Here is a 131757-nt window from a genome sequence, read left to right as displayed (position 1 = left end):
GCAACAAAGGAAAGTGGGACATTTTGTCCTGAAGGAAGGGTCTTCCAAGATGGTGCTTGCTGAGAGGAGGTTCACAAAGAGCCTTCTGGATTGGCAACACGTCCTCTGGAGGTGGGAGGTGAGTTGACTTTGCTCATTTGCAGCTGGGGTTTACTTTCTGCGATTGTGTCACTCTTGGACGTGTCCTTGCAGTTGTGGTTGCTGTGATGGCCAACGGCTAAAGTGACAAAAAGCTGAGCCTCTCAACAGACAAAAGATGGAAGATGCAGCTCCGTCCCAGAACACCTGCTTCATGTGCAGAAGGTCCAGTCCCCCTCCATCTCCAGGTGAGGCTGGAAGGACTCCTGGAGAGTGCTGCCAGCCAGTGCAGGCATACTGAACTGGGTATAGTCTTTGTATAGTGTGAGGCAGCCTCCTGTCAGTCTTTGTTCCTCTGCAAGGGACACCAGACCCTGGGGAGGTGCTGGGGGCCATATTAGTCTATTGTAGCAACAGGGATCGCTGTGGCCCTTGAAAGCAGGGCTGGGGAATCTTCCTTCAGGCTGAGGGCCGTATTCCCTTCCGGACAGCCATTCGGGGGCCACATGTCACTGGTGGGCAGAGCAGCAAGTGTGAATTTAAGGTTTGCCTCCTAGCAAAAGCTCTCAAGGAGGGGGCAAGTAATGGGAAGAGAGTTCCAAGGGCCAGATAGAAAGGTCTGGAGGGCCACATTTGACCCCCCCCAGGGCCAGATGTTCCCCATCCCTGAGTTGAAGGCTGACATCCAGTCCTTACAGCATGACTACATTCTCTGTTGTTTCAAGAGGCAGCTCAGGCCTCGCCCGGGGGATTCAGAGCGCACAATTTCTAGAAGAGACATACAAATAAGGATAAAGCAGACCGATGTAACTATCGATCAACCAAAAAAGGGGGGTGAAAACCCAAAGGGATACCCCCTCATTTCCCTCCCCCCCCAAAAAAAAGGTAATGAAAGGCAAGTAAGAGGAGGTGCTTGGGGGGACAGTTTAGTAGGATATTGTCCTTCCGCCCTCCTGGAAAGTCTGCATCCTCTGAGCATGGAAAGATGGTCCCTCGCAGGGAGAAAGATGGGATGGCAACAGAGCAGCCAAGTCTAACTGATGATGGCTGCAGGCAGAGGAGAGAGAGAAACCGATCACTATGGGGAGGGGGAAATAATCCCAGCCAGGCTTTGGGGCTATCCCCTTGGATATGGGGCCAACACAAACTACCAAGGCAGTGGGGGGCACTGCACAGTCCCTGCCATGATTAACTGTCCCCCACCCACCCCTCAGGGGTAATCCCACCCACGCAGCACAGAGCATGAAGCAAGGACCTCTTTCACTCTTTAATAAAGTTACTTTTATTTCCCAGTGTGTGTTCATTTCAGGAGGAGGTGAGTCCTAAGTCGGTACTTGGCCACTGACCACAACTACTGTGTCAATTGGGGATTTTTCCTAAAGGCTCCAGGGCAAGGAGTGTCTGTTGGACTCTAGCTATTTGGGAATCCTTGGCAGTTTTCTGGGCTCTGAGCTTCCCCTTGACTCAGGGTGGTTAACCAGTTTAAGGGGTGGTGGCAGTCTACCTTATACTGCCATTCTTGCAAAAGGGGAGTCTCTTCCCAGGGCTCTGTAGTGTCAAGGTTGCCAGGGATTTCATCGCATCTTCTGCACATGATGGATCAGCATGTCATGGAACATGTTGTAACATCTCTAATAAATATTATATTTTGATGGGATTGATTTTCTTTTTATGGCCACAACTCCTTGAACCTGAAGCGCATATCGCCCAGGATTCAAATCTTTCTCACAGTTGGAAAGACTAACCTGATGTTTCACAGCTTTCCTAGAGGTCATGAGCCAAATGGTTTTTGCAGAGCACCCTTTTATCTGCCAGAAGTGGAATCATTTGCCAAAAGTCTAGGATGACTTTGGAAAGGAGAGTTAGAACTGGGAATGCAAAAAGGAAATCAGCCGGGAAACCTGATGTCTTGCAAAGATGATGTCTTTTTTAAAAATAGACCGAAATAAGTATTTATGCCAGTTATTAAACTGGAAACAAACAAGTCAATAAAATAAATAGGAAATCAAACTCTCCATGGGTAAAATCTAAATGGAAGTTAAGTTATTAAACCAGGAATATGCATTTAAATACAAAAATACAGAAATTGCTCTCAAAACCTAAATGGGATGTGTGTTATTGATAATAAAGTATGCAAGCACCGTGGCCGAGGAGTGCCACAACCCCCGCAGTCAGGTTTGTAGGGCCACCCAGAGGGTTTATGGGGCCCAGAGCACGCATGATGTTGAGGACTCTGCTGCTGTCCCTCCAAGGACTTATGCACATGTGAGAATTCTCACCTGCAGCTCCTCCTAGCCCTTGGATCAGGCAGAATGAGAGCTTCTTCCCGCTTCCTGGCTGCTGCTGGCCTCGTCCCTCAAAGCCTGGCCTCACACCACTCCTTCGCCTTTCTCTGGGGCAACGGGGGGGGCAAACTGCCAAGAGGATTTTCTGGGCCCAGACCACTGGATGTCGATCACCCCCTCTGTCATAGTCAGCACAAAAAGTCCCTGCACAGAGAAATCTAACAGGTAAAGGAAACAGGGTTTAGCTTACCTAAGCTGTTCCCTGAAAGCCCTTTTTTAAAAAAAATGCATGACATTTTTATTTTTAATATGGAGAAGGGTCACCAGCCAGAAAGGGGCTTCCTGCCTCCCCTTGCTCGCCGTGGAGCAGCCAAGGAGCTCTTTAAGGGTTAAGAAAGGGCAACGGAGCGGAAGGGAAGAGCGCAAAGGAGGGACGTCCCTTTCCTTCTGCCTCTCGGCAAGAAATACAGGCTGGAAGCAACGGAGGAGCCCCTCTTTGTGCGCAGCATGTTGGCGAGCTGGATTACGGGGGGGAGCCTCGAAAGAAAGGTGTACAGTTGGGGTGGAGGGGAGGGTAAGAGGGGTGAGGACCCCCCTTAAGCACTCCCTCCCAGCAGACCCTGCAGATCGGAGGATGCAGCTCTGCTCCGTCTAGGGTTGCCAGGTCCAATGCCTGAGACTAATCCTGTATCTTTAGGAGAAGAGAAAGTCAGCCAAGTGCAGGTGTTCTTGCAACTCTGTAATGGGAAAAAACCACAAGGTGAAATTCTCCCTTCCCCCTGTCCAACTTTTAAAGATACAGAAGACCTCCTGGTTGCCAGGCCCGGCCTCCAAGAGGTCTTCTGTGCCTTTAAAAGTTTTGGAGGGAGGAGGGAGAATTCCACCTTGTGGTTTTTCCCATTACAGAGTTGCAAGAACACCTGCACTTGGCTGACTTTCTCTTCTCCTAAAGATACAGGATCAGTCTCAGGCCATGGACCTGGCAACCCTAGCTCCATCCCGTCTAAGGTTGCCAGGTCGGAACCTTCCAAAAACCTGAGAAAATGGGGTAGGCCCTAGTGACGTCACGGGGCGGGCCCTAGTGATGTCATTAAGCATGATACATTAAGTATCAACCACAGTTGCTTGAAGCATACCATTCAAAAAAAATTCTCTGATTGGAGATTAAAATAGAAATCTTATCCAAAATAGGGTGTTCCTAGGTCCATCTGAAGTGACAAGGTCATTCTTTCTTACAAGTTTAGGGTGATGCAAAACGGAAATGGACTGCCTTTAAGTTGATCCCAGATAGGGTCTTCATGGTAAGCGGTATTCAGACAGAGGTGGTTTACTATTGCCTTCCTCTGAGTCTGAGAGGCAGTGAGTGTCCCAAGGTCACCCAGGGAGCTTCATGGCTGCGTGGGGATTTGAACCCTGGTCTCCCAGGTTGTAGTCTAACCACACTCTAACCACTAGGGATCTCCTAATAAATCTCAGCACCCGTAACATTAAGGATTATCAATACTTTGGCACAGTGATTCACCAAAAGGGAGACAATAGTCAAATCAGAAGAAGGGTAGGACTGGGGAGGGTGGCTGTGAGAGAACTGGAAAAGATCCTGAAATGCAAAGATGTATCACTGAACACCAAAGTCAGGATCATTCAGACCATGGTATTCCAGATCTCTGTATGGATGTGAAAGTTGGACAGTGAAATAAGCGGATAAGAGAAAAATCAACTCATTTGAAATGTGGTGGTGGATGAGAGCTTTGCGCATACCATGGACTGTGAAAAAGACAAATAATTGGGTGTTAGAACAAATTAAACCAGAACTCTCACTAGAAGCTAAAATGATGAAGCTGAGGTTATCCTACTTTGGACACATCATGAGAAGACAAGATTCACCAGAAAAGACAATAATGGTGGGAAAAACAGAAGGGAGTAGCAAAAGAGGAAGACCAATCAAGAGATGGATTGATTCCATAAAGGAAGCCATATGATTCCATAAAGGCATGCCTACCAAGGTCCTGCTGTGTGTGCTTCTTGGATGTTGTGGATAAAGGTGGGTGGGCAGGGACATCAGCTCTGAGAATTAGTCAGCCCACAGCTCCGCCCTCTCTCTGAGGTTATTCAGCCCACAGGCCCCACCCATATATATATATTCATTTATTCATTCATTCACTCACTGACTCGTTCATTCACTCACACACTCACTCACACACACACTGTCTCTCTCTCCCCCCCCTGACATCCACAGTGTGCTTCAGATGGAGGTTTAACACCTGACTTCTCAGTTCTGCAGTAGGGAAGGGGAAGAAATTTTATTTTAATGGCATTTTAATGAGAAGCATTTCTTGAAGAACCGATACAGGAGGTGCAACACTGCTTATCCTTCGAAAGCTGCACTTCTCCAACCAACCAGTGTGTACAAAAACCATATATTAGGGGGAAGTGGCAAAAGTTAAAGTGATGACAAACCTTGAGGAAACTGATCATACACCAAGACTGGTTTTGAAAAGACTAATAAACAATGTTTAATTACACCAAAAAAAGTAGCTTCACTACAAAAAAACTTGAGAAGCAGGAAATGCTTTACGCTACCCATTAGATTATTTTCATCTTTGAGAGAGACATATTTAATATTGTTAAGCAATACCCTTTTCCCAGCTATTGCCATATCAGGCATATACATTTATCACATCATCACACAGCAATGACCTAAAAATGGTTTTCATGTTTTTCAGTGTGTATTTTTGTTTGCATGTCATACAAACCCACACAACACAGCAGATGACATGCTAAGAATAACACAACATTGACAGCTTATTAAAACACAAAATGTTTGTCACCATCCCTTGCTGGGTCATGAAGTTTGATACTTCTGATCATGCAGTGCAAATGGTTCAGTAGTCCAAAGCAGTCCTTTAAATAAGCAGTAGATTTAAGTATTATCCATATTTTATCTGGCCATTTGTTTTTCCTAGTCCTAAAAACTCTATCCTAGTACCCATTAAAAATACTCCCTGTTCTTTTCTAATACCCATCAAATCAATCTTAAGCAAATGTAAACTAAAGTACTATACACTGCATACATCAATCCTCTGAAGAAAGCTGTGTCCTACCCAAAACACACATTGGGGGGCAAAGTTAATTCACAATTATGTTGTTCAGTAAAGCATGCTATGAGACTCACAGACAGGGATTTTTAGGGAGAGAAGGAAACCTGCAATAAACGGGTTAAGCAGAGCAGAACAGAGCGCCAGGTTTGCCAAGGTCAGCAGCTGGCTGGCAAGTAGATAAGGAGGCACTTGCAGAAGCTCTGTGTGGGGGAAGAAAGTAGTTTGTAGTGAGAGAACTGTGTTTAGGATTTTGTCAGTAAAGACTCTTACAAGAAACTTGCCTGGCCTGGCTCATTTACTGTTCTATGCGTCTCAAGAATTTCCTACTTGTATGATCTCTATACGCACACACCGACAGGGGTTATGGGCCCAGCTTATCATACAAAGTAAGGGGTTCGAGTGACGTTGCTGCAGAGAAAAGAAAGTGCAAGAAAGAGGCAAGTAAGAGTGGACAACATGGCTGTAAACCTGTCATCCGGGATGCCGATGGAGAGACTGAATGCTGTAAACTACTCCAGCTGGAAATGGAGAATGACAGCAGTTCTGATTAAAGAAGATTTGAATGATGTCGTAGAAAACCCCCCTCCGGCAGCTCCTTCAGCAGCGTGGACGAAGAAAGATGAGAAAGCGAAGGCTTTTATTACTCTGGGGCTGTCTGATTCTCAACTGTTGCTGGTGAGTAATGAGCCGACAGCTAATCAAATGTGGGAGAAGCTAAGGGCCGCTCATGTGCAGCAAACCGCAGGGAGCCGGCTGTGTTTAGCATGGAAACTTTATCAGATGCGTTTTACAGATGAAGTGACTATGACAGAGCATCTGGCTGAATTTCGTAGATTATTTGCTGAACTTCAAGAAAGAGGAGTGCATCATAGTGACATTCAGATGGTCTATATACTGTTATCTTCATTTGATCGAAAATGGGATGTAATGGTCTCGAGCTTAGAAACTTTACCAGACGGAAATTTAAATTTGGACTTTGTAGAACAAAAACTCCAACAAGAATGGAATAGGAGACAAGAGAGTAAGGAGACTGAATTAAAAGAGACTGAGGCTGTACAACAACATCAATATCAAAGAAACAGGCAAAAGAATAAAATATGTTATTTTTGTGGGTCCCGAGGACATATACAGAGACATTGTTTGAGTAACAAGAGAAATAACAGGGACTTTGGACGTCAGAGAACAAGCGTGAACTTTATTACTAAGGAGGACAATAAACTAATTAACTCTAAATGGCTGTTAGACAGCGGAGCGTCTAATTGCCTGATCACAGACTCTAGTTTATTTTACACATCAAAGCCAGTGCAGGAGAAGATTTATCTGGCTGACGGATCGACTCAGGACGCAATTGCAAGAGGCACGCTCAAGTTAAGTAATTTGGGAACTATATTGACAGATGTGTTATTAGTTTCTGGTTTAAAAATAACATTCTATCAGTACGAAAACTAGCTCAAATAGGTTGTAAAATTACATTTGAAGGGAATAGATGTTTTGTGAGAAAAGATGGTGAAATCTGTATGCAAGGGAAATTACAGAACCAAATGTTTATGGTAGAGAGCAAGCTTGATAAACTCACGTGTGCCTGGATAGGAGTAAATAAAAACAAACACGAAAACTGCATACATGAATGGCACAGAAAATTAGGGCACGCACATTTTGAGAAAGTGAAAAATACCCCAAAGCATAGTCAAGATTTGGAACTAACGCATTGTGAGCATGTGGATGAATGTGAGGTATGCTATAAAACAAAAATGACTGTGACTCCTGTAAATAAGAGCTGTGAAAGTACTACCACTAAACCCTATCAGCTCATATATGTGGATTTGGCTGGACCTTTCCAGTGTTCAAAAGGTGGGGCAAGATTCTATTTAGTGATTGTAGATGATTTTTCCAGATTTACACATGTATTCTTATTGAAAAAGAAAAGTGAAGCAGAAGATAAATTAAAGGCATTTATACAGAGGACAGAGACACAATATGGGGTTGTTATCAAAAATATCAAATCAGATCAAGGTGGGGAATTTACCAGTAATTCATTTATAGCATATTTGAAAAAGAAGGGAATAATACAAAGTCTCACTGCTCCCTTCAGCCCATCCTCCAACGAAACTGCAGAGAGGAAGAACCGGTCACTGCAGGATTCAATGAGAGCCATGCTGGCTGATGCAGATATGAATAACACCTATTGGGGTGAATGTATTCTGTACACTGCTTACATTCAGAACCGCCTTGTGCACAGAGTAATAGGCATGTCTCCATATGAGAAATTGACTGGAAGAAAACCCAGGGTAAAACACATAAAGTGTTTTGGAGCAAAATGCTGGGTGCATGTGTCAAAGCAGAAAAGACATGGTAAATTAGCTTCAAGAGCTCAGGCAGGTCGTATTTTGGGATTTCAGAATTCATATTATAGAATTTGGTTGCCTGAGAAACAACAAGTAGTGTTAAGTAGAAGCATAAAGGTAATAGATAAACCTTGGAGAGACAGTCAAACAGTAATACTTGATAGTGCAAGCAAGCAGGAAGCAGCAGATGTTCCTTTTGGGCATCAAATACCATTAAGAACCGCATTGACTGACTTAATTCAAAGTGGCAAACGTACTGTGAAAAGACTGAGGAGTGAAGACATGGCAATGCAAGATAAAGAGGTGCCAGGTACTAGTGCAGGAACAAGTGCAGACACAGGTGCAGGACCAAGTAAAATTGAAAGTGAGGAAGAAATGGAAATAGATACTGTTAGACGGTCAGAAAGAAAAACGAAAGGAAAACCACCTCATAGATTCACATTTAACGTTACACAAAAGAATGATGAGACAGATGAATATCCTGTAGAATGGGAAAAAGAAGGGCCGATAGACAAAGAAACAATGGATCTCATGTGGAAATATTGTATTGAAGAATGAATTATAAATGAGTGTTATCAAATAAAAGTGAACAAAACTCTGTAAAACTTGTATGAATAAAGAAACAAAACCTGAAATGTAAATGTAAATAAATACTGTACGGAAACATGTACTGATGTGGATTGAAATGAAGTAAGATTGTATATTGTATAAATGAACATGTAGTTTTGTAATCTGTGAGTCTCAGGTGGGGGCTGTTGTTCAGTAAAGCATGCTATGAGACTCACAGACAGGGATTTTTAGGGAGAGAAGGAAACCTGCAATAAACGGGTTAAGCAGAGCAGAACAGAGCGCCAGGTTTGCCAAGGTCAGCAGCTGGCTGGCAAGTAGATAAGGAGGCACTTGCAGAAGCTCTGTGTGGGGGAAGAAAGTAGTTTGTAGTGAGAGAACTGTGTTTAGGATTTTGTCAGTAAAGACTCTTACAAGAAACTTGCCTGGCCTGGCTCATTTACTGATCTATGCGTCTCAAGAATTTCCAACTTGTATGATCTCTATACGCACACACCGACAAATTACACCACCAGTACTTTTCACTACCCACCCTCCCCTTCACTGCTATCATCCCAATGTCTCATTTTTATAACCTATAGCAACCAAATACACTTTGTTGCATTCCAGACATGCTTTAAAAACTTGCTCAGCTCTTGTGCACATGAACAGTGCTTTGGATTACATCACAAAATTATCATAACCATCCTTATGCCCCTGGGATTAGATGTGAAGATTCTCAGGGAGAGAGAAAAAATATGACTGGGAAATCCCAATCAGTAGCACTTCTCATTTTGGAAATTATACTTATATTCCATTATATTGTTTGAAAGTGTGCACTGACATGTGAAAGGGCTCCTATTCCTTTCAAGCTGGCCAATCCATCCCCTTTCACTAATATATGATGCTCTAAAACAGGGTTGGGGCACGTTATTCAGCCTGAGGACCAGATCCTTATCTATCCAACCCTCTGTGGGCCAAGTGAGTGGGCCCAAAACCTAAGGGGATAGGACCAAAATAAAGTTGAATTAAAAACAGATAAATATTTAAACCTACAGCTTCAAACATAAATACAAATAAACAAAATGCACATAGAGCATTTTTAAACCAGTAGCTACAAATTTAAATAGAATACCCCCCAACACCCTGCAGACAACATTTTAAACCTGCACCTCCAAACGTAAATGCAAGGAAAACACACACAGATACACAGAACATTTTAAAACCAGCAGTTCCAAACTTACATAATTAAAGAGAGAGAGAGCATTTTAAACCAGCTCCAAACTTACATTTAAAACACACACATACAGCAATTTTAAACCTGCATCTCCAGACTTAAAAACAAGACATCACACACTAGGAAGACAACGATGAAGTAAGCAACCCTCCAATAAAATATTTTATCAGTAACCGAGTAATTCAAAGCAAACAACCTTTTTTACCGGCTTGGAGGAGAGAAAAAACACATAGAGAGAATAAACAGCCTTTTTTACCGGTTGGAAAAGGAAAAACACACAGAGAGAAATAAACAGCTTCCTTTTCTTAAGCAAAAATGTGTGACAAGGACGCAGAGAAAATAATTCTTACCAAAGCGATTCAAAAGGAGTGCCTTCCCCAGCAGTGCTGAATGCAGGAAGGAGGAAGCAGCGACGTCTTTCTGAGAGCCCAGAGTGTCCTTAGCAAATAAATTAGCAACGGATGCTCTGGCGCCTAATTCAAAAGTGCTTCTCAAGGAAAGCCTCGCTTGGAGCTGCGATTGAACAGGAGGGGAGGCAGCGGGAGATCCAGCTCGGCGCTCTTCCCTGCTCTTCCCCCACGCTTTGCATGTGTTAGGCACCTGCCTCCACTCCAACACCCTCACCTGCGCTTGTGTGGGTGGCAGGAGCTGGCAGGGGCTCCTGTTGGGTCTGGGAGGGGCCCTGCAGGGGCGGCAGCTAGACGACTACAGCGGCGCCTCAAGTCCTCCTGTCTCTCCAGTCCCTGTCTCACTGAGAAAGGGCAGGAAGGCGGCCAGCCACAGCCTTCACGTATGCGTGTGTGAATCACGCATGCGTGGCTGAGGGGGCCGCTGAAAAGCCGGAGATCAACGTCTTTAACGAAACTATGGCCGGAGACTGCCCCCTTTTGCTGGAGACTCCGGCAGAAAACCGGAGACCTGGCAAACCTAGTCCCGTCTGCCTCTCCCCTGAGCAGGGCTGGCTGTGTTCAGGCCAGAACGGGCCCTTCATAAAAGAAATTGATGCCAAAATCACTGGGATGTGTTAGAGACACTTGAGAACAACATTTAGGAACAAAAACCATTCCGATAGGATTTAATTAACCCTTTAACAACCAAAATGCCCTCTGGAACGGAATGAAACAGCCAGGAACAGCAACTTCCCAGCGAGCCAGACCTCCCAAATTCACCAGTCCCACATGACTCCATGGGATGCATGCAATAAGACACAAAACTTCCACAAAAACCACATTCCGATACCCGTTCCAGGCTATAATATGCTTTTACGTAAAACAGCCTGGAATGGTGACTTCCCAGCGAGCCAGACCTCTGAAATTCACCAGTCCCACATGACTACATGGGATGCATGCAATAAGACACAAAACTTCCACAAAAACCACGTTCTGATACCCATTCCAGGCTATAATGCACTTTTACGTAAAACAGCCCTGAACGGCAACTTCCCAATGAGCCAGACCTACCAAATTCACCAACCACACATTTTGCTGCCTCTCCTTGTGTTGGGAAATGGAAGATAACACAGGATGACCCAGGAACCTCTGGGGTGATCAGCAATACCCTTTCTTGCTGTTTTTATGTCCACTAAGCAACACTATTGGTGCTGCTGCCAGTTTGTGAATGGCTGGTGAATCGGGGAGGGAGAGAGAGAGAAAGAGAGATTGGAGGGGCAAGTCGGCTGGCAGAAGCGGGAGAGAAATAGAGTTTGCCTTCTGTGAAATAGATCTGCTATCACAAGAAAACTGGGTTCAAAGAAGTGCTCTTGTGTGCTTGGGCTCAGACTCCACCTCTGCCTTGTATTCAAGTTCTGGGCCAAACCTCAGCAGTTTGCTGGGTGGTTAACCAGTCTAAGGGTTGATGGCAGTCTACTACCCTGCAGGGCTGTTGTGAGTGGGCACAGGTTTGGAAGAGAAGGATATTTTGCCAGTATCAATTGCCCTAGTTGGGGAATTGGCTTCTGGGATGGTGGAGGTTGTCCTGGGATCCCCCTCCCTACATTACACCCTCCTTTTGCATAATATAATGATTGAAATCAAACCAGAGCTTCTTGCAAAAGGGGAGTCCCTTCTCGGGACTGTGTAGTGCCAAGGTTGCCAGGGATTTCATCTCATCTCCTGCACACAATAGATCAGCATGTCATGGAATACATTGGAATGTCACTAATAAATATTATATTTTGATGGAATTGATTTTCTTTTTATGTCTGCAGTTCTTTGATCCTGAAGCATGTATCGCCCAGGATTCAAATCTTTCTCACAATTGGAAAAACTAACCTAATGTTTCACAGGTATGTTTTCCTAGAGGTCACGTGACAATCACTTATGAGTCAAATGGTTTTCTCAGAGCACCCTTTTATCTGTCAGAAGTGGAGTCACTTGCCAAAAGTCTAGGATGACTTTAGAAAGAAGAGATAGAACTGGGAATGCAGAAAGGAAATCAGCCGGGAAACCTGATGTCTTGCAAATATTATGTCTTTTCTTAAATAGACTGAAATAAGTATTAATGCCAGTTATTGAACTGGAAACAAACATGTCAGTAAAATAAACAGGAAATCAAACTGTCGTTCTGTAAAATCTAAACGGACGTTACGTTATTAAACCAGAAATATGCATTTCAATAAAAACAGAAACTCTTCCAAAAACTTAACTGGGATATGTGTTATTGATAAAAAAAGGATGCAAGGCCAGCCCTAGAAAAAAATTTTTTGCTGCCCTGGGCTCTCTTTGGGAAGAAGGGTGAGATATAGATTTAACAAATACTAATTAAATAAAGAGAATGAGACAAAATTCATGGAGAATAAGGCTATCAGTGGCTACTAGCCATAATGGCTCTGCTCTGCCTCTATAGGCAAGGTGGTATGCTTCCCAATACCAGTTGTTGGAAACTGCAGAAGGGGAGAGTGGTCTAGCCTTCCGCAGTGGCGTCACTAGGGTTGGCGTCACCCAGTGCGGTAACTCATGGTGTCACCCCGATGGACCTCCTCCCATACCAGACCATACAGAATCCTTAGTAATGTTTTTTGTACTAATGTTACTTGTAAATCGTAATTCCCGTATATCACTGAATGTAATGGCAATAGTAGTGACATAAACTAGCAAAATTAAAATTACACCTTTAAATTACAATATTATATGCACAGCTCAAATTCTTCCTCTTATTACTAATGGGAGTTAATTATCTTGCATATGCCCATAGTAAATTTTCAGATACTTTCAGACCCTCAGCAATCTTCAAGTGGTCTATGTAGAAGAAAAGTTTGGGAACCCCTGGAATAAGACAGCTGCTTATGTTCCTATGCTGCTCTCTCCCCTCATTTAGGTGCCTGGGATGCATGCGTGTGGACACACCTCCTTACAATTATGGAAAGTGATTCTTAATAATAAGTCTCCAGACACAAAGTTACATAGCTATTTATCAGTTGTTTAGTAGAAAATCCAGAGCTGCAGGGTCCCTTCATGATAGTTACAGCCATGTACACCCTTTTTTGCTCCTGGATTAAGAATGAGATCTTTGTTAATGCATTCTCTCACAACAACAAACATCTCTAGGAGCCAATCAGCATGAAAGTGGAGAGCGTTAGCAACTGAGAAGAGTCTTCTCAGTGGCTGACTCACCTCCTTTCACTCTGATTGGCTCCAATCTGCAGAAAAGGCAAGGAAGCCTATTAGAAGACTCTTCTCAGTGACTAACACACTCCCTTTTCATGCTGACTGTAGGATGATTGGAGACATAGGGACCCTGCTCCCAAAAAAGCAGAGGGACTAAGATCCCCTGGGCGACTACCCTCCTGGTGCTTATGGACATGACCGTAATATATTTTGTGACGTGCAAGTTCGATATTATTTATTAAGTGTGTTTAGGATTACACTGATGGCATTCCCAAATATGTACTTTCACACAGACTTTGGTTTTCCATAACACAATGTTTGTCCAAGCCTCCACACTTGGGGGGGCACTACTTGCACACCCCTTCCATAAGCACATCAAAGTTGGATACACACCTGAACCAAGACCCAGACAAAAGGGCACTCAAAACAAAAAGGTAATTACAGTGGCTGAGTAGATCTTGTACACTGGTTATACTGACTGGGCAGCCACTGTCCTTCACATTTTACAAAATACTTTTTCCTATACAAAGATTAAATTTGTGTGTATGAAAAAGTAATATATGAAGTGGTCTCAATAGTGAGAAAAGTAAACAAGTGAATGGTGATCCAAATGTTTTTCATTCTCACGTTATGAAGCTAGCTGCCAGATGATGCATCACCTTCCCTACGCATGCAACATAGATTGAAAAAACAGCACCCAAGCCACCATTCAATACGTGCACCTGTTCTTTCCAACATGAATCTACAGGTCTCAAAAAGTAATGTGTGACAAAGTCCTCAAACACCTTATAACATGCCTCAAACATGGTCTCTTCTTCTACCAGCATGCCTTCACACCATCACTTTGCCAAAACCTAAGGATAGGTGAATTGCTTTTAGGGAGGTTCACAATTATGATTTCCTATTGATTTAATCTAAAAATATTTAAAATACATAAAAACAGCAGGGGAAGATATTGGAGAAATATAAAATAAATACAAATAAAAAGGGGGGAAGGTGAAGAGACCTTAAATGTGCTACTCACCATCTCTCAGCCTATCCTCCCCTCAGGATGAAAACAATGGAGAATCACGACCACCCCTAGGAAGAAGGGCACACTTAAAATGTAGAGGGGAAAAATTCTACAACCATAGTGTGAAATCAAATACTTATTGGGACACAGTATGAAGAAATATTTATATAAACATGACTCTCAAATATGTTTATGAATTACACAATCTGTAAATATATTTATAGTGCAATCCGATGTTTGGTGACTAAGAAGCAAATCCCAATGTATTCAATGGGGCTTACTCAAACTCGGAAGTGTGCAGAGAACTACAGCCTCAAGTGATAAGGAACTTGTTCTTTCAACTTGTTCTTTTAAGTTGAGACCTTATCCAAGTCTGAGTCTGTGCTGGAATTGCTTTTTAATATGTTTTTAAGCCTTTTCTTTTTAAAAAAGCTTTAAAAAAATATTTTCAAAGATGTATTAGTATATTTTAAAATTTGTTTTTATGATGTTTTAAAGTGCTTTTAGTGCTTTTGTTTGCCACCCTGGGCTCCTACTGGGAGGAAGGGCGGGATATAAATCAAATAATAAATAAATAAACTTCATTCACCCAACCCAAAATTCAGAATCATGCCTCTTTAGGCTGTTTTCCAACTATTTATTCTTGCTTTATGGTTATTGGATTTTAAATGGCTTTATTTCTTGTTGTGAGCTGCCTTGGTTTCCAACCCTACCTCACAGGGTTGTTGGAAAGACTACACACACACTGCAGATGTATAAACACATACAGCCCATATAATAGTTTATTGTCAAACCAGTTGGTCATTGCAGAAAAATCAGTATTAGTTTTTTAAAAAATCAGTATTCCTTTCCTACAGAATAAAAACTGTAATACCTAAGTAAGCCCTGCCTACTTGCTTTAGGACTGGGGGGGGGGGGGGGCGGGGACAGAAAGACAACACAAACACAATTCTTTTTTACATTCACTCCAAAGTCCCATTGATTTTCAGCACAGTCATAACCTTGTCTACTCAAAAGTAAATCCTATTGAATTCAATGGGATTTACTCTGGACATATGGGATTAGCAATGCTTTTACCCCCACAAAAGCAAGTATTGGGAAGGTTTTGAAAACACTGCCCAGGATCTGACTCCTACACACAAGAGGGGAAAAAACTGAAATGTATATACTTACCCAATTTATGAGATTTTCAGATAAATGGGGGGGAGGGGAACCACCATTTTCTGGCCTTGCAATGAGGTTTACTAGACACTGCCACAGGTCAAACAAACACTTCACTGATTGGCTGCAATCCTGAATGGGCGGGGTTAAAGCAACGAAGTGCTATACAGTAGTTTGAAAAAGATTTAATGGGTGTGCTGACGATTTTATGTATATCTCGAGAACCGGACCACCTAGAAACTTATTTTTTGTTTAAAATTAAAGCTGAGAATCATCCCTCTCTGATGGTGTCACCTGGTCCGCACCCCCCACACCCCCCTAGTGACGCCACTGGCCTTCCGGTCCTGCTTGTGGGCTTCCCATTGAGGCCTCTGGTAGCCTCTGTGAGAACAGGATGCTGCACTAGAAGGGCCACTGGCCTGTTCTAGCAGGGCTCTCATGTACTTACATTCTGATATTTGTTTAACCTGAGTATATACATTTACTTAAATCACCCAATTTGAACGAGTAATAATGGACAGTGGTCTTAGTGGGAAGAGGATAGCTGCACAAAACTATAAAATAATGCTAGAAGCCCAAATGGGGTCCCCGTGTGTGACTAAAAGACTTTGGGGGGATGATCTACAGATACAAATAGAGGATTAGCAATGGGGTGCCCTTTGGTCTGCTAAACCTCTTAAGTCAGTATCAGTGGCTTTACAGGAGACTTCCCCCCTCCCGCCTAAATTTGTTATAGGTGGTATTGTATTCCAGTACAGCTCTGTTGAACGGTAGCAACATTTAGCTCACACTGTCAGAGGGGATGCTGACTTAAGGGTGCCTCTTTCCACCTTTGGAGGACGTGACCGCGCATTGAGTCTTTCAGGATGATGGTCCACAAGGAATTGGCTGGGGTAACAGGAGAAAGTGTTGCATTTTCAGGAGAATTGTTTTGGTTATCGTTATACGAGGGGCAAAATCAGACTGTTACGTTTAAGGACTTAGTATCTTTATTACTGAGAGCTGCGAGGGAAACAGTTGTTCAAAGATGGAGAGACCTGGAAGGGTTGGACTTTGCAAGCTGGTGAAGGAATATCCACACTGTTGCTCTGATGAAGAAGAATACCCACAACCTGCATTTTCTACAAGGAGGAGAGCAGTCAGAGACATCCAGTGCCATTTGGTGCAAATGTATAGAATCATAGAATAGTAGAGTTGGAAGGGGCCTCTAAGGCCATCAAGTCCAACCCCCTGCTCAATGCAGGAATCCAAATCAAAGCATTCCTGACAGATGGCTGTCCAACTGCCTCTTGAAGGCCTGCAGGGTAGGAGAGCCCACTACCTCCCTAGGTCATTGGTTCCATTGTCATATGGCTCTAACAGTTAGGATGTTTTTCCTGATGTCCAGTCGAAATCTGGCTTCCTGCAACTTGAGCCCATTATTCCGTGGCCTCTGGGATGATCGAGAAGAGATCCCGGCCCTCCTCTGTGTGACAACCTTTCATGTACTTAAAGGGTGCTATCATATCTCCTCTCAGTCTTCTCTTCTCCAGGCTAAACATGCCCAGTTCTTTCAGTCTCTCGTCATAGGGCTTGGTTTCCAGTCCCCTGATGATTTTTGTTGCAATCCTCTGAACGTATTCCAGTTTGTCTGCTTCCTTCTTGAAGTGTGGAGACCAGAACTGGACACAGTACCCAAGATGACACCTAACCAGTGCTGAATAGAGGGGAACTAATACATCACATGGTTTGGAAACTATACTTCTGTTAATGCAGCCTAAAATACATTTGCCTTTTTTGCAGCGACATTGCACTGTTGGCTCATATTCAGCTTGTGATCAATGACAGTTCCAAGATCCTTCTCACAAGTATTGCGTATGCTTCAGAAGATGATTTACACTGTTAATTGTCAGCAGCAGCTCAACAGATAATGGTTTCCTTGAAATTGTTTGATTTCTCTTGAATATATTTGATGGTTGAAATTCTAGTATAATGCAGAGGGAGGGGGTTGGGACAACGGTTGTCTGGGGTATTTCTGTATTTCTTCTCTCTTCCGTTCTTTTTTGTTTTCTTTTGTTTTCTGTACTGCTTTGTTTATTGATTCATAATAAAAACCAAGAAAAATAAATATAATTTGACTTAAATGACTTACAGCGTTCACTTCACTGTATATTATTACAAGATGTTCATTTAACCTCTGCAGGTACTTTAAAAGTTGGAGGGCACCTTTTGTGTGTGTGTGTGTGTGTGTGTGTGTGTGTTTTGCAGATATAAGTAATCCTGTTCCAAGTGTGGAAAGAGCGTCAGTCGCCTCTCCCTGCTCCGGTCACATCAAAGGATGCATGCAGGGGAGAAACCATGGAAACGCTGTTTGCAAAAAGCGCTTTGGCGACAGCGCGCAGTAGGAGCCTCCGCGCCTGCGCCCTGGATTTGCACAAGGGGCAGAGCCTGCGAGACGTTTGCCCAGAGCGCAGCTGGGATTCAGTCCTCCAGCGGTGGAAGGAACTGAGCTCTGTTTCCTCGAGAGGCAGGATGTTGTCATGACAATGGGAGGGACAGAGGGAGAGAGACAAGGGTGAAGTAAGGAAGCAAAGAGGCTTGATTGATTTCCGAGAAGGAGGAGGAGGAGGAGGAAGGAGGCTGGATCGTGGCGAGGACGCAAGACAAAGAGAGAGGTGCAGCAGTGGGGCTGAGAAAGGGTCAGGAGTTTGTATTTGGGGGGTGAAAAGAGTGGGAGATCCTCCCCCTACATCTCCCCCGGGGATTCATGGGGGGTGAGTCGCATGCATGCAACCTAGGGGCAACATTGGGGGCCGAACAGCTTCAGCGCTTCCATTGCACGATCCTGGTTGAAGCGCCCTCTCCCCCAGGAGTGGGTGTGGGAAGAGACGCCCTGGTGCAGAGGAGACTAAGAAGACAGTGTCGGGGCTAAGAAAGCCGGCCTACCTCACTGGGCTGCTGTGTGAGGACAAAAGGGGAGCAAGGGCACGTGTCCCCCTCCCCAAACGCCTTGGACAAGAAAGCAGATCCCTCAAAAGAGAGTAAGCAAGCGAATAAGTGAGCAATATTTTCCCCACGTACAAGTAGGGCCTGTTTTATTGTCCATTCTGTCCACAGTGTGTTCCTGTGAGCCCATTTTTGCACTGCGGTAGTTCCTGGGAGGAAACACGCTTTTTGTAGAATCATAGAGTTGGAAGGGGCCTGTGAGACCATCCAATCGAACCCCCAGCTCAGTGCTTACTTACCCTCTCCCCCAAATGCACTTTGCCTCTTATTGGGATCTCCTTAAACCTTACACCCCCCCACTGTAGACTCTCTCTCTCTCTCTCTCTCTCTCTCTCTCTCTCTCTCACACACACACACACACACACACACACACACGTTAGGACAATCATCTCTTTGCCTTCCTGACCGTACAACCTCGTTGCTGCTGCTGAAGGTTGGGGAGGGGGAAATCAACCTACATCAACCCACTCTGGGGCCCTTGGAGGAAGGTCTGAATAAACATGTGTGGCCAGCAAGTAAGCTCATCTCAGTCATCCAAACTGCAGCCCTGCAAGGTAGACAAGAGTGGTGTCAGCCTCCCGCTTTGCACCCCAGCTGCTCACTTTAGAGAAGAGGCCAGTTTTATTTCATTATAAAGTAATCATCAGAAAGTCATTTGCTTCAGGAACTGGGAAGAGTGGTCAGGGATGATATTATTGAAAATTGGTTGTGTTTTTGTGAGCTTCGTGGAAACAGAGGAAGGTGCTCTTTGAATGCTGTGAATGATTCAAGCACACCCTGTTCCCCTTCCCCTTTCAAGATGGACGCAATGGTCTGTGTGGAAGAGGCCGTCTCTTGAGCAGAGGGCATTTTCTTCTTCCAGGGTCCGGTGACCTTTGAGGAGGAGGAGGAGGAGGAGGCAGCAGCTGTGCATTTCACGGAGGAGGAGTGGATCTCCTGGATCCGGGCCAAATCGCTCCGCACAGGGAAGCGATGGAGGAGAATTATGAGATTGGAGCCTCTTTCAGTAAGGAGACACCTTTTCTTAACTGATAGATGTTGAAGGGCATTTGCTCCAATGATGCGTGGAGTGGAAAGTCAGTTCCCTATCAGAGATTCTGGGAGCTGTAGTCCAAACTCCACAGTGGGAATTGCTGCTCCCTCGGCGCTTGGGAGAGTCCTCTCTCCCTCTCCCTCCCTCCCTCCCTCTGCCCAGTTTATGCCTTTGGGGCCTAGGAAGAGGCGGAGGTGGCAGCTTGCAGAATCAAGTCTGTGAGCAGGACTGGTGCCCGCCTGGATCCTGCCCTCATGCGTTGGAGTTGAAGTCCTTGCCAGTTCTCAAGACAGCCCTAGTGCAGTTCCTTCAAGAATGTTGCTGCATTCTGCATATTGTTGTGCCTTTTGGTTGAGGAAGATTCTCTGGAGAAGCTCTCCGAATAGATGCCACTGAAGAAGACTTGCTTCAAGTCGAAACGCGTTTGGCAAATTATTTGAGATGTGTTGTGCATTTTATCCTTGCATTTTATATTTCTGTATTAGCACACCTCTGCCTTTTATTGCTGTGTTGTCATTGGGAGTGTATGTACATCATGTCTACAGAGCTAGTAGTTCACATCACACTGTGTGGAAAATTGCATGTGGATTGGAAATTGGACATTATTCCGTACTCAGCCATAGACTATATTTTCCATCATTCCTTTCTACATATATTTTTCAGAATCATACTATGACTTAGACCAGTGGTTCCCAACCTTTATGAGCATGGGACCCCCTTTATGAGCTGAAAAAAAATTGTGACCCCCTCCCCCCACGGAGGCAGGCTGGCTGCCAGGAAGGAAGGGGGAAAGCAGCCTTTCTTTGCAGGCTTGCTTCTTTTTGCTTCACAAGAAGCCCTTTCCTCTCATTCTAAGTAAGGGCGTTGCCAGTAGCAGCAGTGCAAGGAGACAGGAATCAGTGATAGTAATCCCCTCTTCTTCCTGGTAGCTCCACCCTCAGCGTCCTTTGGCATCTGCCATGTATTTTATAGGCAGATGCCTGTCCTTAGTGCGCCTGAAAGATGGTCTGGAGCTTCAGAAAAGGCCTCCCCTCTCATTTGGAGCAAGGGGGAGGTGTCGTCTGCAGCGGCAGCAGAAAGCAGACAGTGTAGAGGGAGTGAAGACTTTTTTTAAAAAAATAAATAATTCATTTCTTTACTGTTCACGGCCCCTTGGTTGGGAACCACTGACTTAGACCTTCACTTTAGGTGCTTTTGCATATAGTGTCTAATTCAGCATCTGCGTGGTTGGTACCACAGATGGATTATGGGGACTAGGGGGTGGGGGGAGAAACGCTCTCTCTGACAGATTTCTCACTCCCCCACCCACCACCCCGATTGCTGGAGCCCTTTCGCTATGCAAATTATACCTGAATCATAAATTGGAAGTTAAAATTAAGCTGCCATCCCAAACATGCTTGCGTCAAAGTTGACTCCATCAAAATCAATAGGACGTTTTTCAGAGAAAATGCATTTAGGAAGGGAGCATTTATTTATATGCAACACACCATCATTTCCCTTTCAGAGATCCAAACCATATACTCTGGCCCTTTTCTGTCTCTTCCCGACGCCAGCATTGATATTTGCATGTACATTCTCAAGCTACGACATTGAAAAGCTTATGGGAGCATTTCTGGCGACACGAATATTTTGTGGTGGCTTCACTCTTAATCTCCATGGAGAAAGGTTTCCTCCAGAAGTGTAAATGTGAAGTGCAGCCCTGCTCCCTTTTGGGAGGAGGAGGAGGAGGAGGGCGAAGCTGTCAGGGCTGGTTTTCACTCTCTTTGTGATGAGATGATGTTGTCCAAATGAAAACAGCTGGGTTGGCTGAGTTCCACCGTGCCCTCCCCAACAGGCAGTTCAGGTTGGGTGTCATATCCAGTGAGCGCATGTTCCCAAGTGCCAGGCTGACCCTGCTGGGACCACACGGCAAAGGGAAGAGAACTCCAAAGAACTGGCTCCACAGCGCTCAAAGCACGTGGCCCGAGTCGCGTGCTGTTGGCAAGGCTTCACCCCTTTGCTCTCGTTCAAAATGTTTTCAGCGTTCAGATTTGATTTGGAACGCCCAAATACTTTGTGGTCAAAAGTAACTAATCTTGCCTGATTTCCTTTTTTTTAAAGAACCAGACCTCATTTCCTGTTGGGAAGAAGGAGAAGATCCGGTGATGCAGGAACCCAAAGAAGAGGACGAGACCTCAACAGGTAGATTTACTTATTTATTATTTAATTTATATCCCGCCCTTCCTCCCAGCAGGAGCCCACATGCTTAGCTGTGTCGTGGGGCCCTTTGAGGAGCTGAAGCTTCGCTCCCCTCACCCACCCCGTTCCTGTGTAATATCATCCGGAACAGACGGACCCATCAGGGCACAATTTCCTTCCCTTCATCCAACATCTCACACTATTCCCTCCTCGGAAAATAGCTCAGGTTTTCACAGGTTTTTATATGAACCCTTTTTTAACCCAAGACTCATTCGACAGCATATTTACTGGTTTATTAAAAAAATTATAGCTCACTTTTCGAGAGCTTTCTCCTCAGAACAACTTACCATTTCCAATAAAAGCCAAACTTCACTGGAAAAATAATATATATATATATAAAAATATAACTGAATTATAAACCAGCAGTTATATGTATAAAAAAACAGAATATAAGACCTAATAAGGATCATAAAAACAGTAATTAAGAATTCTTTGTTGAGGGGGGACAAAAACCTTTCAACAAACTTGGAAAGCGTAATAATGTCTGGGCTTGTTTCACTTCAAAGGGAAGAGAACTCCACAGAACTGGCTCCACAGAGCTCAAAGCACGTGGCCCGAGTTGCGTGCTGTTGGCAAGGCTTCACCCCTTTGCTCTCGTTCAAAATGTTCGCCATAAGTCGTAGTCGACTTGGAGGCACATAACAACAACAACATGCATTTATGATAACCAACTTCAGCATTGTGGGAAAATCTGTGTTTTTTATGATGATGATAGTTGAATAGTGAGGTTATTCTTTCAATACCTTTATTCTGCCAGCCCTCCCAGTTTCCTTTTCTGTTAGAATTAAGGTCACCATTTAATTTAGGAAAGCAGAAACGTGGCCCTGCCCTCCTTGTTTTAGGGTAGCCTGGCAGACAAACTATTTAGCGAGTGATGTTTATCCTGAAAAGGATGCAGAGTGGTGGGAGCTACTTCCCTCCCTCTTCCTACACGCCAGGTGTAAGTTTCCTACTAAATCAGAGGGCATTACCCAGTTTCTCCACACTGCACACCTTTATGGCACATCCACTTACGCACTCTGAGGGTAAAGTTGCTCTCCACCATAGCAGTCTTGATGCCCCATCCACATCTACTGTAGTCCCCAATGAGGTGTCCACTGCAACGTCTGCTGCAACTTCTTCGGAACGGTTTCGGTTGATGCGGCCTGAGGACACAGACAAGGTGCTTGCGATGATGTGGTCAGCAACGTGTCTTCTTGACCCTTGCCCTTCTTGGCTTATTAAAGCTTGCCAAACGGGTGTGACCAAGTGGATCCAGGGTGTGGTCAACGCCTCATTGCAGGAGGGAGTCATTCCAGCCCACCTGAAAGAGGCGGTGATCTAACTGCTCCTGAAAAAGCCCACCCTGGACCCATTGGTTTATGACAACTACTGGCCAGTGCAAATACCCCCTTTTTAGGGACGGTGATTGAGAGGGTTGTGGCGCAGCAACTGCAAGTACTCTTGGATGAAACAGATTCTCTTGTCCCATCCCAGTCTGGGTTCAGGCCTGGTTATGGGACTGAATCGGCCTTGGTCACCCTGATGGATGACGTTTATCGGGAGAAGGACAGGGGGAGTGCGACCCTGTCATTCTTACTTGATCTCTCAGCAGCTTTTCATACCATTCACCATGGTATCCTTTTGGGCCGACTTGGTGAGACGGGTATTGGAGGCACTGTTTTATAGTGGTTTCAGTCCTATCTCCAGGGTCGTTCTCAGAGAATAGCATTGGGTGACTGTCTTTTGGCCCCCTGGCAGCTGTGCTGTGGGGTGCCGCAGGGAACCGTCTTGTCCCCCATGCTGTTTAACATCTATATGAAGCCCTTGGGAGCAGTCATCAGGAGATTTGCGGTGAGGTGTCAGCAGTATGCTGACGATACCCAGCTCTATTTCTCTGTAACATTTGAACTGGGAGAGGCCATGCAAGCCCTGGACCGCTGCCTGGACTCGGTGGTGGGCTGGATGAGGGCCAATAAACTGAGTCTAAATCCTAGGAAGGCGGAGGCACTGTGGGTTGCTGGTTCCTGAGTTTGAATAATTGGTCAGTTGCCTGCTTTGGATGGGGTTGTACTCCTTCTGAAAGAGTGGGTCCGTAGTCTGGGGGTGCTCCTGGATCCATCTTTGTCGCTAGAGGCCCAGGTGACTTCCATGCGTAGGAGTGCCTTTTACCACCTTTGGTTGGTGAGACAGCTGTGGCCGTTTCTGGACTGGGATAGCCTGACCACTGTTGTCCTAGAACGGGTAACTTCCAGGCTGGATTACTGTAATGCACTCTATGTGGGGCTGCCCTTGAGATTGGCACGGAAGCTGCAGCTGGTGCAAAATGCAGCGGTGAGACAGCTCACTGGGGCAGGGTATCTCCAACATGTCATCCCGCTGCTGAAAGAATTGCACTGGCTGCCCATTTGCTACCGGGCCAAGTTCAAGGTTCTAGTTTTGGTGTACATATACAGCTGGGGACCAGGATACTTGAGAGACCGCCTTATCCCTTATATAGCCAGTCGATCGCTGCGATCTGCAGGAGAGGGCCTCCTGCAGATACCGTCTTGTCAGGAGGTTCATTCTGCACAATATAGGAAATGGACCTTTAGTGTGGCGGCACCTACCCTGTGGAATTCCCTCCCCTTAGATATTAGGCAGGCCCCATCTCTGCTATCTTTCCATAAGAACATAAGAAGAGCCTGCTGGATCAGGCCAGTGGCCTATCTAGTCCAGCATCCTGTTCTCACAGTGGCCAACCAGGTGCCTGGGGGAAGCCTGCAAGCAGGACCCGAGTGCAAGAACACTCTCCCCTCCTGAGGCTTCCGGCAACTGGGTTTCAGAAGCATGCTGCCTCTGACTAGGGTGGCAGAGCACAGCCATCATGGCCAGTAGCCATTGACAGCCCTGTCCTCCATGACTTTGTCTAATCTTTTAAAGCCATCCAAGCTGGTGGCCATTACTGCGTCTTGTGGTAGCAAATTCCATAGTTTAACTATTTGCTGTGTAAAGAGGTACTTATTTTTGTTTGTCCTGAATCTACCAATATTCAGCTTCTTTAAATGTCCACGAGTTCTAGTATTATGAGAGAGGGAGCAGAAATTTTCTATATTCACTTTCTGAATGCCATGCATAATTTTATACACTTCTATCATATCTGCTCTGACCCGCCTTTTCTCTAAACTAAAAGGCCCCAAATGCTGCAACCTTTCCTCATAAGGGAGTCGCTCCATCCCCTTGATCATTCTGGTTGCCCTCTTCTGAACCTTTTCCAACTCTATAATATCCTTTTTGAGATGAGGCGACCAGAACTGTGCACAGTATTCCAAATGCGGCTGCACCATAAATTTATACAATGGCATTATGATGTCAGCTGTTTTATTTTCAATCCCATTCCTAATTATCGCTAGCATGGAATTTGCCTTTTTCACAGCTGCCGCACACTGGGTCGACATTTTCATCGTGCTGTCCACTACAACCCCGAGGTCTCTCTCCTGGTCGGTCACCACAAGTTCAGACCCCATGAGCGTATATGTGAAATTCAGATTTTTTGCTCCAATATGCATAATTTTACACTTGTTTATATTGAATTGCATTTGCCATTTTTCCGCCCATTCACTCAGTTTGGAGAGGTCTTTTTGGAGCTCTTCGCAATCCCTTTTTGTTTTAACAACCCTGAACAATTTAGTGTCGTCAGCAAACTTGGCCACTTCACTGCTCACTCCTAATTCTAGGTCATTAATGAACAAGTTGAAAAGTACAGGTCCCAATACCGATCCTTGAGGGACTCCACTTTCTACAGCCCTCCATTGGGAGAACTGTCCGTTTATTCCTACTCTCTGCTTTCTGCTTCTTAACCAATTCCTTATCCACAAGAAGACCTCTCCTCTTATTCAGATATATCAGTCAGATTTTTTTTTTTTTTTTGACTGATTAAACTTCTCCCGGGTAGGGAGAAACGAAGAGATTAACCTCAAAGCCTATTTTTGTTGGGACGACCAGATCTCATTAATTTATGGGACGAGGTCCAGCCGACGAAGGTGGGACGGATTTTCAACAACAAGCTCTATCTGATAAAGCGAACGTTCATCTTATCTTCTAAGAGAGAACGCACTAACAGGCAAGCACCCTTCTTTCTATATTTTTCTTTTACTTGACTTAAATTGTTGCTGTTTAAAAGAGATTTGCCAGATTGATCGGTTTTTGACATCTCACTGGGGAGCCATAACTTCTCTCTGCTACTCACTAATTAATAGCTTATCTCTGTTTTTGTTGCAAAAAGCTGTCCTGGATTTGCATTCTAAAGATATACACAGAAGAGGGATTTCTATTCCAGATTTTTATTTTGAAGAATATTATATTGTCTGAGACTACTCTCTTTTTGGTCTATTTTTATTTTGACGAATCTGTTTCCTGACGACCGCCATTAATTGTTTCGATCCTGGGAACTGCATTTTGTTTACTTAAGCATGGAGAGATAAGGCTGTCTGCTCTGTTTATACTGTGATGTCACCAAGTTTGGAGTATTAACCCAATTGTTGCTGAAATAAGAAGTGGTTTTCCTATATTTTTCTTTTAAAATGGCAATTAAGAAAGTGGCTGAGAATCTGGAAATAACTATGTTTCAGAAAATAATGGATGAGATTGAGATAACGAAACAAAACCTGCGACAGGGTTGTAAGGAGCTGAAAATTGAATTGAGTAAAATGAAGCAGGAGATTAAAGATATTGGGGTCCCTGTGAGAGAGGTGACCCTGGAAGGGGTCCCTGTGAGAGAGGAGACCCCGGAGATTGGAACAAACGTGGAACAGGAAAAAGATTTGGAGTCTATGGACTTTAGAAACAAAATCTATTGTTTGGAGACACAGGAGATTAAAGACATAGGGGTCCTTGTGAGAGAGGAGACCCTGGAGACTGGAACAGGGGTCCCTGTGAGAGAGGAGACCCTGGAGACTGGAACAGGGGTCCCTGTGAGAGAGGAGATCCCGGAGATTGGAACAAACGTGGAACAGGAACAAGATTTGGAGTCTATGGACTTTAGAAATAAAATCTATTGTTTGGAACTCAATGTTATCTCTGAAGAAATTAATGAAGATTCTAGAGATAAAGTCATCAATGGCATGGATAATCTTCTGGACTGGAATGATGTGATGGAGCCCAATATAGAGAAAATCTATGGAATTAACTGCAGCCATGTGACAATGGAAAAACTTTCAAGAGATGACCCAGTGTATTTTGAAAAAAAGAACAGAGATATGATTTTACAGCAGTATTTCAGCAACCTATTCAGAATGGATGGCAAGAAAATATTTGGGATAGAGGTAATTCCCATCAGACTCTTACTATATGACTATGGCTTTGACAGCAAGATTATTATGGAATACTGATAATGGAAGATTGGATACTGAAATTACTGGACTTAACAAGACTACTGAAGATGGAAGATGGAAAATGGAACTAATAGGGATAATAGAACAATGGCTACTGGAATTACTGAACCTAACAGATTCTGATGTGATGGATTAATTGAAATGTTTATTTTGACTATGGTTATGACAATAAGATTATCATAATTAGTAATGAGATGGATTAATCGATATGCTTATCTGGAAAAAAAAAATTGATAGATATATTTCTTAAAGAATTGAAACCTCTCTTTGACTTTTTGTGGAAAGAATAAAGTAATGTTTATGAGATTTGATGATTAAGTAAGATAACTACTGGAGGAAAGTGATTTTATAATATGACTTAAGAGACAGGATTGTTATATATTATAGACTTATAACTGATTTGATCTTTGACAAATGGGAAGTCAATATTTTATTCTTTATTTTTTTTTTCTTTTTTTTTTTTTTTTTTTGTTTAGCTACTTTTGATTTTGTTTTTTGTCTTTGAATGTTTTATGATTTTGTCTTGTATGTTTTATGAAAATCTGAATAAAAATTATTGAAAAAAAAAAAAAAGAAGACCTCTCCTCTTATTCCATGACTGCTAAGCTTCCTCAGAAGCCTTTGGTGAGGTACCTTGTCAAACGCTTTTTGAAAGTCTAAGTACACTATGTCCACTGGATCACCTCTATCTATATGCTTGTTGACACTCTCAAAGAATTCTAATAGGTTACTGAGACAGGACTTTCCCTTGCAGAAGCCATGCTGGCTCTGCTTCAGCAAGGCTTGTTCTTCTATGTGCTTAGTTAATCTAGCTTTAATAATACTTTCTACCAGTTTTCCAGGGACAGAAGTTAAGCTAACTGGCCTGTAATTTCCGGGATCCCCTCTGGATCCCTTTTTGAAGATTGGCGTTACATTGGCCACTTTCCAGTCCTCAGGCACGGAGGAGGACCCAAGGGACAAGTTACATATTTTAGTTAGCAGATCAGCAATTTCACCTTTGAGTTCTTTGAGAACTCTCGGGTGGATGCCATCCGGGCCCGGTGATTTGTCAGTTTTTATATTGTCCATTAAGCTTAGAACTTCCTCTCTCGTTACCACTATTTGTCTCAGTTCCTCAGAATCCCTTCCTGCAAATGTTAGTTCAGGTTCAGGGATCTGCCCTATATCTTCCACTGTGAAGACAGATGCAAAGAATTCATTTAGCTTCTCTGCAATCTCCTTATCGTTCTTTAGTACACCTTTGACTCCCTTATCATCCAAGGGTCCAATCGCCTCCCTAGATGGTCTCCTGCTTTGAATGTATTTATAGAATTTTTTGTTGTTGGTTTTTATGTTCTTAGCAATGTGCTCCTCAAATTCTTTTTTAGCATCCCTTATTGTCTTCTTGCATTTCTTTTGCCAGAGTTTATGTTTTTTTTATTTTCTTCATTCGGACAAGACTTCCATTTTCTGAAGGAAGACTTCTTGCCTCTAAGAGCTTCCTTGACTTTGCTCGTTAACCATGCTGGCATCTTCTTGGCCCTGGCGGTACCTTTTCTGATCTGCGGTATGCACTCCAGTTGAGCTTCTAATACAGTGTTTTTAAACAACTTCCAAGCATTTTCGAGTGATGTGACCCTCTGGACTTTGTTTTTCAGCTTTCTTTTTACCAATCCCCTCATTTTTGTGAAGTTTCCTCTTTTGAAGTCAAATGTGACCGTGTTGGATTTTCTTGGCAATTGGCCAGTTACATGTATGTTTAATTTAATAGCACTGTGGTCACTGCTCCCAATCGGTTCAACAACACTTACATCTTGCACCAGGTCCCGGTCCCCACTGAGGATTAAGTCCAGGGTTGCCGTCCCTCTGGTCGGTTCCATGACCAACTGGTCTAGGGAATAGTCATTTAGAATATCTAGAAACTTTGCTTCTTTGTCATGACTGGAACACATATGCGGCCAGTCTATGTCCGGGTAGTTGAAGTCACCCATTACTACCACATTTCCTAGTTTGGATGCTTCCTCAATTTCATATCTCATCTCAAGGTCTCCCTGAGCATTTTGATCACGGGGAGGATAGATCGTTCCCAGTATTAAGTCCCTCCTGGGGCACGGTATCACCACCCACAACGATTCTGTGGAGGAGTCTGCCTCTTTTGGGGTTTCGAGCTTGCTGGATTCAATGCCTTCTTTCACGTATAGAGCGACTCCGCCACCAATACGTCCTTCCCTGTCCTTCCGATATAGTTTATATCCAGGGATAACCGTATCCCACTGGTTTTCTCCATTCCACCAGGTCTCCGTTATGCTCACTATATCAATGCTCTCCTCTAAGACCAAGCACTCCAGTTCTCCCATCTTGGTTCGCAGGCTCCTAGCATTAGCGTACAGGCACTTGTAAGCAGTGTCTCTCTTCAAGTGTCTTTGGCACTTGTGGTTTGGCCTGTGGTAATTTTGCTCTTCTGAATTGATATCCTGTGCCCCTGCTCTCACAATGCCTACTTCTAGGCCTACCCCTTTTAAAATTTCATCATTTCTTTGGTTTTTATCCCAGGGGTGAGGTTTATTCCGAACCGGACCTTTCTCAGCTCCTGTCGGGTTTCCCCCCTCAGTCAGTTTAAAAGCTGCTTTGCTACCTTTTTAATTTTAAGTGCCAGCAGTCTGGTTCCATTCTGGTTCAAGTGGAGCCCGTCCCTTTTGTACAGGCCCGGCTTGTCCCAAAATGTTCCCCGGTACCTAACAAATCCAAACCCTTCCACCCAACACCATCGTCTCATCCACGCATTGAGACTGCAAAGCTGTGCCTGTCTGGCTGGTCCTGTGCGTGGAACCGGTAGCATTTCCGAGAAAGCCACCTTGGAGGTCCTGGCTTTCAGCATCCTACCTAGCAACCTAAATTTTGCTTCCAGGACCTCACGGCTGCATTTCCCCATGTCGTTGGTGCCAACGTGCACCACGACCACTGACTCCTTCCCAGCACTGTCTACCAAACTATCTAAACGACGGGCGATATCCGCAACCTTCGCACCAGGCAGGCAAAACACCTTGCGGTCTACACGCCCATCACACACCCCACTGTCTATGTTCCTAATGATCGAATCACCCACTACAAGGATCCCTCCACCCCCCGGAGATATATCCTTGGCACGAGAGGATAGCTGCTCATCCCCCAAGGAATGGGTACCTTCTAAGGGATCGTTTCCCTCTTCCTCAGCTGGATGCTCTCCTTCCCCGAGACCATCGTTGTCCATGATAGCAGGAGAGCTATCATCGTTGGAGTGGGACACAGCTATAACGTCCCTGAAGGTCTCCTCCACACACCTCTTGCCTCTCTCAGCTTTTCCAGGTCCGCCACCTTGGCCTCAAGGAAATGAAGTCGTTCCCGGAGAGCCAGGAGCTCATTGCACCGAGAGCACACCCACGACTTCTGTCCAACAGGCAGATAGTCGTATATGCTGCAGGCGGTGCAAAACACTGGAAAGCCCCCACACCCCTGCTGGCTTCTTACCTGCATAGTTTTGTTTAAGGTTTAATACGTCAATGCGTTGGAGACTGCGGTTTAGTTGAGGTCAGGGAACAGACGGGCAGAGTGGGGGGCCCTGGCCTCCTCGCCCTGCTGCTGAACTCGCTCTGCTGCTTAACTTGCCTTGACGCCTTGTCAGCTGGGGCTCCCTCTAGCTCGTGGAGCCTTTTGAGGAGGACTGTTTTGAGGACAGTAGAAGAAGAAGGGGTGGTGTTGCCCCCACTTCAGCGAGGGTGGTCGGGGAAAACCTCTGTTGGTTTGGGTTGCTTTGGGGCTTTGGGGGATGCTCACAGTCCCCTGTGAGTTCCGATAAGGGTTGGGTCCCTGTGGAGGTTCAGTTGCGTCCAAAGGTCCCCCTCCCCACTCACACATGCACTCTCTGAAGGCTACCTGGGTCCCTGAGAAAATTTCCTCGCAGTCCCTTTGCCAGAAGAGGCACAGGGTGTGCAGGAGGAGGGTTGTCTGAAGTGGCAGTTTTTTGTTGCCAAAGGTGGTGGGGTGCCTAAAAAGGTTGCACCCGCTGGAAGAGGATGGGTATTTGGCATGTGTGGTTTTCCTCCATGTGGCCGGTGTTGCTTTAAAGGGGTGGCTCTGGGATAGGCATGGTGTCTGAAAACCTGCCAGGGTCATCTTAGTGTGCATTTGAACAGTCTGGAGGACTGTGGCGCTTCCACGCCTCCTTCAGTGGGAGGAGCTGACCGGACAGATTAGTGACATCAGTGTCCAAAATCTCCAACGTAAAAAAAAAAAGTTTATGTATTGACCCCCTCCTCTGTCTCCAAGTTCGTGTGTGTGTGTGTGTGCGAGCACACATCTGTACCCGAGCAGTGCATTCACCTCCGGGTTTGGCTTCCAGATAGATTCGGTTTGGGGACTTTAAACTCCTGTTCTTCACGCCCCCCCATCTTAATTCCCTCTGTGCATTAGAGCACTCTTTCCTTTTCACTTGCTACTTTGATCTGCTGTGCTTGGGGGGTAAAGGGGGGAGGATGTGGCATTTTCTGTGTGTAGACTTAAGGATAAAATAGCTACCCCTGGAGCATAAAGAGGAATTTGGGGGCAGAGGGTACATGAGTGGTTAGGGGATTTGTGGAAACCAAAGATGTAATTTTAGATGACTTGATTTTTTTTAAAAAAATAGCATTCTGTGTTTGTATATTTTTTGCTTGGGAGTCTTACAACGACTTGTGTATGGAAGGAGAAGGGAGAATATTATGAATGCTAGTTTGGGTCTTCAACTTGAGAAAAAGCACCTTAAAGCAGTAGGTGAAATTCTACCAAAAGGATGTACTGTGAAGATAGACCATGGTTCACTGATGAACCACTGGCCAATTTATGGTGGCTGACCTAATGCCTGCTTGGATTCTTGCAAAGCATGCTGGGCTTGATGGGCCTTGGTCTGAGCAAGCAATGCACTTCTTTAGCAGGACTGCACACTCAGGAGCACCTTACACTGCTTAGGTATGCCTTAATCTCCCTATACTCCACAGTTACTAAGTTTAAGGCTGCAATCCAATACACACTTACTGGGAGTTAGTCCCGTTGAACCGAGTGGCGCTTACTTCTGAGTAGACATGTATTTGATTGCTCCTAAGTGTATGTAACCAAAATATATGTATAATGCTACTGCTGCCTTCATCTCTTTTCTCCCTCCACCGCTTGTTCTGTGGTTTGCTCTGTGTCAGATTTTAGATGACAATCTCCTTGGGGCAGTGACCATTGCAAGATGCCAGGCACATGCTGTGTATAGATAATAATAGATCCTGAATGTGCACTCCTACTTTGTACATTTATCGTATTGATAGACCATGATATTCTTGCACAAATAAACTGTGCAAGTCTGAAGTTTAGACTACTCCTGATGCATGAATTTCATAAGGCTGGCTACTATGATTTTGTAGATCTTCTTCATAGGGACTCTTGTCTCCTCTTTCTCCTCCTCCCCCTTCTAAATCCTATCACAAATATCCATACTTTCAGGGGAATAAGTAAATAAATGTGCCAGGCTGGTAATTTAGGACAGAGTTAGCAAGGGTAAGAGACATTTCCTGAGAAGTTATAACAGGCTGCTTCCTATAGTCAGTTCTTGCTTGCTCCTCCACATCATGTGGCTGAAGAAATAATTGCACATATTTCTCACAGGACAAGTAGAAAAGTCCATTAGCAGTGTAGTTACTAACAGAAGGCTTACTGTAGCACTGAGACCAGGGCTGGGCAATCCCTCCCCCATTGGGGCCTATTTCTTTGGGGGTAATTTCTTCCTATTGGGGCTTATTTCTTTAGAATTAGGTGTCAAGGTACCTCTTATGTACACTTACCTGTTGTTGTTGTTGTTATGTGCCTTCAAGTCGATTATGACTTAGGGTGACCTTATGAATCAGCGGCCTTCAAGAGCATCTGTCATGAACCACCCTGTTCAGATCTTGTCAGTTCAGGTCTGTGGCTTCCTTCATGGAATCAATCCATGTCTTGTTTGGCCTTCCTCTTTTTCTACTCCCTTCTGTTTTCCCAGCATTATTGTCTTTTCTAGTGAAGCAGGTCTTCTCATTATGTGTCCAAAGAATGACAACCTCAGTTTCATCATTTTAGCTTCTAGTGACAGTTCTGGTTTAATTTGTTCTAACACCCAATTATTTGTCTTTTTCGCAGTCCATGGTATGTGCAAAGCTCTCCTCCAACACCACATTTCAAATGAGTTGATGTTTCTCTTATCCGCTTTTTTCACTGTCCAACTTTCACATCCATACACAGAGATTAGAAATACCATGGTCTGAATGATCCTGACTTTAGTGTTCAGTGATGCATCTTTGCACTTGAGGACCTTTTCTAATTCTCTCACAGCTGCCCTCCCCAGTCCTAGCCTTCTTCTGATTTCTTGACTATTGTCTCCATTTTGGTTAATGACTGTGCCAAGGTATTGATAATTCTTGACAAGTTCAATGTCCTCATTGACAACTTTAAAGTTACATAAATCTTCGTTGTCATCATTTTAGTCTTCCTCACGTTCAGCTGTAGTCCTGCTTTTGTGCTTTCCTCTTTAACTTTCATTACCATCATGGTTTGTGGGTGGGTAGGAGGTGACAAGGGAGGAGGTGGTGACAGGGAGGAGTGGAGAAAACAATTATTTTAAAAAATGGAGTGGAGGGAAAAAGGAGCCGGAGGGCAAGAACATGGATAAAGGAGAAGGAGGCAGCAGCAGAATGGAGATAAACAATTGTGGAGGTGAAAGATGACAACGTGTGTGTGTGTGTTTGCACTTGGCACACAAAGTGGCCTCCCCCACCCTCTCTGGCTACTGTGCTGCATTTACAGTATTTTAACTGTTTTGCATCTCAGGGGAAAATGTTTGCTTGGGTGAGTGTCCCTTAGCTGGTGGCAGGGCAGGGTCTGGGAGGTAGTTAAGTGAGAGAGATTATGCTTGTTGCCTGAGTGGGGGGTGGTACTTGGTTTGAAGTGCAAAGATCTGAGTAGTGGCCTCTGCCTCCCTCCCCACCTCCCTTACCAGTGGAGAGACCACCATTGCTATCATGGATAAAAAGAATGATTCTACTACCTCTGTATGTGTGTGTTTATTCTTAATGTTGTTTCAGGATACTTAAATGTGCAGCAGCCAAGTCCAGCACCTTGTAGGCATTTTTTTAAAAAAGTAACTGTAGCGATTACTTTCGAGAACAAGTAAAGTAATCAGTTACTTTCAGAGCAATTGTAATTGTAACAGTAATTACTACTTTTTTGGGCCATGTAACTGTAATTTATTACTTTTTAAAAGTAATCTTCCAAGCTCTGGTCACAGCGCTAATCGTACTTGTCCACTATTCTTCCGCAGAAGCTTGCAGAGTGTCATCTTCCAGCATTGTCTTGTGTTGCAGGTAACGGGGCTAACGTTTTGGGAGGGAGGGGATGCAAGCTGCCCTCTGGGCAGTGGAAAGCACCATGTTCCTCTCAGATAGGATCCATCCTAGGTTTGGACATTCTAGCTGTGCATACGTACTGGGCTGTCCACCTTAAATGGAGGAACAAGAGCACAGATTTTTGTTAAAATTATCTCTCTCTACATCTTTTCTCACAACCTGTTACCAAGCACTGCTAAAATAACTCCATACAAGGCCTTGACCTTTGACAGTCAAATATGATATCAACAGAGCTCCAAGAGATATGTTTTCATAGGACAAATCATGATATATTCACAGGATTTCTCCACAGCATTTTATCTCCTTTTCTTTTCATTCCCTCAGGATACATCTGGGGTGTCAAGGCTGAGGGAGAAACATCTGACGTATCACTAGAAAAAGATGAGGAGCAGGACCAGAAACTGAGGAGTCAAGATGGAGCAAAGAGACAAGAGGAGAGACAGACTCACACAGGGGACAAACCTTATAAATGCTTGGAGTGTGGAAAGAGCTTCCAGTGGAGAAACGCCCTTACAGTGCATCAAAGAACTCACACAGGGCAGAAACCCTATAAATGCTTGGAGTGTGGAAAAAGCTTCGGTGACAGTAGCAACCTTACCTCGCATCAAAGAACTCACACAGGAGACAAACCTTATAAATGCTTGCAGTGTGGAAAGACCTTCAGGTGGAGTAGTCACCTTACTTCACATCAAAGAATTCACACAGGAGACAAACCTTATGAATGCTTCGAGTGTGGAAAGAGCTTCAGTCAGAATAGCACCCTTACTTCACATCAAAGAATTCACACAGGAGACAAACCTTATGAATGCGTCGAGTGTGGAAAGAGCTTCAGTCAGAATAGCACCCTTACTTTGCATCAAAGAACTCACTCAGGAGACAAACCTTATAAATGCATCGAGTGTGGAAAGAGCTTCAGTCACAGTAGCAGCCTAACTTTGCATCAAAGAATTCACACAGGGGGCAAAGCTTATAAATGCTTGGAGTGTGGAAAGAGCTTCCAGTGGAGAAACGCCCTTACAGTGCATCAAAGAACTCACACAGGGCAGAAACCCTATAAATGCTTGGAATGTGGAAAGAGCTTCAGTCGGAATGACTACCTTACTTTGCATCAAAGAACTCACACAGGAGACAAACCTTATAAATGCATCGAGTGTGGAAAGAGCTTCAGTCAGAGTGGCCACCTTACCTTGCATAACAGAACTCATACAGGGGACAAACCTTTTACATGCTTAGAATGTGGAAAGAGCTTCAGTCAGAATAGCACCCTTACTTTGCATCAAAGAACTCACTCAGGAGACAAACCTTATAAATGCATCGAGTGTGGAAAGAGCTTCAGTTACAGTAGCAGCCTTACTTCGCATCAAAGAATTCACACAGGGGGCAAACCTTATAAATGCTTGGAGTGTGGAAAGAGCTTCAGTCAGAATAGCACACTTACTTTGCATCAAAGAACTCACTCAGGAGACAAACCTTATAAATGCATCGAGTGTGGAAAGAGCTTCAGTCAGTGTAGCAACCTTACCTCGCATCAAAGAACTCACACAGGAGACAAACCTTATAAATGCTTGCAGTGTGGAAAGACCTTCAGGTGGAGTAGCCACCTTACTTCACATCAAAGAATTCACACAGGAGACAAACCTTATGAATGCTTCGAGTGTGGAAAGAGCTTCAGTCAGAATAGCACCCTTACTTTGCATCACAGAACTCACTCAGGAGACAAACCTTATAAATGCATCGAGTGTGGAAAGAGCTTCAGTCACAGTAGCAGCCTTACTTCGCATCAAAGAATTCACACAGGGGGCAAAGCTTATAAATGCCTGGAGTGTGGAAAGAGCTTCCACTGGAGAAACGCCCTTACAGTGCATCAAAGAACTCACACAGGGCAGAAACCCTATAAATGCTTGGAATGTGGAAAGAGCTTCAGTCGGAGTACCACCCTTACTTTACATCAGAGAACTCACACAGGAGACAAACCTTATAAATGTTTGGAGTGTGGAAAGAGCTTCAGTCAGAGTGGCCACCTTACCTTGCATCACAGAACTCATACAGGGGACAAGCCTTTTACATGCTTAGAGTGTGGAAAGAGCTTCAGTCAGAGTTGCAAACTTACTTTGCACCACGGAACTCATACAGGGGACAAACCTTTTACATGCTTTGAGTGTGGAAAGAGCTTCAGTCGGAGTTGCAGTCTTTCTTCGCATCACAGAACTCATACAGGGGACAAACCTTATAAATGCTTGGAGTGTGGAAAGAGCTTCAGGTGGAGTAGTGCCCTTACGCTGCATCAAAGAACTCACAGAGGGGACAAACCTTATGAATGCTTTGAGTGTGGAAAGAGCTTCGGGAGTAGTAGCAAACTTACTTTGCATCACAGAACTCATACAGGGGACAAACCGTATAAATGCTTGGAGTGTGGAAAGAGCTTCACTCAGAGTAGCTACCTTACTTTGCATCACAGGACTCATATAGGGGACAAACCTGATAAATACTTGGAGTGTTGAAATACCTTTCGTCAGAATGGCTACCTTAAGGCACATCAAAGAATCCGTTCAAGGGAAGAGATGTATAAATGCTTTGAATGTTGAAAAAGCCAGAAATGTTGTTGAAAGGGGTGTGATCCTGGTTGAAATGTGTAGCATGGGCTGCTTCAGAAGGTGGCTATCTCCCCTTCCTGTAAAGAGTTTTAAGCAGAGGCTGGATGCTCCCCCCACCTGTCCCCAGGGACGGATTCACCACCCCAACTCAGGGATAGGCTAGATGACCTTTGATGTCCCTTCCAGGACTAAAAGAGGAATAAAAGGGACCCTCCTCCTGTGTCATTCAGAGCAGTCTAGGACTGAAGGATGCACATCCAGCATCTACACCAATGGAAGTAGGATACTTGAAACCAGACCAGAACAATCAACCCTGGGAAGACAACGAAAGGTACAGACAAGCTATAGGAAAACTCTTATACATCAGCACAGTAACCAGACCAGGAGAGAGACCTCGGGGTTGTAGTGGACAGCACGATGAAAATGTCGACCCAGTGTGCTAGCGATAATTAGGAAAGGTATTGAAAATAAAACAGCTGATATCATCATGCCGTTGTATAAATCTATGGTGCGGCTGCATTTGGAATACTGTGTACAGTTCTGGTCACCTCATCTCAAAAAGGATATTATAGAGTTGGAAAAGGTTCAGAAGAGGGCAACCAGAATGATCAAGGGGATGGAGCGACTCCCTTACGAGGAAAGGTTGCAGCATTTGGGGCTTTTTAGTTTAGAGAAAAGGCGGGTCAGAGGAGACATGATAGAAGTGTATAAAATTATGCATGGCATTGAGAAAGTGGATAGAGAAAAGTTCTTCTCCCTCTCTCATAATACTAGAACTCGTGGGCATTCAAAGAAGCTGAATGTTGGAAGATTCAGGACAGACAAAAGGAAGTACTTCTTTACTCAGTGCGTAGTTAAACTATGGAATTTGCTCCCACAAGATGCAGTAATGGCCACCAGCTTGGATGGCTTTAAAAGAAGATTAGACAAATTCATGGAGGACAGGGCTATCAATGGCTACTAGCCATGATGGCTGTGCTCTGCCACCCTAGTCAGAGGCAGCATGCTTCTGAAAACCAGTTGCCGGAAGCCTGAGGAGGGGAGAGTGTTCTTGCACTCAGGTCCTGCTTGCGGGCTTCCCCCAGGCACCTGGTTGGCCACTGTGAGAACAGGATGCTGGACTAGATGGGCCACTGGCCTGATCCAGCAGGCTCTTCTTATGTTCTTATTCAAAACACACAAAGCTTACTCAGATGCTATATTTCGCTAATTTGGCTACTCTGCAACAGCTACAACTCAGAAGAAGCCACGGCAAGGCTGTGAATCTGCAGCTAGACTGAAGTGGGTCGGGGCAGACTGTGATGTTCCTGCTTATATTGTAAATATGGTAAGTGCTGGTTATATAGAAGACATATGGTAAGTGGAGTGAAAGAGGAGGGGGAGTACATGAGCAGTAGAATGCTGGATGATTGGCTGAGCATTTGAATGGCTGGGAGTATAAATGGAAGAATGACAGTTGAATCGGGGTGGTGAATTGAGGCGGTGAATTGGGAGGTGGTGAATTGGGTGGTAAATTGAGGAGGTGGATAGTGTTTGGTGTTGTTGAGAGTGAGTCGGAGTTCTGAGGCAATTAGTAAGAAGTCAAGTACATAACAGAATATAGATGAAACCATACGCTTGTGAAACATTCCTTCAGTAATCTTGCTATTTCTAATACTGAATAAATCTTGTTTAAACAAAAGCCTGATTCCTTCTGCTGGGAAACACATACCAGGGGGAATAGCAAAGTAACCAAGGCTGAACAGTTTGTATGGAATGGTGGCAGCGGTGGATCGGAGGAAAGTCTATCCAGTCCCACAGAGAAACCCAGGGCTGTAAGCTTCAGTGCAAGAGGCTGCAGGGGGGGTTGGGAATTACCTATACCCATAGACGCAAGGTATCGAGATAGCCTGGCAGGGACTAAGACACAGTCTAAAGGTTATAAGAGATACAGAGTGTGGGGTAGTAAGGCCTAGCAGGGGGATTTGTTGAAATCTGTGCAGGAGCTGGAAAGGGTAAGAAGAAAACCTGATGTTCCTGTCTGCTGGTAGCCACAAGTGAGAGCTTCACAGGTGGTGGACTTCCCTTGGATGAAACTTTTTCAGTAATAAATCCAGTCAGAAAGTTTTTTTTTTGACTGGGGATAATTTCTTCCGGATAAGGAAGAAACGTGAGATTTCCCACACAGCTTTGTTGTGATTGTTGGAGACTGGAATTCGTCACAATTGTCTGTGAAAGAAGGTCTTCCAGCTGCTCGGACAGAGCGAGGATTTATAGCCAGCTCAGCTGAACAAGTGACCCGTTTTTTTTCTTTAAAAAACAACGGATTAACAGGCAAGAATTCTCCTGTCTATGCTTATTTCTTTCTTATCTATATAGCTAAAGAGATTTGTCAAAGACTCAGCAATTAAGATAACCTGGGTGAGCCAAAACTTCCCTTCTTTTTTACTCACGGAATTAAGGGGGAAGAAAATAAAAATAGCCTATCTTTTTGTTATTGCAAAAAGCTGACATGGAAAAAAGCTTTATAAAGATTTCAACGGATGAGGGGTTTCTGATTGGAAGAGATTTTTGATTTATAAGACTTTTGTGTGATATATGTCTGGGACTACTTTTTGATCTACTTGGTTTTTTTTTTTTTTGACGAATCTGCTCATTCTTTCTGCTACTAGTTATTTGTACGCTGTGAACTAAAGCTGTTTTTGCACTTCTGGGCATATATGAGATAAGAGCTGTCTAGAGTGTGATGTAAGTTGGTTTGAAAGATTAACTCCTTTGTAACTGGGTAAAGAAATAAACTGCTTTTTGCTTGGGACATTGAAAATTGAAGGAGTTTTGTTCCTTTGGCTTTAAGAATGACAATTAAGAAGATTATGGATGTACAAGAAGGAACTTTATCTTTAGACATGTTTCAGAAAATAATGAATGGGATTAAGTCAATAAAACAAGAACTGAGAAATAATAGACAAGCGTTGAGAATTGAATTTGAAGAAATGAGACAGGAGCTGAAAGATATTCAGGATTCTATGAGAAAGGAGAATAAAGATAGATCTGGAAAATCAAAAAAGGATGAAAGAGAAATTAAAGGCAAGGTTCAAACTATGGAGATTGGATTAAATATGGACATGGAAAAAGATTTGGATTTCCTGGCTGTGATGGATCCTGGAGACAAATATTATGGTTTGGAACTCAGCGCTGTCCCTGAAGGAATTGAAGAGATTGGAGATAAAGATATTATCGGTTCAACAAAATTCCTGGACTGGAAGGATTTGATGGAATTTGAAATGGAGAAAGTTAACAGAATTAATCCCTGTTTTGTGTCAATGGAAAAATCTTCAAGAGATGTGCTAATGTATCATGTAAAAAAGAGGAACAGAGATGTGGCTTTGCAACAATACTTCAGTGATACGTTCGGAATTGATGGCAAGAAAATATCTGTGATAAAGGAAATTCCTATCAGACTCTTATTATATGACTATGACAGCAAGATTATTGGGTGCGTAAAGTTGGAAGATGGAAGATGGAACTAATACGGATAATGGAAGAAGAGCGATTTGAAATTACTGGACTTAGTAGACTTGATGAGTTGGATTAATTGACATGTTTATCTAGAAAAAAAATTGATGGACATATATCTCAAGGATTGGAAACTTCTCTTTGACTTTTTGTGGAAGAATAAAATGATATGATGTTAATGAGATTTGAAACCAATTAAGATAACCGCTGGAGGAAGGTGATTTTATAATCTATTTAGAGTCAGGCTTGTTATATATTATAGATTTATAGCTGAACTACGACAAATCAGAAGTCAATATTTTTATATATTTTTTCTTTTTTTATTGTATTAGTTGTTGATTTGTGTTTTTCCTTTTTGTATTTTGGTTTTGGAAATTTAATAAAAATTAATTGAAAGAAAAAAAGAGAGCTTCACAGGTGGTGCCAGGGGAAGGACGTCACACAGACCACAGTCAGAGGGCTGTTAGTTGTGATCAAAAAGTAGCTGGATATTTAAAGAGCAATTAACAAATTACCCGCCGTGAGCAGATAGAGTCAGCAGAGAAGGGGGGAGGTCTGTCCCTGGAAACTGGGCTCACCCTCAGTGTCTGGGGAGATGTCTGTAGACTCCTGCCCCCCACCCCACAATAATCCAGAAAGTGGGAGCTGCAGACTTGCAGCATTTGGCCAGGAGTAGGTGGCCACATAAAAAGGGAGAGGGAGGTGGTAAGGCCCACCCCTTCCAAGCCCCCACTCCCACCCCCAGCAGCCAACCTAGGACTGAAACGGATTCGGAGGGAGTGTGTCTAAAGGAGATTTATCATGAAGGAAAAGTGCCTTCAGTATATGTGGCTAATTGCCATTTGGATGAGGAGGAAGAGCCTGGATTGGGTCTCAATTGCAACAAAGGAAAGTGGGACGTTTTGTCCCGAAGGAAGGGTCTTCCAAGATGGTGCTTGCTGAGAGGAGGTTCACAAAGAGCCTTCTGGATTGGCAACGCGTCCTCTAGAGGTGGGAGGTGAGTTGACTTTGCTCATTTGCAGCTGGGGTTTACTTTCTGCGATTGTGTCACTCTTGGACATGTCCTTGCAGTTGTGGTTGCTGTGATGGCCAACGGCTAAAGTGACAAAAAGCTGAGCCTCTCAACAGACAAAAGATGGAAGATGCAGCTCCGTCCCAGAACACCTGCTTCATGTGCAGAAGGTCCAGTCCCCCTCCATCTCCAGGTGAGGCTGGAAGGACTCCTGGAGAGTGCTGCCAGCCAGTGCAGGCATACTGAACTGGGTATAGTCTTTGTATAGTGTGAGGCAGCCTCCTGTCAGTCTTTGTTCCTCTGCAAGGGACACCAGACCCTGGGGAGGTGCTGGGGGCCATATTAGTCTATTGTAGCAACAGGGATCGCTGTGGCCCTTGAAAGCAGGGCTGGGGAATCTTCCTTCAGGCTGAGGGCCGTATTCCCTTCCGGGCAGCCATTCGGGGGCCACATGTCACTGGTGGGCAGAGCAGCAAGTGTGAATTTAAGGTTTGCCTCCTAGCAAAAGCTCTCAAGGAGGGGGCAAGTAATGGGAAGAGAGTTCCAAGGGCCAGATAGAAAGGTCTGGAGGGCCACATTTGACCCCCCCCAGGGCCAGATGTTCCCCATCCCTGAGTTGAAGGCTGACATCCAGTCCTTACAGCATGACTACATTCTCTGTTGTTTCAAGAGGCAGCTCAGGCCTCGCCCGGGGGATTCAGAGCGCACAATTTCTAGAAGAGACGTACAAATAAGGATAAAGCAGACCGATGTAACTATGGATCAACCAAAAAAGGGGGGTGAAAACCCAAAGGGATACCCCCTCATTTCCCTCCCCCCCCCAAAAAAGGTAATGAAAGGCAAGTAAGAGGAGGTGCTTGGGGGGACAGTTTAGTAGGATATTGTCCTTCCGCCCTCCTGGAAAGTCTGCATCCTCTGAGCATGGAAAGATGGTCCCTCGCAGGGAGAACGATGGGATGGCAACAGAGCAGCCAAGTCTAACTGATGATGGCTGCAGGCAGAGGAGAGAGAGAAACCGATCACTATGGGGAGGGGGAAATAATCCCAGCCAGGCTTTGGGGCTATCCCCTTGGATATGGGGCCAACACAAACTACCAAGGCAGTGGGGGGCACTGCACAGTCCCTGCCATGATTAACTGTCCCCCACCCACCCCTCAGGGGTAATCCCACCCACGCAGCACAGAGCATGAAGCAAGGACCTCTTTCACTCTTTAATAAAGTTACTTTTATTTCCCAGTGTGTGTTCATTTCAGGAGGAGGTGAGTCCTAAGTCGGTACTTGGCCACTGACCACAACTACTGTGTCAATTGGGGATTTTTCCTAAAGGCTCCAGGGCAAGGAGTGTCTGTTGGACTCTAGCTATTTGGGAATCCTTGGCAGTTTTCTGGGCTCTGAGCTTCCCCTTGACTCAGGGTGGTTAACCAGTTTAAGGGGTGGTGGCAGTCTACCTTATACTGCCATTCTTGCAAAAGGGGAGTCTCTTCCCAGGGCTGTGTAGTGTCAAGGTTGCCAGGGATTTCATCGCATCTTCTGCACATGATGGATCAGCATGTCATGGAACATGTTGTAACATCTCTAATAAATATTATATTTTGATGGGATTGATTTTCTTTTTATGGCCACAGCTCCTTGAACCTGAAGCGCACATCGCCCAGGATTCAAATCTTTCTCACAGTTGGAAAGACTAACCTGATGTTTCACAGCTTTCCTAGAGGTCATGAGCCAAATGGTTTTTGCAGAGCACCCTTTTATCTGCCAGAAGTGGAATCATTTGCCAAAAGTCTAGGATGACTTTGGAAAGGAGAGTTAGAACTGGGAATGCAAAAAGGAAATCAGCCGGGAAACCTGATGTCTTGCAAAGATGATGTCTTTTTTAAAAATAGACCGAAATAAGTATTTATGCCAGTTATTAAACTGGAAACAAACAAGTCAATAAAATAAATAGGAAATCAAACTCTCCATGGGTAAAATCTAAATGGAAGTTAAGTTATTAAACCAGGAATATGCGTTTAAATACAAAAATACAGAAATTGCTCTCAAAACCTAAATGGGATGTGTGTTATTGATAATAAAGTATGCAAGCACCGTGGCCGAGTGCCACAACCCCCGCAGTCAGGTTTGTAGGGCCACCCAGAGGGTTTATGGGGCCCAGAGCACGCATGATGTTGAGGACTCTGCTGCTGTCCCTCCAAGGACTTATGCACATGTCAGAATTCTCACCTGCAGCTCCTCCTAGCCCTTGGATCAGGCAGAATGAGAGCTTCTTCCCGCTTTCTGGCTGCTGCTGGCCTCCTCCCTCAAAGCCTGGCCTCACACCACTCCTTCGCCTTTCTCTGGGGCAACGGGGGGGGGGCAAACTGCCAAGAGGATTTTCTGGGCCCAGACCACTGGATGTCGATCACCCCCTCTGTCATAGTCAGCACAAAAAGTCCCTGCACAGAGAAATCTAACAGGTAAAGGAAACAGGGTTTAGCTTACCTAAGCTGTTCCCTGAAAGCCCTTTTTTTAAAAAAAATGCATGACATTTTTATTTTTAATATGGAGAAGGGTCACCAGCCAGAAAGGGGCTTCCTGCTTTCCCTTGCTCGCCGTGGAGCAGCCAAGGAGCTCTTTAAGGGTTAAGAAAGGGCAACGTAGCGGAAGGGAAGAGTGCAAAGGAGGGAGGTCCCTTTCCTTCTGCCTCTCGGCAAGAAATACAGGCTGGAAGCAACGGAGGAGCCCCTCTTTGTGCGCAGCATGTTGGCGAGCTGGATTATGGGGGGGAGCCTCGAAAGAAAGGTGTACAGTTGGGGTGGAGCGGAGGGTAAGAGGGGTGAGGACCCCCCTTAAGCACTCCCTCCCAGCAGACCCTGCAGATCGGAGGATGCAGCTCTGCTCCGTCTAGGGTCGCCAGGTCCAATGCCTGAGACTAATCCTGTATCTTTAGGAGAAGAGAAAGTCAGCCAAGTGCAGGTGTTCTTGCAACTCTGTAATGGGAAAAAACCACAAGGTGAAATTCTCCCTTCCCCCTGTCCAACTTTTAAAGATACAGAAGACCTCCTGGTTGCCAGGCCCGGCCTCCAAGAGGTCTTCTGTGCCTTTAAAAGTTTTGGAGGGAGGAGGGAGAATTCTACCTTGTGGTTTTTCCCATTACAGAGTTGCAAGAACACCTGCACTTGGCTGACTTTCTCTTCTCCTAAAGATACAGGATCAGTCTCAGGCCATGGACCTGGCAACCCTAGCTCCATCCCGTCTAAGGTTGCCAGGTCGGAACCATCCAAAAACCTGAGAAAATGGGGTAGGCCCTAGTGACGTCACGGGGCGGGCCCTAGTGATGTCATTAAGCATGATACATTAAGTATCAACCACAGTTGCTTGAAGCATACCATTCAAAAAAAATTCTCTGATTGGAGATTAAAATAGAAATCTTATCTAAAATAGGGTGTTCCTAGGTCCATCTGAAGTGACAAGGTCATTCTTTCTTACAAGTTTAGGGTGATGCAAAACGGAAATGGACTGCCTTTAAGTTGATCCCAGATAGGGTCTTCATGGTAAGCGGTATTCAGACAGAGGTGGTTTACTATTGCCTTCCTCTGAGTCTGAGAGGCAGTGAGTGTCCCAAGGTCACCCAGGGAGCTTCATGGCTGCGTGGGGATTTGAACCCTGGTCTCCCAGGTTGTAGTCTAACCACACTCTAACCACTAGGGATCTCCTAATAAATCTCAGCACCCGTAACATTAAGGATTATCAATACTTTGGCACAGTGATTCACCAAAAGGGAGACAATAGTCAAATCAGAAGAAGGGTAGGACTGGGGAGGGTGGCTGTGAGAGAACTGGAAAAGATCCTGAAATGCAAAGATGTATCACTGAACACCAAAGTCAGGATCATTCAGACCATGGTATTCCAGATCTCTGTGTATGGATGTGAAAGTTGGACAGTGAAATAAGCGGATAAGAGAAAAATCAACTCATTTGAAATGTGGTGGTGGATGAGAGCTTTGCGCATACCATGGACTGTGAAAAAGACAAATAATTGGGTGTAAGAACAAATTAAACCAGAGCTATCACTAGAAGCTAAAATGATGAAGCTGAGGTTATCCTACTTTGGACACATCATGAGAAGACAAGATTCACCAGAAAAGACAATAATGGTGGGGAAAACAGAAGGGAGTAGCAAAAGAGGAAGACCAATCAAGAGATGGATTGATTCCATCAAGGAAGCCATATGATTCCATAAAGGCATGCCTACCAAGGTCCTGCTGTGTGTGCTTCTTGGATGTTGTGGATAAAGGTGGGTGGGCAGGGACATCAGCTCTGAGAATTAGTCAGCCCACAGCTCCCCCCTCTCTCTGAGGTTATTCAGCCCACAGGCCCCACCCATATATATATATTCATTTATTCATTCATTCACTCACTGACTCGTTCATTCACTCACACACTCACTCACACACACACTGTCTCTCTCTCCCCCCCCCGACATCCACAGTGTGCTTCAGATGGAGGTTTAACACCTGACTTCTCAGTTCTGCAGTAGGGAAGGGGAAGAAATTTTATTTTAATGGCATTTTAATGAGAAGCATTTCTTGAAGAACCGATACAGGAGGTGCAACACTGCTTATCCTTCGAAAGCTGCACTTCTCCAACCAACCAGTGTGTACAAAAACCATATATTAGGGGGAAGCGGCAAAAGTTAAAGTGATGACAAACCTTGAGGAAACTGATCATACACCAAGACTGGTTTTGAAAAGACTAATAAACAATGTTTAATTACACCAAAAAAAGTAGCTTCACTACAAAAAAACTTGAGAAGCAGGAAATGCTTTACGCTACCCATTAGATTATTTTCATCTTTGAGAGAGACATATTTAATATTGTTAAGCAATACCCTTTTCCCAGCTATTGCCATATCAGGCATATACATTTATCACATCATCACACAGCAATGACCTAAAAATGGTTTTCATGTTTTTCAGTGTGTATTTTTGTTTGCATGTCATACAAACCCACACAACACAGCAGATGACATGCTAAGAATAACACAACATTGACAGCTTATTAAAACACAAAATGTTTGTCACCATCCCTTGCTGGGTCATGAAGTTTGATACTTCTGATCATGCAGTGCAAATGGTTCAGTAGTCCAAAGCAGTCCTTTAAATAAGCAGTAGATTTAAGTATTATCCATATTTTATCTGGCCATTTGTTTTTCCTAGTCCTAAAAACTCTATCCTAGTACCCATTAAAAATACTCCCTGTTCTTTTCTAATACCCATCAAATCAATCTTAAGCAAATGTAAACTAAAGTACTATACACTGCATACATCAATCCTCTGAAGAAAGCTGTGTCCTACCCAAAACACACATTGGGGGGCAAAGTTAATTCACAATTACACCACCAGTACTTTTCACTACCCACCCTCCCCTTCACTGCTATCATCCCAATGTCTCATTTTTATAACCTATAGCAACCAAATACACTTTGTTGCATTCCAGACATGCTTTAAAAACTTGCTCAGCTCTTGTGCACATGAACAGTGCTTTGGATTACATCACTAAATTATCATAACCATCCTTATGCCCCTGGGATTAGATGTGAAGATTCTCAGGGAGAGAGAAAAAATATGACTGGGAAATCCCAATCAGTAGCACTTCTCATTTTGGAAATTATACTTATTTATTTTATTTTATTTTATTTATTTGTTAAACTTTTATACCGCCCGACTAGCAATAGCTCTCTGGGCGGTGAACATGAAAAATACAAATAAAAACACACGATACAGCAAAAACATATGAAAATAAAAACAGTCTAAAATTAGTTACAACAAATTTAAAATTAAGTTAACTCAGATTAAAATGCCTTGGAAAAAAGGAAGGTTTTAACTTGGCGCCGGAAGGATAACAATGTCGGCGCCAAGCGCACCTCCTCGGGGAGACTGTTCCACAGTTCAGGGGCCACCACTGAGAAGGCCCTAGATCTTGTCACTACCTTCCGGGCCTCTCTATGAGTCGGGACCCAGAGGAGGGACTTCGTAGTAGAACGTAGTGTACGGGCTGGTTCGTATCAGGAGAGGCATTCCAGCAGGTATCGTGGTCCCGCGCCGTATAAGGCTTTATAGGTTAATACCAGCACTTTGAATCTGGCCCAGAAGCATATTGGTAGCCAGTGCAAGCGGGCCAGAACAGGTGTTATGTGCTCGGACCGCTTGGTCCTTGTTAACAATCTGGCCACCGCATTTTGCACTAGCTGTAGCTTCCGAACCATCTTCAGAGGCAGCCGTACATAGAGCACACTGCAGTAATCCAAACGCAAGGTTACCAGAGCATGTACAACTGATGTAAGGTCCTCCTTACTCAAATAGGGACGTATATTCCAAGACTTACATTATATTGTTTGAAAGTGTGCACTGACATGTGAAAGGGCTCCTATTCCTTTCAAGCTGGCCAATCCATCCCCTTTCACTAATATATGATGCTCTAAAACAGGGTTGGGGCACGTTATTCAGCCTGAGGGCCAGATTCTTATCTATCCAACCCTCTGTGGGCCAAGTGAGTGGGCCCAAAACCTAAGGGGATAGGACCAAAATAAAGTTGAATTAAAAACAGATAAATATTTAAACCTACAGCTTCAAACATAAATACAAATAAACAAAATGCACATAGAGCATTTTTAAACCAGTAGCTACAAATTTAAATAGAATACCCCCCAACACCCTGCAGACAACATTTTAAACCTGCACCTCCAAACGTAAATGCAAGGAAAACACACACAGATACACAGAACATTTTAAAACCAGCAGTTCCAAACTTACATAATTAAAGAGAGAGAGAGCATTTTAAACCAGCTCCAAACTTACATTTAAAACACACACATACAGCAATTTTAAACCTGCATCTCCAGACTTAAAAACAAGACATCACACACTAGGAAGACAACGATGAAGTAAGCAACCCTCCAATAAAATATTTTATCAGTAACCGAGTAATTCAAAGCAAACAACCTTTTTTACCGGCTTGGAGGAGAGAAAAAACACATAGAGAGAATAAACATCCTTTTTTACAGGTTGGAAAAGGAAAAACACACAGAGAGAAATAAACAGCTTCCTTTTCTTAAGCAAAAATGTGTGACAAGGACGCAGAGAAAATAATTCTTACCAAAGTGATTCAAAAGGAGTGCCTTCCCCAGCAGTGCTGAATGCAGGAAGGAGGAAGCAGCGACGTCTTTCTGAGAGCCCAGAGTGTCCTTAGCAAATAAATTAGCAACGGATGCTCTGGTGCCTAATTCAAAAGTGCTTCTCAAGGAAAGCCTCGCTTGGAGCTGCGATTGAACAGGAGGGGAGGCAGCGGGAGATCCAGCTCGGCGCTCTTCCCTGCTCTTCCCCCACGCTTTGCATGTGTTAGGCACCTGCCTCCACTCCAACACCCTCACCTGCGCTTGTGTGGGTGGCAGGAGCTGGCAGGGGCTCCTGTTGGGTCTGGGAGGGGCCCTGCAGGGGCGGCAGCTAGACGACTACAGCGGCGCCTCAAGTCCTCCTGTCTCTCCAGTCCCTGTCTCACTGAGAAAGGGCAGGAAGGCGGCCAGCCACAGCCTTCACGTATGCGTGTGTGAATCACGCATGCGTGGCTGAGGGGGCCGCTGAAAAGCCGGAGATCAACGTCTTTAACGAAACTATGGCCGGAGACTGCCCCCTTTTGCTGGAGACTCCGGCAGAAAACCGGAGACCTGGCAACCCTAGTCCCGTCTGCCTCTCCCCTGAGCAGGGCTGGCTGTGTTCAGGCCAGAACGGGCCCTTCATAAAAGAAATTGATGCCAAAATCACTGGGATGTGTTAGAGACACTTGAGAACAACATTTAGGAACAAAAACCATTCCGATAGGATTTAATTAACCCTTTAACAACCAAAATGCCCTCTGGAACGGAATGAAACAGCCAGGAACAGCAACTTCCCAGCAAGCCAGACCTCCCAAATTCACCAGTCCCACATGACTCCATGGGATGCATGCAATAAGACACAAAACTTCCACAAAAACCACATTCCGATACCCGTTCCAGGCTATAATACGCTTTTACGTAAAACAGCCTGGAATGGTGACTTCCCAGCGAGCCAGACCTCCGAAATTCACCAGTCCCACATGACTACATGGGATGCATGCAATAAGACACAAAACTTCCACAAAAACCACGTTCTGATACCCGTTCCAGGCTATAATGCACTTTTACGTAAAACAGCCCTGAACGGCAACTTCCCAATGAGCCAGACCTACCAAATTCACCAACCACACATTTTGCTGCCTCTCCTTGTGTTGGGAAATGGGAGATAACACAGGATGACCCAGGAACCTCTGGGGTGATCAGCAATACCCTTTCTTGCTGTTTTTATGTCCACTAAGCAACACTATTGGTGCTGCTGCCAGGTTGTGAATGGCTGGTGAATTGGGGAGGGAGAGAGAGAGAAAGAGAGATTGGAGGGGCAAGTCGGCTGGCAGAAGCGGGAGAGAAATAGAGTTTGCCTTCTGTGAAATAGATCTGCTATCACAAGAAAACTGGGTTCAAAGAAGTGCTCTTGTGTGCTTGGGCTCAGACTCCACCTCTGCCTTGTATTCAAGTTCTGGGCCAAACCTCAGCAGTTTCCTGGGTGGTTAACCAGTCTAAGGGTTGATGGCAGTCTACTACCCTGCAGGGCTGTTGTGAGTGGGCACAGGTTTGGAAGAGAAGGATATTTTGCCAGTATCAATTGCCCTAGTTGGGGAATTGGCTTCTGGGATGGTGGAGGTTGTCCTGGGATCCCCCTCCCTACATTACACCCTCCTTTTGCATAATATAATGATTGAAATCAAACCAGAGCTTCTTGCAAAAGGGGAGTCCCTTCTCGGGACTGTGTAGTGCCAAGGTTGCCAGGGATTTCATCTCATCTCCTGCACACAATAGATCAGCATGTCATGGAATACATTGGAATGTCACTAATAAATATTATATTTTGATGGAATTGATTTTCTTTTTATGTCTGCAGTTCTTTGATCCTGAAGCATGTATCGCCCAGGATTCAAATCTTTCTCACAATTGGAAAAACTAACCTAATGTTTCACAGGTATGTTTTCCTAGAGGTCACGTGACAATCACTTATGAGCCAAATGGTTTTCTCAGAGCACCCTTTTATCTGTCAGAAGTGGAGTCACTTGCCAAAAGTCTAGGATGACTTTAGAAAGAAGAGATAGAACTGGGAATGCAGAAAGGAAATCAGCCGGGAAACCTGATGTCTTGCAAATATTATGTCTTTTCTTAAATAGACTGAAATAAGTATTAATGCCAGTTATTGAACTGGAAACAAACATGTCAGTAAAATAAACAGGAAATCAAACTGTCGTTCTGTAAAATCTAAACGGACGTTACGTTATTAAACCAGAAATATGAATTTCAATAAAAACAGAAACTCTTCCAAAAACTTAACTGGGATATGTGTTATTGATAAAAAAAGGATGCAAGGCCAGCCCTAGAAAAAAAATTTTTGCTGCCCTGGGCTCTCTTTGGGAAGAAGGGTGAGATATAGATTTAACAAATACTAATTAAATAAAGAGAATGAGACAAAATTCATGGAGAATAAGGCTATCAGTGGCTACTAGCCATAATGGCTCTGCTCTGCCTCTATAGGCAAGGTGGTATGCTTCCCAATACCAGTTGTTGGAAACTGCAGAAGGGGAGAGTGGTCTAGCCTTCCGCAGTGGCGTCACTAGGGTTGGTGTCACCCGGTGCGGTAACTCATGGTGTCACCCCGATGGACCGCCTCCCATACCAGACCATACAGAATCCTTAGTAATGTTTTTTGTACTAATGTTACTTGTAAATCGTAATTCCCGTATATCACTGAATGTAATGGCAATAGTAGTGACATAAACTAGCAAAATTAAAATTACACCTTTAAATTACAATATTATATGCACAGCTCAAATTCTTCCTCTTATTACTAATGGGAGTTAATTATCTTGCATATGCCCATAGTAAATTTTCAGATACTTTCAGACCCTCAGCAATCTTCAAGTGGTCTATGTAGAAGAAAAGTTTGGGAACCCCTGGAATAAGACAGCTGCTTATGTCCCTATGCTGCTCTCTCCCCTCATTTAGGTGCCTGGGATGCATGCGTGTGGACACACCTCCTTACAATTATGGAAAGTGATTCTTAATAATAAGTCTCCAGACACAAAGTTACATAGCTATTTATCAGTTGTTTAGTAGAAAATCCAGAGCTGCAGGGTCCCTTCATGATAGTTACAGCCACGTACACCCTTTTTTGCTCCTGGATTAAGAATGAGATCTTTGTTAATGCATTCTCTCACAACAACAAACATCTCTAGGAGCCAATCAGCATGAAAGTGGAGAGCGTTAGCAACTGAGAAGAGTCTTCTCAGTGGCTGACTCACCTCCTTTCACTCTGATTGGCTCCAATCTGCAGAAAAGGCAAGGAAGCCTATTAGAAGACTCTTCTCAGTGACTAACACACTCCCTTTTCATGCTGACTGTAGGATGATTGGAGACATAGGGACCCTGCTCCCAAAAAAGCAGAGGGACTAAGATCCCCTGGGCGACTACCCTCCTGGTGCTTATGGACATGACCGTAATATATTTTGTGACGTGCAAGTTCGATATTATTTATTAAGTGTGTTTAGGATTACACTGATGGCATTCCCAAATATGTACTTTCACACAGACTTTGGTTTTCCATAACACAATGTTTGTCCAAGCCTCCACACTTGGGGGGGGCACTACTTGCACACCCCTTCCATAAGCACATCAAAGTTGGATACACACCTGAACCAAGACCCAGATAAAAGGGCACTCAAAACAAAAAGGTAATTACAGTGGCTGAGTAGATCTTGTACACTGGTTATACTGACTGGGCAGCCACTGTCCTTCACATTTTACAAAATACTTTTTCCTATACAAAGATTAAATTTGTGTGTATGAAAAAGTAATATATGAAGTGGTCTCAATAGTGAGAAAAGTAAACAAGTGAATGGTGATCCAAATGTTTTTCATTCTCACGTTATGAAGCTAGCTGCCAGATGATGTATCACCTTCCCTACGTATGCAGCGTAGACTGAAAAAACAGCACCCAAGCCACCATTCAATACGTGCACGTGTTCTTTCCAACATGAATCTACAGGTCTCAAAAAGTAATATGTGACAAAGTCCTCAAACATGGTCTCTTGTTCTACCAGCAGGCCTTTACAACATCACTTTGCCAAAACGTAAGGATAGGTAAATTGCTTTTAGGGAGGTTCACAATTATGATTTTCTATTGATTTAATCTAAAAATATTTAAAATACATAAAAACAGCCAGGGGAAGATATTGGAGAAATATAAAATAAATACAAATAAAGAAAAAGGGGGTGAGGGAGGTGAAGAGACCTTAAATGTGCTACTCACCATCTCTCAGCCTATCCTCCCCTCAGGATGAAAACAATAGAGAACCATGACCACCCCCAGGAAGAAGGGCACACTTAAAATGTAGAGGAAAAAATCATCTACAACCATAGTCTGAAATCCAATATTTATTGGGACACAGTATGAAGAAATATTTATATAAACATGACTCTCAAATATGTTTATGAATTACACAATCTGTAAATATATTTATAGTGCAATCCGATGTTTGGTGACTAAGAAGCAAATCCCAATGTATTCAATGGGGCTTACTCAAACTGGGAAGTGTGCAGAGAACTACAGCCTCAAGTGATAAGGAACTTGTTCTTTCAACTTGTTCTTTTAAGTTGAGACCTTATCCAAGTCTGAGTCTGTGCTGGAATTGCTTTTTAATATGTTTTTAAGCCTTTTCTTTTTAAAGAAGCTTTAAAAAAATATTTTCAAAGATGTTTTAGTATATTTTAAAATTTGTTTTTATGATGTTTTAAAGTGCTTTTAGTGCTTTTGTTTGCCACCCTGGACTCCTACTGGGAGGAAGGGTGGGATATAAATCAAATAATAAATAAATAAACTTCATTCACCCAACCCAAAATTCAGAATCATGCCTCTTTAGGCTGTTTTCCAACTATTTATTCTTGCTTTATGGTTATTGGATTTTAAATGGCTTTATTTCTTGTTGTGAGCTGCCTTGGTTTCCAACCCTACCTCACAGGGTTGTTGGAAAGACTACACACACACACTGCAGATGTATAAACACATACAGCCCATATAATAGTTTATTGTCAAACCAGTTGGTCATTGCAGAAAAATCAGTATTAGTTTTTTAAAAAATCAGTATTCCTTTCCTACAGAATAAAAACTGTAATACCTAAGTAAGCCCTGCCTATTTGCTTTAGGACTGGGGGGGGGGACAGAAAGACAACACAAACACAATTCTTTTTTACATTCACTCCAAAGTCCCATTGATTTTCAGCACAGTCATAACCTTGTCTACTCAAAAGTAAATCCTATTGAATTCAATGGGATTTACTCTGGACATATGGGATTAGCAATGCTTTTACCCCCACAAAAGCAAGTATTGGGAAGGTTTTGAAAACACTGCCCAGGATCTGACTCCTACACACAAGAGGGGAAAAAACTGAAATGTATATACTTACCCAATTTATGAGATTTTCAGATAAACGGGGGGGGGAACCACCATTTTCTGGCTTTGCAATGAGGTTTACTAGACACTGCCACAGGTCAAACAAACACTTCACTGATTGGCTGCAATCCTGAATGGGCGGGGTTAAAGCAACGAAGTGCTGTACAGTAGTTTGAAAAAGATTTAATGGGTGGGCTGACGATTTTATGTATATCTCGAGAACCGGACCACCTAGAAACTTATTTTTTGTTTAAAATTAAAGCTGAGAATCATCCCTCTCTGATGGTGTCACCTGGTCCGCACCCCCCACACCCCCCTAGTGATGCCACTGGCCTTCCGGTCCTGCTTGTGGGCTTCCCATTGAGGCCTCTGGTAGCCTCTGTGAGAACAGGATGCTGCACTAGAAGGGCCACTGGCCTGTTCTAGCAGGGCTCTCATGTACTTACATTCTGATATTTGTTTAACCTGAGTATATACATTTACTTAAATCACCCAATTTGAACGAGTAATAATGGACAGTGGTCTTAGTGGAAAGGGGACAGCTGCACAAAACTATAAAATAATGCTATAAGCCCAAATGGGGTCCCCATGTGTGACTAAAAGACTTTGGGGGGATGATCTACAGATACAAATAGAGGATTAGCAATGGGGTGCCCTTTGGTCTGCTAAACCTCTTAAGTCAGTATCAGTGGCTTTACAGGAGACTTCCCCCCTCCCGCCTAAATTTGTTATAGGTGGTATTGTATTCCAGTACAGCTCTGTTGAACGGTAGCAACATTTACCTCACACTGTCAGAGGGGATGCTGACTTAAGGGTGCCTCTTTCCGCCTTTGGAGAACGTGACCGCGCATTGAGTCTTTCAGGATGATGGTCCACAAGGAATTGGCTGGGGTAACAGGAGAAAGTGTTGCATTTTCAGGAGAATTGTTTTGGTTATCGTTATACGAGGGGCGAAATCAGACTGTTACGTTTAAGGACTTAGTATCTTTATTACTGATAGCTGCGAGGGAAACAGTTGTTCAAAGATGGAGTGACCTGGAAGGGTTGGACTTTGCAAGCTGGCGAAGGAATATCCACACTGTTGCTCTGATGAAGAAGAATACCCACAACCTGCATTTTCTACAAGGAGGAGAGCAGTCAGAGACATCCAGTGCCATTTGGTGCAAATGTATAGAATCATAGAATAGTAGAGTTGGAAGGGGCCTCTAAGGCCATCAAGTCCAACCCCCTGCTCAATGCAGGAATCCAAATCAAAGCATTCCTGACAGGTGGCTGTCCAACTGCCTCTTGAAGGCCTGCAGGGTAGGAGAGCCCACTACCTCCCTAGGTCATTGGTTCCATTGTCATATGGCTCTAACAGTTAGGATGTTTTTCCTGATGTCCAGTCGAAATCTGGCTTCCTGCAACTTGAGCCCATTATTCCGTGGCCTCTGGGATGATCGAGAAGAGATCCCAGCCCTCCTCTGTGTGACAACCTTTCATGTACTTAAAGGGTGCTATCATATCTCCTCTCAGTCTTCTCTTCTCCAGGCTAAACATGCCCAGTTCTTTCAGTCTCTCCTCATAGGGCTTGGTTTCCAGTCCCCTGATGATTTTTGTTGCCCTTCTCTGAACTTATTCCAGTTTGTCTGCTTCCTTCTTGAATTGTGGAGACCAGAACTGGACACAGTACCCAAGATGAGACCTAACCAGTGCTGAATAGAGGGGAACTAATACTTCATGCGATTTGGAAACTATACTTCTGTTAATGCAGCCTAAAATAGCATTTGCCTTTTTTGCAGCGACATTGCACTGTTGGCTCATATTCAGCTTGTGATCAACGACAGTTCCAGGATCCTTCTCACATGTATTGCGTATGCTTCAGAAGATGATTTACACTGTTAATTGTCAGCAGCAGCTCAACAGATAATGGTTTCCTTGAAATTGTTTGATTTCTCTTGAATATATTTGATGGTTGAAATTCTAGTATAATGCAGAGGGAGGGGGTTGGGGCAACGGTTGTCTGGGGTATTTCTGTATTTCTTATCTCTTCCGTTCTTTTTTGTTTTCTTTTGTTTTCTGTACTGCTTTGTTTATTGATTCATAATAAAAACCAAGAAAAATAACTTCACTGTATATTATTACAAGATGTTCATTTAACCTATGCAGGTACTTTAAAAGTTGGAGGGCACCGTGTGTGTGTGTGTGTGTGTGTGTGTGTGTGTGTGTGTGTGTGTGTGTGTGTTTTGCAGATATAAGTAATCCTGTTCCAAGTGTGGAAAGTCTCCCTGCTACGGTCACATCGAAGGATGCATGCAGGGGAGAAACCATGGAAACGCGGTTGGAAAAAGCGCTTTGGCGACAGCGCGCAGTAGGAACCTCCGCGCCTGCGCCCTGCATTTGCACAAGGGGCAGAGCCTGCAAGACGTTTGCCCAGAGCGCCGCTGGGATTCAGTCCTCCAGCGGGGAAAAGAACTGAGCTCTGTTTCCTAGAGAGGCAGGATGTTGTCATGACAATGGGAGGGAGGGAGGGAGACAACAGTGAAGTAAGGAAGCAAACAAGCTTGATTGATTTCCGAGGAAGAGGAGGAGGAGGAGGAGGAGGAAGGAGGCTGGAGGCTGGATCGTGGCGAGGACGCAAGACAAAGAGAGAGGTGTAGCAGTGGGGTGAGAAAGGTCAGGAGTTTGCCTTTGGGGGGTGAAAAACGGGGGAGATCCTCCCCCCACATCTCCCCCGGGGATTCATGGGGGGTGAGTCGCATGCATGCCACCTAGGGGCAACATTGGGGGCCGAACAGCTGCAGCGCTTCCATTGCACGATCCTCGTTGAAGCGCCCTCTCCCCAGGAGTGGGGGTGGGAAGAGACGCCCTGGTGCAGTGGAGACCCCCGGGTGTCGGGGCTAGGAAAGCCGGCCTACCTCACTGGGCTGCTGTGTGAGGACAAAAGGGGAGTAAGGGCACGTGTCCCCCTCCCCAAACGCCTTGGACAAGAAAGCAGATCCCTCAAAAGAGAGTAAGCAAGCGAATAAGTGAGCAATATTTTCCCCACGTACAAGTAGGGCCTGTTTTATTGTCCATTCTGTCCACAGTGTGTTCCTGTGAGCCCATTTTTGCACTGCGGTAGTTCCTGGGAGGAAACACGCTTTTTGTAGAATCATAGAGTTGGAAGGGGCCTGTGAGACCATTCAGTCGAACCCCCAGCTCAGTGCTTACTTACCCTCTCCCCCAAATGCACTTTGCCTCTTATTGGGATCTCCTTAAACCTTACCCCCCCCACTGTAGACTGTCTCTCTCTCTCTCTCTCTCTCACACACACACACACTCACACACACACACACACACACGTTAGGACAATTATCTCTTTGCCTTCCTGACCGTACAACCTCGTTGCTGCTGCTGAAGGTTGGGGAGGGGGAAATCAACCTACATCAACCCACTCTGGGGCCCTTGGAGGAAGGTCTGAATAAACATGTGCGGCCAGCAAGTAAGCTCATCTCAGTCATCCAAACTGCAGCCCTGCAAGGTAGACAAGAGTGGTGTCAGCCTCCCGCTTTGCACCCCAGCTGCTCACTTTAGAGAAGAGGCCAGTTTTATTTCATTATAAAGTAATCATCAGAAAGTCATTTGCTTCAGGAACTGGGAAGAGTGGTCAGGGATGATATTATTGAAAATTGGTTGTGTTTTTGTGAGCTTCGTGGAAACAGAGGAAGGTGCTCTTTGAATGCTGTGAATGATTCAAGCACACTCTGTTCCCCTTCCCCTTTCAAGATGGACGCAATGGTCTGTGTGGAAGAGGCCGTCTCTTGAGCAGAGGGCATTTTCTTCTTCCAGGGTCCGGTGACCTTTGAGGAGGAGGAGGAGGAGGAGGCAGCAGCTGTGCATTTCACGGAGGAGGAGTGGATCTCCTGGATCTGGACCAAATCGCTCCGCACAGGGAAGCGATGGAGGAGAATTATGAGATTGGAGCCTCTTTCAGTAAGGAGACACATTTTCTTAACTGATAGATGTTGAAGGGCATTTGCTCCAATGATGCGTGGAGTGGAAAGTCAGTTCCCTATCAGGGATTCTGGGAGCTGTAGTCCAAACTCCACAGTGGGAATTGCTGCTCCCTCGGCGCTTGGGAGAGTCCTCTGTCCCTCTCCCTCCCTCCCTCCCTCTGCCCAGTTTATGCCTTTGGGGCCTAGGAAGAGGCGGAGGTGGCAGCTTGCAGAATCAAGTCTGTGAGCAGGACTGGTGCCCGCCTGGATCCTGCCCTCATGCGTTGGAGTTGAAGTCCTTGCCAGTTCTCAAGACAGCCCTAGTGCAGTTCCTTCAAGAATGTTGCTGCATTCCGCATATTGTTGTGCGTTTCGGTTGAGGAAGATTCTCTGGAGAAGCTCTCCAAATAGATGCCACTGAAGAAGACTTGCTTCAAGTCAAAACGCGTTTGGCAAATTATTTGAGATGTGTTGTGCATTTTATCCTTGCATTTTATATTTCTGTATTAGCACACCTCTGCCTTTTATTGCTGTGTTGTCATTGGGAGTGTATGTACATCATGTCTACAGAGCTAGCAGTTCACATCACACTCTGTGTGGAAAATTGCAGGTGCATTGGAAATTGGACATTATTCCGTACTCAGCCATAGACTATATTTTCCATCATTCCTTTCTACATATATTTTTCAGAATCATACTATGACTTAGACCAGTGGTTCCCAACCTTTATGAGCATGGGACCCCATTTATGAGCTGAAAAAAAATTGTGACCCCCTCCCCCCACGGAGGCAGGCTGGCTGCCAGGAAGGAAGGGGGAAAGCAGCCTTTCTTTGCAGGCTTGCTTCTTTTTGCTTCACAAGAAGCCCTTTCCTCTCATTCTAAGTAAGGTTGTTGCCAGTAGCGGCAGTGCAAGGAGACAGGAATCAGTGATAGTAATCCCCTCTTCTTCCTGGTAGCTCCACCCTCAGCGTCCTTTGGCATCTGCCATGTATTTTATAGGCAGATGCCTGTCCTTAGTGCGCCTGAAAGATGCTCTGGAGCTTCAGAAAAGGCCTCCCCTCTCATTTGGAGCAAGGGGGAGGTGTCGTCTGCAGCGGCAGCAGAAAGCAGACAGTGTCGAAGGAGTGAAGACTTTTAAAAAAAAAAAATAATTCATTTCTTTACTGTTCACGGCCCCTTGGTTGGGAACCACTGACTTAGACCTTCACTTTATGTGCTTTTGCATATCTTGTCTAATTCAGCATCTGCGTGGTTGGTACCACAGATGGATTATGGGGACTAGGGGGTGGGGGGAGAAACGCTCTCTCTGACAAATTTCTCACTGCCCCACCCACCACCCCGATTGCTGGAGCCCTTTCGATATGCAAATTATACCTGAATCATAAATTGGAAGTTAAAATTAAGCTGCCATCCCAAACATGCTTGCGTCAAAGTTGACTCCATCAAAATCAATAGGACGTTTTTCAGAGAAAATGCATTTAGGAAGGGAGCATTTATTTATATGCAACACACCATCATTTCCCTTTCAGAGATCCAAACCATATACTCTGGCCCTTTTCTGTCTCTTCCCGACGCCAGCATTGATATTTGCATGTACATTCTCAAGCTACGACATTGAAAAGCTTATGGGAGCATTTCTGGCGACACGAATATTTTGTGGTGGCTTCACTCTTAATCTCCATGGAGAAAGGTTTCCTCCAGAAGTGTAAATGTGAAGTGCAGCCCTGCTCCCTTTTGGAGGAGGAGGAGGAGGGCGAAGCTCCCAGGGCTGGTTTTCATTCTCTTTGTGATGAGATGATGTTGTCCAAATGAAAACAGCTGGGTTGGCTGAGTTCCACCGTGCCCTCCCCAACAGGCAGTTCAGGTTGGGTGTCATATCCAGTGAGCGCATGTTCCCAAGTGCCAGGCTGACCCTGCTGGGACCACACGGCCCTGTCCTCTTCAGGGGGTGCAGGAGTTAACAAACAATCCCTCCTCTTAGCTGCAAATGGCTTGACTTGGAATGGCTGAATATCTTGTGGTCAAAAGTAACTAGTCCTGTCTGTTTCCTTGGAAGAATCGGAGCTCAATTCCTGTTTGGAAGATGGAGAGGATCTCCTTATTCCGGTTCCCAAAGAGGAGAAGACCTCAGCAGGTCAGTGCTTAGCTGTGCTGTGGGGCCCCTTTTGGTCTGGGAATTGAAGCTTTTTTCTGTTCCTGAGTAATATCATCCAGGGGAGAGTCACCCATCAGGCTGTGAATTCTCCTGGTGGACATCTTGGATGGTTTTAAAAGGGGCTAAGAAAAATGGCTTCATCCCCAGTCTGTGTCTGTTGGAATTACTTTTTAAGATGTTTTTGTTTTAATATATTTTAAAGCCTGTTTTTAATGATGCATTTGAGAATGTTTTTAGTGTTTTTGTTTGCCACCCTGGGCTCCTACTAGGAGGAAGGGTGGGATATAAATCTAAATGAATAAATAAATAAATGGAAGAGAAGGCTCTCAAGGGCCACCAGTCCTGATGTTTATGGGCCACCTGCAGAATCGGGGACAGCAGCAGGAGATGCACTCTTGCCTTGCTCTCTGCCTTGAGGGCCTCCCATGTGTGTCTAGTTGGCCCCTATGGGCCGGGCTGGCTCCAGGCTTTTTTGGGGGGTCTTGGGGACAGGGTATCAATGAGGCCCTTATTCCCTCCCTTTCTTCCTCAGACTGCACTCCTCTTTCCCCTTGGCCCCAGCCCTTCAATATAAAATAATATGGTGACCCCCTAAAAAGTGGAGGGGAACCTTTGGCCCTCCAGACGTTGGTGAACTGCAAATTTCATCAGCTCCTGCAGGGATAGCCAATGATTATGGGTGATGGGAGTTCAACAACATCTGGAGAGCCGCAGGATCCCTACACCTGGTATAATTTAATCTGCAAGCCCAAATGCACTTACCAGGGAGGGTGTCCCATTGGACTCAGTGGGGCTTCCTTCTGAATGGGTGTGGCATTTATTGGGGTTATTTACATCCACAGTGGCAAGGGATCTCATCCTTTTACCTCGATTCTAAGTGGGGTTCTTCCTGTCCCGCTCCCAGAATTAAAAATGAAAATGTTCAAATTCAAAATTCTTCCTCCTCTTAGCTTTAAGTTTGTAGAAATTGTTTGATATGGAATCCCTGACTTTTTATGTTGTGGTTAAAAGTAACTTCTCTTGTCTGTTTCCTTGAAAGAACGAGACCTCGCTTCCTGTAAGGAAGAAGGAGAAAGTCTGTTTATCCAGGTCGTCAAAGAAGAGGAGGAGACCTCAGCAGGTTGGTGCTTAGCTGTGCTGTGGAGTCTCTTTTGGTCTGGGGATGGAAGCATTTTTCTGTTCCTGAGTAATGTCATCCAGGGGAGAGTCGCCCATCAGGCGGTGAGTTCTCCTGGTGGACATCTTGGATGGCTTGAATGGGAGCTGGAGAAATGCATGGAAGAGAAGGCTGTCAAGGGCTACAAGTCTTGATGGCTGTGGCCTTCTGTCCTCCTTGTTTTTTTAAGATGTTTTGTTTTAAAAGTGATTTTGGTGCTTCATCATTTATTTGCCCCCCTGGATTCCCTTTGGAAGGAAGGGCAGGATATAAATTGTATTAGTAGTATTAGGACTGATTGTGGGATTCCCATGCACATCGATTCAGGCCCTGTGGAGATGCTGGACTAGACAGACCTTTGGTTTGATCAAGCTCATCTCATGTTGTAAAGAGGAAGGTTGGCCAAAAGTAACTTGTGTGTTTCCTTGAAAGAGCTAGGCCTCATTTCCTTTTCGGGAGGAGAAGAAGAAGATCCACTTATCCTGGGTCTCAAAGAAGAGGAGGCGAAGACATCAGCAGGTAGTGTTGTGGGGCCCTTTGTGGAACTGAAGATTCCCCACCCACCCCTCTTGTTCCTGAATAATGTCATCCAGGGCAGACTGACCCATTAGGCTACCAGTTCTTCTCAGGGTTTTTCCCTCTCCATTCCTCTGCACCTAAAAATCACACAACATCTCGTTCCTCAGAGTTTCTGTTCCTCCGCAGACCTTGGGTTGCGAAGGATGAAATGGTCCCATCCCTCCCAGGATTCTGGACAGGGCTGTGGGCCATTGATCTTAAGAAGAATTTTGGAATGCAGGAGCCCCAAACATTCAAACCTAAAGCCTCTGTCCCAAACACGTATATCTGGCACTTAATTTCCAAGTTAAAGACTATTAAAATTTGAATCGGTAATAGTTGCAGCAGCACCGGATTCTTCCCATTCTCTGTGATGGGTGTAGTTTGGGTTACTTGCTTGCGTTGTCAGGGACTATTTGAACCACAGACTCCTTTTTCTGGTTGTGGATCTTGCAGACTACTTGATGGCTGGTCCTTCCTTTAAGAAAGGGGGCAGACAGTCGAAGAGGGCTTCTTCATACCTCCTTCTCCAGCTCTTGGATTTTATTTCCTTGAAGCCCAAAGTAAAACCGAGGCCATGCATGCTCTGCAAGAGGGTCCCCGTCTCGCAGTCATGCAGCTGAGATCTTGCAAGGCTGCACCTACCTGAAGCCAAATTCAGCATTACTTGTAAAAATGAGCCCCTCTGAACAAAGGTGGGTCTTGCTTCTCATTAAGCCCTGCATCAAATGGAGCTAGAAGCTCATCAGCACAGATATTATCTGGCAAAGCCACACAGCTCAGGTTTTGCACAGGTTTTTATATGAACCCTTTTTTAACCCAAGACTCATTCTACAGCATATTCATTGGTTTATTAAAAAAAATTATTGCTCACTTTTCGAGGAGCTTTCTCCTCAGAACAACTTACCATTTCCAATAAAAGCCAAACTTCACTGGAAAAATAATATATATATATAAAAATATAACTGAATTATAAACCAGCAGTTATATGTATAAAAAAACAGAATATAAGACCTAATAAGGATCATAAAAACAGTAATTAAGAATTCTTTGTTGAGGGGGGACAAAAACCTTTCAACAAACTTGGAAAGCGTAAGAATGTCTGGGCTTGTTTCACTTCAGAGGGAAGAGAACTCCACAGAACTGGCTCCACAGAGCTCAAAGCACATGGCCCGAGTTGCGTGCTGTTGGCAAGGCTTCACCCCTTTGCTCTCGTTCAAAATGTTCGCCATAAGTCGTAGTCGACTTGGAGGCACATAACAACAACAACATGCATTTACGATAACCAACTTCAGCATTGTGGGAAAATCTGTGTTTTTTATGATGATGATAGTTGAATAGTGGGGTTATTCTTTCAATACCTTTATTCTGCCAGCCCTCCCAGTTTCCTTTTCTGTTAGAATTAAGGTCACCATTTAATTTAGGAAAGCAGAAATGTGGCCCTGCCCTCCTTGTTTTAGGGTAGCCGGCAGACAAACTGTTTAGCGAGTGATGTTTATCCTGAAAAGGATGCAGAGTGGTGGGAGCTACTTCCCTCCCTCTTCCTACCCGCCAGGTGTAAGTTCCCTACTAAATCAGAGGGCATTACCCAGTTTCTCCACACTGCACACCTTTATGGCACATCCACTTACGCACTCTGAGGGTAAAGTTGCTCTCCACCATAGCAGTCTTGATGCCCCCTCCACATCTACTGTAGTCCCCAATGAGGTGTCCAGTGCAACGTCTGCTGCAACTTCTTCGGAACGGTTTCGGTTGATGCGGCCTGAGGACACAGACAAGGTGCTTGCGATGATGTGGTCAGCAACGTGTCTTCTTGACCCTTGCCCTTCTTGGCTTATTAAAGCTTGCCAAACGGGTGTGACCAAGTGGATCCAGGGTGTGGTCAACGCCTCATTGCAGGAGGGAGTCATTCCAGCCCACCTGAAAGAGGCGGTGATCTAACTGCTCCTGAAAAAGCCCACCCTGGACCCATTGGTTTATGACAACTACTGGCCAGTGCAAATACCCCCTTTTTAAGGATGGTGATTGAGAGGGTTGTGGCGCAGCAACTACAAGTACTCTTGGATGAAACAGATTCTCTTGTCCCATCCCAGTCTGGGTTCAGGCCTGGTTATGGGACTGAATCGACCTTGGTCACCCTGATGGATGACGTTTATCAGGAGAAGGACAGGGGGAATGCGACCCTGTCATTCTTACTTGATCTCTCAGCAGCTTTTCATACCATTGACCATGGTATCCTTTTGGGCCGACTTGGTGAGATGGGTATTGGAGGCACTGTTTTACAGTGGTTTCAGTCCTATCTCCAGGGTCGTTCTCAGAGAATAGCATTGGGTGACTGTCTTTTGGCCCCCTGGCAGTTGTGCTGTGGGGTGCCACAGGGTACCGTCTTGTCCCCCATGCTGTTTAACATCTATATGAAGCCCTTGGGAGCAGTCATCAGGAGATGTGGGGTGAGGTGTCAGCAGTGTGCTGATGATACCCAGCTCTATTTCTCTGTAACATTTGAACTGGGAGAGGCCGTGCAAGCCCTGGACCACTGTCTGGACTCGGTGGTGGGCTGGATGAGGTCCAATAAACTGAGTCTAAATCCTAGCAAGGCGGAGCCACTGTGGGTTGGTGGTTCCCGAGTTTGGATAATTGGTCAGTTGCCTGCTTTGGATGGGGTTGTACTCCCTCTGAAAGAGCGGGACCATGATCTGGGGGTGCTCCTGGATCCATCTTTGTCACTAGAGGCCCAGGTGACTTCCATGGCTAGGAGTGCCTTTTACCACCTTTGGTTGGTGAGACAGCTGTGGCCGTTTCTGGACCGGGATAGCCTGACCACTGTTGTCCTGGTAACTTCCAGGCTGGTTGGTGGCCAACTGGGTGCCTGGGGGAAGCCCACAAGCAGGACCTGAGTGCAAGAACACTCTCCCTTCCTGAGGCTTCTGGCAACTGGTTTTCAGAAGCATGCTGCCTCTGACTAGGGTGGCAGAGCACAGCCATCATGGCCAGTAGCCATTGACAGCCCTGTCCTCCATGAATTGGTCTAATCTTCTTTTAAAGCCATCCAAGCTGGTGGCCATTACTGCATCTTGTGGGAGCAAATTCCATAGTTTAACTATTTGCTGTGTAAAGAAGTCCTTATTTTTGTTTGTCCTGAATCTACCAATATTCAGCTTCTTTGAATGTCCACAAGTTCTAGTATTATGAGAGAGGGAGAAGAAATTTTGTATATTCACTTTCTGAATGCCATGCATAATTTTATACACTTCTATCATGTCTGCTCTGACCTGCCTTTTCTCTAAACTAAAAGGCCCCAAATGCTGCAACCTTTCCTCGTAAGGGAGTCGTTCCATCCCCTTGATCATTCTGGTTGCCCTCTTCTGAACCTTTTCCAACTCTATAATATCCTTTTTGAGGTGAGGCGACCAGAACTGTACACAGTATTCCAAATGCGGCCGCACCATAGATTTATACAACGGCATTATGATGTCAGCTGTTTTATTTTCAATACCTTTCCTAATTATCGCTGGCATGGAATTTGCCTTTTTCACAGCTGCCGCATACTGGGTCAACATTTTCATCATGCTGCCCAGTACAACCCCGAGGTCTCTCTCCTGGTTGGTCACTGCCAGTTCAGACCCCATGAGCGTATATGTGAAATTCAGATTTTTGGCTCCAATATGCATAATTTTATACTTGTCTATATTGAATTGCATTTGCCATTTTTCCACCCATTCACTCAGTTTGGAGACGTCTTTTTGGAGCTCTTTGCAATCCCTCTTTGTTTTAACGACCCTGAACAATTTAGTGTCGTCAGCAAACTTGACCACTTCACTGCTCACTCCTAATTCTAGGTCATTAATGAACAAGTTGAAAAGTACAGGTCCCAATACCGATCCTTGAGGGACTCCACTTTCTACAGTCCTCCATTGGGAGAACTGTCCGTTTATTCCTACTCTCTGCTTTCTGCTTCTTAACCAATTCCTTATCCACAAGAGGACCTCTCCTCTTATTCCATGACTGCTCAGCTTCCTCAGAATTCTTTGGTGAGGTACCTTGTCAAATGCTTTTTGAAAGTCTAAGTACACTATGTCCACTGGGTCACCTCTATCTATATGCTTGTTGACACTCTCAAAGAATTCTAATAGGTTACTGAGACAGGACTTTCCCTTGCAAAAGCCATGCTGGCTCTGCTTCAGCAAGGCTTGTTCTTCTATGTGCTTAGTTAATCTAGCTTTAATTATACTTTCTACCAGTTTTCTAGGGACAGAAGTTATGCTATCTGGCCTGTAATTTCCGGGATCCCCCCTGGATCCCTTTTTGAATATTGGCATTACATTTTCCACTTTCCAGTCCTCAGGCACGGAGGAGGACCTGAGGGACAAGTTACATATTTTAGTTAGCAGATCAGCAATTTCACCTTTGAGTTCTTTGAGAACTCTCGGGTGGATGCCATCCGGGCCTGGTGATTTGTCAGGTTTTATATTGTCCATTAAGCCTAGAACTTCCTCTCTCGCTCCCACTATTTGTCTCAGTTCCTCAGAATCCCTTCCTGCAAATGTTAGTTCAGGTTCAAGGATCTGCCCTATATCTTCCACTGTGAAGACAGATGCAAAAAATTCATTTAGCTTCTCCGCAATCTCCTTATCGTTCTTTAGTACACCTTTGACTTCCTTATCATCCAAGGGTCCAATCGCCTCCCTAGATGGTCTCCTGCTTTGAATGTATTTATAGAATTTTTTGTTGTTGGTTTTTATGTTCTTAGCTATGTGCTCCTCAAATTCTTTTTTAGCATCCCTTGTTTTCTTGCATTTCTTTTGCCAGAGTTTGTGTTCCTTTTTATTTTCTTCATTCGGACAAGACTTCCATTTTCTGAAGGAAGACTTTTTGCGTCTAAGAGCTTCCTTGACTTTGCTCATTAACCATGCTGGCATCTTTTTGGCCCTGGTGGTACCTTTTCTGATCTGCGGTATGCACTCCAGTTGAGCTTCTAATATAGTGTTTTTAAACAACTTCCAAGCATTTTCGAGTGATGTGACCCTCTGGACTTTGTTTTTCAGCTTTCTTTTTACCAATCCCCTCATTTTTGTGAAGTTTCCTCTTTTGAAGTCAAATGTGACCATGTTGGATTTTCTTTCCAATTGGCCATTTATGTGTATGTTTAATTTAATAGCACTATGGTCACTGCTCCCAATCAGTTCAACAACACTTACATCTCACACCAGGTCGCAGTCCCCACTGAGGATTAAGTCCAGGGTTGCTGTCCCTCTGGTCGGTTCCATGACCAACTAGTCTAGGGCATAGTCATTTAGAATATCTAGAAATTCTAGATCACCTCTATCTATATGCTTGTTGACACTCTCAAAGAATTCTAATTGTCATGAATCCCTACCGTCCAGGCACAGGGATCATGCGTCAGACCCACCCTTCACCCTTAGGGAAATGGGACTGGAAGCAAATTAACTCACTTCACCCTTGCCAAGGCTGTGTATGCTCACAACAACCTTACAAGGTAGAAGGTAGGCTGCCACCACCCCGATTACTGGTCCACTCAGAGCCAGGGGATCTCTGAGTCCAGACACTAGTTAAACCAAGGTCCAAAAAGACAAGAGCCAAACGTTACACTCCTTGTCAGGAATCCTCTGGTAAAACCCACAAAATAGAATTAAGCTTTTAACTTCTTCTTCCCTCTTTGGTAGTTCGTGACTGAGAATGGCCAAGACACTGAATCCAGGACCACCCTCTCTCTCAATGAACACACCAGGTTAAATAGAAGTAGCTTTATTCAAATATATAAGTGCACATAAAATATATAGCAGCAAGTAATCCTTTAAGACCATACACCCAAACAGGGGTTTAGGTACAGACAAGAGAATTCATACACACAACAAGAAAATAACAAACTAGCTTACCTAACTACTTACACATGAGGTAGTTGGTTGCAGTGGCACCTCTCCTGAGAGAGATGGATGTTAAACATAAAACAATGGAACCAGGCATAGGTTACCTCCCATAGGCAACCCTCTGGAACCATGAGGCAAAAAGGTTTGGAACTCTGATGCCAAGTCGGCCGAGAACAGAGAACAAAGGCCATGGGTCCCCAGCCCTATACTTAAGGAAAAATCATCCTAACGGCCCAAGATTAACTGACCAATCAGGGCTTGGCTGATGTAACTCCTTTTTAGATGTTTCTCATCTTTTCGCGCCTTCCAGGCCCCCCTCCCAACTGGGTGTTCTGACTTCAAAGGCCAGAAATGACCTTGGGTACCAGGCACTTGGTAATCAGCAGAGATAACCAGGTGCAGCTTGTTAAGGCTTCTTCTAACCGTCTTCAGCTGGGAAATGAAACTTAAAATTGTACACTGGCAAAGGCCTGTCTTTTTTAACTGAAAAATCTCCCAGAGCCCCTTGCTTGAGCCAAAGCGTTGTTTTTAAGGTTTTAATACTCAGGAACCCTTACAGGTTCATGACACTAATAGGTTACTGAGACAGGACTTTCCCTTGCAGAAGCCATGCCGGCTCTGCTTCAGCAAGGCTTGTTCTTCTATGTGCTTAGTTAATAGAGCTTTAATAATACTTTCAGCCAGTTTTCCAGCGACAGAAGTTAAGCTAACTGGCCTGTAATTTCCGGGATCCCCCCTGGATCCCTTTTTGAATATTGGAGTTACATTTGCCGCTTTCCAGTCCTCAGGCACGGAGGAGGACCTGAGGGACAAGTTACATATTTTAGTTAGCAGATCAGCAATTTCACCTTTGAGTTCTTTGAGAACTCTCGGGTGGATGCCATCCGGGCCTGGTGATTTGTCAGGTTTTATATTGTCCATTAAGCCTAGAACTTCCTCTCTCGCTACCACTGTTTGTCTCAGTTCCTCAGAATCCCTTCCTGCAAATGTTAGTTCAGGTTCAGGGATCTGCCCTATATCTTCCACTGTGAAGACAGATGCAAAAAATTCATTTAGCTTCTCCGCAATCTCCTTATCGTTCTTTAGTACACCTTTGACTTCCTTATCATCCAAGGGTCCAATCGCCTCCCTAGATGGTCTCCTGCTTTGAATGTATTTATAGAATTTTTTGTTGTTGGTTTTTATGTTCTTAGCTATGTGCTCCTCAAATTCTTTTTTAGCATCCCTTCTTGTCTTCTTGCATTTCTTTTGCCAGAGTTTGTGTTCCTTTTTATTTTCTTCATTCGGACAAGACTTCCATTTTCTGAAGGAAGACTTTTTGCCTCTAAGAGCTTCCTTGACTTTGCTCGTTAACCATGCTGGCATCTTCTTGGCCCTGGCGGTACCTTTTCTGATCTGCGGTATGCACTCCAGTTGAGCTTCTAATATAGTGTTTTTAAACAACTTCCAAGCATTTTCGAGTAATGTGACCCTCTGGACTTTGTTTTTCAGCTTTCTTTTTACCAGTCCTCTCATTTTTGTGAAGTTTCCTCTTTTGAAGTCAAATGTGACCATGTTGGATTTTCTTTCCAATTGGCCATTTATGTGTATGTTTAATTTAATAGCACTATGGTCACTGCTCCCAATCGGTTCAACAACACTTACATCTCGCACCAGGTCCCAGTCCCCACTGAGGATTAAGTCCAGGGTTGCCGTCCCTCTGGTCGGTTCCATGACCAACTAGTCTAGGGCATAGTCATTTAGAATATGTAGAAATTTTGCTTCTTTGTCATGACTGGAACACATATGTCTGGGTAGTTGAAGTCACCCATTACTACCACATTTCCTAGTTTGGATGCTTCCTCAATTTCATATCTCCAGGTCTCCCTGAGCATTTTGATCAGGGGGACGATAGATCGTTCCCAGTATTAAATCGCTCCTGGGGCATGGTATCACTGTTAGCGTAGCGTTTGTATGTTGAAGCGATGTGCCAAGCAATACCAGATGTGTCCCAATGCACCCAGAGTAAAGACGCACCACAGCAAGTTCTTGTAAAGAGAATCTTTACTGATTCAGTAGGCAAATAACTAACACGATACAAGTCTCTTTCCTCCAACTAACACCCCCACACCTTGGTTTCTTTTTCCCAAGGCTTTATACACATACACGGCTCTGTGCCAGCTGCAGTTTGTCCTTGGCTTGCTGCACAGTTTTAACCCTGTCTTGTCTTTCTGGAAAATACAGAGCATTATGCTTTCCAACAGCCTACAATCACCACCCACAACGATTCTGTGGAGGAGTCTGCCTCTTTGGGGGCTTCAAGCTTGCTGGATTCAATGCCTTCTTTCACATATAGAGCGACTCCACCACCAATACATCCTTCTCTGTCCTTCCGATATAGTTTATATCCAGGGATAACCGTATCCCACTGTTTTTCTACATTCCACCAGGTCTCCGTTATGCTCACTATATCAATGCTCTCCTCTAAGACCAAGCACTCCAGTCCTCCCATCTTGGTCAGAGGCTCCTAGCATTAGCGTACAGGCACTTGTAAGCAATGTCTCTCTTCAAGTGTCTTTGGCACTTGTGGTTTGGCCTGTGGTAATTTTGCCCTTCTGAATTGATATCCTGTGCCCCTGCTCTCACAATGCCTACTTCTAGGCCTACCCCTTTTAAAATTTCATCATTTCTTTGGTCTTTATCCCAGGGGGGAGGTTTATTCCGAACCAGACCTTCCTCAGCTGCTGTCGGGTTTCCCCCATCAGTCAGTTTAAAAGCTGCTCTGCCACCTTTTTAAGGTTGAGACCTATCCCAGTCTGTGTCTGTGTTAGAAATGCTTTTTAATATTTATTTTAACAATATGTTTTAACCCTTTTTAAAAGATGTTTTAACACTTTTAAAAAAAATGTTTTTAATGTTGTTTTGTTTTAATATAATCTAAGGTCTGTTTTTACGATGTTTTAAAGTGTCTTTAGCATTTTGCCTTGCAGCCCTGAGCTCCTGCTGGGAGTAAGGGGGGGATATAGATCTAATATAAGATAGATAGATAGATAGATAGATAGATAGATAGATAGATAGATAGATAGATAGATAGATAGATAGATAGATAGATAGATAGATAGAGTTATAAAATACACCCCTGTCTCACACCCTTTTCTATTGGGAACCAATGGGTCTCTCCATATTCTGTCCTTGCAGTAGCCTCTTGTCCAGAGTATAGGTTGCGCATCAGGACAGTCAGATGTTGTGGCACCCCCATTTCTTTTAAAACATGCCATAGTTTTTCATAATCTACACAGTTAAAGGCTTTGCTATCATCTATAAAGCACAGGGTGATTTCCTTCTGAAATTCCTTGCTCTGTTCCATTATCCAATGTATGTTTGCGATAAGATATGTGGTACCTCTTCGCTTTCTAATCCAGCTTGGACATCTGTCATTTCTTGCTCCATATATGGTAGTGTTTGTTGTAGAATCTTGAGCATTACTTTACTTGCATGGGATATTATGGTAATCATTCAAAAATTACTGCATTACCTGAGATCCCCTTTCTTTGGAGTTGGTATATATATTGAACGCTTCCAGTCTGTGGGCCATTGTTTTCTTTTCCATATTTCTTGACAGATTTTTCTCAACATTTGGACAGATACCATCTCAGTAGCTTATAGCAACTCTGTTGGTATGCCATCTGTTCCTGGTGATTGTTTCTTCCACGTATTTTAAGAGTAGCTTTTACCTCACATTCTAAAATTTCTGGTTCTTCATCATATGGTTCCTCCGTGAATGAATCTGTGATCCTTGCATCTCTTTTGTAAAGTTCTTCATTGTATTGCTTCCATCTTCCTTGTATTATACAGCCACGAGAGTGCTGTACTGTAGCCAGTGTGGATTTTTCACCTTCCACAATGTTAAATTGAAAATACACCCCAAGCCATTCTGATGCTTCCCATAAGCTCATTTCAAAACAAAACCTTACAAATCTTATAGTCCTGAACTCAGAAATGCTTGCTTAACAGCACTCCCCATTTTCATGGTGATACATAAAACAGTCAGAGAGAATCAAGAGTTGAAAGGCTAAAGAGAGAGAGAAAAACCCAGAGCCCTTTTGGACTTTTTTCTCTCAGAGTTCTCAAAATATGTTGAATTTCATGAAAAATCAGCCATGTTCACAGAGTCCCTGTAATCCTAATACTGACCTTGCCCCATACTCTGACCTTCATCTACTGCAGTTGAAAAAATGCCTGGCTGATTTTTAATTAATTTAATAAATTTTGGCTGGAGCCCTATGATAGTGTCGGGCATGCTCAGTAAGAACCAACTGTCAGAGTTCTAAAAGCCAGACTCACAGCTGCTGGGCTTGGCTAATCAGGGGGCCCCACCCACTCCAGACTTTGATTCCATGTAAGACAATCATGGCTTCTCCCAGAGGATCCTGGGAAATGTAGTTTGTGAGGGGTGCTGAGAGGAGACTCCAATCCCCTGACAGAGCTCAAGTCTCCTAGCAACTCTCAGCACCCTTTACTAGCTACAATTCCCAGGACTGCCCAAGTGTAATAGAGGCCTGGTGTGGATGTGGCGAGGGACAGCTTTGGTTTAAATTTGGGTGGGAGGTAGGGTTGCCAGGTTCGGGGCCTGAGACTGATCCTGTATCTTTAGGAGAAGAGAAAGTCAGCCAAGTGCAGGTGTTCTTGCAACAGGAGACCTCTTGGTTAGCCTTCCCTTCTGCCTGGTACCCACCCACCCAGTCGCCTCCCCCCTGCCTGCTCATCCCCCAGGTCAGTGTTGGACTATGACCTAGGAGACCAGGGTTTGAATCCCCACACAGCTATGAAGCTCACTGGGTGACCTTGGGCCAGTCACTGCTTCTCAGCCTCAGAGGAATGCAATTGTAAAACCACCTCTGAATACCATTTACCATGAAAACCCTATTCAAAGGGTTGCCATAATTCCAGTCGACTGGAATAAAATTTCAATCAATCAAGGGGTGAGACTTACCACCTCCCTCTTTATCAGACTCAAAATCTTTTTCTTTTCCTTTTTGGCCACCTGTTGATGTTCTTATGTGCCTCCAAGTCGACTACGACTTATGGCGACCCTATGAATCAGCGAGCTCCAAGAGCATGTCATGAACCACCCTGTTCAGATCTTGTAAGTTCAGGTCTGTGGCTTTCTTTATGGAATCAATCCATCTCTGTTTGGCCTTCCTCTTTTTCTACTCCCTTCTGTTTTTCCCAGCATTATTGTCTTTTCTAATGAATCATGTCTTCTCATGATGTGTCCAAAGTATGATAACCTGTTTCATCATTTTAGCTTCTAGTGATAGTTCTGGTTTAATTTGTTCTGACATCCAATTATTTGTCTTTTTTTGCAGTCCATGGTATCCGCAAAGCTCTCCTCCAACACCACATTTCAAATGAGTTTTTTTTCTTATCTGCTTTTTTCACTGTCCAACTTTCACATCCATGCATAGAGATCGGAAATACCATGGTCTGAATGATCCTGACTTTGGTGTTCAGTGATACATCTTTGCATTTGAGGACCTTTTCTAGTTCTCTCACAGCTGCCCTCCGCAGTCCTAGCCTTCTTCTGATTTCTTGACTATTGTCTCCATTTTGGTTAATGACTGTGCCGAGGTATTGATAATCCTTGACAAGTTCAGTGTCCTCATTGTCAACTGTAAAGTTACATAAATCTTCTGTTGTCATTACTTTAGTCTTCTTGAGGTTCAGCTGTAATCCTTCTTTTGTGCTTTCCTCTTTAACTTTCATCAGCATTCGTTTGAAATCATTACTGGTTTCTGCTAGTAGTATGGTATCATCTGCATATCTTTAATTATTGATATTTCTCCCTCCTATTTTCACACTTCCTTTATCTTGGTCCAATCCCGCTTTCCCTATGATATGTTCTGCATACAGATTAAATAAATAGGGTGATAAAATACACCCCTTTCTCACACCTTTTCCGATGGGGAACCAATAGTTTTCTCCATATTCTGTCCTTACAGTTGCCTCTTGTGCAGAGTATAGATTGTGTATCAGGACAATCAGATGCTGTGGCACCCCCATTTCTTTTAAAGTATTCCATAGTTTATCATGTTCTACACAGTCAAAGGCTTTGCTGTAATCTATAAAGCACAGGGCGATTTCCTTCTGGAATTCCTTGCTCCGTTCCATTATCCAACGTATGTTTGCTATATAATCTGTGGTACCTCTTCCCTTTCTAAAACCAGCTTGGACATCTGGCCCTTCTCGCTCCATATATGGTAAGAGCCTTCACTTTACTTGCATGGGATATTAAGGCAATAGTTCAAAACTTACTGCATTCCCTGGGATCCCCTTTCTCTGGAGTAGGATATTGAACACTTCTAGTCTGTGGGCTATTGTTTTATTTTCCATATTTGTTGACAAAGTTTTGTCAAAATTTGGACAGATTCAGTCTCGGTAGCTTGTAGCAACTCTATTGGTATATCATCTATTCCTGGTGATTTGTTTCTTCCAAGTATTTTAAGAGCAGCTTTCACCTCACATTCTAAAATTTCTGGTTCTTCATTATATGGTTCTTCCATGAATGAATCTGTCATCCTTGCATCTCTTTTACAGAGTTCTTCAGTGTATTGCTTCCATCCTCCCTTTATTTTACCTCAATCAATCAGTGTGTTCCCCTGTTGATTATTCAACATCCCTCCGTCTAAATTTCCTTTTAATTTCTTCCTGTACTTCTGTGTAAAATCTCTCAGTTTCCTCTTCTGTGTCTGTCGTTGGAGCATAGACTGAGATGATGGTTATGTTGATGGGTTTTCATTATAGCTCCTAAGTGCTTTTCCTACGTCACTTCTCTCTATTAGAGCAATGCCATTTCTTCTTCATTTATGATTTCTTGCATAAAATATTTTGTCCCTTTCCCATTATTTAATTCACTCACACCAGCTGTTGTAATGTTGATGCATTCCATTTCTTGCTTGACATCTTCTAACTTCCTGGTTCATGCTTCTCACATGCGATGTTCCTATTATGTACCTTGTACAACTCTGGACTCTCCTTTCGCATCTGTGCGCATCAGCCTCTGGTCTTCCTTTTGGCTTTGACCCAGCTGTGCCATTAGTCACAGCGCTACTCGTACTTGTCCACTTTTCTTCCGCAGAAGCTTGCAGAGTGTCATCTTCCAGCACTGTCTTGTGTTGCAGGTAACAGGGGGCTAACGTTTTGGGAGGGAGGGGATGCAAGCTGCCCTCTGGGCAGTGGAAAGCACCATGTTCCTCTCAGATAGGATCCATCCTAAGTTTGGACATTCTAGCTGTGCATAAGTACTGGGCTGTCCACCTTAAATGGAGGAACAAGAGCACAGATTATTGTTAAAATTGTCTCTCTCTACATCTCTTCTCACAACCTGTTACCAAGCACTGCTGAAATAACTCCATACAAGGCCTCAACCTTTGACAGTCAAATATGATATCAACAGAGCTCCAAGAGATATGTTTTCATAGGACAAATCATGATATATTCACAGGATTTCTCCACAGCATTTTATCTCCTTTTCTTTTCATTCCCTCAGGATACATCTGGGGTGTCAAGGCTGAGGGAGAAACATCTGAAGTAACACTGGAAAAAGATGAGGGGAAGGTGCAGGAGCAGAAACTGAGGAGTCAAGATGGAGCAAAGAGACAAGAGGAGAGACAGACTCACACAGGGGACAAACCTTATAAATGCTTGGAGTGTGGCAAGAGCTTCCAGTGGAGAAACGCCCTTACAGTGCATCAAAGAACTCACTCAGGAGACAAACCTTATAAATGCTTGGAGTGTGGAAAGAGCTTCGGTGACAGTAGCAACCTTACCTCGCATCAAAGAACTCACACAGGAGACAAACCTTATGAATGCTTCGAGTGTGGAAAGAGCTTCAGTCAGAATAGCAGCCTTACTTCGCATCAAAGAATTCACACAGGGGGCAAAGCTTATAAATGCTTTCAGTGTGGAAAGACCTTCAGTCAGAGTGGCACCCTTACTTCTCATCAAAGAAATCACAGAGGGGACAAATCATATAAATGCTTGGAATGTGGAAAGAGCTTCAGTCGGAGTAGCACCCTTACTTTGCATCAAAGAACTCACACAGGAGACAAACCTTATAAATGCTTGGAGTGTGGAAAGAGCTTCAGTCAGAGTGGCCACCTTACCTTGCATCACAGAACTCATACAGGGGACAAACCTTTTACATGCTTAGAGTGTGGAAAGAGCTTCAGTCGGAGTTGCAAACTTACTTTGCACCACAGAACTCATACAGGGGACAAACCTTTTACATGCTTTGAGTGTGGAAAGAGCTTCAGTCGGAGTGACAGTCTTTCTTCGCATCAAAGAACTCACACAGGGGACAAACCTTATAAATGCTTTGAGTGTGGAAAGAGCTTCAGGTGGAGTAGTGCCCTTACGCTGCATCAAAGAACTCACAGAGGGGACAAACCTTATGAATGCTTTGAGTGTGGAAAGAGCTTCGGGAGTAGTAGCAAACTTACTTTGCACCACAGAACTCATACAGGGGACAAACCTTTTACATGCTTAGAGTGTGGAAAGAGCTTCAGTCGGAGTAGCAACCTTACGTCACATCAAAGAATTCACACAGGAGACAAACCTTATGAATGCTTTGAGTGTGGAAAGAGCTTCAGTCAGAATAGCGCCCTTACTTCGCATCAAAGAACTCATTCAGGAGGCAAACCTTATAAATGCATCGAGTGTGGAAAGAGCTTCAGTCACAGTAGCAGCCTTTCTTCACATCAAAGAATTCACACAGGGGGCAAAGCTTATAAATGCTTCGAGTGTGGAAAGACCTTCAGTCAGAGTGGTGCCCTTACTTCTCATCAAAGAAATCACAGAGGGGACAAACCATATAAATGCTTGGAATGTGGAAAGAGCTTCAGTTGGAGTAGCAGCCTTACTTCTCATCAAAGAACTCACACAGGAGACAAACCTTATAAATGCTTGGAGTGTGGAAAGAGCTTCAGTCAGAGTGGCCACCTTACCTTGCATCACAGAACTCATACAGGGGACAAACCTTTTACATGCTTAGAGTGTGGAAAGAGCTTCAGTCAGAGTTGCAAACTTACTTTACACCACAGGACTCATACAGGGGACAAACCTTTTACATGTTTTGAGTGTGGAAAGAGCTTCAGTCACAGTAGCAGCCTTACTTTGCATCGAAGAATTCACACAGGGGACAAACCTTATAAATGCTTTGAGTGTGGAAAGAGCTTCAGGTGGAGTAGTGCCCTTACGCTGCATCAAAGAACTCACAGAGGGGACAAACCTTATGAATGCTTTGAGTGTGGAAAGAGCTTCGGGAGTAGTAGCAAACTTACTTTGCACCACAGAACTCATACAGGGGACAAACCTTTTACATGCTTAGAGTGTGGAAAGAGCTTCAGTCGGAGTAGCAGCCTTACTTTGCATCAAAGAATTCACACAGGGGACAAACCTTATAAATGCTTTGAGTGTGGAAAGAGCTTCAGGTGGAGTAGTGCCCTTACGCTGCATCAAACAACTCACAGAGGGGACAAACCTTATGAAAGCTTTGAGTGTGGAAAGAGCTTCGGGAGTAGTAGCAAACTTACTTTGCATCACAGAACTCATACAGGGGACAAACGTTTTACATGCTTAGAGTGTGGCAAGAGCTTCAGTCGGAGTAGCAAACTTACTTTGCATAACAGAACTCATACAGGGGACAAACCTTATGAATGCTTGGAGTGTGGAAAGAGCTTCAGTCAGAGTAGCAACCTTACTTTGCATCACAGAAATCATATAGCGGACAAACCTGATAAATACTTGGAGTGTTGAAATACCTTTCGTCAGAATGGCTACCTTAAGGCACATCAAAGAATCCGTTCAAGGGAAGAGATGTATAAATGCTTTGAATGTTGAAAAAGCCAGAAATGTTGTTGAAAGGGGTGTGATCCTGGTTGAAATGTGTAGCATGGGCTGCTTCAGAAGGTGGCTATCTCCCCTTCCTGTAAAGGGTTTTATGCAGAGGCTGGTTGCTCCCCCCACCTGTCCCCAGGGATGGATTCCCCACCCCAACTCAGGGATAGGCTAGATGACCTTTGATGTCCCTTCCAGGACTAAAAGAGGAATAAAAGGGACCCTCCTCCTGTGTCATTCAGAGCAGTCTAGGACTGAAGGATGCACATCCAGCATCTACACCGATGGAAGTAGGATACTTGAAACCAAACCCTGGGAAGACAACGAAAGCTACAGACAAGCTATAGGAAAACTCCTGTACATCGGCGCAATAACCAGACCAGACGTGGCGGAAGCACTGGGATACCTTCGCAGAAAAACCAGCTCGCCAACCAAGGAAGGCTGTGAAGCATTGAAGAGAGTGGCAAGATATCTGAAAGGCACCGTAAAAGTAAAACTAAAGCTATCAGCTACTCAAGATCCTAAGCTTCTTGGATACTCTGATGCTGACTGGGCTGGAGACGTCAAAGATCTCAAGTCAACCAGCGGAAATCAGTTCTACTATGGGCAGTCACTTATCTGCTGGAGAAGTCGAAAGCAAGACACTGTAGCACACTCATCTACAGAGGCAGAGTATGTATCAACTGATGAAGCATGCAAGGAAATGCTGTGGCTACGCAAGCTTCTGGGAGACTTGGGCATATCTGAACCAGAGCCTATCAGAATACTTGAGGACAATCAAGCTTGCATAAGTCTTGTGGAATCAGAAGGACAAAGTTTTCGGGTGAAGCACAGCAAAGTTCCACTACCTAAACGACATCTAGATGTGAAGTTCCACTACCTAAAGGACTTCTAGAGATGACCTACCCTTCAACAGAAGAGATGACAGCTGATGCATTTGCCAAGCTGTTGGGCAAACTGTGACACCAGAAGCTATGAGGCAAGATGGACCTTGCAGAGTGAACTAAGTTCTTGTTGAGAAGGGGTGTTGGAATATGTGGTTCAACTCAACTGGTGGGCTGCGACTGCATGGGGTTAAAAAGGGTAGCTAGGGAGGAGACCTCCTGATTGCTAGGCTACTACCTCTCCTTTGATCTCCTGCTGTTCTCCCTTCCTGCTAGACTGATATTCTCAGGGTGTTGACTACATCTTTCGGCTTCTTCTTCTTCCTTCTCCTGAGAGACAGAGATCTGGATCTTCTCTTTGTCTGCTCTCTCTTCACACAGCATCAGGGCAAACACTAGGCTTAGTGTTTGCATCTCCAACTTTGCTGGTTAGCTAGATGTAGAACTCTTTCCTATCAAGTATGTACCTCCAGAATAAAGTAGTTCTTTCTTATTTTGAAGCTTAAAGTCTCAGTCTGACTAATTCCAAGGAAGGTGTAATATTTAGCCAGGATTCAAAACACAAAGCTTACTCAGATGCTATATTTCGCTAATTTGGCTACTCTGCAACAGCTACAACTCAGTAGAAGCCACGACAAGGCTGTGTATCTGCGGCTAGATTGAAGTGGGTCGGGGCAGACTGTGATGTTCCTGCTTATATTGTAAATATGGTAAGTGCTGGTTATATAGAAGACATGTGGTAAGTGGAGTGAAAGAGGAGGGGGAGTACATGAGCAGTAGAATGCTGAATGATTGGCTGAGCATTTGAATGGCTGGGAGTATAAATGGAAGAATGACAGTTGAATCGGGGTGGTGAATTGGGTGGTGAATTGAGGAGGTGGATGGTGTTTGGTGTTGTTGAGAGTGAGTCGGAGTTCTGAGGCAATTAGTAAGAAGTCAAGTACATAACAGAATATAGATGAAACCATATGCTTGTGAAACATTCCTTCAGCAATCTTGTTATTTCTAATACTGAATAAATATTTCTTGGTTAAACAAAAGCCTGATTCCTTCTGCTGGGAAACACATACCAGGGGGAATAGCAAAGTAACCAAGGCTGAACAGTTTGTATGGAATGGTGGCAGCGGCGGATCGGAGGAAAGTCTATCCAGTCCCACAGAGAAATCCAGGGCTGTCAGCTTCAGTGCAAGAGGCTGCGGGGGGGTTGGGAATTGCCTATACCCATAGACGTGTAGGCCATTCAGAAGCACTGATGTCTAGTGTTCCAGCAAGACAGTGGAGAAACAACGATTATGGGGTTAATACTGTGTTGAGAGCTGCCAAGGTCAGTGCCGAGCAGATGTGCCTGGCAAGGGCAGCGTAATGTATTTAGCTCTGATAAACCGAAAGGATAGGTAAATTGCTTTTAGGGAGGTTCACAATTATGAATTCCTATTGATTTAATCTAAAAATATTTAAAATACATAAAAACAGCCAGGGGAAGATATTGGAGAAATATAAAATAAATACAAATAAAAAAGGGGGGGAGGTGAAGAGACCTTAAATGTGCTACTCACCATCTCTCAGCCTATCCTCCCCTCAGGATGAAAACAATGGAGAACCACGACCACCCCCAGGAAGAAGGGCACACTTAAAATGTAGAGGAAAAAATCATCTACAACCATAGTGTGAAATCCAATACTTATTGGGACACAGTACGAAGAAATATTTATATAAACATGACTCTCAAATATGTTTATGAATTACACAGTCTTTAAATATATTTATAGTGCAATCCAATGTTTGTTTACTCAGAAGCAAGTCCCAATGTATTCAATGGGGCTTACTCAAACTGGGAAGTGTGCAGAGAACTACAGCCTCAAGTAGAGCTTGAGAAAGAGGGCTTTCTCAATAGTGACCCCCACCCTGTGGAACTCTCTCCCAAATGATCTCCGCCATGCCCCTTCTATGATGAGCTTCCGCCGGGCCTTGAAGACCTGGCTCTTCAGGCAGGCTTTTGGGGTGGGTTAGGTTTTTACTGTTACGGTTTTAAATTTTAACGTTTTAATGTATTGTTTTTTATCTTGTACGTCGCCCAGAATGGCTGGACAACCAGCCAGATGGGCGACTAATAAATTTAATAAATAATAATAAATAAGTGATAAGGAACTTGTTCTTTCAATTTGTTCTTTTAAGTTGAGACCTTATCCAAGTCTGAGTCTGTGCTGGAATTGCTTTTTAATATGTTTTTAAGCCTTTTCTTTTTTAAAAAAAATGTTTCTTTAAAGCTTTCAAAAAAATGTTTTCAAAGATGTTTTAATATATTTTAAAGTCTGTTTTTATGCTGTTTTAAAGTGCTTTTAGTGCTTTTGTTTGCCACCCTGGACTCCTACTGAGAGGAAGGGCGGGATATAAATCAAATAATAAATAAATAAACTTCATTCACCCAACCCACAATTCAGAATCATGCCTCTTTAGGCTGTTTTCCAACTGTTTATTCTTGCTTTATGGTTATTGGATTTTAAATGGCTTTATTTCTTGTTGTGAGCTGCCTTGGTTTCCAACCCTACCTCACAGGGTTGTTGGAAAGACTACACACACACACTGCAGATGTATAAACACATACAGCCCATATAATAGTTTATTGTCAAACCAGTTGGTCATTGCAGAAAAATCAGTATCAGTTTTAAAAAAATCAGTATTCGTTTCCTACAGAATAAAAACTGAAATACCTAACTATTTTTTTTTCAATTCAATTGCTTTATTTGCTTTCAGCCATAAGCCATTGCATAGCGAACTATAAACATTAAAACAGTAAAATGCATTTATAACCAGACATCACACAGTTACGTGCCAGGATTTAGTGAGTTTACGACTTAACATGTTTGGCTCTAATCTTTTTGGCAGCAAGAGCAAAATTGGCCACCGCAGTTGTAATTGTATTTTGCTTATCTGCCAAGAGGTCCCCTATTAAAAGATCAGGGGTGCACCCTTCCCTAGAAATAATTAAAGGCTCCAGAAATTTATGTCTCGGGCTATTATACAATGGGCACATTAGCATATTATAATGTGTTTTATAATAAAAACATCTCAATTTTTTGACATAAGAATAGTATACTTTAATCACTATTCCACCGAGCACAGTCTTTACATTTGCATGCTGTGCATAACCCTTTTCAACTGAACACCTCCAACCGAACTTAACTGACAATTCCAAGACCTTAAAGAGATATTACATCACATCTCTGTTCTATAACAATAAACTAATACAACAACAGCAAAAAAACAGAAACATTATATATTAATAAATAAACAATGAAATATTTTTTTAACAGACATAATCCTTATATTTCAATGGAGGACTGACAGTCCTACCTCTAGACCTCTATCTTGAGAATGAGAAACACTGACCTCTTTCTTTGTTACATTATCACTTACAGCAACAGAATCATTATCACAGAACCGATTTATTTGCTCTCCGGATAATGACTCATTTTGTCTTACATCATCTATCTTATCACAAGTGTCAGATGGTTGTTGCTGAAACCTCAAATGGCGCCTATTGCGACGATACTTCTGACCATTTGGTGCTACTACTTAGTATGAGCGCGGCTGTGCACACTTTTCCATAACTGTGGCAGGAAGCCAGCCTTCATTAGACTGGATAAATACTGCATCACCTTTGTGTAAATCCTTTAATGGCTTTGCTGTACAATCATAAAAATATTTTTGCTTATTTTGTATTTCTTGCAGATCCCTATGCACACCAGTTGGTATCTTAGGATACAATAAAGCATTTGTTATTGGAAGTTTACTCCTAAGCATTCTGCCCATTCGCATTTGAGCAGGTGAATATAACATTCCCGTAACTGGGGTATTACGATATTCCAATAATGCTAAGTGTGCATCTACACCTGAATTCTCTGCTTTCCTAATGAGTTGTTTAATTGACTGAATAGCTCTTTCAACCATTCCATTAGACTGTGGATATCCTGGACTACTAAAACATTGTTCAAACCCCCAGTCATAAGCAAACTGCTGAAACTCTCTACTAGAAAAAGGCATGTTATCGCTCACAACCATGCTCGGAATTCCATGACGAGCAAATATAGTTTTCAGTTTAACAATCACAGTCCTAGCCGTTTTGTCAGATAAATTTGTTTGCTTTTGATGCATCTGCTTGCACAGTAACTGGTTTGGTAATATCAAAATATTGCAGTACAGGTGCCTGACATAGCTGCATTTTAAGCAACTGCTGACCCACTCCGTAGGACCTATAACCCTGGATATCACTCCAGCATTTCTCATTTGTCCCAAAGTCTCTTTCACTTTATTCAATATGGCAAACAGAATTTTTCGACATCCATGAATAACAGGAGCCACAGCAGGATCAAGATGTATATGGTGGACACTCTCAAATTCACCAAGCCCATCAAACACATCAGAATATTTATTAAGTAGCTGTTCTTGTGTTAATGATTGAACTGTAGTCACATTATCAATTCGACGAACTAAATCCAGAGTCTCACAAGCTGCACGTCCAAGCAACGGAAGAGAGGAGCCCTCTGTTACGTAAAACATCAGTCTTGCCGCCCCTCTGGAAGTATGGCAATCAAGAACAATAGCTCCCACAGGATTTATACGAGTTCCATCATAAGACACAAGACAAACATCAGTTTTAAACAACACCTTCTTGTCTGGTAACGCATGAAATATTTGTAGAGGCAAAACATTTGCCTCAGCTCCTGTATCCAACTTAAACCTTACTGAAAGTCCTTGCAGAAGTATATCAACATACCATCCGCTCACCAATTCTTCACCAGCTTCATAAGTTAATTCTCCTATAAACAAACTATTTAAATCCAAGTCATGCATCGAATAATCCTGTTGCCCCTTGTTGGCACTGACTAAATTTATCTTGCATACTCTAGCAAAATGATTTTTCATATGACATTTATAACAAATTTTCCCAAATGCTGGACAATCTTGAGGTTTAGGCACAGTACCACAACAGGAGCACTTATTATATTTAATCTGCTCATATTTATCTTTAGCTTGAAACTTATCAGGTCTAAAAGCCTGTACTGGAACTCTTTCACGGGTTTTATCAATCACAGATACTGTATGCAACTCTTGGCCATCTCTTGAGGAAGTTGACATAGCCTGTAGTTATTTCCTCTAAACGACATACTTCAATCGCTTTCTCCAAAGTAAGTTCAGGTTCCCCAATCAATCTTTTCTTCAATTTTTCATCCTTGACGCTGAACACAATCTTATATCATTAACTGTTGAACCAAACTCACAACTACTAGCCTTAAGCTTAAGTTCAGTCACAAATTGTTCACTGGTTTCTTGATATCTCTGAGAGTGATTCCAGAAAGCATAACGTTCAAATATCACATTCTTACGAGGAGTACAATATATCCTAAATTGTTCAAGTACTTCCTCTATGTCTTGTGGCCCCTCTTCCGACAACTCAAAAGTATTGTAAACTGCCAACGCTTCCTCTCCAATACAATGTAATAAAATGGCAACTTGTCGGTTCTTAGCAACATTATCAACTCCAGCCGCAGAAAGATATAAAATAAAAGCTTGTTCCCATTGTTTCCACGTCTCAGCCATATTACCTTGCAGTACCAGAGGAGGTGGAGGCCGAAATGAGTCCATTTTTTTTAAACTTCTGACACCATATAATGTGTTTTATTTTATAACAAAAACATCTCAATTCTTTGACATAAGAATAGTATACTTTAATCACTATTCCACAGAGCACAGTCTTTACATTTGCATGCTGTGCATAACCCTTTTCAACTGAACACCTCCAACCGAACTTAACTGACAATTCCAAGACCTTAAAGAGATATTACATCACACAGTTACGTGCCAGGATTTAGTGAGTTTACGACTTAACATGTTTGGCTCTAATCTTTTTGGCAGCAAGAGCAAAATTGGCCACCGCAGTTGTAATTGTATTTTGCTTATCTGCCAAGAGGTCCCCTATTAAAAGATCAGGGGTGCACCCTTCCCTAGAAATAATTAAAGGCTCCAGAAATTTATGTCTCGGGCTATTATACAATGGGCACATCGGCATATAATGGACAAGGTCCTCCGGCACATTCAGTCAGTATCGTTCCTCTTTCGGGGTTCCCTTGTATCTGCCCTCCACAAAAGCTGTGGGCATCGTCTGAAATCTAATTTCAGTAAAAGCTCTACGTAGAGATGCGCAAGTTAACATAGTAAAATATGGAGGAATGGCATGGTTTACTTTGAAAAGGGGGAACCACCGTGAAAATGGAGAGTCCACTATGGAAGCCCTATCTTGATCCGCATCAAAGTTGAAAACCCAGTTGCAAAGTTCCAAAGGGGAGAAGGTTAAAAGATTTCTAGATGGAAAATTGTAAAAATCCAATAATGCTCTAGTGGTTTGTGCCCAACCCCCAGTCTGGAGTTGCTCTTGCCAACAAAGTTTGACAATAGAGAGATCATACAGCATTAAAAATTTTCTCCAAAACCTTAAGGCAGCTAGGTCAATTTTAGCTGACAATGAAGGAAGACCTAATTCAGCTCTTGAATGAGCAGATGGGGACCCATGAGGGAGTCCCAAAATCTGTCTAATGAAAGAGTTTTGTAGGGGCTCAAGACTAACTTTGAGCGAATGACCCCAAAGTTCTGACCCATAAAGAATTTTAGGTAGGGCTTTAGCAGTGAAGATTTTCAGCATAGGTATAATTAGCTGCCCCCCACGAGTGTAAAAAAACTTTTTCATCTGGCCAAGGACTCTTGCAGCTATTAATTTGGTAACTTCAAGCTGGGGCTTCCACAAGAGGTTGGCGTTGAAAGTTATGCCAAGATATTTAAAAGTCTGGACTTGCTCTAACGATTTCCCGTTCAGTGTCCAGTTTGTTTTGGTCTTCCTAAATTTTCCGCAAACCATAATTTTAGATTTTGAACGGTTGACTTGTAAATGCTGGGCATGGCAATACTCTTCTAATCGTATTAACATTCTTTTTAAACCTATTTTGTTTAAAGATAGAAGGACCAAGTCGTCGGCATATAAAAGGGATGCAATTTTTTTTGTCCCCACTGAGGGGGGGAAAAAGTTGGGAGAGGCTAATACAGAAATAATATCATTTATAAAATAATTGAAAAGGAAAGGGGCCATCCTTGTTTTACGCCTTTCATAGCAGGGATTTCACGGGAAAGGGCACCATTCCTGCCAAGAGGCACTCGTAAAAGATTGGATTGGTGGAGGGCTCTAATTAACCACACGAGTCTTTTATCTATATTAGTTTTTCCCAACTTGTGCCACAGCAGTTCCCTATCCACCAAATCAAAAGCTGAAGCAAAGTGTATGAATGCCACATAGAGCGATGCTCTCAGGCCTGTTAAAGTCTTCGATATTAAATGTTGTAGAATGAAGGCTTGGTCTACAGTACTCCTACCCTTCCTGAAACCCGCCTGTTCCTGGTGGATAATTGAATTCTTAAGATCCCATTCCATAAGTTTGTTTAATAGGAAACGCCCATAGAGTTTGGCAGTGACATCTAGAAGGCTGATGGGTCTATAATTACTGGGGTCTGACAGGTCCCCTTTCTTAAAAATAGGCACTATTATGCTGGTGCGCCATCCCTGAGGGAAGGTGCCCGTAGCATTAATGTGTGTGAATAGAGTGGCCAAAAGGGGACCCCACCAGGAAATTTCAGCCAAAAAGATCTCCGGAGGGAGCATATCTTCCCCCGGGGCTTTATTTGTGCGGAGAGACAGAATCAAGTCCCCTATCTCCGCACTGGAGACTGGGGGCCACGGCGGGAAGGTTGACAAATCGTCTGAGGGCAGGGGCAGTGAAATTGACACAGTCCCAAAAATAGCACTGAAATGTGCAACCCAAGTTTCGGGTAAAACCGGGGGAATGGGGACAAAATAAATTTGGTCAAACCCCCCTGTACAATTTTCCAGAATTTGGGGTCATTGCCTTGGAGTAGAGCCTGCCCCAAGGCTCTCCAGTTGTTTAAAAAGAAAGCCTGTTTTTTTTCCTTGAGCAGCCTTTTATATTCCCTCTTCAGTGTGAATGATAGAAGAGTAGCTTCGTCTGAGTTGCTACGCCGTGTGATTCTGATTTGGGCGCCCAATTCTCGCTTCTTTACTCAGCATTCCCTATCGAACCATGAATTGGGGCCACCTAAGGGCCTAGCAGGAACAGAGGAAGTCACCGCCCGTTTAAGGGTTGTAGAAATTTCCTCATATATCCCTAGAATGGCCTCTGGAGTAGAGATGGCCTGTTGACGTAAATCGGCCAAGGGCGTTGTTTCCAATGATTGTTTTATTGATATTGCAATGTCTGGCATTCATTTTAGACGCTTGGAACCGCACAGGCTGTCCAATGCTGGAATATAATTGCGTGGAAGGATATGGGTAAAAGGGCCTTGAAGTTTAAGCGAAAGAGGGAGGTGATCACTATCTGGTCTGGATAAGACGGCAAAATCCTTAACCATGGGTGCTAATAAGGGGGACCCAAGAATGTAATCCACCACACTGGCCCCTCTCCCTGAGATGAAAGTGTAATAGCCATGGGAAGAATCCAGGTATGTGCCATTGAAACAGATTAACTGTAATCTAAAAAGCAGTCGAAATAAAGCACTTCCATTTGAATGGGAAGACTTGTCTCTTGACGATCGTGATAAAACTGTCAGGTCGTCAAGAGTAGCCCCCACTAGATTTCCGAAGGGAGGGTAACTAGGGCCCAGTCTTGCATTTAAATCACCACAAATTAGTAATAAATGCGACGGGTAATCATATGAAAGCTTATCTAAATAATTCTCAAGTATTGTCCAGCTAGTCAATGAAGTTTGAGGGGGAGAAGGAGGAAAATATACATTCAAACATATGAGAGGGGGTAAATCAGCAATAGATATTATTAAGGCCAAGCAAAAATCTGGGGTTGGTTCGAGAGGTTCAGTTATAGCCACATCTAAAGAGGTGGCTATTAAAGTTGCTATGCCTCCGCTGCCACGGCCCTTGGCAGCTCTCCTCGTTGCCGTTTTTCCCCAAGTTTTAAATGCTTGAAGAAAAAGGGAATGGGAATCTAGGAGCTAGGTCTCTTGGAGGCAGAGGATATCAAAGGATTGTATAAAACTTATAAACTCTGGGTCCCCTGCCTTGTTGGTCCAACCCGCAATGTTCCACGATAGAAAGGTTATATCAGAAGATGGGAAATAGGAGCAAGTCAGAAAGGAAGTATTATTAATGGCTCCTATTTGAGGCGGGTGTCAAGGCTGAGTGATAGCTGGAGGAAAAAATTGATGTTTAGTTGGTTGGCTCTGTCCTTCCTCTAAGTTGCACAATTCCGTGATTTCGTCAAGGTCTGGAACTAATGTACAAACGTTTGAGAGGGGCAAACCAGCACACCTTCTCGGGGAGCATAGAGCAGGTGACAGTTCTACTGATGATCCTAGTTCATCAGAGTCTAGATATCGCATTTCAATCCATGAAGGTAAGCCCTGCCTACTTGCTTTAGGACTGGAGGGGGGGGGGACAGAAAGACAACACAAACACAATTCTTTTTTACATTCACTCCAAAGTTCCATTGATTTTCAGCACATTCATAACCATGTCTACTCAAAAGTAAATCCTATTGAATTCAATGGGATTTACTCTGGACATATGGGATTAGCAATGCTTTTACCCCCACAAAAGCAAGTATTGGGAAGTTTTTGAAAACACTGCCCAGGATCTGACTCCTACACACAAGAGGGGAAAAAACTGAAATGTATATACTTACCCAATTTATGAGATTTTCAGATAAACGGGGGGGGGGGACCACCATTTTCTGGCCTTGCAATGAGGTTTACTAGACACTGCCACAAGTCAAACAAACACTTCACTGATTGGCTGCAATCCTGAACGGGTGGGGTTAAAGCTACAAAGTGCTATACAGTAGTTTAAAAAAAGATTTAACGGGGGTAGCTGACGTTTTTATGTATATCTCGAGAACTGGACCACCTAGAAAGTTATTTTTTTTTAAATTAAAGCTGAGAATCACCCCTCTCTGATGGTGTCACCTGGTGCGGTCCGCACCCCCTGCACCCCCCTAGTGATGCCACTGGCCTTCAGGTCCTGCTTGTGGGCTTCCCATTGGGGCCTCTGGTGGCCTCTGTGAGAACAGGATGCTGCACTAGAAGGGCCACTGGCCTGTTCTAGCAGGGCTCTCATGTACTTACGTTCTGATATTTGTTTAACCTGAGTATATACATTTACTTAAATCACCCAATTTCAACGAGTAATAATGGACAGTGGTCTTAGTGGGAAGGGGACAGCTGCACAAAACTATAAAATAATGCTAGAAGCCCAAATGGGGTCCCTGTGTGTGACTAAAAGACTTTGGGGGGATGATCTACAGATACAAATAGAGGATTAGCAATGGGGTGCCAAATCCTGAAAGAACCTATATCTTAGGAGACAGATCCTAGGAGAAGGAAGCGTATAGAAAGCTAGTTTTCAACACCACCCTAGCAGGAAAGCTGCAGGGGACACTGTAAACAAGGCTAAATTCCAGTCGGAGAGAAGGGGGAAAAGGAAACTCCACCGATACATACAGGGAGAGAGTCAGCTCAGTCCTTGCTAAAAAGGGCAGCTTCAGCCTTCCTGAAACACAACCACAAGCTCTGTTTCCCTAGGTTAAAGAAAGGTCAGGCTGTTCTAGGTGGGAAAACAACAAACACAAAAGACTTGCCTGGAAGGCGCAGCCCCTTGCTGAGATTAAAAGCAGCCAAAAGCTTAAACAGCCCCGCCCCTCGCTCAGGAAGGAAGCCTGAGAGAATACTAAAGAGTTAAGCCCCAGCTGATAGCCATCAGCCTCAAGTAACACATCACTGGCTGGCAGCAGTAGCTGGGAGGAACCAGCCACACATATAAAGTCAGAGCACCCTAGCGAGGGAGCCTGCTCCACGAGCTAGAGGGAGCCCCAGCTGACGAAGCGTCTTGGCGAGTTAAGCAGCAGAGCGAGTTCGGCAGCAGGGCGAGGAGGCCAGGGCCCCCCACTCTGCCCGTCTCTTCCCTGACCTCAACTAAACCGCAGTCTCCAACCCATTGCCGTAATAAACCTTAAACAAAACTATGCAGCTAAGAAGCCAGCAGGGGTGTGGGGGCTTTCCAGTGTTTTGCACTGCCTGCAGCATGTACGACTATCTGCCTGTTGGACAGAAGTCGTGGGTGTGCTCTCAGTGCAATGAGCTCCTGGCTCTCCGGGAACGACTTCATTTCCTTGAGGCCAAGGTGGCGGACCTGGAAAAGCTGAGAGAGGCAGAGAGGTGTGTGGAGGAGGCCTTCAGGGACGTTATAGCTGTGTCCCACTCCAACGATGATAGCTCTCCTGCTATCGTGGACAACGATGGTCTCGGGGAAGGAGAGCATCCAGCTGAGGAAGAGGGAAACAATCCCTTAGAAGGGACCCATTCCTTGGGGGATGAGCAGCTATCCTCTCGTGCCGAGGATATATCTCCAGGGGGTGGAGGGATCCTTGTAGTGGGTGATTCGATCATTAGGAACATAGACAGTGGGGTGTGTGATGGGCGCATAGACCGCAAGGTGTTTTGCCTGCCTGGTGCGAAGGTTGCGGATATTGCCCGTCATTTAGACAGTTTGGTAGACAGTGCTGGGAAGGAGTCAGTGGTCGTGGTGCACGTTGGCACCAACGACATGGGGAAATGCAGCCGTGAGGTCCTGGAAGCAAAATTTAGGTTGCTAGGTAGGATGCTGAAAGCCAGGACCTCCAAGGTGGCTTTCTCTGAAATACTACCGGTTCCACGCGCAGGACCACCCAGACAGGCCCAGCTTCGCAGTCTCAATGCGTGGATGAGACGATGGTGTTGGGTGGAAGGGTTTGGATTTGTTAGGCACTGGGGAACATTTGGGACAAGCCGGGCCTGTACAAAAGGGACGGGCTCCACTTGAACCAGAATGGAACCAGACTGCTGGCACTTAAAATTAAAAAGGTGGCAGAGCACCTTTTAAACTGACTGAGGGGGGAAACCCGACAGGAGCTGAGAAAGGTCCGGTTCGGAATAAACCTCCCCCCGGGATAAAAACCAAAGAAATGATGAAATTTTAAAAGGGGTAGGCCTAGAAGTAGGCATTGTGAGAGCAGGGGCACAGGATATAAATTCAGAAGAGCAAAATCACCACAGGCCTAACCACAAGTGCCAAAGACACTTGAAGAGAGACACTGCTTACAAGTGCCTGTACGCTAATGCTAGGAGCCTGCGAACCAAGATGGGAGAACTGGAGTGCTTGGACTTAGAGGAGAGCATTGATATAGTGAGCATAACGGAGACCTGGTGGAATGTAGAAAACCAGTGGGATACGGTTATCCCTGGATATAAACTATATCGGAAGGACAGGGAAGGACGTATTGGTGGCGCAGTCGCTCTATACGTGAAAGAAGGCATTGAATCCAGCAAGCTCGAAACCCCCAAAGAGGCAGACTCCTCCACAGAATCGTTGTGGATGGTGATACCATGCCCCAGGAGGGACTTAATACTGGGAACGATCTATCGTCCCCCTGATCAAAATGCTCAGGGAGACCTTGAGATGAGATATGAAATTGAGGAAGCATCCAAACTAGGAAATGTGGTAGTAATGGGTGACTTCAACTACCCGGACATAGACTGGCTGCATATGTGTTCCAGTCATGACAAAGAAGCAAAGTTTCTAGATATTCTAAATGACTATTCTCTAGACCAGTTGGTCATGGAACCGACCAGAGGGACGGCAACCCTGGACTTAATCCTCAGTGGGGACCAGGACCTGGTGCAAGATGTAAGTGTTGTTGAACTGATTGGGAGAAGTGACCATAGTGCTATTAAATTAAACATACATGTAACTGGCCAATTGCCAAGAAAATCCAACACGGTCACATTTGACTTCAAAAGAGGAAACTTCACAAAAATGAGGGGATTGGTAAAAAGAAAGCTGAAAAACAAAGTCCAGAGGGTCACATCAGTCGAAAATGCTTGGAAGTTGTTTAAAAACACTATATTAGAAGCTCAACTGGAGTGCATACCGCAGATCAGAAAAGGTACCGCCAGGGCCAAGAAGATGCCAGCATGGTTAACGAGCAAAGTCAAGGAAGCTCTCAGAGGCAAAAAGTCTTCCTTCAAAAATTGGAAGTCTTGTCCAAATGAAGAAAATAAAAAAGAACACAAACTCTGGCAAAAGAAATGCAAGAAGACAATAAGGGATGCTAAAAAAGAATTTGAGGAGCACATTGCTAAGAACATAAAAACCAACAACAAAAAATTCTATAAATACATTCAAAGCAGGAGATCATCTAGGGAGGCGATTGGACCCTTGGATGATAAGGGAGTCAAAGGTGTACTAAAGAACGATAAGGAGATTGCAGAGAAGCTAATGAATTCTTTGCATCTGTCTTCACAGTGGAAGATATAGGGCAGATCCCTGAACCTGAACTAACATTTGCAGGAAGGGATTCTGAGGAACTGAGACAAATAGTGGTAACGAGAGAGGAAGTTCTAAGCTCAATGGACAATATAGAAACTGACAAATCACCGGGCCCGGATGGCATCCACCCGAGAGTTCTCAAAGAACTCAAATGTGAAATTGCTGATCTGCTAACTAAAATATGTAATTTGTCCCTTTGGTCCTCCTCCGTGCCTGAGGACTGGAAAGTGGCCAATGTAACGCCAATCTTCAAAAAGGGATCCAGAGGGGATCCCGGAAATTACAGGCCAGTTAGCTTAACTTCTGTCCCTGGAAAACTGGTAGAAAGTATTATTAAAGCTAGATTAACTAAGCACATAGAAGAACAAGCCTTGCTGAAGCAGAGCCAGCATGGCTTCTGCAAGGGGAAGTCCTGTCTCAGTAACCTATTAGAATTCTTTGAGAGTGTCAACAAGCATATAGATAGAGGTGATCCAGTGGACATAATGTACTTAGACTTTCAAAAAGCGTTTGACAAGGTACCTCACCAAAGGCTTCTGAGGAAACTTAGCAGTCATGGAATAAGAGAAGAGGTCCTCTTGTGGATAAGGAATTGGTTAAGAAGCAGAAAGCAAAGAGTAGGAATCAACGGACAGTTCTCCCAATGGAGGGCTGTAGAAAGTGGAGTCCCTCAAGGATCGGTATTGGGACCTGTACTTTTCAACTTGTTCATTAATTACCTAGAATTAGGAGTGAGCAGTGCAGTGGCCAAGTTTGCTGATGACACTAAATTGTTCAGGGTTGTTAAAACAAAAAGGGATTGCGAAGAGCTCCAAAAAGACCTCTCCAAACTGAGTGAATGGGCAGAAAAATGGCAAATGCAATTCAATATAAACAAGTGTAAAATTATGCATATTGGAGCAAATAATCTGAATTTCACATATACGCTCATGGGGTCTGAACTGGCGGTGACCGACCAGGAGAGAGACCTCGGGGTTGTAGTGGACAGCACGATGAAAATGTCTACCCAGTGTGCGGCAGCTGTGAAAAAGGCAAATTCCATGCTAGCGATAATTAGGAAAGGTATTGAAAATAAAACAGCCGATATCATAATGCCATTGTATAAATCTATGGTGCGGCCGCATTTGGAATACTGTGTACAGTTCTGGTCGCCTCATCTCAAAAAGGATATTATAGAGTTGGAAAAGGTTCAGAAGAGGGCAACCAGAATGATCAAGGGGATGGAGCGACTCCCTTACGAGGAAAGGTTGCAGCATTTGGGGCTTTTTAGTTTAGAGAAAAGGCGGGTCAGAGGAGACATGATAGAAGTGTATAAAATTATGCATGGCATTAAGAAAGTGGATAGAGAAACGTTCTTCTCCCTCTCTCATAATACTAGAACTCGTGGACATTCAAAGAAGCTGAATGTTGGAAGATTCAGGACAGACAAAAGGAAGTACTTCTTTACTCAGCGCATAGTTAAACTATGGAATTTGCTCCCACAAGATGCAGTAATGGCCACCAGCTTGGACGGTTTAAAAGAAGATTAGACAAATTCATGGAGGACAGGGCTATCAATGGTTACTAGCCATGATGGCTGTGCTCTGCCACCCTAGTCAGAGGCAGCATGCTTCTGAAAACCAGTTGCCAGAAGCCTCAGGAGGGGAGAGTGCTCTTGCACTCGGGTCCTGCTTGCGGGCTTCCCCCAGGCACCTGGTTGGCCACTGTGAGAACAGGATGCTGGACTAGATGGGCCACTGGCCTGATCCAGCAGGCTCTTCTTATGTTCTTATGTTCTTATGTGCCCTTTGGTCTGCTAAACCTCTTAAGTCAGTATCAGTGGCTTTACAGGAGCCTTCCCCCCCTCCCGCCTAAATTGGTTATAGGTGGTATTGTATTCCAGTACAGCTCTGTTGAACGGTATCAACATTTAGCTCACACTGTCAGAGGGGATGCTGACTTAAGGGTACCTCTTTTCACCTTTGGAGGACGTGACCGCGCATTGAGTCTTTCAGGATGATGGTCCACAAGGAATTGGCTGGGGTAAAAGGAGAAAGTGTTGCATTTTCAGGAGAATTGTTTTGGTTATCGTTGTACGAGGGGCGAAATCGGACTGTTACCTTTAAGGACTTAGTATCTTTATTACTGATTGCTGCGAGGCAAACAGTTGTTCAAAGATGGAGAGACCTGGAAGGGTTGGACTTTGCAAGCTGGCGAAGGAATATCCACACTGTTGCTCTGATGAAGAAGGATGCCCACGACCTGCGTTTTCTACAAGGAGGAGAGCAGTCAGAGACATCCAGTGCCATTTGGTGCAAATGTATAGAATCATAGAATAGTAGAGTTGGAAGGGGCTTCTAAGGCCATCAAGTCCAACCCCCTGCTCAATGCAGGAATCCAAATCAAAGCATTCCCGACAGATGGCTGTCCAGCTGCCTCTTGAAGGCCTCCAGGGTAGGAGAGCCCACTACCTCTCTAGGTCATTGGCTCCATTGTCATATGGCTCTAACAGTTAGGATGTTTTTCTTGATGTCCAGTCGAAATCTGGCTTCCTGCAACTTGAGCCCATTATTCCACGTCCTGCACTTGAAGAGTGCTATCGTATCTTCCCTCAGTCTTCTCCAGGCTGAACTTGTCCAGTTCTTTCAGTGTCTCCTCATAGGCCTTTGTTTCCAGTCCCGATTATTTTTGTTGCCCTCCTCTGAACTTATTCCAGTTTGTCTGCTTCCTTCTTGAAGTGCGGAGACGAGAACTGGACACAGTACCCAAGATGAGACCTAACCAGTGCTTAATAGAGGGGAACTAATACTTCATGCGATTTGGAAACTATACTTCTGTTAATGCAGCCTAAAATAGCATTTGCCTTTTTTGCAGCAACATTGCACTGTTGGCTCATATTCAGCTTGTGATCAACGACAGTTCCAGGATCCTTCTCACATGTATTGGGTATGCTTCAGAAGATGATTTACACTGTTAATTGTCAGCAGCAGCTCAACAGATAATGGTTTCCTTGAAATTGTTTAATTGATTTCTCTTGAATATATTTGATGGTTGAAATTCTAGTATAATGCAGAGGGAAGGGGTTGGGGCAACGGTTGTCTGGGGTATTTCTGTATTTCTTCTCTCTTACGTTCTTTTTTGTTTTCTGTACTGCTTTAGTTTATTGATTCATAATAAAAACCAAGAAAAATAAATATAAATTGACTTAAATGACTTACAGCATTCACTTCACTGTATGTTACTAAAAGATGTTCATTTACCCTCTGCAGGTACTTTAAAAGTTGGAGGGCACCTTTTGTGTGTGTGTGTGTGTGTGTGTTTTACAGATACAAGTAATCCTGTTCCAAGTGTGGAAAGAGCTTCAGTCGCCTCTCCCTGCTACGGTCACATCAAAGGATGCACGTAGGGGAGAAACCATGGAAACGCTGTTTGCAAAAAGCGCTTTGGCGACAGGGCGCAGTAGGAACCTCCGCGCCTGCGCCCTGGATTTGCGCAAGGGGCAGAGCCTGCAAGACGTTTGCCCAGAGCGCCGCTGGGATTCAGTCCTCCAGCGGTGGAAGGAACTGAGCTCTGTTTCCTAGAGAGGCAGGATGTTGTCATGACAATGGGAGGGAGGCAGGGAGGGAGACAAGAGTGAAGCAGGAAAGCAAACAGGCTTGATTGATTTCCGAGGAAGAGGAGGAGGAGGAGGAGGAAGGAGGCTGGATCGTGGCGAGGACGGAAGACAAAGAGAGAGGTGCAACAGTGGGGTGAGAAAGGGTCAGGAGTTTGCATTTGGGGGGTGAAAAGAGGGGGAGATCCTCCCCCCACATCTCCCCCCGTAATTTATGGGGGGGAGTCGCATGCATGCAACCCAGCTGCAACATTGGGGGCCGAACAGCTGCAGGGCTTCCATTGCACGATCCTCTTTGAAGCGCCCTCTCCCCAGGAGTGGGGGTGGGAAGAGACGCCCTGGGGCAGAGGAGACCCCCGGGTGTCGGGGCTAGGAAAGCCGGCCTACCTCACTGGGCTGCTGTGTGAGGAGAAAAGGGGAGCAGGAGCAGGTGTTCCCCTCCCCCCAAACGCCTTGGACGAGAAAGCAGACCAAAAAGAGAGAGAGTAAGCACGCGAATAAGTGAGCAATATTTTCCACATGTACAAGTGGGGCCTGTTTTATTGTTCATTCTGTCCACAGTGTGTTCCTGTGAGCCCATTTCTGCACTGTGGTAGTTCCTGGGAGGAAACACGCTTTTTGTAGAATCATAGAGTTGAAGGGGCCTGTAAGACCATCCAGTCGAACCCCCAGCTCAGTGCTTACCCTCTCCCCCAAATGCACTTTGCCTCTTATTGGGATCTCCTTAAACCTTACCCCCCCACTGTAGACTCTCTCTCTCTCTGTCTCACACACACACAGACACAGACACACACACAGATGCACGCACACACACACGTTAGGACAATCATCTCTTTGCCTTCCTGACTTTACAACATCGTTGCTGCTGCTGAAGGTTGGGGAGGGGGAAATCAACCTACATTTCCCACTCTGGGGCCCTTGGAGGAAGGTCTGAATAAACATGTGTGGCCAGCAAATAAGCTCATCTCAGTCATCCAAACTGCAGCCCTGCAAGGTAGACAAGAAGGGTGTCAGCCTCCCGCTTTGCACCCCAGCTGCTCACTTTAGAGAAGAGGCCAGTTTTACTTCATTATAAAATAATCATCAAAAAGTCATTTGCTTCAGGAACTGGGAAGAGTGGTCAGGGATGATATTATTGAAAACTGGCTGTGTTTTTGTGAGCTTCGTGGAAACAGAGGAAGGTGCCTTATGTTGACTTGGTCCACCTAGCTCAGTATTGTCTGCACTGACTGGCAGCTGCTGTCCCGGTTTTCAAGCAGGGAGCCTTTCCTAACCCTGCCTTGAGATGCTGCTGGCAATTGAACCCAGGACTCTTTGCATGCAAGGCAAATGTCCTTCACCTAAATGGCTGTGTAGAGAAGTTCTGGATTTGAGGCTAAAGTTCTGCTCTTTTGGGGAATGGCTCAAGGTAATTGCCCTTTCTGCTTACGGCGTCCACAGCCCTCCAGTTTCAAAACCAGCCGTGGGAAACCTTTCTGGCTGTGCGGGCTGGATCCTTACTGGGCCCTCGCCTCAGGATCCAACTCGGACACGTGGGAGGAGCTCTTTGAATGCTGTGAATGATTCAAGCACACCCTGTTGCCCCTTCCCCTTTCAAGCTGGACGCAATGGTCTGTGTGGAAGAGGCCATCTCTTCAGCAGAGGGCATTTTCTTCTTGCAGGGTCCAGTGACCTTTGTGGAGGAGGAGGAGGCAGCAGCTGTGCATTTCACGGAGGAGGAGTGGGTCTGCTGGATCCGGGCCAAAGCGCTCCGCACCAGGAAGCCATGGAGGAGAATTATGAGATTGGAGCCTCTTTCAGTAAGGAGACACGTTTTCATGACTGATAGATGTTGAAGGGCATTTGCGCCAATGATGCGTGGAGTGGAAAGTCAGTTCCCTATTAGGGATTCTGGGAGCTGTAGTCCAAACTCCACAGTGAGAATTGTTGCTATGTTAGCGCTTGGGAGAGTCCTCTCTCTCCCTCCCTCCCTCCCTCCCTCTGCCCAGTTTATGCCTTTGGGGCCTAGGAAGAGGCGGAGGTGGCAGCTTGCAGAATCAAGTCTGTGAGCAGGACTGGTGCCCGCCTGGATCCTGCCCTTGCCCTCATGCGTTGGAGTTGAAGTCCTTGCCAGTTCTCAAGACAGCCCTAGTGCTGTTTCTGCAAGAATGATGCTGCATTCCGCATATTGTTGTGCGTTTCGGTTGAGGAAGATTCTCTGGAGAAGCTCTCCAAATAGATGCCACTGAAGAAGACTTGCTTCAAATCAAAACACGTTTGGCAAATTATTTGAGATGTGTTGTGCATTTTATCCTTGCATTTTATATTTCTGTATTAGCACACCTCTGCCTTTTATTGCTGTGTTGTCATTGGGAGTGTATGTACATCATGTCTACAGAGCTAGTAGTTCACATCACACTCAGTGTGGAAAATTGCAGGTGCATTGGAAATTGGACATTATTCCGTACTCAGCCATAGACTATATTTTCCATCATTCCTTTCTACATATATTTTTCAGAATCATACTATGACTTAGACCAGTGGTTCCCAACCTTTATGAGCATGGGACCCCCTTTATGAGCTGAAAAAAAATTGTGACCCCCTCACCCCAGGGAGGCAGGCTGGCTGCCAGGAAGGAAGGGGGAAAGCAGCCTTTCTTTGCAGGCTTGCTTCTTTTTGCTTCACAAAAAGCCCTTTCCTCTCATTCTAAGTAAAGGTGTTGCCAGTAGCGGCAGTGCAAGGAGACAGGAATCAGTGATAGTAATCCCCTCTTCTTCCTGGTAGCTCCACCCTCAGCGTCCTTTGGCATCTGCCATGTATTTTATAGGCAGATGCCTGCCCTTAGTGCATGTGGAAGATGCTCTGGCACTTCAGGAAAAGGCATCCCCTCTCATTTGGAGCAAGTGGGAGGTGTCGTCTGCAGTGGCAGCAGAAAGCAGACAGTAGAGGAAGTGAAGACTTTTTTTAAAAAAATAAATAATTCATTTCTTTACTGTTCACGGCCCCTTGGTTGGGAACCACTGACTTAGACCTTCACTTTAGGTGCTTTTGCATATCTTGTCTAATTCAGCATCTGCATGGTTGGTACCACAGATGGATTATGGGGACTAGGGGGTGGGGGGAGAAACGCTCTCTCTGACAAATTTCTCACTCCCCCACCCACCACCCCGATTGCTGGAGCCCTTTCGATATGCAAATTATACCTGAATCATAAACTGGAAGTTAAAATTAAGCTGCCATCCCAAACATGCTTGCGTCAAAGTTGACTCCATCAAAATCAATAGGACGTTTTTCAGAGAAAATGCATTTAGGAAGGGAGCATTTATTTATATGCAACACACCATCATTTCCCTTCCAGAGATCCAAACCATATACTCTGGCCGTTTTCTGTCTCTTCCCGACAACAGCATTGATATTTGCATATACATTCTCAAGCTACGACATTGAAAAGCTTATGGGAGCATTTCTGGCGACACAAATATCTTGCGGTGGCTTCACTCTTAATCTCCATGGAGGTTTCCTCAGAAGTGTAAATGTGAAGTGCAGCCCTGCTCCCTTTTGGAGGAGGAGGAGGAGGGCGAAGTTCCCAGGGCTGGTTTTGTCTCTCTTTGTGATGAGATGATGTTGTCCAAATGAAAACAGCTGGGTTGGCTGAGTTCCATATCCAGTGAGCGCATGTTCCCAAGTGCCAGGCTGACCCTGCTGGGACCACAGGGCCCTGTCCTCTTCAGGGGGTGCAGGAGTTAACAAACAATCCCTCCTCTTAGCTGCAAATGGCTTGACTTGGAATGGCTGAATATCTTGTGGTCAAAAGTAACTAGTCCTGTCTGTTTCCTTGGAAGAATCGGAGCTCAATTCCTGTTTGGAAGATGGAGAGGATCTTCTTCTTCAGGTTCCCAAAGAGGAGAAGACCTCAGCAGGTCAGTGCTTAGCTGTGCTGTGGGGCCCCTTTTGGTCTGGGAATTGAAGCTTTTTTCTGTTCCTGAGTAATATCATCCAGGGGAGAGTCACCCATCAGGCTGTGAATTCTCCTGGTGGACATCTTGGATGGTTTTAAAAGGGGCTAAGAAAAATGGCTTCATGCCGAGTCTGTGTCTGTTGGAATTACTTTTTAAGATGTTTTTGTTTTAATATATTTTAAAGCCTGTTTTTAATGATGCCTTTGAGAATGTTTTTAGTGTTTTTGTTTGCCAGCCTGGGCTCCTACTGGGAGGAAGGGTGGGATATAAATCTAAATGAATAAATAAATGCATGGAAGAGAAGGCTCTCAAGGGCCACCAGTCCTGATGTTTATGGGCCACCTCCAGAATCGGGGACAGCAGCAGGAGATGCACTCTTGCCTTGCTCTGCCTTGAGGGCCTCCCATGTGTGTCTAGTTGGCCCCTATGGGCCGGGCTGGCTCCAGGCTTTTTTGGGGGGTCTTGGGGACAGGGTATCAATGAGGCCCTTATTCCCTCCCTTTTTTCCTCAGACCGCACCCCTCTTTCCCCTTGGCCCCAGCCCTTTAATATAAAATAATATGGTGACCCCCTAAAAAGTGGAGGGGAACCTTTGGCCCTCCAGACGTTGGTGAACTGCAAATTCCATCAGCTCCTGCAAGGATAGCCAATGATTATGGGTGATGGGAGTTCAGCAACATCTGGAGGGCCACAGGATCCCCACACCTGGTATAATTTAATCTGCATTTACCAGGGAGGGTGTCCCATTGGACTCGGTGGGGCTTACTTCTGAATGGGTGTGACATTTATTGGGGTAATTTACATCCACAGTGGCAAGGGATCTCATCCTTTTATCTCGATTCTAAATGTGGTTCTTCCTGTCCTGCTCCCAGAATTAAAAATCAAAATTCCTCCTCCTCCTAGGTTTGAGGTTGTAGAAATGGTTTGATATGGAATCCCTGACTTTTTATGTTGTGGTTAAAAGTAACTCATCTTGTCTGTTTCCTTGAAAGAACGAGACCTCGCTTCCTGTAAGGAAGAAGGAGAAAGTCTGTTTATCCAGGTCATCAAAGAAGAGGAGGAGACCTCAGCAGGTTGGTCCTTAGCTGTGCTGTGGAGTCTCTTTTGGTCTGGGGATGGAAGCATTTTTCTGTTCCTGAGTAATGTCATCGAGGGGAGAGTCGCCCATCAGGCGGTGAGTTCTCCTGGTGGACATCTTGGATGGCTTGAATGGGAGCTGGAGAAATGCATGGAAGAGAAGGCTGTCAAGGGCTACAAGTCTTGATGGCTGTGGCCTTCTGTCCTCCTTGTTTTTTTAAGATGTTTTGTGTTAAAAGTGATTTTGGTGCTTCATCATTTATTTGCCCCCCTGGATTCCCTTTGGAAGGAAGGACAGGACATAAATTGTATTAGTATTATTAGGACTGATTGTGGGATTCCCATACACATCGATTCAGGCCCTGTGGAGATGCTGGACTAGACAGGCATTTGGTTTGATCAAGCTCATCTCATGCTATAAAGAGGAAGGTTGGCCGTCAGGTGGAAGTTCCCCTTCCATCCACTGAGAGATTCCCCAAGATCCTGGATCGAGTAGTTGCTGGCCAGCTCCAGGCGCTATTGGATGAAACCTATTCTCTAGATCCATTTCAATCGGGTTTTAGGCCTGGTTTTGGCACTGAGACAGCCTTGGTCACCCTGTATGATGACCTATGTCGGGAGAGAGACAGAGGGAGTGTAACTCTGTTGATCCTCCTTGATCTCTCAGCGGCTTTTGATACCATCGACCATGGTATCCTTCTGGAGAGGCTCACGGAGTTGGGAGTTGGAGGTATTGCTTGTCCAGGGTCTCAAAGAAGAAGAGGCGGAGACATCAGCAGGTAGTGTTGTGGGGCCCTTTGTGGAACTGAAGATTCCCCACCCACCCCTCTTGTTCCTGAATAATGTCATCCAGGGCAGACTGACCGATTAGGCTACCAGTTTTTCTCATGGTTTTTCTCTCTCCATTCCTCTGCACCTAAAAATCACACAACATCTCATTCCTCGGAGTTTCTCTTTATCCGCAGACCTTGGGTTGTGAAGGATGAAATGGTCCCATCCCTCCCAGGATTCTGGGCAGGACTGTGGAAGAGGCACAGTGGTAAATTTTGGAACGCAGGAGCCCCAAACATTCAAACCTAAAGCTTCTGTCCCAAACATTTATATCTGGCACTTAATTTCCAAGTTAAAGACTATTAAAATTTGAATAGATAATAGTTGCAGCGGCACCGGATTCTTCCCATTCTCTGTGGTGTGTGTAGTTTGGGTTTCTTGCTTGCGTTGTCAGGGACTATTTGAACCACAGACTCCTTTTTCTGGTTGTGGATCTTGCAGACTACTTGATGGCTGGTCCTTCCTTTAAGAAAGGGGGCAGACAGTCGAAGAGGGCTTCTTCATACCTCCTTTTCCAGCTCTTGGATTTTATTTCCTTGAAGCCCAAAGTAAAAGCGAGGCCATGCATGCTCTGCAAGAGGGTCCCCGTCTCGCAGTCATGCAGCTGAGATCTTGCAAGGCTGCACCTGCCTGAAGCCAAATTCAGCATTACTTGTAAAAATGAGCCCCTCTGAACAAAAGTGGGTCTTGCTTCTCATTAAGCCCTGCATCAAATGGAGCTAGAAGCTCATCAGCACAGATATTATCTGCCAAAGCTACACAGCTGAGGTTTTGCACAGGTTTTTATATGAACCCTTTTAAAACCCAAGACACATTCTACAGCATATTTATTGGTTTATTTGAAAATGTATAGCTCACTTTTCAAGGAAGGCAATGGTAAACCACCTCTGAATACCGCTTAACATGAAAACCCTATTCATAGGGTTGCCATAAGTGGGGATCGACTTGAAGGTAGTCCATTTCCATTTTCTTTTCGAGGAGCTTCTTCCACACAGCAGCTTACCGTTTCCAATAAAAGGGGGTGGAAAAAGCTGGATGTCATTCAATATAACAAGCGGTTGGAGGGAGGTCCCCAGAATGACAAAACAGAAAGATAAAAAGTCACAATTTTATTCCGTTTATGCAATTAAAATGTGTAAAAAGCCCAACGCGTTTCGGCTAATCAAATCTAGCCTTCATCAGGGACTGAAAGAGATGGATATACATTGAAATTACTTAATATGATATTCAAAATTGTAACTTAGACTTTTAGTTTTTGGGGGAAGGGAGAACAAACGTTTTTCTGTCATTATGTTGTTATTACTCACATGCTTGTTTCAATTTTTTTCAAAATGATGATAACGTTGGTCTTGTTCAAAGGAATACAGGTAGTAACGCGTTCGTCAGGCTGATTCTGGTAAGTGTGTTTATTGAGAGCTGCCGAGAAAAATATAGTTTATCTCAAATACTTTCAGCTGGAATTCGTGGTTGTGGAGTAATTGCTGACTCTCATTCCTTAGGGATCCTGTTTCAGTTACGTATAGGTTTGCAGAGTGAAAAATAATATGTCTTAAATGGTCTCTGATAGAGTTCAAAATTGCTTAATAATTGTAATCGCTTTTAATGTTGGATTTAATATACACGCTTCCTTCCAAAGGAAACTAAAACTCTAAGTTACAATTTTGAATAGCATGTTAAGTAATTTCAATGTATATCCATCTCTTTCAGCCCCTGATGAAGGCTAGATTTGATTAGCCGAAACGCGTTGGGCTTTTTACACATTTTAATTGCATAAACGGAATAAAGTTGTGAATTTTCATCTTTTTGTTTTGTCATTCTGGGCACCTCCCTCCAACCGTTCGTTTCCAATAAAAGCCAAACTTCACCGGAAAAATAATATATATATAAAAAACAGAATATAAGACCTAATCATAGGGATCATAAAAAGTAATTAAGAATTCTTTGGGGGAAGACAAAAAGCTTTCAACAAACTTGGAAAGCATAACAACGTCTGGGCTTGTTTCTCTTGAAAGGGAAGAGAACTCCAAAGAACTGGCTCCACAGCGCTGAAAGCATGTGGCCCGAGTCATGTGCTGTTGGCAAGGCTTCACCCCTTTGCTCTCGTTCAAAATGTTTTGAGCGTTCAGATTTGGTTTGGAATGCCCAAATACTTTGTGGTCAAAAGTAACTAATCTTGCCTGATTTCCTTTTTTTAAAGAACCAGACCTCATTTCCTGTTGGGAAGAAGGAGAAGATCCGGTGATGCAGGAACCCAAAGAAGAGGAGGAGACCTCAGCAGGTAGATTTACTTATTTATTATTTAATGTATATCCCGCCCTTCCTCCCAGCAGGAGCCCACATGCTTAGCTGTGTGTTGGGGCCCTTTGAGGAGCTGAAGCTTCGCTCCCCTCGCCCGCCCCGTTCCTGTGTAATGTCATCCGGAACAGACGGACCCATCAGGGCACAATTTCCTTCCCTTCATCCAACATCTCACAATATTCCCTCCTCGGAATATAGCTCAGGTTTTGCACAGCTTTTTATATGAACCCTTTTTTAACCCAAGACTCATTCGACAGCATATTTACTGGTTTATTAAAAAAATTATAGCTCCCTTTTTGAGGAGCTTTCTCCTCAGAACAACTTACCATTTCCAATAAAAGCCAAACTTCACTGGAAAAATAATATATATATATAAAAATATAACTGCATTATAAACCAGCAGTTATATGTATAAAAAAACAGAATATAAGACCTAATAAGGATCATAAAAACAGTAATTAAGAATTCTTTGTTGGGGGTGGACAAAAACCTTTCAACAAACTTGGAAAGCGTAACAACATCTGGGCTTGTTTCACTTCAGAGGGAAGAGAACTCCACAGAACTGGCTCCACAGAGCTCAAAGCACGTGGCCCGAGTTGCGTTCAAAATGTTCGCCATAAGTCGTAGTCGTCTTGGAGGCACATAACAACTACAACATGCATTTATGATAACCAACTTCAGCATTGTGGGAAAATCTGTGTTTTTTATGATGATGATAGTTGAATAGTGGGGTTATTCTTTCAATACCTTTATTCTGCCAGCCCTCCCAGTTTCCTTTTCTGTTAGAATTAAGGTCACCATTTAATTTAGGAAAGCCGAAACGTGGCCCTGCCCTCCTTGTTTTAGGGTAGCCGGCAGACAAACTATTTAGCGAGTGATGTTTATCCTGAAAAGGATGCAGAGTGGTGGGAGCTACTTCCCTCCCTCTTCCTACCCGCCAGGTGTAAGTTCCCTACTAAATCAGAGGGCATTACCCAGTTTCTCCACACTGCACACCTTTATGGCACATCGACTTACGCACTCTGAGGGTAAAGTTGCTCTCCACCATAGCAGTCTTGATGCCCCCTCCACATCTACTGTAGTCCCCAATGAGGTGTCCAGTGCAACGTCTGCTGCAACTTCTTTGGAACTGGACCCATTGGTTTATGACAACTACTGGCCAGTGCAAATACCCCCTTTTTAGGGACGGTGATTGAGAGGGTTGTGGCGCAGCAACTGCAAGTACTCTTGGATGAAACAGATTCTCTTGTCCCATCCCAGTCTGGGTTCAGGCCTGGTTATGGGACTGAATCGGCCTTGGTCACCCTGATGGATGACGTTTATCGGGAGAAGGACAGGGGGAGTGCGACCCTGTCATTCTTACTTGATCTCTCAGCAGCTTTTCATACCATTGACCATGGTATCCTTTTGGGCCGACTTGGTGAGACGGGTATTGGAGGCACTGTTTTACAGTGGTTTCAGTCCTATCTCCAGGGTCGTTCTCAGAGAATAGCATTGGGTGACTGTCTTTTGGCCCCCTGGCAGCTGTGCTGTGGGGTGCCACAGGGTACCGTCTTGTCCCCCATGCTGTTTAACATCTATATGAAGCCCTTGGGAGCAGTCATCAGGAAATTTGGGGCGAGGTGTCAGCAGTATGCTGATGATACCCAGCTCTATTTCTCTGTAACAGTTGAACTGGGAGAAGCCTTGCAAGCCCTGGACCGCTGCCTGGACTCGGTGGTGGGCTGGATGAGGGCCAATAAACTGAGTCTAAATCCTAGCAAGGCGGAGCCACTGTGGGTTGGTGGTTCCCGAGTTTGGATAATTGGTCAGTTGCCTGTTTTGGATGGGGTTGTACTCCCTCTGAAAGAGCGGGACCGTGATCTGGGGGTGCTCCTGGATCCATCTTTCTCGCTAGAGGCCCAGGTGACCTCCATGCGTAGGAGTGCCTTTTACCACCTTTGGTTGGTGAGACAGCTGTGGCTGTTTCTGGACCAGGATAGCCTGACCACTGTTGTCCTAGAACTGGTAACTTCCAGGCTGGATTACTGTAATGCACTCTATGTGGGGCTGCCCTTGAGATTGTCACGGAAGCTGCAGCTGGTGCAAAATGTGGTGGCAAGACTGCTCACTGGGGCAGGGTATCTCCAACATGTCACCCCGCTGCTGAAAGAATTGCACTGGCTGCCCATTTGCTACCGGGCCAAGTTCAAGGTTCTAGTTTTGGTGTACATATACAGCTGGGGACCAGGATACTTGAAAGACCGCCTTATCCCTTATATAGCCAGTCGATCGCTGCGATCTGCAGGAGAGGGCCTCCTGCAGATACCGTCTTATCAGGAGGTTCATTCTGCACAATATAGGAAATGGACCTTTAGTGTGGCGGCACCTACCCTGTGGAATTCCCTCCCCTTAGATATTAGGCAGGCCCCATCTCTGCTATCTTTCCATAAGAACATAAGAAGAGCCTGCTGGATCAGGCCAGTGGCCTGTCTAGTCCAGCATCCTGTTCTCACAGTGGCCAACCAGGTGCCTGGGGGAAGCCCACAAGCAGGACCTGAGTGCAAGAACACTCTACCCTCCTGAGGCTTCCGTCAACTGGTTTTCAGATGCATGCTGCCTCTGACTAGGGTGGCAGAGCACAGCCATCATGGCCAGTAGCCATTGACAGCCCTGTCCTCCATGAATTTGTCTAATCTTCTCTTAAAGCCATCCAAGCTGGTGGCCATTACTGCGTCTTGTGGGAGCAAATTCCATAGTTTAACTATTTGCTGTGTAAAGAGGTACTTATTCTTGTTTCTCCTGAATCTACCAATATTCAGCTTCTTTGAATGTCCACGAGTTCTAGTATTATGAGAGAGGGAGCAGAAATTGTCTCTATTCACTTTCTCAATGCCATGCATAATTTTATACACTTCTATCATGTCTGCTCTGACCCGCCTTTTCTCTAAACTAAAAGGCCCCAAATGCTGCAACCTTTCCACGTAAGGGAGTCGTTCCATCCCCTTGATCATTCTGGTTGCCCTCTTCTGAACCTTTTCCAACTCTATAATATCCTTTTTGAGGTGAGGCGACCAGAACTGTACACAGTATTCCTTTTTTTTTTTTCCAATAATTTTTATTCAGATTTTCATAAAACATACAAGACGAAATCATAAAACATTCAAAGACAAAAAACAAAATCAAAAATAGTTAAACAAAAAAAAAAAAAGAAAAAAAAAAACAAAAATAAAAAATAAAGAGTAAAATATTGACTTCCCATTTGTCAAAGATCAAATCAGTTATAAGTCTATAATATATAACAATCCTGTCTCTTAAGTCATATTATAAAATCACTTTCCTCCAGTAGTTATCTTACTTTATCATCAAATCTCATAAACATTACTTTATTCTTTCCACAAAAAGTCAAAGAGAGGTTTCAATTCTTTAAGAAATATATCTATCAATTTTTTTTTCCAGATAAGCATATCGATTAATCCATCTCATTACTAATTATGATAATCTTATTGTCATAACCATAGTCAAAATAAACATTTCAATTAATCCATCACATCAGAATCTGTTAGGTTCAGTAATTTCAGTAGCCATTGTTCTATTATCCCTATTAGTTCCATTTTCCATCTTCCATCTTCAGTAGTCTTGTTAAGTCCAGTAATTTCAGTATCCAATCTTCCATTATCAGTATTCCATAATAATCTTGCTGTCAAAGCCATAGTCATATAGTAAGAGTCTGATGGGAATTACCTCTATCCCAAATATTTTCTTGCCATCCATTCTGAATAGGTTGCTGAAATACTGCTGTAAAATCATATCTCCGTTCTTTTTTTCAAAATACACTGGGTCATCTCTTGAAAGTTTTTCCATTGTCACATGGCTGCAGTTAATTCCATAGATTTTCTCTATATTGGGCTCCATCACATCATTCCAGTCCAGAAGATTATCCATGCCATTGATGACTTTATCTCTAGAATCTTCATTAATTTCTTCAGAGATAACATTGAGTTCCAAACAATAGATTTTATTTCTAAAGTCCATAGACTCCAAATCTTGTTCCTGTTCTACGTTTGTTCCAATCTCCGGGATCTCCTCTCTCACAGGGACCCCTGTTCCAGTCTCCAGGGTCTCCTCTCTCACAGGGACCCCTGTTCCAGTCTCCAGGGTCTCCTCTCTCACAAGGACCCCTATGTCTTTAATCTCCTGTGTCTCCAAACAATAGATTTTGTTTCTAAAGTCCATAGACTCCAAATCTTTTTCCTGTTCCACGTTTGTTCCAATCTCCGGGGTCTCCTCTCTCACAGGGACCCCTTCCAGGGTCACCTCTCTCACAGGGACCCCTATATCTTTAATCTCCTGCTTCATTTTACTCAATTCAATTTTCAGCTCCTTACAACCCTGTCGCAGGTTTTGTTTCGTTATCTCAATCTCGTCCATTATTTTCTGAAACATAGTTATTTCCAGATTCTCAGCCACTTTCTTAATTGCCATTTTAAAAGAAAAATATAGGAAAACCACTTCTTATTTCAGCAACAATTGGGTTAATACTCCAAACTTGGTGACATCACAGTATAAACAGAGCAGACAGCCTTATCTCTCCATGCTTAAGTAAACAAAATGCAGTTCCCAGGATCGAAACAATTAATGGCGGTCGTCAGGAAACAGATTCGTCAAAATAAAATAGACCAAAAAGAGAGTAGTCTCAGACAATATAATATTCTTCAAAATAAAAATCTGGAATAGAAATCCCTCTTCTGTGTATATCTTTAGAATGCAAATCCAGGACAGCTTTTTGCAACAAAAACAGAGATAAGCTATTAATTAGTGAGTAGCAGAGAGAAGTTATGGCTCCCCAGTGAGATGTCAAAAACCGATCAATCTGGCAAATCTCTTTTAAACAGCAACAATTTAAGTCAAGTAAAAGAAAAATATAGAAAGAAGGGTGCTTGCCTGTTAGTGCGTTCTCTCTTAGAAGATAAGATGAACGTTCGCTTTATCAGATAGAGCTTGTTGTTGAAAATCCGTCCCACCTTCGTCGGCTGGACCTCGTCCCATAAATTAATGAGATCTGGTCGTCCCAACAAAAATAGGCTTTGAGGTTAATCTCTTCGTTTCTCCCTACCCGGGAGAAGTTTAATCAGTCAAAAAAAAAAAAAAATCTGACTGATATATCTGAATAAGCTTCTTTTGAGGCAGGAGCCCGTCTCAAAAGCAGGCACAGGCTAAGTCACCCTTCCCGGAAGTCAGAACTGTACACAGTATTCCAAATGCGGCCGCACCATAGATTTATACAATGGCATTATGATGTCAGCTGTTTTATTTTCAATACCTTTCCTAATTATCGCTAGCATGGAATTTGCCTTTTTCACAGCTGCCGCACACTGGGTCAACATTTTCATCATGCTGCCCACTACAACCCCGAGGACTCTCTCCAGGTCGGTCACTGCCAGTTCAGACCCCATGAATGTATATGTGAAATTCAGATTTTTGGCTCCAATATGCATAATTTTATACTTGTTTATATTGAATTGCATTTGCCATTTTTCCGCCCATTCACTCAGTTTGGAGAGGTTTTTTTGGAGCTCTTTGCAATCCCTCTTTGTTTTAACGACCCTGAACAATTTAGTGTCGTCAGCAAACTTGACCACTTCACTGCTCACTCCTAATTCTAGGTCATTAATGAACAAGTTGAAAAGTACAGGTCCCAATACCGATCCTTGAGGGACTCCACTTTCTACAGTCCTCCATTGGGAGAACTGTCCGTTTATTCCTACTCTCTGCTTTCTGCTTCTTAACCAATTTCTTATCCACAAGAGGACCTCTCCTCTTATTCCATGACTGCTAAGCTTCCTCAGAAGTCTTTGGTGAGGTACCTTGTCAAATGCTTTTTGAAAGTCTAAGTACACTATGTTCACTGGGTCACCTCTATCTATATGCTTGTTGACACTCTCAAAGAATTCTAATAGGTTACTGAGACAGGACTTTCCCTTGCAGAAGCCATGCTGGCTCTGCTTCAGCAAGGCTTGTTCTTCTATGTGCTTAGTTAATCTAGCTTTAATAATACTTTCTACCAGTTTTCTAGGGACAGAAGTTAAGTTCACAGGCCTGTAATTTCCGGGATCACCCCTGGATCCCTTTTTGAATATTGGCATTACATTTTCCACTTTCCAGTCCTCAGGCACGGAGGAGGACCTGAGGGACAAGTTACATATTTTAGTTAGCAGATCAGCAATTTCACCTTTGAGTTCTTTGAGAACTCTCGGGTGGATGCCATCCGGGCCTGGTGATTTGTCAGGTTTTATATTGTCCATTAAGCCTAGAACTTCCTCTCTCACTACCACTATTTGTCTCAGTTCCTTAGAATCCCTTCCTGCAAATGTTAGTTCAGGTTCAGGGATCTGCCCTATATCTTCCACTGTGAAGACAGATGCAAAAAATTCATTTAGCTTCTCCGCAATCTCCTTATCGTTCTTTAGTACACCTTTGACTTCCTTATCATCCAAGGGTCCAATCGCCTCCCTAGATGGTCTCCTGCTTTGAATGTATTTATAGAATTTTTTGTTGTTGGTTTGTATGTTCTTAGCTATGTGCTCCTCAAATTCTTTTTTAGCATCCCTTCTTGTCTTCTTGCATTTCTTTTGCCAGAGTTTGTGTTCTTTTTTATTTCCTTCATTTGGACAAGACTTCCAATTTTTGAAGGAAGACTTTTTGCCTCTGAGAGCTTCCTTGACTTTGCTCGTTAACCATGCTGGCATCTTTTTGGCCCTGGTGGTACCTTTTCTGATCTGCGGTATGCACTCCAGTTGAGCTTCTAATATAGTGTTTTTAAACAACTTCCAAGCATTTTCGAGTGATGTGACCCTCTGGACTTTGTTTTTCAGCTTTCTTTTTACCAATCCCCTCATTTTTGTGAAGTTTCCTCTTTTGAAGTCAAATGTGACCATGTTGGATTTTCTTTCCAATTGGCCATTTATGTGTATGTTTAATTTAATAGCACTATGGTCACTGCTCCCAATCCGTTCAACAACACATCTCACACCAGGTCCCAGTCCCCACTGAGGATTAAGTCCAGGGTTGCCGTCCCTCTGGTCGGTTCCATGACCAACTAGTCTAGGACATAGTCATTTAGAATATCTAGAAATTTTGCTTCTTTGTCATGACTGGAACACATATGTCTGGGTAGTTGAAGTCACCCATTACTACCACATTTCCTAGTTTGGATGCTTCCTCAATTTCATATCTCCAGGTCTCCCTGAGCATTTTGATCAGGGGGACGATAGATCGTTCCCAGTATTAAATCTCTCCTGGGGCATGGTATCACTGTTAGCGTAGCGTTTGTATGTTGAAGCGATGTGCCAAGCAATACCAGATGTGTCCCAATGCACCCAGAGTAAAGATGCACCACAGCAAGTTCTTGTAAAGAGAATGTTTACTGATTCGGTAGGCAAATAACTAACATGATGCAAGTCTCTTTCCTCCAACTAACACCCCCACACCTTGGTTTCTTTTTCCCAAGGCTTTATACACATACATGGCTCTGTGCCAGCTGCAGTTTGTCCTTGGCTTGCTGCACAGTTTTAACCCTGTCTTATCTTTCTGGAAAATACAGAGCATTATGCTTTCCAACAGCCTACAATCACCACCCACAACGATTCTGTGGAGGAGTCCGCCTCTTTTGGGGCTTCAAGCTTGCTGGATTCAATGCCTTCTTTCACATATAGAGTGACTCCGCCACCAATATGTCCTTCCCTGTCCTTCCGATATAGTTTATATCCAGGGATAACCGTACCCACTGGTTTTCTCCATTCCACCAGGTCTCCGTTATGCTCACTATATCAATGCTCTCCTCTAAGACCAAGCACTCCAGTTCTCCCATCTTGGTCAGAGGCTCCTAGCATTAGCGTACAGGCACTTGTAAGCAGTGTCTCTCTTCAAGTGTCTTTGGCACTTGTGGTTTGGCCTGTGGTAATTTTGCCCTTCTGAATTGATATCCTGTGCCCCTGCTCTCACAATGCCTACTTCTAGGCCTACCCCTTTTAAAATTTCATCATTTCTTTGGTTTTTATCCCAGGGGGGAGGTTTATTCCGAACCAGACCTTCCTCAGTTGCTGTTGGGTTTCCCCCCTCAGTCGGTTTAAAAGCTGCTCTGCCACCTTTTTAAGGTTGAGACCTATCCCAGTCTGTGTCTGTGTTAGAAATGCTTTTTAATATTTATTTTAACAATATGTTTTAACCCTTTTTAAAATATGTTTTAACACTTTAAAAAAAATGTTTTTAATGTTGTTTTGTTTTAATATAATCTAAGGTCTGTTTTTACGATGTTTTAAAGTGTCTTTAGCATTTTTCCTTGCAGCCCTGAGCTCCTGCTGGGAGTAAGGGGGGGATATAGATCTAATATAAGATAGATAGATAGATAGATAGATAGATAGATAGATAGATAGATAGATAGATAGATAGATAGATAGATAGATAGATAGATAGATAGATAGAGTTATAAAATACACCCCTGTCTCACACCCTTTTCTATTGGGAACCAATGGGTCTCTCCATATTCTGTCCTTCCAGTAGCCTCTTGTCCAGAGTATAGGTTGCGCATCAGGACAGTCAGATGTTGTGGCACCCCCATTTCTTTTAAAGCATGCCATAGTTTTTCATGATCTACACAGTTAAAGGCTTTGCTATCATCTATAAAGCACAGGGTGATTTCCTTCTGAAATTCCTTGCTCTGTTCCATTATCCAATGTATGTTTGCGATACGATATGTGGTACCTCTTCGCTTTCTAATCCAGCTTGGACATCTGGCATTTCTTGCTCCATATATGGTAGTGTTTGTTGTAGAATCTTGAGCATTACTTTACTTGCATGGGATATTATGGTAATCATTCAAAAATTACTGCATTACCTGAGATCCCCTTTCTTTGGAGTTGGTATATATATTGAACGCTTCCAGTCTGTGGGCCATTGTTTTCTTTTCCATATTTCTTGACAGATTTTTCTCAACATTTGGACAGATACCATCTCAGTAGCTTGTAGCAACTCTATTGGTATGCCATCTGTTCCTGGTGATTGTTTCTTCCACGTATTTTAAGAGCAGCTTTTACCTCACATTCTAAAATTTCTGGTTGTTCATCATATGGTTCCTCTGTGAATGAATCTGTCATCCTTGCATCTCTTTTGTAAAGTTCTTCATTGTATTGCTTCCATCTTCCTTGTATTATACAGCCACGAGAGTGACTGTATACTATAGCCAGTGTGGATTTTTCACCTTCCACAATGTTAAATTGAAAATACACCCCAAGCCATTCTGATGCTTCCCATAAGCTCATTTCAAAACAAAACCTTACAAATCTTATAGTCTTGAACTCAGAAATGCTTGCTTAACAGCACTTCCCATTTTCATGGTGATACATAAAACAGTCAGAGAGAATCAAGAGTTGAAAGGCTAAAGAGAGAGAGAAAAAACCCAGAGCCCTTTTGGACTTTTTTCTCTCAGAGTTCTCAAAATATGTTGAATTTCATGAAAAATCAGCCATGTTCACAGAGTACCTGTAATCCTAATACTGACCTTGCCCCATACTCTGACCTTCATCTACTGCAGTTGAAAAGTTGAAAAAATGCCTGGCTGATTTTTAATTAATTTAATAAATTTTGGCTGGAGCCCTATGGTAGTGTCGGGCATGCTCAGTAAGAACCAACTGTCAGAGTTCTAAAAGCCAGACTCACAGCTGCTGGGCTTGGCTAATCAGGGGGCCACAGCCACTCCAGACTTTGATTTAATGTAAGACAGTCATGGCTTCCCCCAGAGAATCCTGGGAAATGTAGTTTGTGAGGGGTGCTGAGAGGAGACTCCAATCCCCTGACAGAGCTCCAGTCTCCTAGCAACTCTCAGACCCCTTTACTAGCTACAATTCCCAGGACTCTGTGAGAGGAGCCATGACTGCCCAAGTGTAATAGAGGCCTGGTGTGGATGTGGCGAGGGACAGCTTTGGTTTAAATTTGGGTGGGAGGTAGGGTTGCCAGGTTCGGGGCCTGAGACTGATCCTGTATCTTTAGGAGAAGAGAAAGTCAGCCAAGTGCAGGTGTTCTTGCAACAGGAGACCTCTTGGTTAGCCTTCCCTTCTGCCTGGTACCCACCCACCCAGTCGCCTCCCCCCTGCCTGCTCATCCCCCAGGTCAGTGTTGGACTATGACCTGGGAGACCAGGGTTTGAATCCCCACACAGCTATGAAGCTCACTGGGTGACCTTGGGCCAGTCACTGCTTCTCAGCCTCAGAGGAATGCACTTGTAAAACCACCTCTGAATACCATTTACCATGAAAACCCTATTTAATGGGTTGCCATAACTCCAGTCGACTGGAAGACAGTACATTTCCATTTTCAAACATGATTGCACAGAAATAAATCCCACTGAACTCAAAAAGTATGCAAATGACCAAATCCTCCCTCCCTTCTCCCTCCTATCCCCTCCCTCTTGCCCCTCCCCTTCCTTTGCCCCTCCCTCCCCATCCCCTTCCTCCTCCCCAATGGTCAGTTTTACCTATCTTAACATGATTGCACGGAAGTGAATACCATTGAACTCCATAAGCATACAAATGATCAAACCTGCCTTCCACTCCCCCTTCCTTTGCCCCCCTCCAATATGCTCCTTCTCTTTCCCCTCCCCCTCCCCAATGGTCAGTTTTATCTATCCTAATCATGATTGCATAGGAGTAAATCCTATTGAACTCAATAATCATGCAAATGATCAGACCTGCCTTTCCCCTCCTTCCCTTTCCTCTCCCTTCCTCCTCCCCTCCCCTCTGCCTTCTTCCTCCTCCCCTGCCCACTTCAGCCCCCCATCCCTCCCCCCGGTCAGTTTTACCTACCCTAAGCATGATTGCATGGGAGTAAATCGCACTGAACTCAATAAATATGCAAATGATCACATCTATCCTTCTCCCCTCCCCCTCCTGCCTGCTCCCATCCCAGTCCTCCCCTCTGCCTTTCTTCCCCTTCCGCCTCCCCCTCCCTTCCCCATCCCCTGTGGTCAGTTTCACCTATCCTAAGCATCATTGCAGGGGAGTAAATCCCACTGAACTCAATAAGCATGCAAATGATCAATCCATTCTCAGCAAACTTGCACAGGATCCCATTAATTACCTCCCAGGTTAAAAAGCAGGGAAATTCACTAATTGGCAAAAAAAACCTTGTGGTTTAAGAATGTACCTATAGCGCACAGCTATTTCTATCAAACTTTCAAAAGCAGGGAAATTGGGCAGCTATAGTGAATGCAACAGGGGAGCAGGAGACCTGACCTCCTCTCTGAGATATTGGACTGCCCTACAAATTGGTCAAAATGCAAACACCATTTGGGTTGGTCTTTTACAGTCCAATCCACTCCCTGTGTAGCTTGAATGAATTTGGTAACATGTGCCTCTGAGCATATGGTGAGTGGTGGCAACACCTGCAATCAGCCCAAATAATAGAAAGAAGACATGTGCTGTGCTGATCTTGTTTTAGCCGGGAGGAAGCAACATTATTAATTCAGTTCATATTGTTTAGATGGTCACTTTAAATATGTCTGATTTCCTTTGCAATTTTAGTGAAGTTTCCTATAGGAAATCATTTTCTTTTGCTTTTATTTCTATGAATATGTGAAGTACAGTGACACTGCATAATTTACACTAAAAAACTCCCAACATAATTGTGGAATAATGTCACTGACTTCTGCAGAATAGTCTCCAGGGGACCTCAGAAGTGTCTCAGTCTGCACAAGATAAAACAGTGGGAGGTGAAATATATTCTAGCAAAAATCTAGATGTGCTCTATGTTCGCTCTTATCTCCATTGTTTATTTTGAATCTCCAGCATTCTATCCTTCTGTTCTGTCCCTGGCTTCCTTTGTTTTTTCAATACAACACTCAACTCTAAAGTTCTCAAGGGGCCCAGAGATTCCTGGTCTAACCATTCGTAAACTCCCAGAGGCTCCATTTCGCCTGGAGAGCCCTAATTCAGCAACTCGGCAGGGAGCCGAACGATCTTCGTAGTTTACAAGCCTTCACTGGTATCTGAAGGGAAGCCAAAGCTACCTCAGGCGAACTGTCAAGAGGGGAGATAAGGGCCTGCCAGCCCCCGGGAAACCAGGTCGGCCGAGTCCAATGTCACAGGGATAAAAGTCTTCAGGCGTTTAAGGCCGTGGCCTACTCCTACTTCCCGTTTTTATCCCTTTTTTTCCTCCCCATTTCTACTTTCCTTTGGGCGAGCTCCCTGTTATCATGGTGCTCACCAGAAAGGGATATAGGGATCGGGGAATTGCTCTGACTGTGGGGGAGGTCCCTTCCAAGCTGCGGGCCCAACAAACAAAAATCACCCAGTTTTTTCGACCCAGGGAGGAGGATTCTGAGCTCAAGAAGGCGCCCTTGAATTTTATCTTGGTCATTCAGCGTGTTTCCCTGTTGATTATTCAACATCCCTGCTCTTGATCTAAATTTCCCTTTAATTTCTTCCTGCACTTCTGTGTAAAATCTCTCAATTTCTTCATCTTTTGTGTTTGCCGTTGGAGCATAGACTGATATTACATTTATATTGATGGTTGTTATGTGCCTTCAAGTCAATCACGACTTATGGCGACCCTCAGAATCAGTGACCTCCAAGAGCATCTGTCATGAACCACCCTGTTCAGCTCTTGTCCCTCGGGTCTTCTCCCTCGGGTCCTCCTCCGTGCCTGAGGACTGGAAAGTGGCAAATGTAACGCCAATCTTCAAAAAGGGATCCAGAGGGGATCCCGGAAATTACAGGCCAGTTAGCTTAACTTCTGTCCCTGGAAAACTGGTAGAAAGTATTATTAAAGCTAGATTAACTAAGCACATAGAAGAACAAGCCTTGCTGAAGCAGAGCCAGCATGGCTTCTGCAAGGGAAAGTCCTGTCTCAGTAACCTATTAGAATTCTTTGAGAGTGTCAACAAGCATATAGATAGAGGTGATCCAGTGGACATAGTGTACTTAGACTTTCAAAAAGCGTTTGACAAGGTACCTCACCAAAGGCTTCTGAGGAAGCTTAGCAGTCATGGAATAAGAGGAGAGGTCCTCTTGTGGATAAGGAATTGGTTAAGAAGCAGAAAGCAGAGAGTAGGAATCAACGGACAGTTCTCCCAATGAAGGGCTATAGAAAGTGGAGTCCCTCAAGGATCGGTATTGGGACCTGTACTTTTCAACTTGTTCATTAATGACCTAGAATTAGGAGTGAGCAGTGAAGTGGCCAAGTTTGCTGACGACACTAAATTGTTCAGGGTTGTTAAAACAAAAAGGGATTGCGAAGAGCTCCAAAAAGACCTCTCCAAACTGAGTGAATGGGCGGAAAAAATGTCAAATGCAATTCAATATAAACAAGTGTAAAATTATGTATATTGGAGCAAAAAATCTTAATTTCACATATACGCTCATGGGGTCTGAACTGGCGGTGACCGACCAGGAGAGAGACCTCGGGGTTGTAGTGGACAGCACGATGAAAATGTCGACCCAGTGTGCGGCAGCTGTGAAAAAGGCAAATTCCATGCTAGCGATAATTAGGAAAGGTATTGAAAGTAAAACAGCCGATATCATAATGCCATTGTATAAATCTATGGTGCGGCCGCATTTGGAATACTGTGTACAGTTCTGGTCGCCTCATCTCAAAAAGGATATTATAGAGTTGGAAAAGGTTCAGAAGAGGGCAACCAGAATGATCAAGGGGATGGAGCAACTCCCTTACGAGGAAAGGTTGCAGCATTTGGGGCTTTTTAGTTTAGAAAAAAGGCGGGTCAGAGGAGACATGATAGAAGTGTATAAAATTATGCATGGCCTTGAGAAAGTGGATAGAGAAAAGTTCTTCTCCCTCTCTCAGAATACTAGAACTCGTGGACATTCAAAGAAGCTGAATGTTGGAAGATTCAGGACAGACAAAAGGAAGTACTTCTTTACTCAGCGCATAGTTAAACTATGGAATTTGCTCCCACAAGATGCAGTAATGGCCACCAGCTTGGATGGCTTTAAAAGAAGATTAGACAAATTCATTGAGGACAGGGCTATCAATGGCTACTAGCCATGATGGCTGTGCTCTGCCACCCTAGTCAGAGGCAGCATGCTTCTGAGAACCAGTTGCCGGAAGCCTCAGGAGGGTAGAGTGTTCTTGCACTCGGGTCCTGCTTGCGGGCTTCCCCCAGGCACCTGGTTGGCCACTGTGAGAACAGGATGCTGGACTAGATGGGCCACTGGCCTGATCCAGCAGGCTCTTCTTATGTTCTTATGTTCTTAAGGTCTGTGGCTTTCTTTATGGAATCAATCCATCTCTGTTTGGCCTTCCTCTTTTTCTACTCCCTTCTGTTTTTCCCAGCATTATTGTCTTTTCTAATGAATCATGTCTTCTCATGATGTGTCCGAAGTATGATAACCTGTTTCATCATTTCAGCTTCTAGTGATAGTTCTGGTTTAATTTGTTCTGACATCCAATTATTTGTCTTTTTTTGCAGTCCATGGTATCCGCAAAGCTCTTCTCCAACACCACATTTCAAATGAGTTGATTTTCTTATCTGCTTTTTTCACTGTCCAACTTTCACATCCATGCATAGAGATCGGAAATACCATGGTCTGAATGATCCTGACTTTGGTGTTCAGTGATACATCTTTGCATTTGAGGACATTTTTTCTAGTTCTCTCATAGCTGCCCTCCCCAGTCCTAGTCTTCTTCTGATTTCTTGACTATTGTCTCCATTTTGGTTAATGACCGTGCCGAGGTATTGATAATCCTTGACAAGTTCAGTGTCCTCATTGTCAACTGTAAAGTTACTTAAATCTTCTGTTGTCATTACTTTAGTCTTCTTGAGGTTCAGCTGTAATCCTTCTTTTGTGCTTTCCTCTTTAACTTTCATCAGCATTCGTTTCAGATCATTACTGGTTTCTGCTAGTAGTATGGTATCATCTGCATACCTTTAATTATTGATATTTCTCCCTCCTATTTTCACACTTCCTTTATCTTGGTCCAATCCCGCTTTCCCTATGATATCTTCTGCGTACAGATTAAATAAATAGGGTGATAAAATACACCCCTGTCTCACACCCTTTCCGATGGGGAACCAATCGGTTTCTCCATATTCTGTCCTTACAGTTGCCTCTTGTGCAGAGTATAGGTTTTGTGCATCAGGACAATCAGATGCTGTGGCACCCCCATTTCTTTTAAAGCATTCCATAGTTTTTCATGATCTACACAGTCAAAGGCTTTGGTGTAATCTATAAAGCACAGGGCGATTTCCTTCTGGAATTCCTTGCTCCGTTCCATTATCCAACTTATGTTTGCTATATAATCTGTGGTACCTCTTCCCTTTCTAAAACCAGCTTGGACATCTGGCCCTTCTCGCTCCATATATGGTAAGAGCCTCACTTTACTTGCATGGGATATTAAGGCAATAGTTCAAAAATTACTGCATTCCCTGGGATCCCCTTTCTCGGGAGTAGGATATTGAACACTTCCAGTCTGTGGGCTATTGTTTTATTTTCCATATTTGTTGACAAAGTTTTGTCAAAATTTGGACAGATTCAGTCTCGGTAGCTTGTAGCAACTCTATTGGTATGCCATCTATTCCTGGTGATTTGTTTCTTCCAAGTATTTTAAGAGCAGCTTTCACCTCACATTCTAAAATTTCTGGTTCTTCATCATATGGTTCTTCCATGAATGAATCTGTCATCCTTGCATCTCTTTTACAGAGTTCTTCAGTGTATTTCTTCCATCCTCCCTTTATTTTACCTCAATCAATCAGTGTGTTCCCCTGTTGATTATTCAACATCCCTCTGTCTAAATTTCCTTTTAATTTCTTCCTGTACTTCTGTGTAAAATCTCTCAATTTCCTCTTCTGTGTCTGTCGTTGGAGCATAGACTGAGATGATGGTTATGTTGATGGGTTTCTCACTCTCGGAGTGAGTTTGACCTTGCCCCACACTCACACTCAGGGTTTTCATTATAGCTCCTAAGTGCTTTTCCTACGTCACTTCTCTCTATTAGAGCAATGCCATTTCTTCTTCATTTAAGATTTCCTGCATAAAATATTTTGTCCCTTTCCCATTATTTAATTCATTCACACCAGCTTTTGTAATGTTGATGCATTCCATTTCTTGCTTGACATCTAACTTTCCCTGGTTCATGCTTCTCACATTCCATGTTGCTATTGTGTACCTTGTACAACTCCGGACTCTCCTTTCGCATCTGTGCGCATCAGCCTCTGGGCTTCCTTTTGGCTTTGACCCAGCTATTCCATTAGTCACAGTGCTACTCGTACTTGTCCACTATTCTTCCGCAGAAGCTTACAGAGTGTCATCTTCCAGCATTGTCTTGTGTTGCAGGTAATGGGGCTAATGTTTTGGGAGGGAGGGGATGCAAGCTGCCCTCTGGGCAGCGGAAAGCACCATGTTCCTCTCAGATAGGATCCATCCTAGGTTTGGACATTCTAGCTGTGCATAAGTACTGGGCTGTCCACCTTAAATGGAGGAACAAGAGCACAGATTATTGTTAAAATTGTCTCTCTCTACATCTCTTCTCACAACCTGTTACCAAGCACTGCTAAAATAACTCCATACAAGGCCTCGACCTTTGACAGTCAAACATGATATCAACAGAGCTCCAAGAGATATGTTTTCATAGGACAAATCATTATATATTCATAGGATTTCTCCACAGCATTTTATCTCCTTTTCTTTTCATTCCCTCAGGATACATCTGGGGTGTCAAGGCTGAGGGAGAAACATCTGAATTATCACTAGAAAAAGATGAGGGGCAGCTGCAGGAGCAGAAACTGAGGAGTCAAGATGGAGCAAAGAGACAAGAGGACAGACAAACTCACACCAGTGACAAACCTCTTATATGCTTGGAGTGTGGAAAGAGCTTCAGGTGGAGAAACACCCTTACAGTGCATCAAAGAACTCACACAGGGCAGAAACCCTATAAATGCTTGCAGTGTGGAAAGAGCTTCAGTCAGAATAGCACCCTTACTTCGCATCAAAGAACTCACACAGGGCATAAACCCTATAAATGCTTCATGTGTGGAAAGACCTTCAGGTGGAGTAGCCACCTTACTTCACATCAAAGAATTCACACAGGAGACAAACCTTATGAATGCTTCGAGTGTGGAAAGAGCTTCAGTCAGAATAGCACCCTTACTTCGCATCAAAGAACTCACTCAGGAGACAAACCTTATAAATGTTTCAAGTGTGGAAAGAGCTTCAGTCGGAGTACCACCCTTACTTCGCATCAAAGAACTCACACAGGGGATAAACCTTATAAATGCTTGGAGTGTGGAAAGGCCTTCAGGTGGAGTACCACCCTTACTTCGCATCAAAGAATTCACACAGGGGGCAAAGCTTATAAATGCTTGGAGTGTGGAAAGACCTTCAGGTGGAGTAGCACCCTTACTTCGCATCAGAAAACTCACACAGGGGATAAACCTTATAAATGCTTTGAGTGTGGAAAGACCTTCAGTCAGAGTGGCACCCTTACTTCTCATCAAAGAAATCACAGAGGGGACAAATCATATAAATGCTTGGAATGTGGAAAGAGCTTCAGTCAGAGTAGCACTCTTACTTTGCATCAAAGAACTCACACAGGAGACAAACCTTATAAATGCTTGGAGTGTGGAAAGAGCTTCAGTCAGAGTGGCCACCTTACTTTGCATCACAGAACTCACACAGGGGACAAACCTTATCAATGCTTTGAGTGTGGAAAGAGCTTCAGTCGGAGTAGCACCCTTACTTTGCATCAAAGAACTCACACAGGAGACAAACCTTATAAATGCTGGGAGTGTGGAAAGAGCTTCAGTCGGAGTAGCACCCTTACTTCGCATCGAAGAACTCACTCAGAGGACAAACCTTATAAATGCTTTGAGTGTGGAAAAAGCTTCAGGTGGAGTAGCGCCCTTACGCTGCATCAAAGAACTCACAGAGGGGACAAACCTTATAAATGCTTTGAGTGTGGAAAGAGCTTCAGGTGTAGCAGCAAACTTACTTTGCATCACAGAACTCATACAGGGGAAAAACCTTATAAATGCTTGGAGTGTGGAAAGAGTTTCAGGTGTAGTAGCAAACTTACTTTGCATCACAGAACTCATACAGGTGAAAAACCTTATAAATGCTTGGAGTGTGGAAAAAGCTTCAGTCAGAGTAGCAACCTTACTTTGCATCACAGAACTCATATAGGGAACAAACCTGATAGATACTTGGAGTGTTGAAATATCTTTCGTCAGAATGGTACCTTAAGGCACATCAAAGAATCCGTTCAAGGGAAGAGATGTATAAATGCTTTGAATGTTGAAAAAACCAGAAATGTTGTTGAAAGGGGTGTGATCCTGGTTGAAATGTGTAGCATGGGCTGCTTCAGAAGGTGGCTATCTCCCCTTCCTGTAAAGGGTTTTAAGGAGAGGCTGGATGCTCCCCCCACCTGCCCCCAGGGACAGATTCACCACCCGAACTCAGGGATAGGCTAGATGACCTTTGATGTCCGTTCCAGGACTAAAAGAGGAATAAAAGGGACCCTCCTTCTGTGTCATTCAGAGCAGTCTAGGACTGAAGGATGCACATCCAGCATCTACACCGATGGAAGTAGGATACTTGAAACCAGACCAGAACAATCAACCCTGGGAAGACAACGAAAGCTACAGACAGGCTATAGGAAAACTCCTGTACATCGGCGCAATAACCAGACCAGACGTGGAGGAAGCACTGGGATACCTTCAGAGAAAAACCAGCTTGCCAACCAAGAAAGGCTGTGAAGCATTGAAGAGAGTGGCAAGATATCTGAAAGGCACCATAAAAGTAAAACTAAAGCTATCAGCTACTCAAGATACTAAGCTTCTCGGATACTCTGATGCTGACTGGGCTGGAGACGTCAAAGATCTCAAGTCAACCAGCGGAAATCAGTTCTACTATGGGCAGTCACTTATCTGCTGGAGAAGTCGAAAGCAAGACACTGTAGCACACTCATCTACAGAGGCAGAGTATGTATCAACTGATGAAGCATGCAAGGAAATGCTGTGGCTACGCAAGCTTCTGGGAGACTTGGGCATATCTGAACCAGAGCCTATCAGAATACTTGAGGACAATCAAGCTTGCATAAGTCTTGTGGAATCAGAAGGACAAAGTTTTCGGGTGAAGCACAGCAAAGTTCCACTACCTAAACGACATCTAGATGTGAAGTTCCACTACCTAAAGGACTTCTAGAGATGGCCTACCCTTCAACAGAAGAGATGACAGCTGATGCATTTGCCAAGCTGTTGGGCAAACTGTGACACCAGAAGCTATGAGGCAAGATGGACCTTGCAGAGTGAACTAAGTTCTTGTTGAGAAGGGGTGTTGGAATATGTGGTTCAACTCAACTGGTGGGCTGGGACTGCATGGGGTTAAAAAGGGTAGCTAGGGAGGAGACCTCCTGATTGCTAGGCTACTACCTCTCCTTTGATCTCCTGCTGTCTCTCCCTTCCTGCTAGACTGATATTCTCAGGGTGTTGACTACATCTTTCGGCTTCTTCTTCTTCCTTCTCCTGAGAGACAGAGATCTGGATCTTCTCTTTGTCTGCTCTCTCTTCACACAGCATCAGGGCAAACACTAGGCTTAGTGTTTGCATCTCCAACTTTGCTGGTTAGCTAGATATAGAACTCTTTCCTATCAAGTATGTACCTCCAGAATAAAGTAGTTCTTTCTTATTTTGAAGCTTAAAGTCTCAGTCTGACTAATTCCAAGGAAGGTGTAATATTTAGCCAGGATTCAAAACACAAAGCTTACTCAGATTCTATATTTCGCTAATTTGGCTACTCTGCAACAGCTACAACTCAGTAGAAGCCACGACAAGGCTGTGAATCTGCGGCTAGATTGAAGTGGGTCGGGGCAGACTGTGATGTTCCTGCTTATATTGTAAATATGGTAAGTGCTGGTTATTTAGAAGACATATGGTAAGTGGAGTGAAAGAGGAGGGGGAGTACATGAGCAGTAGAATGCTGGATGATTGGCTGAGCATTTGAATGGCTGGGAGTATAAATGGAAGAATGACAGTTGAATCGGGGTGGTGAATTGGGTGGTGAATTGAGGAGGTGGATGGTGTTTGGTGTTGTTGAGAGTGAGTCGGAGTTCTGAGGCAATTAGTAAGAAGTCAAGTACATAACAGAATATAGATGAAACCATAGGCTTGTGAAACATTCCTTCAGCAATCTTGTTATTTCTAATACTGAATAAATATTTCTTGGTTAAACAAAAGCCTGATTCCTTCTGCTGGGAAACACATACCAGGGGGAATAGCAAAGTAACCAAGGCTGAACAGTTTGTATGGAATGGTGGCAGCGGCGGATCGGAGGAAAGTCTATCCAGTCCCACAGAGAAACCCAGGGCTGTAAGCTTCAGTGCAAGAGGCTGCAGGAGGGGTTGGAAATTGCCTATACCCATAGACGTGTAGGCCATTCAGAAGCACTGATGTCTAGTGTTCCAGCAAGACAGTGGAGAAACGACGATTATGCGGTTAATACTGTGTTGAGAGCTGCCAAGGTCAGTGCCGAGCAGATGTGCCTGGCAAGGGCAGCGTAATGTATTTAGCTCTGATAAACCGAAAGGATAGGTAAATTGCTTTTAGGGAGGTTCACAATTATGAATTCCTATTGATTTAATCTAAAAATATTTAAAATACATAAAAACAGCCAGGGGAAGATATTGGAGAAATATAAAATAAATACAATTAAAGAAAAAGGGGGTGAGGGAGGTGAAGAGACCTTAAATGTGCTACTCACCATCTCTCAGCCTATCCTCCCCTCCGGATGAAAACAATGGAGAACCATGACCACCCCCAGGAAGAAGGGCACACTTAAAATGTAGAGGAAAAAATCATCTACAACCATAGTGTGAAATCCAATACTTATTGGGACACAGTATGAAGAAATATTTATATAAACATGACTCTCAAATATGTTTATGAATTACACAATCTTTAAATATATTTATAGTGCAATCCAATGTTTGTTTACTCAGAAGCAAGTCCCAATGTATTCAATGGGGCTTACTCAAACTGGGAAGTGTGCAGAGAACTACAGCCTCAAGTAGAGCTTGAGAAAGAGGGCTTTCTCAATAGTGACCCCCACCCTGTGGAACTCTCTCCCAAATGATCTCCGCCATGCCCCTTCTATGATGAGCTTCCGCCGGGCCTTGAAGACCTGGCTCTTCAGGCAGGCTTTTGGGGTGGGTTAGGTTTTTACTGTTACGGTTTTAAATTTTAACGTTTTAATGTATTGTTTTTTATCTTGTACGTCGCCCAGAGTGGCTGGACAACCAGCCAGATGGGCGACTAATAAATTTAATAAATAATAATAAATAAGTGATAAGGAACTTGTTCTTTCAACTTGTTCTTTCAATTTGTTCTTTTAAGTTGAGACCTTATCCAAGTCTGAGTCTGTGCTGGAATTGCTTTTTAATATGTTTTTAAGCCTTTTCTTTTTTTAAAAAAATGTTTTTTTAAAGCTTTCAAAAAAATGTTTTCAAAGATGTTTTAATATATTTTAAAGTCTGTTTTTATGCTGTTTTAAAGTGCTTTTAGTGCTTTTGTTTGCCACCCTGGACTCCTACTGAGAGGAAGGGCGGGATATAAATCAAATAATAAATAAATAAACTTCATTCACCCAACTCAAAATTCAGAATCATGCCTCTTTAGGCTGTTTTCCAACTGTTTATTCTTGCTTTATGGTTCTTGGATTTTAAATGGCTTTATTTCTTCTTGTGAGCTGCCTTGGTTTCCAACCCTACCTCACAGGGTTGTTGGAAAGACTACACACACACACTGCAGATGTATAAATACATACAGCCCATATAATAGTTTATTGTCAAACCAGTTGGTCATTGCAGAAAAATCAGTATCAGTTTTTAAAAAATCAGTATTCGTTTCCTACAGAATAAAAACTGAAATACCTAAGTATTTTTTTTTCAATTCAATTGCTTTATTTGCTTTCAGCCATAAGCCATTGCATAGCGAACTATAAACATTAAAACAGTAAAATGCATTTATAACCAGACATCACACAGTTACGTGCCAGGATTTAGTGAGTTTATGACTTAACATGTTTGGCTCTAATCTTTTTGGCAGCAAGAGCAAAATTGGCCACCGCAGTTGTAATTGTATTTTGCTTATCTGCCAAGAGGTCCCCTATTAAAAGATCAGGGGTGCACCCTTCCCTAGAAATAATTAAAGGCTCCAGAAATTTATGTCTCGGGCTATTATACAATGGGCACATTAGCATATAATGGACAAGGTCCTCCGGCACATTAAGTCCACAGATGCAGTATCGTTCCTCTTTCGGGGTTCCTTTGTATCTGCCCTCCAGAAAAGCTGTGGGCATCTGAAATCTAATTTCAGTAAAAGCTCTATGTAGAGATGTGCGAGTTAACATAGTAAAATATGGAGGAATGGTTTACTTTGAAAAGGGGGAACCACCGTGAAAATGGAGATGCCACTGTGGAAGCCCTATCTTGATCCGCATCAAAGTTGAAAACCCAGTTGCAAAGTTCCAAAGGGGAGAAGGTTAAAAGATTTCTAGATGGAAGATTGTAAAAATCTAATAATGCTCTAGTGGTTTGTGCCCAACCCCCGGTCTGGAGTTGCTCTTGCCAACAAAGTTTGACAATAGAGAGATCATCCAGCATTAAAACTTTTCTCCAAAACCTTAAGGCAGCTAGGTCAATTTTAGCTGACAATGAAGGAAGACCTAATTCAGCTCTTGAATGAGCAGATGGGGACCCATGAGGGAGTCCCAAAATCTGTCTAATGAAAGAGTTTTGTAGGGGCTCAAGACTAACTTTGAGCGAATGACCCCAAAGTTCTGACCCATAAAGAATTTTAGGTAGGGCTTTAGCAGTGAAGATTTTCAGTATAGGTATAATTAGCTGCCCCCCACGAGTGTAAAAAAACTTTTTCATCTGGCCAAGGACTCTTGCAGCTATTAATTTGGTAACTTCAAGCTGGGGCTTCCACGAGAGGTTGGCGTTGAAAGTTATGCCAAGATATTTAAAAGTCTGGACTTGCTCTAACGATTTCCCGGTCAGTGTCCAGTTTGTTTTGGTCTTCCTAAATTTTCCGCAAACCATAATTTTAGATTTTGAACGGTTGACTTGTAAATGCTGGGCGTGGCAATACTCTTCTAATCGTATTAACATTCTTTTTAAACCTATTTTGTTTAAAGATAGAAGGACCAAGTCGTCGGCATATAAAAGGGATGCAATTTTTTTTGTCCCCACTGAGGGAGTGAAAAAGTTGGGAGAGGCCAATGTAGAAATAATATTGTTTATAAAATAATTGAAAAGGAAAGGGGCCAATATGCATCCTTGTTTTACGCCTTTCATAGCAGGGATTTCACGGGAAAGGGCACCATTCCTGCCAAGACGCACTCGTAAAAGATTGGATTGGTGGAGGGCTCTAATTAACCACACGAGTCTTTTATCTATATTAGTTTTTCCCAACTTGTGCCACAGCAGTTCCCTATCCACCAAATCAAAAGCTGAAGCAAAGTCTATGAATGCCACATAGAGCGATGCTCTCGGGCCTGTTAAAGTCTTCGATATTAAATGTTGTAGAATGAAGGCTTGGTCTACAGTACTCCTACCCTTCCTGAAACCCGCCTGTTCCTGGTGGATAATTGAATTCTTAAGATCCCATTCCATAAGTTTGTTTAATAGGAAACGCCCATAGAGTTTGGCGGTGACATCTAGAAGGCTGATGGGTCTATAATTACTGGGGTCTGACAGGTCCCCTTTCTTAAAAATAGGCACTATTATGCTGGTGCGCCATCCCTGAGGGAAGGTGCCCGTAGCATTAATGTGTGTGAATAGAGTGGCCAAAAGGGGACCCCACCAGGAAATTTCAGCCAAAAAGATCTCCGGAGGGAGCATATCTTCCCCCGGGGCTTTATTTGTGCGGAGAGACAGAATCAAGTCCCCTATCTCCGCACTGGAGACTGGGGGCCACGGCGGGAAGGTTGACAAATCGTCTGAAGGCAGGGTCAGTGAAATTGACACAGTCCCAAAAATAGCACTGAAATGTGCAACCCAAGTTTCGGGTAAAACCGGGGGAATGGGGACAAAATAAATTTGGTCAACCCCCCCTGTACAATTTTCCAGAATTTGGGGTCATTGCCTTGGAGTAGAGACTGCCCCAAGGCTCTCCAGTTGTTTAAAAAGAAAGCCTGTTTTTTTTCCTTGAGCAGCCTTTTATATTCCCTCTTCAGTGTGAATAATAGAAGAGTAGCTTCGTCTCAGTTGCTACGCCGTGTGATTCTGATTTGGGCGCCCAATTCTCACTTCTTTTCTCGGCATTCCCTATCGAACCATGAATTGGGGCCACCTAAGGGCCTAGCAGGAACAGAGGAAGTCACCGCCCGTTTAAGGGTTGTAGAAATTTCCTCATTTATCCCTAGAATGGCCTCTGGAGTAGAGATGGCCTGTTGACGTAAATCGGCCAAGGGCGTTGTTTCCAATGATTGTTTTATTGATATTGCAATGTCTGGCGTCCATTTTAGACGCTTGGAACCGCACAGGCTGTCCAATGCTGGAATATAATTGCGTGGAAGGATATGGGTAAAAGGGCCTTGAAGTTTAAGCGAAAGAGGGAGGTGATCACTATCTGGTCTGGATAAGACGGCAAAATCCTTAACCATGGGTGCTAATAAGGGGGACCCAAGAATGTAATCCACCACACTGGCCCCTCTCCCTGAGATGAAAGTGTAATAGCCATGGGAAGAATCCAGGTACGTGCCATTGAAACAGATTAACTGTAATCTAACAAGCAGTCGAAATAAAGCACTTCCATTTGAATTGGAAGACTTGTCTCTTGACGATCGTGATAAAACTGTCAGGTCGTCAAGAGTAGCCCCCACTAGATTTCTTAAGGGAGGGTAACTAGGGCCCGGTCTTGCATTTAAATCGCCACAAATTAGTAATAAATGCGACGGCTAATCGTATGAAAGCTTATCTAAATAATTCTCAAGTATTGTCCAGCTAGTCAATGAAGTTTGAGGGGGAGAAGGTGGAAAATATATATTCAAACATATGAGAGGGGGGAAATCAGCAATAGATATTATTAAGGCCAAGCAAAAATCTGGGGTTGGTTCAAGAGGTTCAGTTATAGCCACATCTAAAGAGGTGGCTATTAAAGTTGCTATGCCTCCGCTGCCACGCCCCTTGGCAGCTCTCCTCGTTGCCGTTTTCCCCCAAGTTTTAAATCCTTGAAGAAAAAGGGAATGGGAATCTAGGAGCTAGGTCTCTTGGAGGCAGAGGATATCAAAGGATTGTATAAAACTTATAAACTCTGGGTCCCCTGCCTTGTTGGTCCATCCTGCAATGTTCCACGATAGAAAGGTTAAATCAGAAGATGGGAAATAGGAGCAAGTCATAAAGGAAGTATTATTAATGGCTCCTATTTGAGGCGGGTGTCAAGGCTGGGTGATAGCTGGAGGAAAAAATTGATGTTTAGTTGGTTGGCTCTGTCCTTCCTCTAAGTTGCACAATTCCGTGATTTTGTCAAGGTCTGGAACTAATGTACAAACGTTTGAGAGGGGCAAACCAGCACACATTCTCGGGGAGCATAGAGCAGGTGACAGTTCTACTGATGATCCTAGTTCATCAGAGTCTAGATATCGCATTTCAATCCACGAAGGTAAGCCCTGCCTACTTGCTTTAGGACTGGAGGGGGGGGGCAGAAAGACAACACAAACACAATTCTTTTTTACATTCACTCCAAAGTCCCATTGATTTTCAGCACATTCATAACCATGTCTACTCAAAAGTAAATCCTATTGAATTCAATGGGATTTACTCTGGACATATGGGATTAGCAATGCTTTTACCCCCACAAAAGCAAGTATTGGGAAGGTTTTGAAAACACTGCCCAGAATCTGACTCCTACACACAAGAGGGGAAAAAACTGAAATGTATATACTTACCCAATTTATGAGATTTTCAGATAAACGGGGGGGAAACCACCATTTTCTGGCCTTGCAATGAGGTTTACTAGACACTGCCACAGGTCAAACAAACACTTCACTGATTGGCTGCAATCCTGAACGGGCGGGGTTAAAGCTACGAAGTGCTATACAGTAGTTTAAAAAAAGATTTAACGGGGGGCAGCTGATGTTTTTATGTATATCTCGAGAACCGGACCACCTAGAAACTTTTTTTTAAAATTAAAGCTGAGAATCACCCCTCTCTGATGGTGTCACCTGGTGCGGTCCGCACCCCCTGCACCCCCCCAGTGACGCCACTGGCCTTCTGGTCCTGCTTGTGGGCTTCCCATTGGGGCCTCTGGTGGCCTCTGTGAGAACAGGATGCTGCACTAGAAGGGCCACTGGCCTGTTCTAGCAGGGCTCTCATGTACTTACGTTCTGATATTTGTTTAACCTAAGTATATACATTTACTTAAATCACCCAAGTTGAACAAGTAATAATGGACAGTGGTCTTAGTGGGAAGAAGATAGCTGCACAAAACTATAAAATAATGCTAGAAGCCCAAATGGGGTCCCCGTGTGCGACTAAAAGACTTTGGGGGGATGATCTACAGATACAAATAGAGGATTAGCAATGGGGTGCCCTTTGGTCTGCTAAACCTCTTAAGTCAGTATCAGTGGCTTTACAGGAGACTTTCCCCCCTCCCGCCTAAATTTGTTATAGGTGGTATTGTATTCCAGTACAGCTCTGTTGAACGGTATCAACATTTAGCTCACACTGTGAGAGGGGATGCTGACTTAAGGGTACCTCTTTCCACCTTTGGAGGACGTGACCGCGCATTGAGTCTTTCAGGATGATGGTCCACAAGGAATTGGCTGGGGTAACAGGAGAAAGTGTTGCATTTTCAGGGGAATTGTTCTGGTGATCGTTATACGAGGGGCGAAATCGGACTGTTACGTTTAAGGACTTAGTATCTTTATTACTGATTGCTGCGAGGCAAACAGTTGTTCAAAGATGGAGAGACCTGGAAGGGTTGGACTTTGCAAGCTGGCGAAGGAATATCCACACTGTTGCTCTGATGAAGAAGGATACCCATGACCTGTGTTTTCTACAAGGAGGAGAGCAGTCAGAGACATCCAGTGCCATTTGGTGCAAATGTATAGAATCATAGAATAGTAGAGTTGGAAGGGGCTTCTAAGGCCATGAAGTCCAACCCTCTGCTCAATGCAGGAATCCAAATCAAAGCATTCCCGACAGATGGCTGTCCAGCTGCCTCTTGAAGGCCTCCAGGGTAGGAGAGCTCACTACCTCTCTAGGTCATTGGCTCCATTGTCATATGGCTCTAACAGTTAGGATGTTTTTCCTGATGTCCAGTCGAAATCTGGCTTCCTGCAACTTGAGCCCATTATTCTGTGTCCTGCACTCTGGGATGATCGAGAAGAGATCCCGGCCCTCCTCTGTGTAACCACCTTTCATGTACTTGAAGAGTGCTATCATATCTCCCCTCAGTCTTCTCTTCTCCAGGCTGAACATGTCCAGTTCTTTCAGTGTCTCCTCATAGGGCTTTGTTTCCAGTCCCCTGATGATTTTTGTTGCCCTCCTCTGAACCTATTGCAGTTTGTCTGCTTCCTTCTTGAAGTGCGGAGACCAGAACTGGACACAGTACCCAAGATGAGACCTAACCAGTGCTGAACAGAGGGGAACTAATACTTCACATGGTTTGGAAACTATACTTCTGTTAATGCAGCCTAAAATAGCATTTGCCTTTTTTGCAGCGACATTGCACTGTTGGCTCATATTCAGCTTGTGATCAACGACAGTTCCAGGATCCTTCTCACATGTATTGCATATGCTTCAGAAGATGATTTACACTGTTAATTGTCAGCAGCAGCTCAACAGATAATGGTTTCCTTGAAATTGTTTAATTGATTTCTCTTGAATATATTTGATGGTTGAAATTCTAGTATAATGCAGAGGGAGGGGGTTGGGGCAATGGTTGTCTGGGGTATTTCTGTATTTCTTCTCTCTTACGTTCTTTTTTGTTTTCTTTTGTTTTCTGTACTGCTTTGTTTATTGATTCATAATAAAAACCAAGAAAAATAAATATAATTTGACTTAAATGACTTACAGCGTTCACTTCACTGTATATT

General features: G+C 44.0%; 3 protein-coding genes across 6 annotated transcripts; all 3 read left to right on the top strand.

The window, feature by feature from the left end:
* The first annotated feature begins 17922 nt into the window (after positions 1 to 17922).
* On the top strand, positions 17923 to 37604 carry LOC133381811 (zinc finger protein 850-like). Of its 3 annotated transcripts, none has more exons than XM_061621291.1 (4): positions 17923 to 18021; positions 19215 to 19358; positions 21486 to 21566; positions 34714 to 37604. In XM_061621291.1, the coding sequence occupies exons 2-4, from the start codon at positions 19325 to 19327 to the stop codon at positions 36888 to 36890; spliced, it is 2292 nt and encodes a 763-aa protein (XP_061477275.1). In that variant the 5' UTR covers positions 17923 to 18021; positions 19215 to 19324; the 3' UTR covers positions 36891 to 37604. The 3 variants fall into 3 exon arrangements, with proteins under 3 accessions (XP_061477275.1, XP_061477274.1, XP_061477276.1); XM_061621290.1 differs by having other exon boundaries at positions 17923 to 18387; XM_061621292.1 differs by lacking the exon at positions 19215 to 19358.
* An 18980-nt stretch (positions 37605 to 56584) lies between these two features.
* Positions 56585 to 80568, top strand: LOC133381802 (zinc finger protein 420-like). Of its 2 annotated transcripts, XM_061621268.1 has the most exons (6): positions 56585 to 56687; positions 57843 to 57986; positions 60045 to 60122; positions 61183 to 61263; positions 61732 to 61818; positions 75274 to 80568. In XM_061621268.1, the coding sequence occupies exons 2-6, from the start codon at positions 57953 to 57955 to the stop codon at positions 77538 to 77540; spliced, it is 2547 nt and encodes an 848-aa protein (XP_061477252.1). In that variant the 5' UTR covers positions 56585 to 56687; positions 57843 to 57952; the 3' UTR covers positions 77541 to 80568. The 2 variants fall into 2 exon arrangements, with proteins under 2 accessions (XP_061477252.1, XP_061477253.1); XM_061621269.1 differs by lacking the exon at positions 61732 to 61818.
* LOC133381843 (zinc finger protein 501-like) lies at positions 56642 to 124104 on the top strand. The gene is made up of 3 exons (XM_061621373.1): positions 56642 to 56665; positions 103575 to 103655; positions 120364 to 124104. Exons 2-3 carry the CDS (start codon positions 103619 to 103621, stop codon positions 121872 to 121874), a joined length of 1548 nt encoding a protein of 515 aa, XP_061477357.1. The 5' UTR covers positions 56642 to 56665; positions 103575 to 103618; the 3' UTR covers positions 121875 to 124104.
* Positions 124105 to 131757: the final 7653 nt, after the last annotated feature.

Source organism: Rhineura floridana, chromosome 3 (assembly GCF_030035675.1).
Source record: "Rhineura floridana isolate rRhiFlo1 chromosome 3, rRhiFlo1.hap2, whole genome shotgun sequence".
Lineage (NCBI taxonomy): Eukaryota > Metazoa > Chordata > Lepidosauria > Squamata > Rhineuridae > Rhineura > Rhineura floridana.
The sequence above is the reverse complement of the archived record's forward strand: the minus strand, read 5'-3'. Positions and strand labels throughout refer to the sequence as shown.

Bases quoted from the DNA above. Each gene is read 5' to 3' on its own strand.
- LOC133381802 (XM_061621268.1), top strand. From the start codon at position 57,953: ATGGAGGAGAATTATGAGATTGGAGCCTCTTTCA. The intron at 60,123-61,182 runs GTCAGTGCTTAG...TTTCCTTGAAAG, and splicing joins AGAGGAGAAGACCTCAGCAG to AACGAGACCTCGCTTCCTGT. The intron at 61,264-61,731 runs GTTGGTGCTTAG...TTTCCTTGAAAG, and splicing joins AGAGGAGGAGACCTCAGCAG to AGCTAGGCCTCATTTCCTTT.
- LOC133381811 (XM_061621291.1), top strand. From the start codon at position 19,325: ATGGAGGAGAATTATGAGATTGGAGCCTCTTTCA. The intron at 19,359-21,485 runs GTAAGGAGACAC...TTTTTTTTAAAG, and splicing joins TGAGATTGGAGCCTCTTTCA to AACCAGACCTCATTTCCTGT. The intron at 21,567-34,713 runs GTAGATTTACTT...TCATTCCCTCAG, and splicing joins AGAGGACGAGACCTCAACAG to GATACATCTGGGGTGTCAAG.
- LOC133381843 (XM_061621373.1), top strand. From the start codon at position 103,619: ATGCAGGAACCCAAAGAAGAGGAGGAGACCTCAGCAG. The intron at 103,656-120,363 runs GTAGATTTACTT...TCATTCCCTCAG, and splicing joins AGAGGAGGAGACCTCAGCAG to GATACATCTGGGGTGTCAAG.